Raw genomic sequence first — 108,770 nt, 5'->3', positions numbered from 1 at the left:
TTACATGTCCAAAGCAACCAATCATCAATATTCAATTTATAATGATCAGCACTTGAAATGTCAATAACCTACTTGATGATAGGGCCACTGTGGTTCGAGAGGATTTTGCTGACAATACTTTTGTAATCATACTTTCGTTTCGAGAGGATTTTGCTGACAATACTTTTGTAATCATACTTTCGTTTATCATCTCACAGAATTATTGATCAAGCACAAACGCTAGATACGTAAGATCATATATGGTTTCATTTTTTGGACAAGATGCTCATCATTGCTACTTCTTTAATGGACATACAGTATAAAATATCATCAATCACATTATGTGGTATCAGGTATTGTGTTTGTACCATCTCTTTCGTGGTAAGGCACTATCACTGCTAGTGAGAACAGTAACAATATATACATGGCATAATTAATTTCATGCAATCGACTCTTATGGAAAAAAATTAAAATATGCAGATATTTTTTATATTTTCTATTACTATATCTCATTAGACGGCTGACGAGTTGTCAAATGAACTTAGTTGGATGTATCATAGTACATTTCATAAAACTGAACCAACTACAAATATACAATTGATCAGTAGATCATGTGTAAAATTGGGTGTTTATTAATCATGTCCATAATCACAAAATTGTAGGGCTGGACATAAATACCGAAAACCGAAAAATCGGACCGAACCGAACCGAACTTCAAAAAATCGAAACCGAACTAGTTAGGTTCGGTGTCCACCTTCAAAAAATCGAAACCGAAATAGCCGAACTGAAGTTTGATAAAACCGACCGAAGAACCGAACGCGCACCGAAATTTAATACATTACCCAAAAATAGTTCCGGGAGCCGTTAAGTTTAAGCCAAAAAAAAAAAAAAAAAACTCAATTGTAACAAAACCTCTTTTCTTTTGTATCCCTAATTTTCCACTAAAACGTGATAAAAATCAAATATCCTTAATAAGCAAGGAAGGTGAAGTAGGATGTATCTTTGTGGATTAATGTATGTCCTTTATGTGTCTTCTTATTTATTCTTACTATATGTATATAACACTAGTAATCCTATATCGTAGTTATGGTTTTTCGGTCTTGTATCTTGTTTGTTTGATTTTGATTTTAATTTATCAATTTTATGTTATATTACTTTTGAGAATATGAATTAGTGTAAATGAAATCACTTCTAATACCATATCAAAAAAACCGAATTGAAAAAACCGAATCGAACTTCAAAAAACCGAAACCGAAAGAACCGAACCGAACTAGTTTGGTTCGGTGTTCAGTGTCCTCCTTCAAAAAACCGAAACCGAAATAGCAGAACCAAAGTTTGATAAAACCGAACCGAAGAACCGAACGCCCACCCCTACAAAATTGTGTATACATCTATACATTTAACTTGTTTCAAAATTTTCATTTCTTTATGAAATTTTATGCCAAGCTGAATTATGAGAAGCAAAGTGAAATAGAGTAAGTGATTTCGCGGTTCATCATTTTCCAAAAAATAATAGGGGCACACATGGCTTCACCTTGTAGTCTTTGGTATGAATATGGAATACAAGTGGATATAAAGCTTAGAAGGATAAATAAAATGGTATACAGTCCAACTACCCAAGTATTTCTCAACATTCCCATATCTAAATCGACACTCGATAGATATTCAATAATTTCATGCTTGAATTTGACATTTGATACTTCCAAGTCACCGTATTGCCAAGTTGTCCAAATCTATGGTCTGTACAGATCAAAGTCAAACATTATATTCCATATAGAAACATACACCTTTGAGACCAATACAAGGGTGTTTTCTTAAATGGTGCTCCTCACTGGCCTACAGACTCAGAAACTTCAGTATGTTATGATGTTTATGAGAATCTCAGGAAATTTCCAATGCCTCCTCCCGTGTTCATAGAGTGAATAGGTTAAAAACGCATTAAACTATCACCATTTTGAGAGTTTACGTCTCTAGATTATTGGTTCACAGAACCCCCTGAACAACAATGAACTCATATTGAAATACCCCCGGAAGAATATGACATGCTAAGTGAACATCACGCTCCAAAAGCTATTCCAAAGAGTTCCAAGTGGCGGTACACGAGAAAAATAATTTGAGTAAATAGACACCTCCCCCTCTAAACTATTACCATTTTGCGAGTTTCATACCTAAACAATTGGATGTTCACATGATCCTCTGAACTACCATGAACCCATTGTGTCAGTTAGACTCATTTTTAAGACTTTTTTATCTCCACGCGCCTCTCACCAAGTTATGCCAAACATTTTGTCACATATTACCGGGCTTTTTATTATCTAAAGGAAGTTCAAGCCAGGGGTAACATGAACACTAAAAAAATTATGTATGAGACTCGTAAAATGGTGATAGTTTAGGGGGTTTAACCTATTCACTCGTGTTCACATGGACGAGAGTTGAACTACTTGGGGAAACTAAAACGAAAGCTGCATGTTATTGATTACACAAGAGTGTAATGCATCAACAACTGATGTAATTTGTGATGGAAAATGACTACTCTTGTTGGTTCAAGAAGTACACGATGTTGATCTGGACATGAAGGCTGGAGCATTTCTTGAAAAGGTGTGCCATACGCCTAGATGTGGCAATTTGAGCCCATATTTAGAAAATTAGCCTATTTACCCATATGTTAGTGAGTTGGGTCACTCATATTTCAGGTGGATAAATATGAGCTTCAACTCTCTCTTGAACCAATAAAAATAGGAAAATTTACGTATTAACATAGCCTATAAAAGCGCTTTATTTATGAATAATAACTATCTTATTTTTTATTTAATTTTTGTAGCTTTATTTTTTCAAAGTTACATTTCATAACCCATTCAAAACTTTTGAAATACATGTACCTCTCTATTCTCCCTCACCACACATTTAAAATTTATCATCTTTCCAAACCCTAAAAAAAATTCTCTCTCCTCTCTCTCCCTTCCCTCACCGCCGCCTCTCTCCCTCCCTTTCTATATCTCCGACCTCTCTTCTCCTTCCCCTCACGTACCCCTCCCTCCCTTCTCTATCTACACCACCCATGCCGCCGTCAACACCACCACCACTATTACTACCATCTCCATCTCCAAACTCGAAAAAAACCTTAAAGTTCTAGTTCTTCCATCCGAACTCCATATGCTTCATGTATTAATGTTTTTTGGAGTGAAAGGAGGACGATGTGGATCGAAGAAAGGCGGCGGAGGAAGGAGGGAGGTTTTTTTCCAGTTTATTGTGGTGGCTCGGTAGGATTTTGGGTGGGGTGGATGGTGGATCGGAAGAAAGGCGGCGGAGGAAGGAGGAGGGTTTTTCCAGTTGTTGTGGTGGTTCGGTAGAGTTTGTGGTTGTATTTTTTTTTATTCGCTTTGTATTTCGAAGGAGGAAATGTATATTCGTCATTTTTTTAGTGTATTTCAATGTCATGTTTCGGATATTTACGTATATTTCGATTAATGCTTGTTTCGGTATTTATTATATTTCAATGTATTTCTAATTTACGAAACAGTTTCTGATACATTTCATTGTATTCCATTGTATATACGCATACTACAATTTTATATTTCTTAAACAATCAACCATATTTCATTGTATTCCAGTGTATATTTTTTTGTATTTGGAAGTATTTCTAAAAGTTTGGAATGGAGTAATTTGGAGAGAGAAACGGGTTGTTATGGAACTTCAACTTATGCGTGATACATTTTGATTTAATTTGACTTACCATTTAAAATGAAAGAAGAATATGTTCCATAAATACAAGCTCTGCCAAATTTGTATTTTCGTGTATTTCAAAAACGCGAAATACAACCGAATACAACAAAAATCGGAAAAAAACTTTTGAATGGAGTGATTTTGATAGAGAGACGTTATTTGTAATGGAACCTCATGATTTGCGTGAATCATAGAACCATTAATACAAATTACCGTATAATTTGAAAAGATTTTTTTTATTGCCATAAATATAGCCTTTTTTTTTTTTACAACTGACCGCCGTATTTCGTTATATTTCAACATTTTTTCAAAAACGCGAGATAGAGCGAAATACGGTTGAATTGTAAATCTTCAACTTGTGAATATAACTTGTTAGTTATTAAAAGGTAGTTATTTGTGTTTTTACATAAAAATATGGGCAAATATGGGTATCCATATAAAACACATTAGTACAATAATAACTCATTTTGAAAATGAAATTTCTTTCTTACCTCCCACCCACCCCGCATGCCTCCCACCCCACACATTTTTTTAATTTCATATACTTCATTTTTCTTTATAAAAAGCTTATAAAAAAGGATTTTTTTTCTTACCTCCCACTCCGATCCCATACCCCCCCCCCCTTAAAATTCAATTTCATATATTTTACCACGATTTCCCCCACCCCAAATTTCAATTTCAAATATTTTACTTTTATAAAAAAATGAAAAAAATTCTTACCCCCGCCCCACCCCCTCTCAACCCCCCCCCCCCCCCTCGTAAAAAAAAATCAATTTCAAATACTTTACTTTTATAAAAAATGGAAAAAAAAATTCTTAACCCCGCCCCACCCCCTCCACGACCCCCCCCCCCCAAATTTCAATTTTCATATATATATATATATATATATATATATATATATATATATAAAATTTATAAATAATGGAAAGAATTTGATCCCCCACCCCAACCCCCAAAAATCAATTTCATATATTTTACTTTTATAAAAAATTAAAAAAAAAAAATTCTTACCCCCACCCCCCCTCCACGACCCCACCCCTCTCTCCCCCGAAATTTATATGAAAAAATTAATTTAACTTGACAAAAGAAAAAAATTATAAACATACACTTGAAATAATATTACACTTGTATAATATGGTAACCCATAACAAACACGGCCATTTATCACCCAACTCGTATTTACCCACATAAAATATAAGCGGTTTGAAACCCAACCCATTTTTCTTCAAACCATTTTCAACCAAACCAAATCCAACCAAACCCACCCATTTGCCACCCCTATACGCCTGGGAGAAGTGTTTTCAGATGGGGAAACGGGTCAAATTTACCCTGTACTTTGAGAAAAGGTTTACATTTATCCCCGGTAAATTATTCTAATAACTTGACCTTGTTAATAAAATATTACTTCTCCGTCCCGAAGAGATTGTCTTTTGACTTGATACAAAGTCCTTAAGAAATAAAGAAAGATTTTTTTGAAATGTGTAGTTGATAAATAGATATTTGTGTGACTTATCCATAAAGTTAAATTGTTTAAATATATAAAAAAGACAATTTTTTTGGAGAAAAAAAGAGAACAATTTTTGGTTATAGAATAACATTTACCCCAGCCTTAACGACTCGCCACTGTGGCATCGCCACGGCATTAAAATTGTCCACCTAAAATCCTAGTTACCATTTTTCATTAATTTATCAATGAATTAAATTGACCCTCCCCAAAATAAAATCTAACCCATTACCCAGCAAATTAAACCCCAAAACCCATCTCTCCAACCTTCATTAAACACTTAAACCTCACATAAACAACACACACACACACACACACAAAAAAAAAAATTAAAAAAAGCTGATCTTCCGATGGCAGTTTCAGGTGAATCGGCTGTTTAATGGTGGTTTTTGGTATTTGTGGGATGGTTTAACGGAGGAAAGCAAAGAGCTCGCAGGGATGCTTCTATTTTATTACAAATCTATGAAAAGCAATAAATTCAACATATCATAGTGGAATTCTTCCCAAAATTAAAAGGCTATTTAAAAACTTTTCAGTATTTTTTCATTTGATTTTTTTTTTTTTTAAAATCAAACCAGCTGATTTTTCAACCAATTGTGTTTAAAATTCAATCATACCTGCACTGACTATAGGATGATTTGGAGCACATTATCAACAATTTCACAAAACCCATTTGTGAATTGTTGAAGCTTTCTCAAACCTATTTTAATGGAGTTTTGATTTCCTTTCAACAATTACTTCCAATCAGTGATAAAACATCAACCTAATTATCAAAATATAAGTGTCGTTCGATTTACACTCTCCTTCCCCGGAAAGAACAAAACTACAATTTATCGGAGTTGTAATGGGTTCAATATGATATGCAACGAGTACAGAACAAAACTTGATTTAGCGTCCTATAAGAAACTCAATGTGAAAGAGAAGGGAACAGAGGTTTACAGTAATGGGGGGGGGGGGGTGTAGTGGTAATGGGGTCTACACTTCACCTGAAAATGATTAAGTTGTTGGGGAGATAGGGTTTTGCGGTTTAATTTGGTGGTTAATGGGTCGGGATTTATTTTGGGGCGAGTCAATTTAATTCATTGATAAATTAATGAAAAATGGTGACTAGGATTGTAGGTGGACAATTTTAATGATGTGGCGATATCGCAGTGGCGAACCGTTAGAGCTGGGGGTAAATGTTAATACTAAGGATACAGGTTATTAGAATAATTTACTAGGGATAAATGTAAATATTTTCTCAAAGTACTGGGTAAATTTTACCGTTTTCATAGGTACATTGTGCTTCCATTGTTGAAACAGAGACACCAGATAGTCCCATCTTTGGTGCTTTATATTAAAAAACATAAGTTCATATCCTTGAACTTGAGAGATAATAAACTTATGAAGATTTAAATAAACAACAGTTTGATCAGCAGAATCTATGTTTTAGGAGGCCTCCAGCCTTCCAGTATGTTGAAAATCCATTTTACGTATAATTCGTTTCAATTTGGGATTTTGATGTAGTAATGTTGTTCCTTTGGGAGCTTGTAATAGAAAAGGCTGAATCTGAAATGTTCAGCAGTTTTTATGTTTAAAAAGAACTTCTTGTGAGACAAATATATAACTCAATAATATTTACAATCAATAAGCAAAACAACTTTTTCAATTTGGGAATGAATAAAACTATGTGTCAACCATTCATGCATGAAATGGAATGCATCCAATATCAATCAGATCAGATGGCTAATTTTCGCCTTTGCTGCTTACTTTTAAGGCACGATGAAAAAGTAAGGATTCATTTAGCCGACCAACTTGTTTGGGACTGAGGCGTTTGTTGTTGTTGTTGCTGTTGCTGCTTACTTTTTAGGCCACACGAAGACTTTCCAAGTAAGGCTAAGAAATGGGAAACGAATTTATAAGAAGAGAGCAAGAAGCATTCAACAGTCCTGATTCTATGCAATAAAGTAGAACAGACAACGTTCATTTCATTTACACCATAGATAGAAAGATGAAGTTCAAAAAACTTCTTGCCCTCTTCTGATATGGAACATCCAAAACTTCGACATGGCCACGACAGCGAAATTCTGCTTGTGTACGAGAAAGACAGCGGAAAAAAAAAAAAAAAAAGCAAGCTCCTCAAAAGATAATCAGCACAAGAGTGTAAAAGCACTAACGAGCTCGCTATATCAAGTCTTCTTAGATTTCACCGATACTCCTTTGTACATCGTTACTTTTTCCTTCAACGCGTCGCGCCTAGGACGAGCTATTTTGTTATTAGGATCAAAAAGAAGGACCTCTTCAAATGCTTTTAGAGCAGATGTTAAGTCTTTGGTTTTCTCATACGCATCACCAAGATTGTTCCATGCCGTAACATAACCTGGTTGAACTTTTACAGCATTTTCAAACTGAGCAATTCCTTTGTCAATTTTCCCATCAAGTACATAACTGACACCAAGGGCATTGTAAACCTGTCAAGATGCATAAAGTATAAGGGAACGGATCAAAATATATAACTCAGATGCCTGAAAAGACTTGGTATGCAACAGCAAAGACAATATAGAGAAGCAATGAATTAGCTAGAATGTTCAAGATCATATAGGAAGCTAGAATTGGAAGTCTATGTGTTACTCCCTCCGTCCAATTTATGTGAAGGTGTTTGATTGAGCACGGAGTTAAGAATAAAAGGAAAACTTTTGAAACTTGCGGTCCAGAATAAGCAATGGATATTTGTTTTTTTGACAAGGTAAAGTTTAAATAAGCCATGGATATTTGTGTGGCTATAAATCATCTCATTAAGGGTATAATGAGAAGTTTAAAATTAATTGCTAGTAATTCTTTTTTTTTACTGAATAAAAAGGAAACAATGTCACATAAATTGGGACGGAGGGAAGTATTTTCTTCCTATATGATCTTGAACAATCTTCACCACATAAACTAGATTTTAAGGTTCATTTTGTTACAAATTTTCTACTGTTTATTGCCCTTTGATTCATGCTTTTATGTGTTGGGTCTTGTCTTTCCATGCTGTTCTATCATGACTTCTTTGCTCTTGCTATTTCTCATTTTTGCATTGCTTTGATTTGCTTGTATCTGACTCTTTTCCCTTGTTTTCTTTTGAATCGAGGGTCTTTCGGAAACAGCCTCCCTACCTTCCAAGGTGGGGGTAAGGTCTGCGTACACCTTCCCCCCCCCCCCCCCCCCCCACACCGACGTTGTTATTGTATTTTGTTACAAATTTTCAAGATTATGATTAAGACATAATTTGTTAGCTGGGAATTTGAGCATTTTTTAGAAGGCTTTTGAACTTATGCCTTTTTTAGCTATAAGTTAAGTGATTCAGGGTAAAAGAGATTCTTCACATGCTCAGCCGGAAAAATATGCATTCAATTGTTTTGGGTTAAACAGAAGCTTATTATAGGTCAATTCACATAATATATTTACAATGTATCAGAAACTTTACATGTGAAATAGCAATTGTTATAGAGAAGGTCCTTTATCATTTATATAATATTAAAAAAGAAAAGAAACTGCTGAAGAGAAGTTCATACTTGGGCAAGATCCTGATCATCTCCATCCCACTTGTCTACTGCCTGACGCAGGTATTTGATAGCAGCTGGGTAGAATTTTCGCCTCAACAGCACAGCTCCTAGTTCAAAAAGCTCTGTTGCACTGGCATCACCGCTTCTAACTTGCTCCTGTGTTGTGTGTCAAATAATACAGTGTGTTCAGAGAGAGAAAAAGAGAGTTTCCTTCTAACATTTATGAATGAACAAGCAAGTTGTTCTTGCAAGTGATATAGATGGGCACACACGTGATACCAAATTGTAGGTTAAAATATTGTCTGTTGAAACAAATAGAATAATTCATAGATGCTATTTGAACCACCCTTTTTCGATCCATATCAGCATTTCATATAGAAGTTAATAAGTCAAGATTGAGGGTGTGTTTGGTATGGAGGAAAATGTTTCCAATTTTCCCATGTTTATTGGTCAAAATGTTTTGGAAAACATTTTCTTTAGGAAAACAAGTTTCTTAAAATGAGGATATGACTTCCATAATGGAAGTAGGGAAAATGAGTCCCATAAGTGTCATTCTGTGTTCATTATCTCCTTCCCGCCCACCCAATTACCCCAACCCCAACCCCTTGACCATCCCACCCACTGCCATCCCCGAACCCCCAGTCTCCACCTCATCCCAGCCTCGAACCCCAAGTCCCCGCCTCATCCCACCCCTATACTATTTTGCTAGATTACATATAAATGCTCGAGATAGTATTTTTTTTTGCTTACTTACCAAACACTAGAAAATAAGAAACCCACTTTTTTTTTCAAGAAAATATTTTCCATCGAAAACATTTTCCTTCATACCAAACACATCCTGAATTACAATCTTCTTTTTTCTATCTCTTTTTAAAGCATTATTCTCCTGCTCTACATTCAAGAGAATACAATGGTGTTCAGACTTTCTAGCTACCGGTTACAGTATATATATATATATATATATATATATATATATATATATATATATCTTCATACGAATTCTGCTTATTTAGATCTAAATCATACAGATGATATAATGTACGCTTCAAATGAATGACATACATTTATAAACAAAGAGAGAAGATATCTAGTCACGTACTTGCAATTCTTTGGCAGAAAGATCAAGCTCTCTGCGGACAAGGACTTGCCGAATCACAAAGAAGCTTCCAACCCCAAGCAATGCTAGTAGTAAAAGAAGGTAAGTAAGTTGGATTCCAAGTTCAAATAACTCTCCGACCTCATAAACCATGTTTACTCTGACAGCTCCACTTGCTGATGCCACTTGTCCAGACGTCAACCAGAAGATAGACCCACATGAGAAAGCAGACAGAGAAAGAATCTGTCCTCTATTAATAGTAAGATCTCCACCATTCAGAAATTTCTGTGACAATTCTGCAACGGGAAGCCAATGAAGGAACCTTTTAGTTCAGGAAAAATCTGTGCAACAAAGCTTATTGTCTCATATTTATGGTACATAGCAAGTAGATTAGGCAATCTTCCTTAGTTTCTGTATATAGGACTTGAAACAAAAAAGGAAATTACTGAAGTTCCGAACTACTGTTGGAATGATTTAATTCATTTGTTCATAGAAGAACAAGCTGATGTCATCTTGGAAATTAATTTCAACAATATACACAGTAGTGAATACATTTATAACTACCAAGTTTGGATTTGTGTAACACGACACAGAAGCTGATTGAAATTTCAGTTTGCTTTCCATCCTGAGGTTGAGGATGTATTTCCAGTGTCCTTCGATCAAGAACAAATAAATTGGTCGAAAAGCATCATTGGAGTTAAACATGTAATCATATATTGTGTATTGTTTCTGGAAAAGGGATCCTCCTTCAAACTATATTATATACTTCCTTCCTGAAGAAATTCATCTTTTAATGCTCATGTGTAAATGGAAATAAGAAAATAGAAGGATGAAGGAAAAGAAAAGAAAAGGAAATGATGATTAGAGGCTATCATATTGTAAACCTCTTTTGAGTGTATATATATATATATATATATATATATATACACACACACAAACAAAGCCAACATATTCCTATATTTTAAAAAAGAAAGATATAAATACTAATGATTCTGTCCTTTCAATAGCTGCTATCTCATCATCTCCTGATAATTCTGCCCATGTGCTTCAAAGCATCAATTAGAGTTATTTTGCACAGTTAATTATCAAAGAACAAAAGGAGCTACCATCGACTTCCTCTGGAACCAAAAGTGAGAATGGTTCTATTTTCCTTGTGACAATCTGCAGCTGTAGACAAGAGACATAAAACTTAGGAATGCTCAAAAGAGGTGAAACAGATAAACAAATGCATCAGTAAAACAATTTACTAATAATAAGCATTTGAAGGAAACTTAATTTTTGAGCCCCTCTTTTTATCAAAAAGAATCCTGCAACAGATTTCTAGTTCAGTCCCGTAAGCTATGCTTCCTCTCGGGAAGGAAAACCTTGAACTACAGACCTCTTGCATTATGGTAGCATACAATGTCCATTAGCATTACATAGTTGAAACCTTAAGTTGTATTCCCTATGTCTTAATATCTTACTTTCTGTTTCATCTTAAAATTATGTCCACGTTTAAAGGGGAATATTTTGTTTGCACTTACCAAAACTTCTTCATTATTCTAGAATCAAACTGTACTATGAGACCCAATTCGATTTTAAATAACATATGAATTTCCGCATATGGGTTTTGGTTTAGTTATAATAAAATTTTAACCCTTCTCTTAATAGTTGTTTTCAAGCCAATACTTGTTTTCAACAAGAAGAATGTCCAATTCAATTTAGAATCTCAATTGAATTTGTACTACTAGAGTTCCCACAAAAAACACAAACAAAGTCTGTGTTTGGTATGGAGGAAAGCATTTTCCGGAAAACGTTTTTTCAATTTGCTCGGTTGGTCAAAAATGTTTTCCAAAACATTTTCTCTAGGAAAACAGGCTCCTCAAAAATGAGGAGAATGACTACCTGATTGAATTAGTGGCATTCCAAGTTCATTATCTCCTCCCACCCTCCAACGCCCCCAACCCCCATCCCTTGACCATAAGTGGCATTCCAAGTTCCATAAGTGGCATTCCAAGTTCATTATCTCCTCCCACCCTCCAACGCCCCCAACCCCCATCCCTTGACCATCCCACCCCCGGACCCTCACTCCCCACCTCATCCCACCACATAGTGTTTTGTTAGATTACATATAAATTCTCTTGGGACAATAATTTTTTGCTTACTTACCAAACACTAGAAAATAAGTAATAAACTCACTTGTTTTCCAAGAAAACATTTCCATCATACCAAACACACCCAAAATGTTTTAAGACTCATGGAAAAATGACTCACAGCATAGCAATTTACAAAACATAACTTTAAAGGGGTTCTCAACTCTATAGTAATAGACAGCAATAAGCACTCTCTTAATTAATTAACAAACAATATAGTAATGGGTGATTAACAACATCAAGAAAAAGTAACACTATATCAAGAAAACACAGTAACTCAACTCCCCAAAAAAATTAGGAGAATTACCTTAATTGAACTTCTCTTGATGGATCTTCTTGGGAAGTGAAAAGAAACTGATTGTGAGCCAAACCCTCCATGTAAAGCAAGATAACAGGCATTTTTACCACTTGCTGCAATTTGAGCTGGAACAAGTACAGCTTTTTGCACAGGTGGTGAAATAGTGGAGTTTATCATTAGCATTTCTTTTATTCTATCTGCTATAAAGGCTCTTTTGTTAATCTATTTTTGTGATTTTGTGGGTGGTACTTGTTGGTACTAGAGAGTGAACTAGGAAGCATCAAGATTGAATTTTTGGGGGCATTTCAAGAATCATTCTTGGTAAAATTTTCCTTGTGTTTATTGTTGCTTGAAGATAATAAAGTTTATCTCAACCAACTCTATCAGAAACTAAACCGGACCGGCCGGTTTTACATTTATTTAAAAAAATCATTTTTTAAACCAATCAAACCCGACTCATAAAATAAATTTATTATGTGGCTTTAGAAAAGTATGACTACTCAAAAAACAAAAAAAAATGAGTAGACTTTTTTTTAAAGTCCAATGGCATTTTTTTAATTAAAAAATAATCTAAATAATTTTTTTTTTAAATTTCAAATGAAAAGGGTATTTTGCTTACTTTTCAGTAACGATATTTACCGTTTATGTAGGGATACATATACACTACTTTTGTAACGAGGGATATATCTGCTCTAAATCCCAAAGTTGAGGGTATATTTGCAGCTTTGCCCTTTTCTTTATAATAAGTTTGATCAGTCTTTTGTGTTTATTTTCTTTTATTTTTTTAATTTTCAATTTTATTTTAATTTTCATTTTATTTTCTTGGTGGGGAATTGTTCCTGGACCATTTGTTGGGTGAGAACCGGGAAAGGGAAAAACTTGGCAAATATGTAGCCACTTTAAAGTAATCAAACAAATATTAATCATCATTTAAAAGTTATTTATATTTAGCCACTCATCTAACACAAAAGTAGTTGGACAAAAATACCCCTAATTAAAATAGGCTTAATTTAAGGAATAATTATGGAAATTTGATCATTTAGTAGTTCAAAACTCCAAAAATTGTTTCTGAAATTTGAAATGTTACGTTCAAACTCTAAGAAAAATTGCCTAAGTTTGAACATTTATATTTGAAATTCGAAATGAACGCATTAAAAACTCCTCAGGAGAGCAAATTGTTAGGAGTTGCCTTGAATTTCCTATCTTGTTTGGATTTTATAATAATTGTGTTTTATTTTGAAAATGTTTTCTTGATGGAAAAGGTCTTCTTGGTAGAAAAGGACTCTACAATATCTATCATTTTCTTGGAAGATAAGTTTTGCACTCTATAAATAGAAGATCTCTCTTCTCAAATAGTAAAACAATAGAATGCACAATGTAGTCGTTAATAGAGTTTTGTTCAGGGAAGTTATTCTCTCTCTATTGTTTTAATGATTTTATATTAGTTTTTCCATGTGTAGGCCAGTTGGTCAAACCATATCAAAATATTATGCTTCTTTTAGTATAGTTTTAGTTATCGTCTGATTTATCGATATTCAAAGTTTGCAAATTATTAGCTTTCGCATGACATCATATTATTTCGATCCCGACACAAGTATGGATGGGACTGGGATTACTAGAGGAAGAGATTCAGTCATTAAGAAGGACAATAGTCAATACGAGCAGACGAACACCAGGTTAATTTATTGGGTAAATTTGAAGAGATGGCATCAACAGTGGTGGATTCAAGATTTTCACTCAAGGGTTTCAAAAAAAAAACAACCAAAGCTAAATATAAAAAATAATGTTGTTGATGGGAATTGAACCCAGGATGCTAGAGGTAATTTTGAACACCGTAGATCACTTAAGCTAACTTTTTGCATATGTTCAAGGTGTTCAAAATCTATCCTATATATACATTATAATTTTTTCGCCGGAACACCCTCACCTCCACTTAAATCCGCCCCTGTGTATCAGCTCATAGCCTCTTACAAGGGACATTGATGAATACTATTTTGTGCACAATGTGATATGTGCTCTTTGTTGGCTCAAAGCATGTTGACGTAGGGGTACATTGCTGACAGAGGTGGATCTATTAATCCAAATATACTAGTGAATTTCGCCGGAGAAAACTGAATAAACAAAATTGTTCAGAAACGTTCTCATAACGATTATATACATATATAATGTCCTATTCTTCACATTATTAACATAGATATTCTTTTGTTGTGGACTCAATGTGTTCCTTTAATTAAATTCTCTGGCTACTAATTAGGTCCTCCTATTTTACGCAATGGTTGCCACTTCAAATAATCTTTCGATGATTTTGTACCTAATAGTATTTACCTCATTAGTTCATGACTATCATTATATTAGCAGCAAATCTATTGTTTCCCTCTTTTAATAGGGTATTAGCATTGTTCGCTCACAAAGTTGGTAATACTCCAATTCTTATTTGTTAAAACTACTAGGAAGTAATCAAGGCCCCAATATTAGGAAAACCGAAATTATTGTTTTTGATCATCAACCTTGTTTTAGTATGAAAGTTGCAGATACTAAAATATGATGCACGTATGCAAGGTATTATCAAATCAGCTAGATAACATGACATGCTAATTACTACTCCTCCCTATTTATGTGACACTTTTCATTTTTAGTCTTTCCAGAAAAAAAATGTCACTTTTCTATAATTAGAATTACTTTACTTTAAATTCCTCTTTTACCGTTAAGGAAATGATTTTGAATCTCACCATTCAAAAGTATTTCTTTTTTAAAAATAAATAAATTGTGTCAAGTTAAATGATGTCATATAATGAGATGGAAGGAGTATTGGATATCGTTTAAATAACACTATAACTACCAACATCAAGACATAATATTCAAATTGCCTTTTATCTACTAATTACTATTGTATGATTATTCTCAAGAGATCTTAATTTTACAAGACTAAATCCTGAAACCCTGATATCAAGCAATTCTACCAATATGCCCGATGCATCTCACTTGGTCTAATTCCTTGAGGGAAATTATTTATACCAAATCCCCATTTTGAATATTGTACACCCATTAAGTTTTGGTAGGTCTCCAACCGTTATTCAAAAAATTAGCATGTTGATCATTCTTTTGGCAGTAGAGCATTTTCTCGAGTCGTGAATCCAGGTTCTGCTTTATTAAGGTACTGTTTCTTCAATATGTAATTATTCCAAAACCTTCCCTACTCTAGCAAGATACCAAAATATTCACTTGATCGGGTGATGAAAGTAGTAAACATTCGAAGGGGTTCAGTAATACCATACAAAATTTCAAGGCACAATGCCGTCTTCAGGATTATAATATTAGTTGACAAAGAGGTAGTACCATTTAGACTTTGTATTATATTCTTCAATCATTCATATCGCGTTTATTGAGGACATCAAATGTTTTTTACAATCTTTAATAGGGGACAAAGATCGAAGCAACACTATTTGATAATCATGTCAAAACGTGGAATAACTTCTTGAAACCAAATAAGAGTTACTATATCGTTAATGACCACTTGCATCGTGTCAACCCCAACTGCTCTTCGGTTCACAAAGAAGTTGAACTGTCTTTTACTGACAACGCCATTGTAAAGGAATCTCACCATGAGATTTCCACTCAAAAATTCTCAAATGATTTTGTATCCTTGGAACATGAAGAAAAGTTAACTGACGGCACTATATAATTTGGTAAATCTTTAAAGGTATTAACGATACATTATAGTGCATAACACTTAATATCTATTACTAATTTAAATGTCATGCTTTTCACTTAGTTTGCATGTTAGTTACAGTGAATCCGCTTATTGAAAAAGGCCAGAGCATGAGAAGAGAGATAATTGTTACAAAGGAACGGCAAGTGAAAATTATGCGAATTTCCATGATAAATTATGGAAATTTGAGAAGAGAGATAATTGTTACAAAGGAAAGGTAAGTGAAAATTAGGCGAATTTCCATGATAAATTATGGAAATTGTTATGAATGTATTTGTCACACCCCAACTTTTGATAGGGCATGATGGGCACTCGACCCTTACTTAGGGCCGAGTGAACCCGCTGGTTCTCGTCATACTCATAATCTTACTGGACTCTTGAATCATGAAATGAGTGCATAATGAAAGCTTTCAAAAAAACATGCTATTCGTCTTTCTCAAATCAAGTAAAATGTAACCGTAATCACATGAAATTTGTTAATGCATAATGATACAAAAAAAAAATATATGTAAAAAACATGAATCAAGATACCATAACATAGATACTCGATTAACACTAATAATAAGTATTTTAACATCTTCTACTAATATCCTCTACTCATCCGTATACACACACGCGGCATGAAATTCCACGGGGACGTCGGCACGAATAGTGTACCGAGTATGTAAGGCATGAATAACAACATAATATAGATATGGAAGGTAACATGGAATAAGAGAGATAACTGTATTTTGCCCCATAAGGCGGATGTCATGCATGCTTAGCCTTTAAAAAAAAACTTTTTCTTACATACATAAATATAATATCATCATCATAACGTACTTTCGGGACTCGGTGTGTAACGTATTAGACTCGGTGTGATAACGTACCCGGCCCTTTCGGGACTCGGTGTGTAACGTACCCGGCCCTACTCGGTGTGTAAATCATTTCGGGACTCGATGTGTAATACCAAGCGGATCGTTGGTTGCACAATAGGTGCGTCCGGCCGACTATACACGGCTCGGTGTGAGAAAATACATACATATATATAAAGCATGCATGAGAGCCCCAAAGCCACAACTATATCGGAGGACGTAAGGTAGCCTCCGATTATATTATGGATTAATCATTATCGTTTATCCCACCTTGAAGGAACAATTATTATAAGGTGAGATCAACAACAATGAATAAAATCGAGACAATCATAAAATAATCTCAATAATCTCATAATAGTATTAACATCATAAGCTTTGGAATTTCTAGAATTAAAATCATCATCATCATAGAAACATTCTCATCTTTAACATCGTCATTCATATTGTAAAAACATGTCCGTTGTTGTTGTCATAAAGCTTATAGAATCATAAATCTTTGACTTGGAAAATAGGAACATTTTGGAAAATATTTATGGATTATCAAGAAAAAAGTCATGCCTTTGAATCATGAACTCTAACTTTTGGAAGTAAGGAGGTTATGAAACAGGTTTAAGGAATTATAACATAGGAGTTTCTAGAAATAGGATCATCGTCATCACAAAACACGTTTATCTTTAGCATCATAAGAACTCCATTAAACATGAATCTCTAGTAAGAATATTCTTGGAAAACATTTATGGATTCACATAGAGGGATCATGGGACATTTGGAAAACACCTATTGGATTCATAAGAAAGGAATCATGCCTTTAGAAGAAAGGGACTAGCCTTAACATACCTTTGGAGCTTACTCTCCGACTTTCCAACTTGCTTCCTGTCGCGCGATTTATTTTGGATTGTTCGTCATCTCATAATCTACATAGGCAACCATTCGTATTATCATTAGGCTCATTGTCACACTCTTATCTTAAGTCTCTAAATAAATTTCTTTTAAGGTTAGTAAATGTAAATCTCCCTATTTATATGTATTCTCAGAACAACAACCAATAACAACAACAACCTCATTACTACCAAAATATTCCATCAAATACTCCACATGATATTTTCTCCAACTCCTCCACAAGCGAATTCGCTACATAATTATTCCATAAATTTATCTCCGTAAATAAGCCTTAAATGATACCACAAAAGAAAGATTCATACCTTACTTCCGCTAATACCGCGATATCTCCAATACTTGCCTTACTCCCAAGCCACAAATTCACCGCAACACAATAGTATAATCGTAGCTATACGCCGGCGGAACCCGAATCCGGAAATTTTTACTTAACTCGCGTTGAAATTTAATGGAGGGAAGGTTGGAGAATTCTCTAGAATTTTTGGGAAATATTTTTGGGCTGATTTCTTGGCTGAAAATGAGGGGTTAAACCCTTTATATAGTTGCTCCAAGTCGCTTATTGAAAACTATTCACCGCCTTACCGTAGCATGAGAAGAGAGACAAATTATTTCGAGGCCTAAAACGTTTATACACCAATCTCTTTATTTGCATACTTGGATATGTCCAAAACTCCATACAGTCTATATAACTTATTCAACATCCCAAACTTAGTAAAACTTATTTTATTTTTTTCCGATTCGTTTAACCTCCAACCTTCGAGACTTATCACTTGTTGGACATAACATCAACACTTATAACTTCAAACATAATCCTGCCCTTTGAGCTTATGTGACTAACCTATGATGCAACTTAACGCACGAAAGTACGGGATGTAAATGTATTTATACTCATTTATCGTGGATATTTTCTAATTTTAACTTACCTTTCATTTGTAACAAATATCTCTCTTCTCCTGCTCTGTCATCTTCCAATAAGTGGATTCACTCTCTAACATGCAAACTATGTCAGAGACAGAAATAAATCATTAATTCCTTTAAGGAGCTACCAAATATAGTGCAGTCAGTTAACTTTTCTAAATGTTCCAAGGATAAAAAATTATTTGAGAATTTTTGGTTGGAACGTCATGGTCGGATTCCTTTATGATGGTGTTGTCCGTAAAAGATAGTTCAACTTCTTTGTGAACCAAAGAGTAGTTGAGGCAGACACGATCTAAGCGGTCATTAACAATATATTACTCTTATTTGGTTTCAAGAGGTACTTCCACGTTTCGACATGCTTATTAAATTGTGTTACTTGGATTTTGGTCCTCTATTAAAGATTCCAAAGATATTTGATGCTATAATATGAATGATTGAAGAATATAATACAAAGTCTTAATGGTATACCTCTTCGTCGACTAATATTATAGTCCAAAAAATGCCTTCGTGCCTTGAATTTTCGTATGGCATTACTAAACCCCTTCGAATAACGAATGCTTCCATTACCCAATCAAGTGAATATTTTGGTATGTTGCTAATACGTTCACACTGTTCTGATAATTCCATTTCTGTCGCCATTTGGGCTGAACTTGGATAACTAGAAGGACAAAGAAAAATAATAGAACAATAATAGGTTTTGTTAAGAAAAATAATAGAACAATAATGGGTTTTGTTCTTCCATGTTTGTAACAATAAGATCAATGTATGGATGATGACTATGTCATCTGTTTTGAAGAGCTTGGGAAGGAGAGGCAAATCTGGTGAATGCCTTGCTCACATATGTTCATGGAGAATGCATTACAGCCTGGTTAGAGAAGAGTCATTATATTGTTGCCCTGTTTGCCGGTAAAAGATGCCAACTGCTGATGAATTAGACTCCTAACAAGTAACAGCTAGTTAGCTTCATGTTTTTATTTTCTTCTTCTTCTACAATATAGAATGAAGAAAAAAGCATTAGTTGGATTGTCTTTATTTGAAACTACAAACAATATGAGAAAAAGACCCAACTTGTATCCATATTTAATTCAATATAACTCCTACTTGGACCCTCAATTCGTTCCCATTTTTTCTACTGTTTGCTTGACAACTTCAAACACGTGATGCTTGAGATTAGGCTTGACAAAATTTTATGGCTGAAGTTTAGGAAAATATGGATGAATTTCAGGCAAATTCATTGGATAAAAAAATTAAGGTGCAAAATGTATAGAATTTTTCCCAGTATATATAGGAAAGATTTAAAATTCCAATAATCTATATATATAAAATAGGAGAGGTACAAGCAATGTGATTAAGCCAAGTGACAAGCTAATAATAAGCCACTTGGCAATTTTAAGACAATGTCTACTACTATGTAATAAAAATTAATTTGAATTAAAGAATAAGTTTTTTGAATTTATATTTTTTATATAGTAAAGTGGTTAAATTTGAATTAAAATTGTATCCCATATTTTAAATTTGGTGTATGTTTTTAAAATTTGAATCAGAGGATAAGATTTCTTAAAATTTGAATCGGAGGATAAGATTTCTTTTGAATTTGAGCTGAAAATATCTTTCGAAATCTACATGGTTTGAAGTCAAAGATAGTTATCTTTTAAAAACAAATCAAATGATTGTCCTTCATAAATTAAGAAGCAGTCAGATTTCCAAAAAGAAAAAAACATGAAGCACTTCAAATCAATTTTTGTATGTCGATTTTTCACGTCTAGGCTATACTTCTTTTTCGTTTTCTTTTTCCTCTGAGCTTAGTTAACTAGCAGAAGCAAATAGACTTTTTTGAAAGGAATATTTATAACGTTAATAAATAAAGTTTTTGATTGCATCAATGCATTTTTAGAATTTCAATTGAAAGATTAAATCTTTGAAACTAAAAGTTAAAATACTAATATCCTTGGACCTCATTTGAGATTTATCAGTGTATAAATTTGATTCGAAGCTGTATATCTTTTATTTATCTAATATAGTGATCTTTTGTTACAGTGGTTGGGGAGGGAGTTGTGTACACTAAAGGGTTGAACGAGACACGAAGTCTAAAGTGAAAACAACAATCCTATAGTAATGTGTGTTGATAAGTTTTTATATGGAAATTAAATGGTTAAAAATATTCTAAAGATAAGTATTAAAATTTATTGTGTATCACCAAAGTAATACATATAAAATTTATAATTAGTGAAGTAAGCTCTTGGTAATTTGAAAGGAATATTTATAACATTAAGAAATAAAGTTTTTGAATACATCAATGTATTTTTTGAATTTCAATTGAAAGGTTAAATTTTTGAAATTTGAAAACAAATTGTGAAAGATAAAGTTTTTGAATCAAATTTGTAGGGAGATAAAGATAACTTGAGGATATCGATACGATTGAATCTGACGTTTCCTCTATATAATTATATTTGTATATTAATTGCCTTCTCTTCAATCTTTGAATTCCACTTTCTCCGTGTGACTTTTAATGATGCAGAACTATTTTTTTTTTTTTACATATATAAAATGTATTGCAATTATATGCCTATGGAGATATATATTTACAGAACTACAATCACAAATAGAGAATCATCAAAATATTAATGAGGTTTCATATCCCAGAATGGCACTGTTTGTTTACTATCTGTAATTTATTAAATTTAACAAATTTGAAACCTAATCTGGTATATATATTCCCTTCATTTATTACTTCTCCTCTCGCTTTTTCCTTTTCATTTTTTTTTTTGTGTTAAGGAAGGAGGTACGTATAAGACAGGGTTGAGCGAGAAAATATAAAACCTAAAGTAAAACAACAATCCTAGAGTGGAGTCTATTGATAAGTTTTTGTACGGAAACTAAAAGTTAAAAGATTAATATCCTTGGACCTTATTTTAGATTTGTTAGCGTATAAATTTGACTCGAAGTTGTATATCTTTTATATATCTGATATTGTGATCTTTTGTTACGGTGGTTGGGAAGGGAGTTGTGTATACTAAAGGGTTGAACGAGACATGAAGCCTCAAGTGAAACAACAATCCTATAGTAAAGTGTGTTGATAAGTTTTTGAGTGGAAATTAAATGGTTAAAAGGTTAATATATCCTTGGACCTCATTTGAGGTTTGTTAGCGTATAAGTTTGACTCGAAGTTGCATATCTTTTATATATATGATATTGTGATCTTTTGTTGATATTATCAATTCTCCATGATTTTTTTCTCTAATTTACCATATTAACACCAATAGTAGAAAATAAGCATTATTATTGACGGTATATAGATGGTAAGTTAAACAGTTAAAGAACGCTAAAAAATTCATTATATCTTTCAACGTATGAGATTGATATAGATGCTATCTGTTTGCTCATATATAAAGATTATCATTAACATCTATAATATTTAGATTAACAAGTACAGTGGTAATTATTTAAGAAAATAGTAGGACCATTAGCTTGATTTATACTTTAAAGTTTCCCATATTGGATGAGTTATTTCTATTTGTGGTAGAATAAGGATTATTTTATTTGACTCCACCCATTACTGTAGAAGCACTGCTAAAATAAAATTTTATTTTTTGTTTCGGTGTATTTGTTTTCTATACTAATTAATTGTATAGCTATATAAGCGCATGTATGTCTTTTTTTCTTCATTACTATTTTATATAAGCTTTTCTTTTTAAAATGGTCGTATTTGTTTTGATTAATATGACATGATTTAATAAAGAAATTAAACAAAGACAAAATTTGATGCAATTGAAACCTATATGTTTTTGAACGCACACGAAGTATGTATGATTTTTTTTTTTTTTTTTTTTTGTAATGATGGTATTTTTTGATTAAAAAATATATATTGCACATATGAATATTGTGTGGATTCGCAATCAAAGTCAAATTTGGGGAAGTGATACAAGTTAGAATCCACTACTTGGTTCATTGTTGTAAGAGAATAAATGAAATAGTATTGGAACGTTGAGAGATCATGCAAATTGGATTTTGGGGGGAGGGGGGGGGGGGGAGGGGGAGGAGATTATATAATGTTATTTTGGGAAAATGGTTTTGAAAAAAAAAAAAAAAAAAAAAAATGAAAACGGGGGAATGAGTTGTTGTTTATACTTCACTCAAAATTTTTGCCTTAGTACTTTTAACATGTAACTTCTCGAGTGTAAAGTTTATTAGCATTTGAAATAAAAAAATATTTTAAACTACAGAGTATATTATAATAAGAAAATTATATTATGAATAAGACCTTATAACAAAAGACTGAATAAATATAACCAAAATTAAAAATATCAGATATAAATAAATCCTATACTACATTAAAAAATTGAATATATAAACTAATTTCTCATATGGATAACTCTAAAACATAGCATTCATAAGTTCTTTTGCTTTCAAAATCACATTTAGAGTGAGTTACTAATTATAGTTGTGTCAAATAAATCTTTTCTTTTGTAATGGTATGACTTTTATATGTCATAGACTTATATATATGAACAAAGTTAATCCTAATAAGATTTGAATTTTTGTTAAATTAATGTAATCTGATGTGTTCAAATAAGTAAAATTAGAATTTAGTATTTTAAAAATTTATTTAAATATATCAATGATAAATAAGGATTTTTAGCTATATCAAATAAATAAGATAATAAATTTTTTATGATTAGTTTCGTTTGATACCACACAAGCCGCGCGAAGAATAATAGTTGTATAAATTGGAAGAGAAATTACGAAGATTTACTTACCCTTTCTGTTTAGGATTAGGATTACCTTTCCTTTCCGTTGTAGGATTCCTTGCATGCTTTCCTTTCCTTTCCTTTGTAGGACTACTTGTAAACTTTATAGGAGTATAATATAAAGCCAAACCTACCAATTCATTCTCTTCTCATCATGGCACCATCAACCAGCAGCACAAAACGGCTACAGGGTTTTGGGGATGGAGGAGCAGTCCCTGAACTCCATTATTCACGGTATCCTCTTGATATGGGCAGAAAAATAGATGGACGAAATACTTTGCCTGTTACTGTGGATGAATACGGTGAAGTGAGGTACGATGCAATTGTGAGGCACGGTGAAAAAGCTAAGAAAATTGTTTATTGTCAGTACAAGAATCTCGTCCCGAAGTTTGTGAAAGACAATGACAAGGACCATGACGAAGATTGGGACGTGGAAGAGAAGCAGAAACTAATCGAGGAGACTACTCGAAAGACCAAGGCTGCCCTTCAGAAGATCATAGAAGTTGATATACAATCTCAAGAATCCAAGTTCATTAAGTACAAGCCTTGTCAGCAGTACAATTCAGGCGTGAAGAAGAGGATTATTAGGATGGTGGAGAAGGCAGTGGACCCTATCGAGCCACCTAAGTTCAAGCACAAGAAGGTCCCTAGGGCTTCGGGTTCACCACCCGTACCCGTTTTACATTCACCTCCTCGTCCTGTTACGTTGAAGGACCAACAGGATTGGAAGATTCCGCGTTGTATATCAAACTGGAAGAACCCTAATGGCTACACAATCCCACTTGATAAGCGTCTTGCTGCTGATGGAAGGGGACTTCAGGAGGTCCGGGTCAATGATAATTTGGCAAAACTTTCAGAAGTTCTGTATGTTGTAGACGAGAAAGCTAAAGTAGCGGTTGCAATGCGGTCAAAGGTTCAGAAGGAGATGATGATGAAAGAGAAGGAAAAGAAAGAGATGGAACTTCTGGAGTTGGCCCGCAAGGCAAGATCTGAGAGAGCTGCAGGTCCCATGAATGAGAGTCGATTACAGAGAGAAAAGATACGTGAGGAGCGACGTGGGAAGAGGAGATTGGAAGCAGCAAAAGATGCTGCAGCAATGGGTGGTAAGAAGAGAAAGATCACGAGAGATGGAGACCGTGATATCAGCGAAAAGTTGGCTCTTGGGATGGCTTCTACATCAAGAGGAGGAGAGATTATGATGTATGACCAGAGATTGTTCAACCAGGAGAAAGGGATGGATTCTGGATTTGCCACTGATGATGCCTATAATATCTATGATAAAGGTCTATTTCCTGCTCAGCCAACTGTGTCTACTCTGTACAGACCAAAGAAAGATGTTGATTCTGATATGTATGGAGGTGCTGATGAGCAGCAACTGGAGAAGATCATCAAGACTGACGGTTTTAAGCCTGACAAGGCATTTGTTGGAACATCAACTGAGAGGGCTGGTCCAAGAGATGATCCATTTGGTTTGGACAAGCTCTGGACAGAGGTTAAGAACAATATGGCAAATGATGGTAGTAGTGGCACCATGTAGGCACATAAATCTCCCTAAGTGACCACCCTATAGCCTATGTGGCTCCTATAGTCTCAATCTTCATGCAGTTGTAACAGATCTCCATTGTTGCAGCTTTAGAAGTGGTCAGGTCATTTCTCTCAATATTCATGCTGTTATAAGTTATAACATCTTCTAATTATATTGCTTTAAAATTTTGTTATGTTTTTGAAGAATTTTTGCAGCAGCGCAACAAGCTTTACAACATGAGCATCATGGACATATGCGTTCATTTCGTCAGTAATGTCATTTTTTTTTTTTTTTTTACATCTATGGCACCGCTTTACTCAAAGTGCATCCGGCCCTGACAATCGAAAACCTCAGGTTTCTTGCCAAACTTGTGGAAATTAATGGGGATTTCTGATAATCCTCCCGAACTCAATGAAAAATCTGACCAAACGAATATGGCAACAAAATCAATAAAAACGAAAATCACGTCTGGAGAAATCCATATGAAAAGATGAAGTTCAAGAAGAAAGACCAAGGTAAAAGGTAATTGAGAAAGTTAAATGTCTACTGTGGTCTCTGCATATTAGCATTAAATTAGGTGAAAAAACTGGGAAAAAGTTGCTGAGCTTTCCTTGTTTAAAGTTGTGATTTTCAATCTTGTATTTTTAGGTGCATCTTTATTCTATAAACTGAGTTGTAATAACATTTTGTTTTGTGGAATAAAACAATTGTCTAATAGAGACTAGGATTGTTTTTGTGATCAGTGACAAAGGTAGAATTTTGGAGCCTGTAGATAGGACAAAAGGAAGGTCAAGAAGCCACAGTCCAAGACCAAGGTAAGAGCTTATTTATTTAACTAGTTTGTGGCCACGTGGGTTGCACGTGTATCCCTATCTCGTGTGTAAAATTGATTTAAAATGACATAAATAAAACGAAAAAAGTGAAAGCTAAAATGATGAATTTTGTAAGCGATATGACGTTGAACTAAAATTGGTTGAATACATATGTATGTTTTGTGATTAAGTTATTTTGATGCTATAAGGTGCAAATATGTGAGATGATTATAACTGCCCTAATTTTTCTATATAAATGTTGTTCTTGGTGAATCTATCTGCATCTATTCAAAATAAAATTTAGAGACACAAAAGGTTTTTGTTGACAATAAAATTCAAAAGAGAATCTGTCCTTCAAAGAAAAATAATGACTAATGCACATATATGCAAGTCGTCATTTAAAAGTAGATGTAATTCCTTGAAAGACCAACATGCTATTAATCCACACAATTCATGTCTTTTCATCTTCTATTTCACTTCAAGAAACTCATTTACATTAGACTTCATATTGTATAAGGAGTTCCACTTCCAGGTTTCAGAACAAAACAATTCAAAAAAGAAGAGAACTACTTCGATTGAAAATCATATTATTAGCCAAAAATAAAATAGAAATGAATCACCAATCTAAGAAATGGAGAAGAACAAAGCATTTGGAAACAACTATTATCAGGCAAAAATAACACATCAATATATTACCAAAAATAAAAAATATAGGGTAAATAGGATTATATTCAAAGTAACAATAAATTCTAAGGCCAAAAAATTACAAGAAATAAGGAGTCCGGAACCAAAATGACCCAAAAAAGACCATTTGAACCAAAATATCCTAACAACAAAAAAAAAGTTACCATAGTACCTTTAACCCAGTAATTTACTGCGTTAAAGGACTTAACCGTATGACTAGGGCTGTATTGGTTCGGATTTTTCAAATACCAAACCAAACCAATTGCGTCGGGTTTCTAAATTTATAAATCAAACGAAACCAATAAAATTCGGGTTTTTCAACTTCAAGTTTTCTCATTATTTGGTTTTTTCGAGTTTTTTGGGTTTTTTTTCGGAAAAAGTCTTTATACAAAATATATGACTTTTACTTCAAATATTTCTTTAGTCCTAATAAGATACAACTATATAACTAAGGTGTTTCTTAAGAAAATAACACAAAATGTGAAATGGGTGATGACATCGTATTAAAATATTCAACAAAAAAGATAATAAAATCGGTTAAATTAAGCATTGCTAATTAATAAGCCATAAAGAAAACGACTTTAATCTAAATACTAAGTTATGCTAAAATAAGTACGGCTAATAAGTATTAATTACATGACAAAGAAAAAAATTAAGCTATGTATTTTTACGCACTAAACCAATTATGCAAAACTAAAGAATAGATATCCAGCATTATTGTCATTCCTAGTGTTAGAATTGAATTTCTTTTGTTAGCATTAGTGTTGAGTTGGTTTTGATTTGGACTTTATTTGAGTTACTAACATCCATGGGATATAAAACTGATTGACATTCAAAATTCTAAGTTCAAGCTTAAAATAATATGAGAAAAGACCACAAAACTACAAAAAAATTTAAGAAATATTTACAAATAAATATTTTTATGTATAAAATATTTTAAAAATCGAATACATGTAATGTCGGGTCGGTTTGGTTTGGTTTGACTTTTTTTAGCTAAAACCAAATCAAACCAATTATGGTCGGTTTTTTTTTCAACACCAAACCACTAGTTGGGTTTTTTTCTCGGTTTGACTCGGTTTGGTGCGGTTTGTCGATTTGCTTTGTACACCCCTAACCGTAACGGCACGGTTAAGTCCTTTAACGCAGTAATTTACTGCGTTAAAGGAGTCTCCTTTTTTTTTTTCCTTTTTCTTTTTACATTTTCATACTTTTTTACATACTTTAGCCATAGATTTATCATGTTTTGGGACTCCGAAACTTCAATATTTTATATAGAACCCTACTTATTTTTGTGCGATTAATAAGGTAGGCTTAATACATCAAGGATAAGCTAAACTTCGGATTGTCATTTTAGTGGTTGAAAAGTGCTCGAAGTCCATTTTTGTTTGAAGACTTGTTATCATTAGCTTTAAGTTATTTATGTTTTAGGGTTTAGATTTAAGCGTGTTATTTTTTAGTCAAAATTGCATCATTCATACCAATCTCAAAATAATTAAATTGCATCATTCTTAACAATATGAAAATACTTAAACTTGTTCATTAATTTGGAACCCAAACTTGTTAAAATACAATCATCAAAGAAAGAAAAAACTTAAAATACATGAGCCTACACATGCCCTTGAGTTGATCTTCCGCTAAACATACTAATATTCTTCAAATTAACAACATCATCATAAATTAAACATAAAACTAAAATCACAATATTCTTAATCATCATCAGAATTGAAGTCTTCAATATCGTCCTCAGTTGAATATCTTGGGTTTCTTAAGACAGATCTTCTTTCTGTAGATGTTAGTTCCCTACCGGTTGATGATGCTTGTTCTTCGGCCAACTTTAGCATGTAAAATCTACAATGTCTTGCTAGCATTCTGTTGTTTTCTTTTCTAATCCTTTGTATGGCAAGCTCGCAAGGGTGCTCACCTACTCGAGGCATAGTCATTGAGAACCTTGTTGGGATTTGAGCGTTGAGATTTTCCAAGTCACGAACAAGACGTTGTTATTCGGCGTACCGATATTATTGTGATTTACGTCGCGAATGGACATATCGATTCCGGACTCAGAAATAAGCACAGAAAGAAAAGATTTCGAAGGAACTGACCTGGCATCAAAGGAATGACAATGAATAGCACATAAAACTCTGGTTTAATACACTGACACTAAGAAAAAAAGTAACAAAATTATACTTATATTTTCCATCAGAATTCCTCCAACTAAGTATGCATTAGGTGGTGTTTTCGGTTGATACCTAAAATTTTTCTACCAATATATAACCTTCCAAGAGAAACATAGCAATCTGCCAATCATATCTGCTGCTTTAATGCTAGCAATATTAAACATATAAAAAATATGGAGATGAAAGGGATGGGAGTTACACTATTAACATATCTAATTTGCAGTTGTTTGATCAAAACTACATAAGACACTATTGGAAGTCGTTACTCTTCGCCACTTGATGTTCCTTTGATATACATATTGAGATGTTTTTATGAATAGAATTGAATCAGTGTTATATGCAATTGAAGAAATCGAAGAGTCATTGTACCACTATCATTTTTCTTAGGCTAATTAATAAGATTTTTCACTATACTGATAAAATTTTGTATTAACTGGAAAAAGTATACACTAAAGAATTACATTAATATCATTATTAAGTGTATTAATTAGTCCATTGAAACAGAAGTAGAATTTTGAATTTAAAAAAATTAAAAATAATCAGAAAGAGATAAGTGGGTATTTGGTTTGGTCGATCTTGTAAACCTACAAAATTGATGGAACAATAAAAGTAATCATCCGTGGAAGATAAAGAAACAAACAATTAAGGCTGGATAATTAAGATAATTGAACTTAGAAAACTGATGGAACAAAAGTAATAAAATTAATCAGGCTGCTGGACTTCTTATTCACTCAGTAATTTAAATATTACTATTAAATTAGATCTTTAATCAGGTTACCTTTATGTAATTAAAATATTACTATTTAATTAAATATTTTATTACATTCGGATTTACTGTAGGGGTAAAATTATAATCTAACTTTAAAGTAAGAGCTTCTCACTTTTAGTATAATATGATTATGCCACTTAACGTGCTATCGTGGATGTTAGGATTTACATTAGAATATAATTGTTTGTGTTAATGTAACCTTGGTCGTTGTCTGTCGATTGGTCGTTGTCTGTCGATTGGTCGTTGTCAAACATTGGGGATATTTCTTAGGAAAAACTACCTATATATACATGTTAAGGAGAAATATTTACGAAACGTGACGATAGTTTTCCTTATTTACAAAACATAACGATATATTACGAAACATGACGGATTTTCATATATTTTCGATTTTTTTTCCCAGAATATATATATATATATATTTTTTAAAAATATTTTAATTTTTTTTAAATATTTTAATTTTTTTAAAAAACAATATATATATATATATATATATATATATATATATATATATATATATATATATATATATATATATATATATATATATATATATATATATATATATAAATAATTTTTATATTTTTTTAAAAAGGCTTAAAAAATTACCTCAAATTTTTGTGTATGAAGCCGTATGAAATGTATATGTGAGCAAAATTTTTAATATAATTTTATACGCAAAATTGTGAGCGAAAACTTTCAGCCTTGAATATTTTATGAAAGTTGGTACGTTGTAGTTGTATTAATTTTCCAGAAACCTAATATGAACTTTATATACAAAAAATGTGAATGAAATTCTAAGTCTTGAGCGAGATATACACATTTCATACCATTCTCACGCATAAAATTTTGAGCGTAATGTTTAAGCCTTGATCGAGATATATACATTTCATACGTTCTTCATACATAAAATTTGAGTGAAATTTTTAAGCCTTGAGCCAGATATACACATTTCATACACAAAAATTTGAGCGATTATTTTAAGTCTTGAATGTTGTATCAAAGTTGTATACAATGTTGTTGTAGTTGTATTAATTTTACAGAAATCTAACATGAACTTTATACACGAAAATGTGAGCGAAATTTTAAGACTTGAGCGAGATACAAATTTCATACTATTTTCATACACACAATTTTGAGCGGATTTTTTAAGCCTTGAACGAGATATACACATTTCATACATTTTTCATACCGTTTTCATACACTAAATTTTGAGCGAACTTTTGAAGCCTTGAGCGAGATATATACATTTCATACAACTTTCATACCTAAATTTTTGAGCGAAAAAAAAAATTAAAAAATATTTTCAAAAAAAATAAAAAAAAAAAAGTAATTTTTTTAAAAATAATTTTTTTTTAAAGCATTTTTTGTAAAGGGTTTGTAATGTTATGTTTTGTAAATATAAAACTATCGTCACGTTTTGTAAATATTTCTCCTTAAGATGCATATATATGTAGTTGTCCCTATTTCTTATAGGGAAATTTAGGGGAGTTCATGGGTCCTTTTGGGTTGATTTTGGATTAAAACCAAAACCAAACTATTCTAGTCGGTTTTTAAATACTTAAAACCAAACCAAACTAAATATAATATATATCCATCGGTTTGGTTATAGTCGGTTTCGTTCGGTTAGGGTTGGTTTTCGGTTTTTAGAAAACTAACGTTATTTCCCTCTTTCATGTTTTTCTTCTTCTTCTTGCGATTAGGAGATAATTTTCTATCCTTTTCCAATTTATAATTCGTTATTACCCTTTTATTGTGGTAGCTATAATATTCTCGGATTATGAAAGAAATATCTTAGGATTTATAAGTTTAATTAAGTGGATAAAGTTTATAAGAAATACAAAAAATAAATATAGGTAAATTTCATAATTGTTTCTTTCAACAAAAGAGTTTGAATTCATGGATTTGTTTATGGAAATGGGGTTAAGGTATAAAGTTCAATAGCCTATTAGAGATAAATAATTTTTTACTGAAAAAGTATTTATAAAAATTAATGTATTTTATATATACAAATAATAAAAACTATGTATAAATTTGTCGGTTTGGTTCAGTTTTTTCTTCGGTTCACTTTTCGTAAAACCAAAACCAAACAAAATATTATTGGTTTTTAAAAATTTAAAACCAAATCAAACCCAACCCAAATAAATATCGGTTTCTTTAATCCGTTTGATTCGATTTTTAGTTTGGATTGGTTTTTAACCAAACCGTAAACACACATGGGAATTTGTTATCATGCATTCTTTCTACATCAAGGGCAATGTGTTTAAAAATGAAAAGGAAAAAGAAGCAACAAGGTCCATGGGACTTGAATCGAAAAGTGAGAAGTGAAGTGCACCACTTCTTTCAAGTAAAGCAAACAATTTATTTTTCTTTGAAGCATACAATCTATAAAAAAACAAAAAATGCCATACATGAATTTAGTATTATACCAATAATCAAATTACATTTCAGCATCCAATACACACCAAAATTTATCCAACTCCAAAGTCGCGATTCAGAAAACGTTTTTACCCTGTGAAAAAAAAAGATTCAAAACCCGTTGCTTTTCTTTTGATCACTTTGCACGCCATTATTTGAAGCGATAACCGTTGTTTCGCCTCGCAATTAATAACAACGGTCAAGAGAAACGATCTTGAAGGTTCTCTATTAGACGAGACTTAGAGGCAATAATTATTGAAGCTTCTCCTTCATACAAATACAATGTACAGCAATATATATAATACAAGTAAGAGGAGGAGTTCTAGGTGAAACCAACTCCTAGAAAGTAGTTACAAAGGAGTCCTAACTACAAGAGGTTGCTGGTGATCCCTTATCGGATAGGGTAGGTCCAATACCCCCCTTGCAAACCAAAGGTGGGTCTGTCACTTTGAGTTTGTCCCGTAGAAACTGGAATCTGGCAGTAGACAGCGGCTTCGTGAGTATATCAGCTACCTGATCTTTAGAGGAAAGAAACTGAATCAGTAAGTCACGTCTGGCAACTTTGTCGCGGACAAAATGAAAGTCGATCTCGACATGCTTGGTGCGAGAGTGAAAAATCGGATTAATAGATAGATATGCAGCACCTATGTTATCGCACCAGAGAATAGGAGCACGAGGCAGTTGAAGTCCAAGCTCAAACATCAGTGATTGAGTCCATGTTAATTCAGCAGCAGCATCTGCCAATGCTTTGTACTCGGACTCTGTTGACGAACGTGCCACTGTCCGTTGTTTCTTGAGGACCAGGAGATTAAATTTGGACTGAAGAATATTGCATAGCCTCCTGTGGACTTCCGATCATCAATGCTACCAGCCCAGTCGGAGTCAGTGAAAGCCTGTAACTGAAGAGTGGAAGCTTTCGAAATAAAAAATGCCATAGACTTGGTGTGTTGAAGATACCGAAGGATTCGTTTCACCGTAACCCACTGATTTATCGAAGGATGACGCATGAACTGACACATTTTGTTCACTACAAAGGAGATGTCCGGTCTCGTAAGTGTGAGATATTGAAGAGCACCAACAATTTGTCTGTAAAGACTCGGATCATCAAAGTCGGGGCTATCACCCTTATGAAGCTTCACAGTAGTTGCCATAGGAGAGCTCAGTGGTTTGCAATTAGGCATACCAGCTCTAGTGAGAATACCAAGAATATATTGTGATTGAGAGAGCCAGAGACCATGGCTGTTACGTTGCACCTGAACACCAAGAAAATATTGAAGCGGACCGAGATCTCGTATGGAAAAGGCACTGCCAAGTGCTCGAGTAAACGAGTCAAGAAATGAAATGCTATTCCCTGTGAGTACAATATCATCTACATAGACTAATAGATAAGCGATAACATTCCCATGAGAGTAGATGAATAAAGAGACATCAGTTTTAGATGTAAAACCTACGGTGATGAGAAATTGATGAAGCTTGTTGTACCATGCTCTTGGGGCTTGTTTAAGACCATAAAGAGATTTGTGAAGCTTGCAAACGTGAGTAGGAAATTGAGGATGAACAAAACCTGGAGGTTGAGCCATGTAGACATCTTCTTGAAGCTCACTATGGAGGAAGGCATTTTGAACATCCAATTGGCGCAACGGCCAGCCATGGGTAACTGCCAATGATAGAATGATGCGGATGGTGGTGGGTTTAACAACCGGACTGAATGTTTCATGATAATCTTGGCCCTCAACCTGATGAAATCCTTTGGCAACTAAACGAGCTTTATAGCGCTCAATAGGACCAACAGAGTTCCTCTTTATGCGAAAAATCCATTTGCACCCTAATAAGTTCATGGAGGAATTAAAGGGAACCAACGACCATGTTTGATTTTTGAACAAGGCTATCATCTCGGATGACATAGCATCACGCCATTCTTTGAACCTAGAGGCCTCTGTGAAGGTGGTAGGCTCAGCGGAAGGAGGAGAAGATGTAGTAGTGGCAACTGTGCAAGCAAAATGAGAGGAAGGCTTGTGTTTGAACACAGGACGCAACTGCATAGTGTGAGATCGTTGAGGTGGTTTGGCAGATTTTGGGTTACTTTTGGTCATAAGGTGCGGAGTTGTAGGGGAAGGTTGTGTGAGAGTTGTAGAGGAACCAATAACTGGAATAGAGGGAGCAGCAGAATCTATAGGTGCAGGACTCAAATTATCAATAGGAGAGGTTGAGGGAGAGGAAGGTGAGCTTATAGGCACTAGGGAGTTACCAGACGACAGGTGAGGAGTAGGAACCTTAGGCTGTAAACATTGTGAAGGTGGTAAAGTGACCGGAGGGCGAAGCCCAGGGATGCATAGTGGTATGCGGAGGTGGTCCAAGAATAGACCTGTTGGCAAAGGGAAAGTGAGATTCGTCGAAACGAACATGTCGTGCAATATATAATCTACCGGTGGCTATGTCAAGACATCGATAACCATGATGTGATGGACTGTACCCTAAAAACACACAAGGTTGACTCCTAAAATCCATTTTGTGGCGATTGTAAGGACGGAGGTACGGGAAACAAAGACATCCAAACACTTTAAGAAAATAATAATCTGGTGGAGTGTGAAACACAACTTCAAAGGGTGATTTCCCATTATTAGTGGGCGTGGGAAGTCGATTAATCAAATAAACGGCAGTATCAAAAGCAAAGTGCCAATACTTTGAGGGAGCGTAGCTATGTGCCATGAGACTTAATCCAGTTTCAACAATGTGTCTATGTTTGCGTTCAACCTTGCCTTGTTGTTCATGAGTGTGAGGGCATGAAAGACGATGAATTATGGCTAACTTTGCACAAAGAGTCGATAAAGGACGGAACTCACCACCCCAATCGGTTTGAATGGCCATAAGTTTTGTGTTAAATTGCCTTTCAACAAGAACATGAAATTGAGAGAAAGTGGACAAGACATTAGATTTTCTAAAAAGTGGATAGCACCAAGTATAACCAGAGAAATCATCAACAAATACGAGAAGAAAACGATGACCTTGAGACGATAGAAAAGGGGAAGGTCCCCAAACATCCGCAAAAATAAGTTGCAAAAATGAAGTACTTTTATTAATACGAGACGGAAGAGACAGTTTATGGGACTTGCCAAGTTGGCAAGACGTACATAAATTATGTAATCTAAAACTAGAACTAGAAAGCTTATGCGTGGACAACACTTGACTAAGAACTTTCTGATGCGGATGACCCAATCGAAGATGCCAACAGGAGGATGAGACTTTTGCGGCTGTGAGAGCTTTAGGATGACTTGAGGACGGTGGCTTGATAGACATAGTGTAAAGTCCGCTATCACTCTGACCGGAAAGAAGCGGAATCCTGGTGTCCCGATCCTTAACAAGAAAATGAGCAGGGTGAAATTCAAAGAAAGCGTTATTATCTTTAGCAAACCTTTGAACAGAGAGAAGAGGCTTAGTTATAGAAGGAACATGAAGAATCTGATTTAAGAAAAATTTACGATTTGAAAGATTTGAGAAAGAGGCACTACCAGTACTTTGGATCGGCAAACCTTGTCCATTACCAACATGTAGTTGATCCGGACCTCTGTATTCCTCAACATGAGTAAAGCTTGATAGATCAGGTGCAACATGATGAGTAGCGCCGATATCGGGAACCGAGTTTTGTGTCAACGGAATTGGTGCCTGATGAGTGAGATGAGCCGAAGGATTTATAGTGTGATTGTAGCGCTGGAAACAAGTCGCAGCTTGGTGATTTGTACCATTAAAGATTTGACACCTGACTCATCCATCATTGTTGGTATTCCAAGATTGACCCATAGGAGAATAGTTATTGCCATAGTTAGTTCATTGATATTGATTTCGGCCACCACGACCCCTCGTCCCCTAAGCGATCTGCCGCGACCTCTTTGAGAGTAATTATTAGTGTGTCCAGGGTGTTTTCTATCACCATTGAAGGAGCATTTGAGCAACACGGGTCAGCCGGGTATGGGATGTATCGGTAGAAGTAAGTGATAGGGAGGACATGGAGGAGCCGTGGATAAACTCATGGTTCAATAGTAGGCTATGGAGCTCGAGTATGAAACTGGTTCAAGTCGCGCGATAATGCGGTAACAATATCCTTGAAATCGAGAGCGCAACCCTTTAAACACATAAATATTGAAATCGAAGCATTCAACTTGTCTCCTGCCGAGCCGCTTTAACTCATCGGACAGAAGTTTTGCCTTTTGTAGAAATTGTGAGACAGTGAGGTCATCTTGTTTGAGGTTTTGCAACTGCATATGGAGGTTAAGGACTCTAGTGTTAGAAGGAGAAGACAAGGCTGCTTCTAATGCATCCCAAATATTTTTGGATGTATTCAAGCCAATGATGATGGGTATGGTTTCTTCGGAAAGAGAAGATATGAGGAGACTCATGATTATTTGATCTTGTTGGATCCAAGTGGTATATTCTGGATTGTTTGTAACAGTTGTCGAACCTTCAATTGTAAGAGAAGAAGGTGGGCATGGCTTGGATCTATCAATGAAGCCATGAAGGTTTTGACCTCGCAAGAACGGCAACAATTGCGTTTTCCAAGAATAAGTAATTGTTGGAAGTGAGTTTACTGGAGATAAAGTGGTGTGCATGATTAAGAGGATTGGAAGAGGGAGAAGAGGACATCACAGGAACTGTTGAAGAGGGTGAAGCGCCGGAAACAGAGGACGTCGAAGAAGAGTCCAAACCGGCTTCTGATACCATATTAGACGAGACTTAGAGGGAATAATTACTGAAGCTTCTCCTTCATACAAATACAATGTACATCAATATATATAATACAAGTAAGAGGAGGAGTTCTAGGTGAAACCAACTCCTAGAAAGTAGTTACAAAGGAGTCCTAACTACAAGAGGTTGCTGGTGATCCCTTATCGGATAGGGTAGGTCCAATACTCAAAAAACAGGTTACCATTGTCTTTAGTTGGGGTGGACAGAGAGCTTTGTAGGAGGGGAACAAAAGTGTAGATCCTTTTCGGTATCTGGTAAGTAAGTATAACACTAGTGGACGGAAAAAAGAAAAAAAAAGTATAACACTAGTGGAAGTTGAAGCAGAGGGTTTGATAACCTTCCCCGATTCTTTTTTTCTTTTCTTTTATAAACCCTTTCAAAATTGGACTGAAATAAGGAAAGGTATACCTATGGTTTTACTTGTCAGTACTAATCAACTAGGGAGCCGTTTGGACATGATTTGAAATCATGTTTAGACATGCAATTTGGATTTCTTAAATTGTAGTATTTTTTCTTATAGACATAAAAACCTCACAAGTTGTGAAAACTATCAAAACTTTCCCAATTCTTATACAATCTTACCAAATGAGCAAGTCATAGTTCATAACAAAATAATACGCTACTAAAAGGCCTTTCTAAAAAATACAATATCAATTGATCAAACTTGGATTGAAATAAGGAAAGGTATACCTATGGTTTTACTTGTCAGTACTAATCAACTAGGGAGCCGTTTGGACATGATTTGAAATCATGATTTAAAACCATGAGATGAAATCATGTTTGGAACATGCAATTTGAATCTTAAGTTGTATTTTTTCTTATAGACATAAAAACCGCACAAGTTGTGAAAACTATCAAAACCTTCCCAATTCTTATACAATCTTACCAAATGAGCAGGTCATAGTTCATAACAAAATTAATACGCTACTAGAAGGCCTTTCTAAAAAATACAATATCAATTTATCAAACTTTAGTTCAATAAAAAAAAAAAATTTAACATGAATAGTAATGTAACTACTCTTTAATATAATCCTCCCACATGGTACGAACATCAATAACGGTTGGTTGAAGTTAATAAGGTTGGTAAATGGTTGGTGGAGTAATTGCTAAAGATATCTACCAACTTATGAGTCTTTTTTTTTTTACAAAATATAAACTTACGGGTCAAGTTTTTACATTTAAAATTTTTGAAATCATAATTTGAAATCACAAATCATGGCTTTTTGGATGATTTGGGATTTCATCTCATGAGATGAAATCGCATGTCCAAACGTTGATTTCATCTCATGACTTGAAATCATAACATGAAATCGCATGTCCAAACGCATACTAGGAGTAGAATGTCAGAATACTCCAACCTTATGGAAGTAAACATACAAGTTCCTCTTTCGTGAGCCTTCCCTCTGTGGAATTAAACACAGCTTAAGTCATTCAGAGATGTAGTTTTCCCCCAATTTCTCATAATATTATACTGTTGGCAAATATTTCCTATATTCAGTTTTACAATTTTTGATTTCTAACTGATTTTGATATTAAAACAGTTGCCCGAAATCTTCTTCTGTAACTCAAATGTGCAGGATTTACTAGTAGAAAATTCTACTACCTGTTTGAGAGATGCTATTTTGGATCTCACGACCCTTTGCAATCAAAATATGTAAAAAAATGTTGTTGAATTGGTTTTCTTGAAATTCCCTGTTCTTTCCATCTTAATGAAATGTAGATGATCTGGAGTAAGGAATGGAAGGGAAATGGTGATGCTTAGCCTAAGTTGACAAACCTGAGTGGTTGGATTTTTCTATTTGAATTTTCAGAGAATTTGTTCTGAATTCTAAGTAAACTATCTTGGGCTATAACTTCAAAACCTATTATGGGTGTGGAATGTGGTGATCCCATCAAGGCATAATTAAATTTGAGCTTCTGTGGATAAGCATTTTTTAGTGTTAGAATGGATACTGGTGTTAAAATGAATAATCTCTTAACTCTTCCTTGTCCTCCCTTCGTTGATATTCTTATGCTATCACCCATTTTCTCTCTAAAACAAGGTGGAAGTGGTCTCAGAATCTTGCTTCCCCTTTTGTGTTGTACTTGAGTTAAATGATTGACATTTTGCGTTGAGCTAAGAGATGTTGAAGAGTTGTATCCACAATCTGAACTTCACGTTTTTTTAATTTATTTTAGGCATCGAGATCATTATAGGGACAGGGATTCTAAAAGGACAAGCCAAAGTAGAAGTAGGGGGAGGTATGACCGTGATGAAGTAGGGGGAGGTATGATCGTGATCAGTACCGTGGGAGAGACAAAGATTACCGTCATCAGAGCAGAATCCGCAGCCCTGATTACCACAAAGGTCGTGGGAGAAGAAAATATGATGAGAGGCACAGCCGAAGCCGGTCTCATGGAAGGTAGAATTTTTTTTGGTTAATATTTTGCTTCTAATCTCTCTCTTCCCCATGGAAAACTATTTTCATAAGCTTTGTCTAACATTTCATTTTATATTTAAGTGCCTCCCCTGCTCGCCGAAGCCCCTCCCGTGCTGGCCGTAGCCCCTACCCCGCTCGCCGTAGCCCCGTTCCTCGAAGGAGCCCCTCTCCATGTAGAACAACCCCTTCTAGAGATGCTAGTCCAGATGGACGTAATCACAAGGGCCGAGACCAGTCTCCTACTCCAAAGAGTATCTCATCGCGGGTTAGATGTGCTGGTTCTCGTAGCCCCTTGCCGCATTCTGATGCTGATGTAAGTTGTGGCCGTCATACGTTGTTTTGTTATCGTATAAACTTGATGAAAAAGTATTATTTTGCTTTTTCAGGATTAAGAAGAAATGGAGGAGGCCACGGTTGTAATCTGGCTTTGGTTGATGCTGCGTATCAGGACAGTCCCAAATGAATGATCCTTTCATCTGTATTCTGCTTGCTAGAACTGATTGGCCCGACTTACTTATAAGGTTTAACTCCTTTTGTTGTACTTAATCCATCCCAGAATTTCTTTTGATGTTGCCTCTGCATTCTGGTATTACAGATTGGTGTTGTGATATTAAGATTTCTACTTTTGGTTTATAATTACGCTTCTGTAGACTTTCTTTTTGGCATTATTTGATTTCTTAATTCTTTTCTAATTCAAAGTATACTTGCATGGAATATTGTGGTGGTATACCTTGTTGTAATTTACTTATGATGGGAATTATTGGTCTTCCTAGGTCTGTGAAAAGTCAGTGTGGCTGAATCACAAGACGATGCAGCAGTTGTTGATGCTATTATATTTGCTGTTGGTTGTAATTTTGTTGCTGGTCACAAACTACTGTTTGTTAGCTGAATGGCAAGGAGATGCAGCAGCTGTAGAATGTTGTTTTTAACTTCGCTAATAATAATTTGTTACTGGTGACATACTACTGTTTGTTGGTTGAATGGCAAGCGATCTTTGCCGTTGTTGCGTTTTTAGCTTTGCTGTTGTAATTTTGTTTCCAGTGAGAAATTACCATTTCTATACAAATGTTCAGGATGCTCATGATCGGTAAGGATAAGAAACTCCTGAATTACTAAAGTCACGCTAGGTTTATGCCTTTGGCCTGACAACCATTTCGTTTCTCTTAACTTCATATTCTACCTGGGAAGGTGTTAGTTGTGATCTCCTTAATGAAAGAAATCCATGCTTATATTCTCACATTTCTTATTTTCATATGGGCTAATTAGTTTACACAAAACACAGTAGAACTTTCCTATGGCAGTAGAAGGGGAATTGGGGCTTTTGATCTCTGAGGTCGTAAGTTTTAAGTACCACCACCTTTTAGGTGAGGTTATGGGATAGCTAGGGTACTGTCATTTGAACTCTGGTTGGTTGATGCAAGTAGGGGGTAAATTACTGTGTTAAGGGTGCTCTCTCCCTAGGAATTTCTACCTTTTTGCTAGATGGATATGGATTTGACTAGCTTGATAAGGAAGTTGGGAAAGGTAACAAGATATTGCTTGGGGAGCATTTGGTTTTTCCTTGTTACACAATACTTTGCAGGGTTGGCTTGTTATGTTTTTTTTTTTGGGTTAATGAGGCTGTGATGAGAAGTTCAAAAGCAAAATTATTTTGCCGATCTATGCAGTCATTCCATATCCGTGCATGTTGAAGATAGTTCTTACAAATTACTTTGCCGTGCCTGTTGCCAAAGTTCCATGTTGCAGCAGAAAGAACAATCCTTCAATTTCGTTCTGTATCGACAAACCAATGGACTGTCCTACCAAGTCAGATTTGCGGGCCATATAGTGGTGACATATTGTGATCTGACGATTATAACTCGCCAGTTGAGCGATTTCCCCGCATAAAATTCTATCGCTAAGAATATTTCATACCTGGTGTGTACAATACACCAATAAATGTGTAATGTGTTTACATATACACTTTTTTTTAACGATGATTGATTAATAATATCCCGATTGCCTTGGAGTTAAGAGGCTCTTTAAGCCTTTCATGCCCTAGTATAGTGCTCGGCTTGCCTAGCTTATAAAGCTGGCACTCGATCTTATTTTAGAGAATATGATCTCTATCTTTCAGCAACTGAGCGAATAGTTGCTTAAGAATAAGAAAGGGCTTTAGAATTGGATGTGGATGCTATGGCTTCTCGCAACTGTGGCGCCTTTGCTTCTTGCCTTATTTTACTTAGTAAAGCAACCATTCACGCCTAAACACAGATAAATACTTACCAAATTTTGCTAGAGTAGCCGATAATATGTGATTCATACGCGAGGTTAACCAGAATTTGTGTTGCTCATTATTTCAATTCCATCACTCGTCTTGATTTCCAACAGCATTCTTATTTTCTTGTAACGACATGTTTAGTCATTATAGTATTTTGACCCATTTAACCGTGTTGACCCTTTCCCCGAGTCCCGTTAGTACGACCTATGACTTAGTGAAGCCATTGGTTTGGGTCCCAAGGCGTTCGGGGATGTTTTGAGTCTCGAGTAAGGCTTAGTTTCATAGTGTTGGGGTTGACTTGGTCAACACCGGTTTAAAATGATCTCTTTTGGGAATTCTGAGATCACGGGTGCATCCGTAACGTGGTTTACAATCAAAATTCATATATGGTTTGTGTTCGGCAGGTTTCGGATGAGTTTCGAGGGCTAAACGAAGTTTTGAACAAATCAGAAATTTGGGCACCCGCCACTGAGCAGAAAGTCCGTTTTTAATGTCTTTTTTTCAAGTCTTTCCCATCATAAACCCAAAAACACTTCCTTAGAATATGAGAGGCTATTTTTCTAGGGCTAGGGTGAAGTTCCTCCTCGAAGGTAAGTGCAAACCCTTATGTGATTCATTATAATTCCTTCTTCAAATCCCATGACAAGCTTAAGCTCCATTAATGGTGGGTGGAAGATTAGTACCTAAGAATTGATGAAACCTTCAATAGTTGGAGGGTTGGGAGATAACAATGGAAAAGCATTCACAAGCACTTTGGAGTAAGATTCTAACCTACTATTCATTATTTATTTGTCGATTATCATCATCTCATAGTCATCCTACACGCTAATTGTGAAGAACTAATGGGTTAAGAACCATAGGGCTAAAAATAGAAAAGATGAATTTAGATATCTTGTGATGAATAGAATTTCATGAAATTAAGATTGAAGGTCAACTAGATGATGGGTAACATAATTATGCACTAAATTTTCCGTTTTACCCTCATGAACCCGGATTCACATTGTAGGGATATTTTGGACATTTTTCTAAAAGTATAGCAATATGGGTATCGTTGGACTCGTTTAGACTCGTAGAGTACTATTTTGACTATATTGTATCTAAATTTTCAATAAAATTATAGTTTTGCCCTTGTGGCTCTGGTTTGGCTATTTTGGATCCATTTTTGAGTTTTGGGTAAAACTATGGCAATATGGGTACCCTTAGATTCGTATTCTGACATAGAATTCATATTTGATAGACGTTAATCATTTCGAGGTTCTCCAAAGAGGAAGGAAAGGCTAAGGTTTGGCGATTCGAGACTGTTACTCGACATTCTAGATAGGTTACGGCTTACTTTAGTTAGACTTTGATTAGCGAAACATATGTATTGTGTAGAATTGACGGGAGAAAGCATGATTAGTTCTTTGGACATGGTGTTCTGGTTGGATATTAGCTAGGTTGGTATGACTTCTGATTTTGTAGGCTCGTCGCCATTACTTTATGTACTGAAATATGAGGTGTAGTTGTATTCATACTGTGGCCATTCGGGATGGATTCCTATTAGGTTGATTGTTGTTGATGGTGGCTCGTTGTCCTGTTATTGTGATTAGACTTATTACCTAAATTATCGTGTTGTACTCAATTCTCTCTTATTGTGACACATATCATCGGAGAAAGGAAGGATACTGAGTTTAGACCTGAATTGTGATTTATATATTTATGATAGTACGTAGATGAACACTTGATGTATGATTTACTGTTGATGATAATATATAGAAAAATGGAGCATCTTGGTGATACAAGACTTAGTTGGGAGGCGTACTTGTTATATGTGGAAGTAAAGAGGGACATAGACTCTTATGTTGGTTGAGACGGGTTGTATGATTCATTTCATGGTTGAGTTGATCCAAGTCTTGATATGACTTGTGGCTTTGTGACTTGTACCTTCACTGTTGCTTTATTGGTTTGCATTGATTTACCATGTTTACACTCATTTATGCATTCATACACTCATACATGATGGAAATGGTTCGTAAGACTTGTGGCATAATGCCTTGTGTTTGACATTGATATTGCTAATTGTTCATAGTCCATACATACTAATGAACTGGAATACGTTAAGACATACATTGTGATGTGAAATTAGTGAAGAAGTTAGTATAATCTTCTTGTTGAACTTGTGATACTATTTGATACATGGTACTTGATGAATTGATCATTGAGAGTGATGTGATAGTGTTACTATACATATGAAAAGGCACATTTGACCGGGGGTGAGGATGTGACCTAGTTGTGAGCTCGGGTCCGAGGTTCATTCCGAAAATGAGTGGTACATGATGTGGATCCGCGTCCGAGGTTCTTTCCGAAGCGGAGGATTTATGGCTCGGGTCCGATGAGTATCCCGAAAGAGTGGTACATGGACACCATGGGTCCCCTGCAGGTCATGACTACTGAGAAATGATATCAGTTAGCATGTGTGTACAGTTCCAGTGCATGGCATTGCATTGCATTACACGTCATCATATTTTGCATTGCACATCATTACATTTTATTCTGCATTATTATATGCTCGTTTGTTTCGGATTTTGGTATGGATGTTGAATGCCTATTGTGATATAAATATGACCATTGACTGAGTCAAATTGTGGATTAGTGACTCTACCTAGGGAAGGAACTTGGACTTGTGATTATCAGGTGAGATTATTGAAATTTGACAGACTTGTGGTTTAGAAGCTTCATCTTAGGTTGTGACTCCGTTATGGGATATTCTGTGACTTGGATTTGAGTATTAAGTGCCTATCTATTTATCTTGTTGATTTTATACTTATATGCGTGAACTAATCTTAGTCGGCCTATGATGCTTACCGGTACATAGTGTTTGTACTGATACTACCTTGCTGCACCCGTTTTGAGTGTAGATTGTGTTCCAGAGATTTTATCCAGACTACATCTCTAGCTTTAAGCTAGTTTGCTCGATCAGATCCGAGGGTGAGCTTCTATCCATGCCATGCCACCTGATGATCTCTCTTTTCAGATGTCTACTTTCATTCCAGACATTATTTGTTATTATATTTGAGATATACTTCATTCTTTAGACATTGTTGGCTAAAGTCCTTGTACGATGACTTTCAGATTTTGGGGGTGTAATAGTTAAACTTCCGCACTTATATTATATATTAATTATGACTTGTTTTATTTATTCATAAATTCACTTATCTATTGACTGTTAATAAATAATTAAAGAAGTTGAAATTGGCTAATGATTAATGGGTTAACGGGTAAGGGTTCGCCTACTAGTGATAATAAGGTAGGTGCCCGCACGATCGGTAATTAGGGTCGTGACATTTCTTTAGCTTCAAATGTTTTCTAGTTCGATAGGCATAAAATTTGCTAAAGTATAATTATTCTCTTCCAATATTGTATTGTGTAAAAAAGGAATTACATACGAAGGATCAATTTCCACCACTTTTAAGAAAGTAAATTATTTTCGAAACTCCTGCCCAATAATGTGTATTCCTTGACTTGACGTATAAATAGAAAAATGCACCTATAATTGGTCCAAGTTAACCATACATTACGTAGTAGCTTTACTTGCTATAGTGTTAGTTTCATAGTTTATTGTAATAATAACACTCATATTTGACACTTAGTAAAATTATATAGAGGGGCAACTAAGGGAGTATTTTATTAAATTAGAAGACATCTATGATAAGTACCAATTAAGTTAGACATAGATCAGTAACCGCTTTACCTAAAACCCAGTTCAAACAGGTGCTTTGGCTTTCCCAATTACGTACTTTTTTTTTCCTTATGACAATACATAACTGTTAAAGAAGAAGAAAATAATTGGAGAGTAAATGGAAGGGAAGTGTGTGGGAATTTTCTTCTTGAGAAAATTTACATGACTTGTCACGCTTTAAGAGTTATAAACATAATTAGCATAACTTTTAAAGTGGAACAAAAATAGCAGCTTTTATTAAATTTGGGTATACTTAACTTACGCTCATTTACTCCACAAATTCAGGGAGAATTACTAAATTTATTCCATTAAATCAGGGATCCACAACTATTCCCTTAATATTTTATCTTTATTCTATTTTTTCAAATCATTTCTGTTCCTTCTTTAATCAATACCCCCACCCCCCCCCCCACCCCACCCCCGCGCCCCCAATCCCCCATATCTCAATTTTCTCTTTTTTGTTGTTCGACTCTATGCTACTATGTCAATCATTAGGTTGAGTGATTAATTATCTATTTCCATTCCTTTTTTATTTCATATTAGATACTATTAGTTTTTTCCTTTTATGTTTTCTTTTATTTGGGGAAGAAGAATTAAATCAACATGCTTCAGTTATTATTGTGTAAATATATTTTTGTGAAAATACCACGTATATTTATGGTATAATTTTTTGTGTGAAAATACTATGTTTTGTGTGAAAATACTATGTATATTTATGGTATAAATATAATTTTTTGTTAAATACCATGTATATTTATGGTATAAATACATTTTTGTGAAAATACCATGCATATTTATGGTATAAATATGTTACATGAAAATACATCTCAGCTGAACAAATACCATGTATATTTCTGATAAAAATATATTTTTAGTGAAAATACCATGTCTATTTATCGTGTAGATATATTTTTGTGAAAATACCAAAGTATATTTTTGTAGTATATATTAATTACACATAAATCTATATATGTTTATGTGTATATTTAGATATATAAACAAATGCTCGATTATTTTATTTTTCTGCAAAATATATCTTAGAAAAGGAAAGGACGAAAAAAAAATCGAATGATTGTTTGGGTTATGGAAGATAATTACTCTGTCCAAACAAATAGGAAGAGGTTTGGTTTGGAATTGATCCAGCTTAATTCTAGGAATTTCTTTTGAAAACTTAATAATCCAATTGTTAATATTTACAATTGCCTACTTATATTGTTTTCTAAAATGAAAACTTAATAATTGTGGCCCACTCTTAAAGTTGGGAGATTTAGTTGCTAAATTAGTCTAAAGCTAATGGAATTATTTTTTAACAATTGCCTACTTATACATTTTTATTTATGGTATAAATCAATTAAAAATATATTGTTTCTATTGTGGCCCACTCTTATATTTTTTTTGGAAAAATTATCCGTATTATTTTAGATATATAAAAAATTCGGGAGATTTTTTCTGCGTAAAAATATATTAAAAAAAAAATCTAAAGTCATTTCGTAATTGACGAGCTAATGGACATGTGGGCCATGTCATGTGGAATAGTTCCAATTTTTGCTCGGATTTCGTAATTGACGAGCTAATGGACATGTGGGCCATGTCATGTGGAATAGTTCCAATTTTTGCTCTAATGGCCCACCCAAGAAGAAGAAAGGTAAAAAAAACATAAGTAGGCAGTTGTTAAAAAATAATTCCATTAGCCTAGCAGCATTATTTTCCACACGACATGGCCCACATGTCCATTAGCTCGTCAATTATGAAATGACTTTAGACTAATTCTGCAGAAATCTCCCAACTTTAAGAGTGGGCCACAATGGAAACACCCTTTTAATTCGTTGGTATACTTCCATGGACAGTGAGACATTGACTTATTGACTTCCAAGTCGTTCTAATTCTACCCGTATTTTACAAGCTGGAAATAAATTCCATTGACTCATAAGTCTTGCAATGATTCTCTACAGTATAAAACTCTGTCCTACACAAGTTTTTCACAAACCAAAACAATCAACTGAATTATTTTAGCAATGATGATGGTTCCCAGAGTATTTTCTTTCCTTCAGTTTTCCACCCTCTTATATCTCTTTATAGTTACTTTTGCATCCACTGAGGAAGCAACTGCTCTCCTCAAATGGAAAGCAACTTTTCTAAACCAGAATAATTCCCTATTGGCTTCTTGGACATTAAGTACTGATGCATGCAAGGACTGGTATGGAGTTAAATGCTTAAATGGTAGGGTAAACATGTTGAATATTACAAGTGCTAGTGTCATTGGCACACTATATGATTTTCCATTTTCATCTCTCCGTTTTCTTGAATATGTTAATCTTAGCATGAACCAGCTATCTGGCACCATCCCACCAGAAATTGGAAAGCTCACTAGTCTTGTCTATCTTGACTTGTCGGTGAACAATCTTTCTAGTTCAATTCCCAAAACTATAGGCGACTTAACTGAGCTCAAAATTTTGTATCTTTATTCTAACCAACTTTCTGGTCCCATTCCTAGTGAGTTGGGGAATCTGAAAAACCTCAATGATTTGGAATTATCCCGTAATCAACTTACCGGTTCAATTTCAATTACTCTAGGTGACTTAACTGAGCTCAAAATTTTGTATCTTCATTCTAACCGGCTTTCTGGTCCCATTCCTAGTGAGTTGGGGAATCTGAAAAAACTCACTGATTTTGGATTACCCCGTAATCAACTTACCGGTTCAATTCCAATTACTCTAGGTGACTTAACTGAGCTCAAAATTTTGCATCTTCAGTCTAACCAACTTTCTGGTCCCATTCCTAGTGAGTTGGGGAATTTGAAAAGCCTCAGTGAATTGGAATTATCCGAAAATCAACTTAGTGGCTCAATTCCAATTACTCTAGGTGACTTAACTGAGCTCAAAATTTTGTATCTTTATTCTAACCAACTTTCTGGTCCCATTCCTAGTGAGTTGGGGAATCTGAAAAACCTCACTAAATTGGAATTATCCCATAATCAGTTTACCGGTTCAATTTCAATTACTTTAGGTGACTTAACTGAGCTCAAAATTTTGTATCTTCATTCTAACCAACTTTCTGGTCCCATTCCTAGTGAGTTGGGGAATCTGAAAAAACTCACTGATTTGGGATTATCCCGTAATCAGCTTACCGGTTTAATTTCAATTACTCTAGGTGACTTAACTGAGCTCAAAATTTTGCATCTTCATTCTAACCAACTTTCTGGTCCCATTCCTAGTGAGTTGGGGAATTTGAAAAACCTCACTGATTTGGGATTATCCCGTAATCAGCTTACTGGTTCAATTTCAATTACTCTAGGTGACTTAACTGAGCTCAAAATTTTGCATCTTCATTCTAACCACCTTTCTGGTCCCATTCCTAGTGAGTTGGGGAATTTGAAAAACCTTACTGAGTTGTCTTTATCCGAAAATCAACTTTATGGTCCCATTCCTAGTGAGTTGGGGAATTTGAAAAACCTTACTGAGTTGTCTTTATCCGAAAATCAACTTTCTGGTCCCATTCCTAGTGAGTTGGGGAATTTGAAAAACCTTACTGAGTTGTCTTTATTCAAAAATCAACTTTCTGGGTCCATTCCAAAAGGGCTTGCATATTTGGATAACTTGAGAGAGATAAACCTGGGTGGAAATGAGTTTTCAGGCCATTTGCCAGAGCAGCTTTGCCGAGGTGGGAAGCTTGAGATCTTCACGGTGGAAAGCAACAAGCTAACAGGGCCAATACCAAGTAGCTTGAGGAAGTGCTCTAGTTTCAAAAGGGTTCGCTTTGATAACAATAGTTTCACTGGGAATTTATCTGAAGCTTTTGGCATCTATCCAGAGCTTTATTTCATTGATTTGAGTGACAATAATTTTCATGGTGAACTCAGCAATAATTGGGGGAAATGCAGGAATTTGACTAATCTGCGGGTAGCCAGAAATAACATTAGTGGTAGCATACCACCAGAGATTGGAAATGTCAAAGGACTTCTAGGACTTGATCTTTCATCGAATCATTTGATTGGGCAGATTCCTAAGGAAATTGGAGATTTAACCTCTCTGGTTAAGCTTTTTGTGCAAAACAACAACATTTCTGGCAATATACCTGGGGAACTTGGGTCACTGACAAAATTAGAGTCCCTTGATCTATCAGACAATAGATTGAATGGGTCGATCCCAATTTTTGTAGGAGATTACGTGCACTTGTTTCAGTTGAACCTGAGCAACAACAAATTTGGGCAGAAAATTCCAATGGAGATAGGGAGGATAACTCAGCTTAATGCACTTGATTTGAGCCATAATCATCTTGTTGGAGAAATACCCTCTCATCTAGCTAATTTGAAGAGCTTGGTAAGCTTAAATCTTTCCCACAATGGCCTCTCTGGCCGCATTCCTGAAGAACTTGAAAGTTTGACTGGTTTGCAGGATGTCGTGTTTTCATACAATGAGTTGGAAGGTCCAATCCCTAATAATAAAGCTTTTATCAATGCCTCATTGGAGGGTAATAAAGGTCTTTGCGGAAATGTAACAGGACTCCAACCCTGCGAAAGGCCATCTTTTGTGGTGAAGAAGCAGTCAGTGGCGAAGAGACGTAAACTCATCCTCATCACTGTACTTCCTGTTATGGGAGCACTAGTACTATTCTGTGCTTTCATTGGTGTTCTCTTTATGTGTGATAAAAGAAGGAAAGTTAGAGACGTTGAAAGACGTGATGATGGTTGGATTTCGATATCCATGTTAGATGGAAAGGCATTATACAGAGATATCTTAAACGCCACAGAGGAGTTTGATGCAACATTTTGCATCGGGCAAGGAGGGCATGGAAGCGTATACAAGGTAAACCTTCCATCATTAGGGAATATAGCTGTGAAGAGACTTTATTCTTCATTTGAGAATACACATCCCAAAAGCTTTATGAATGAAGTAAGGGCATTGATTGGGATTAAGCACCGGAACATCGTGAACCTCTACGGCTATTGTTCGAATGCAAAAAACTCGTTGTTGGTTTACGAGTATGTGGAGAGGGGGAGTTTGTCTAGTATTTTGAGCAATGAAGTTGAGTCCAAGAAATTGGCTTGGCTTAAAAGGGTGAATATCATCAAGGGTGTTGCTTTTGCTTTATCTTACATGCACCAGGATTGCTCACCACCGATTGTTCATCGTGACATATCAAGCAGTAATGTTTTGCTTGATTCCGAGTATGAAGCTCGTGTTTCAGATTTTGGCATAGCTAAGCTTCTCAAGCCAGACTCATCTAATTGCACTGCGCTTGCAGGCACATATGGATATGTTGCACCTGGTAAGGTCTAACTTTATTTATTATCCTTGTTTTAAAACTTCATGAACTATAGCCAAACACTCTCTACACTGTTTTTATCTCATTTACACATTTAAATTGATATAACTTTTGGAAATTGTATTGTTTCAGAGCTTGCATATACAATGAAGGTTACACAAATGTGTGATGTCTATAGCTTTGGAGTATTAGCATTGGAGATAATCAAAGGAAAGCATCTTGGGGAATACATTACTGTGCTAGCAAATTCGTCGACTAGAGATCATGTGCAGCTTAGCGATTTGCTAGACGAACGCCTTCCATATCCTGAAGATAGAGTAAAAGAGGTTTTGGTTTTTATCATCAAGCTAGCAAGTTCTTGTTTGCTTGAAACTCCAAAATCAAGGCCAACAATGCACTTCATCTCTAATAGGTTATCATCAATGAATCCACGTCCATCTACTCATGTAAGGCGAACTATATAATCCCTAAGATGTGAGGTGTCTTTGTATGAAAATGAACAAACTTTGAAACCAAGTGGCTGTGAAGTAAGTTATTTGATGAGACGGTCCATGCCAAAATTATTACTGGGACTAGTATTGTTGTATTGTCAGGGTGCTTATCTGATTTATTGTATTAGAGTGTATAATGTAGAAGGTAATTGTTCCTTGTGCCAAAAAGTAATGAAAACAAGCTTCATATTTGCTAAATACTGATGTTAAGGGATGGAATAATTGCTTCAAGCCAAGTGACGAGAGAGTCAATTTTAGGGGGAAAAAAGGACATCAAATTCGTGCTGCCATTATTTTTCTGAGTTAGTTGAGTTCTCCAAATTAAATACTGTTTTGAATACAATAAAACTAAGTACCCAATTTTAGAAAAAAAGGACATCAAGAGAATAGTTTGATAATAAGTAGACATCTATTTCCACAACAAGCCTGAACTTTTTCCGCTTGTGCATCTTCTGTTATTCAACAACGTACTAACAAAATTTCTTTCGCATTTAACACAGCTGAAATTTATCCTTTTTTATATATATATATAATTTCAGAAATTGGATAACTAACCTTAGACCATTCGTCCCAGATATTCCAACTGTAAGGACCACTAAGAATTGAAATGTTAATTTAGCCTTTCCTCCTTTGAAGAGCTAAAATTCCTTAATCCCTTCCATTTATAACAAAGTTTAAAATGTCTAGACTTGTAACTAGTTATTTATTGAGGTTGCACATGTTCTGTTTCTATACGCCATTAATTGGTAATTTCGTGCCTACTTTAGTGGATAACTTTGTATTCATATATGTGAAGCTACTCTATATATAGACCAATATTGGAAGTATAATACTTTGTTTTAGATCTCTTCAAGTAGATGAGAACTGAGTAGGAAAAATGGCAATTGATGGCTGGCTGTTGATGGACAAGTTAGCGATAACCGCTTTAATAGGAAGATAACATTTGCGGTTGTCATCACTAGCATTGTTGCTGCATCAGGCGGCCTCATTTTCGGATTTGATATTGGAATTTCAGGTAAATATACTTCTTTCCTTTTTTATTGTCCATTTTATTAGACTAATCAAGTTCCAGTTTTCTGGCGTTGAAACAACTGGTAGAATATACTTGCACTCAAAAACTCATTTTGTTTTCCGATAAGCAGTTTAATAAGGAACTTTCTGAGCGTTTCTTTTTGAGCCAGTGAATCCGAAATTGTGAATTTATGAGAGTCATAGAAAATTGCCTATTAACAGGGATGAAGTGACTTATATTATGCTATCTTTCGTGTCCAAGGAAAGAAGATATACTATTTATTTTTGGAAAGAAAATTTCTAGGATATTATCGAAACCACTGGCTAGACATTGTCTCATTCGTTTGTGAAATTCAGACTGATGTACAAATCATAAATAAATAAATGAACAAAAAGGACATTGTGAGGGTTAATTTCACGTATGATCACTTGAACCTGTTAGAGTACCACACTGGTTGGGGAAGGCAAATAAAAAAAACGTGTATTGTGTATACAAGGTGAGGTTTTAAAATTCTCTAATCACTCTATATTACATTAAGCGTCTCTCGTCGAGGTCGTCTCACGGCAAATCCATAGGATTAAGAAACATAATGGTAGTAGGAGGTCACTTTCTTCTTTTCTCATATCAATGGTTCTCTCTCAAAACATTTCTACTTTATCTTGGGTCGCATTTTTTGGCTTTGGTGTCGGCTTTACTAACTAATAGCAAAACATGAAATCTAGTAATCTTATTTTGATAAGTACAAAAATAATTTTATCTGTGAAATATTGTTTACATCACAGTCATTATTTCGGTTAAAATCATTATTTTGATTCAAATTAACTTAAAAATAAACTTCAATGTAAGGAGAACATTAAAATGAATTTCAGAACATGCATGCTTTATATTTTGACAAAAAAAGTATTTACCATCTGTACGTTTGATCATCATGTAAAGCAAGAAGGGACAAAGGAGACATAGTTTGAAAGTATATTTAATTACCGTATTCCATCATAATATTTATGCATGTATTTGAAGGCTACTCATGATAAAACTTATCGGAAATGGCACCTTCAAAATGGCATTAAAAGATTCATTCAAGCCATCCAATTCTTCATAGGCCTTGGCGTTGTTACTGCAAATTGCATAAACTATGGCACCTCTAAACTCACCTGGGGATGGCGCCTTTCCCTCGGCCTAACCATAGTTCCAGCCGCACAATGACCATAGGTGCACTTCTCATTCTTTTTATATATATATATATATATATATATATATATATATATATATATATATATATATATATAATTAATCGTCAGGTCAATTTGCAAACACCTCAACTATTTCCTCAAGTACCTGCTACCTCCCTTTAGCAAAAATATTGGGTATTTCTGCCCATTAAAGCTTAGTCATATGAAAAGAAATCACCTATCCCTTATTACGGGACCTTTACTTTTGAGTAGCAAATGCTTCAATTTCCTTGCCCTTGAGCCAGCCCTGCATTTTATATCTTTGACAAGATTTGAACCATTATCTTCCATAATTTATATCTCATTTTATGACCACAACTTGGGCACAGGTGCACTTCTCATTTCCGACACACCTAGCAGCCTATATTACCCAAAAATATCAGCTTTTTGAAGTCTTTGTCAGGAGAGGCAACGACGACTTGGTGTGCCCTTTGTAGAACTTGTTCTACAAGTGTGGCTATGACATCATCTGCTTCATGTGATTCAATCTTAACTACCTGCATGCTACCCTAGTCAAAAGCTAGTAATCAACAGTCATCTGCCTTCTCATTATGCAAAACCATGGCAAAAAGAAAAACACAGTCCACTAAATGCAATGCATTTTTGCCAAGTGCATTACTAATTGTAATGTGGAAGAAATTGTAGAAATGAAAATGGGACAGTTAGAAATGCAACAAGTATGTAACAACGCAAGATAAAAGGCTCCAAGTCGAAATTATAGCAGAATCAAATAAACATGTTCCCATCTACATGAAATGGACAGGCTACCATTTGATGAAACTGGTACATACTCAATTTGCTAAAACTGGTACAGGAATGGAAAAATTATATGATCAACCCACAGAAGAAAGCTTCCAAACAAGACTGTATAGTGCAAAATGAAAAAACTAGGACCTAATGTATCCTAAGGAGAGTACTGGATCTGTGGACTTGCTTTTTAATGTATTATTTTCTTTGTTATTAAGACCTAGTATGTTTCTGTATGTGTTCCCACCCAAACTTACAGCTGAAATGACGTTAATTGGCTGCCGAAACTGTTCTCTTGAGGGAAAACTTGCTTGTAGTGATTATTCCATTTAACGTTCATGGATTTATTTATGTGGTTCGAGATTCTTTCTTTCTCCATTCAACTTTTGCTAGATATGAATCTCCAGAGTTGTTGCTTGCCACATTTCATCATAAGCAACTCGTGTTTGCCACATTAGGCACTAGATTGTTGAAACCTTAAGTTAAATTCCCTATGTCTTAATATCTTACTTTCTGTCTTCTCTTAATATTGTGTCCACCTTTATAAGGAAATACTTTGTTTGCACTTACCAATACTTTTTCATTATTCTAGAATCAAACGGCACTATGAGACCCAATTCGATTTTAAATAACATATGAATTTCCGCATATGGGTTTTGGTTTAGTTATAATAAAATTTCAACCCTTCTCTTAATACTTGTATTCAAGCCAATACTTGTTTTCAACAACAAGCATGTCCAATTCAATTTAGAAGCTCAATTGAATTTGTACTACCAGAGTTCCCACAAAAAACACAAAGAAAGTGTGTGTTTGGTATGGAGGAAAGCATTTTCCGGAAAATGTTTTTTCAATTTGCTCGGTTGGTCAAAAATGTTTTCCAAAACATTTTCTCTAGGAAAACAAGCTCCTTAAAAATGAGGAGAATGACTTCCTGATTAAATTAGGGGAAACAAGTTCCATAAGTGGCATTCCAAGTTCATTATCTCCTCCCACCCTCCAACGCCCCCAACCCCCAACCCCCATCCCCCCCGGACCCTCACTCCCCACCTCATCCCACCATATAGTGTTTTGCTAGATTACATATAAATTCTCTTGGGACAATAATTTTTTGCTTACTTATCAAACACTAGAAAATAAGTAATAAACTCACTTGTTTTCCATGAAAACATTTCCATCATACCGAACACACCCAAAATGTTTTAAGACTCACGGAAAAATGACTCACAGCATAGCAATTTACAAAACATAACTTTAAAGGGGTTCTCAACTCTATAGTAATAGACAGCAATAAGCACCCTCATAATTAATCAACAGACAATATAGTAATGGGTGATTAACAACATCAAGAAAAAGTAACACTATATCAAGAAAACATAGTAACTCAACTCCCCAAAAAATTAGTAGAATTACCTTAATTGAACTTCTCTTAATGGATCTTCTTGGAAAGTGAAAAGAAACTGATTGTGAGCCAAACCCACCATGTAAAGCAAGATAACAAGCATGTTTACCACTTGCTGCAATTTGAGCTGGAAATGTGAAAAATTAAAGTTAATTTTTTGGAAGAATAAATATCATAGATATTTAGAAGAATATCTAGAATGGTCTAGTGTAGCATCTTAGATAATTATCTTATAGAAATATCTAGATGTTCTAGAGAATTACTAGAAGATAAAGGTTGCTAAATTTTCTTGTAGATGTATCTAGAAGAGTATCTAGAATCATCCATAGATAACTATAAATAGGGATGATCTTGTACATTTCTAATCAACCCAATTGTAAGTCATTCAAGCCAATTCAAGAAAGTCTTCTTCAACCAAATTCTCCTTTTCATAACTTCCTTTTCTTTAGTTGAACCTTCCGATCTTAGTTAACGATCTTGGGCTAGCAGAAGGTCTTCCCGATTTACCTTTCTTCTGCTATATTTCTCTACATGGTATCAGAGCCATAGCCATAGATTGGTTACTGGGTTTTGTTTCAAGATCGGGTTAGTGGTAGATTCAACTGGTTTCTCTAAATGGATTTGAGCGGCCGTGTTAATGGACTAGGGATGGAGTTGTTGAATCAGTCCAATTACAAGGTATGGAAGACATGTATGGAGTCATAACTTGTGGGAGAGGATTTGTGGGATGTTGTAAATGGTAGTTACACAAGTCCTCCTATTGACGGACCGGAAAATAGCAGCGCATACAAGAAGTGGAAGCAGATTAATGTGAAAGCGGAGTTCATCCTAAAGAGGTCTATTTCTCTACAACTTGTTTGATCATATTATTAGGTGCAAATCGGCTCATCGATATGAGGACCCTCGATCAATTCAACAAGGATGAAGTACATGTCACGACCCGTAATTACCCGAGGCCGACCACCGAGCACCACTCATCCTGTTACTCATCCTGCGTTCATTCATATCTCTTATGCTCACAATCATAGAAAAACTCTCTTTATTTGAGACATATTTACCTTTATATACATAAGCCCTTCGGCTATCAAAATAATATATACATACGATAAGAAATCAGAGACCATACTACCACACATACGTATCTACGAGCCTCTACTAGGTACTAAACATATGGACGGACAGACCCCGTCATGCCCAAAACATATATATATATATATATATATATATATATATATATATATATACCAAAAGAATAAATCAATGGCACCTCCGGAAAATGGAGTGCTCTCAAGTCAAAAGCTCCTACGATCACCTCCTTGTCTACCATGAATACGGCGTCCAAAGAAAACGGACGTCGATCTTAACATAAGACCGAGTATGTAAGGCATCAAATAATAATACATCAATGAAATGAGGAAGCATCAAATAAGGAGCAACCCGTAATCGATCAGTATAAAAGAAATAATGCATGCTGGCTTACTTCATAATCATCATCATATCATGTATGCATATATGTATAAACTGCCCGACCATATAGGTACGGTGTGATAATCATTAGCCCGCGTCCAGGCCTCCCGCGTCCGGGGTACCATCTCGGCCGCCCACTAGTGGTGTTTGCCCATGCCATCAGACATGGTATACGCCGCCCGCCTTAGCGGTATAGATAGGCACGGTGTAATATCATCATCATATACTTATCATGAATCACGCATAAAAACTCAAGACAACTATACATCTATCGGGTGACGTAAGGTCGTGAACCCAAGTATGGAGCATTCATAAGCTAACCTTGAAGGAATTAGCATATAAGGTGAGTGTAGCACAATGAACAACATGAAAGGATTATAGTTAGGATCATTAGCTTTATAGAAGCATCATATCATGGGATTTAGAATCTTTAGGCTTAGTCTCATCATCATCATCATCATTATCATGTTCATAATGTATCTCTTATCTCATATAGCTATTCATGAACATAGACTCTTAGTTTCCAGAATGTAGGAAATTCTTGAAGAAGAAGGAAAATCATGCCATAAGATTCATGCCTTAAAAAGAAAGGACTAGCCTCACATACCTTTTTCGTTTAACTATTCTATCGCTTGCTCGTTTCCTTCAATGCTCACGTTTTTACCTTCAAGAGAATTCGCATTAACATTAGCTAATCGATTATACGAACGTGCTTACTAATGCTAGAGAAAATTGGGCAGCATTTCTTTTGTTTATACAACTTCCTCCGTATTCCATATCAACTCCCAAACATTCACAACAACAATCACAATATTATAGGCAATCATCATTCATCTACATTATCCACATTTCACAATTTCACTTCAATTTCTCCATAATCATGGTCATAGTTCACTATTACGTTTTCTCACACATAATACTTATCCCATGCTCTAAATGTCATTCATAACATACTTACAATTACAACATATCAATAGTCATGACTCAATCCACGCTATGGCTCAACAATGACACTATTCCCACATTTATGACCCATTTTCTTTATTCTTCTACAATCCAAGTGTTTCAACTTCTCAATACCTTAAACAACATGAAAATACCATAAACTTACCTTAGATAGTGTAGAAATAATCTTTGGATTAAGATACTTTGCTTGAGAAAAACCTCCAACTCCAATACCAAAGGATTTTCTTGACTTCCACTAACCCTAGTGAGCCTCTTTGCACTTGAGTTTCTTGATTCTTGGTGTTTGATCTTTGATCTCTCTTGGATTTGCTCTTGATTTTGGTCTTAGATCATAAGAAGAGTTGTTGAGAGAGTTTCTAGAGGTTTCTATGCCCAAAAATGGTAAATTAATGAGTTAGGGTCGAATTTGGTCTATTTATAGTGGTCCAGAAAATTCTGGACCGACACAACATGCTGCAAGCTTTGCTAGACACAAAGCGTGCTTTGCTAGCCGCATGTTGTGTCGTAGACCTCGCAACATTACCAAATTTCACTGGCACACTTTGCTGCGCAACTGCGTGGCCGCAAAGCGCGATTTGCTGCTCGCATGTTGCACCACAAAGTGCGCCATAATGTGACATTTTACCAAACTTCCACCGAAACTTAACTCTGATGATCCGACGAGTCTTAAACCTTCCCGAGGCTTACTAAACATGGTTTTACTCCATTATATACTCAAGATGGACATATCTATCCTCATGACCTCGAAAAAATTTGTCCTACTTCCCAAGGCTAGGACAATTAGCATTTGGCGAAACTCAACGTATGAAAATGAGAGGTGTAACACTACAGATATTGGAGAATGAATTGGCGAACACCACTCAAGGTAATCTATCTATTGCTAAGTACTTTTTGAAGGTTAAGAATTTATGTTCAGAGATCTCTTTATTAAACCCCGACGAGGATATCTCTGAAGCACGAATGAGAAGAATTATCATTCGTGGTTTAAAGCCAGAATATATTCCTTTTGTTACATCAATTCAAGGATGGGCTCAACTACCATCCTTGAGGAGTTTGAGAATTTATTGTCATCATACTAGCCAAACGGATGGCTAGTGTATGTTTTTAAAGAAGGGGAAGGAAATGCTCTTGTAGCTGACAAGAGGAACTTCAAAGGAAAAACATTCACGGATACGCCACACTCCCGATTTCAAAGTGTTTTCACTCCCGAAAAGCGAGGGAGAGACTAATAACTATAAGACTCAAGTGTTACGGATGTGGTAAAATGACACATAAAAAAATATTGTTGAACAAAAGAGAGCAACATGGCTCAAGTTGAGAAAGCTGCTGAAGAAGAAGAGGACTGGGGAAGGTGCTTCGTAGCTGAGCCTCGAGTAGTAGATGCCCTGGATTCCTTCAAATTTGAAAGAGTTTAGATCATGGATTCAAGAGATAATACGGTCCATTACGTGGAGAAGAAAGGCATTGGTGTCATCAACAAAAAGCAAGCAGATTCCAAAAATGTTCAGACTAGTGACGTGGTAGCTGCTATCGAGGAAATCAACAAAGTTAAACATCCTAAAATTAAATAAAAGTCCGGACGTGAGGATGTTGAATTAGATCCTGAGCATACGAAGTTTCGAAACTATATATGACAATGGTGACCATTCTAGAGAAAGCATTAAGGGAGTTGTAGTGGAAGTTGAAGTCTTCGATCAATCATCCGCCATATCGCAGTCAATCACTAGCTCGGATCAAATAATGGGAAGTGTACGGGAGAAGCCGACGGTCAAATAAATGAAGAGGTTGACCAAGGCTCAATTTCATATGGAGAGACAAATAATATGGTTCTCGATGCTCGTTTCAAACGAATTAATTAAGGAGCTGAAAAGGGAATCTGGTGGTGGATCCTACGGTAGTGCTGAGTCTTCGCAGGAAATTAATGGTCAAATTGTCACCGACTCAAGTGCTTCTCCAAATAACACAATTGTCAAGGAGCTAAGAGAAATGGGGAGTCTGGAAACTCTAGAATGTGAAACTCAGCATGGAGATGATTCATGTGGACAAATTAATGACGAAAAATCTTCATCATTTGAAGAAGCAAAAGGAGTCAAGAAAATATTGTTAAGATCTTCACCAAGGCACACTCACAAGCTTCGTCTGAGTTCTTCCACGACAAGTTCAGGATAGCTTCCAAAAAATTACTTTAAAGGGGAGTGTGAAAAATTAAAGTTAATTTTTTGGAAGAATAAATATCATAGATCTTTAGAAGAATATCTAGAATGGTCTAGTGTAGCATCTTAGATAATTATCTTATAGAAATATCTAGATGTTCTCTAGAGTATTCTTAAAGATAAAGGTTGTTAGAATTTTCTTGTAGATGTATCTAAGAAGAGATCTAAATCATCCATAGATAACTATAAATAGGATGATTCAGACATTTCTAATCAACCCAATTGTAAGTCATTCAAGCCAATTCAAGAAGTTTCTTCAACCAAATTCTCCTTTTCATAACTTCCTTTTCTTTAGTTGAACCTTTCGATTTTAGTTAACGATTTTGGGCTTTTACAGAAAGTTTTCCCGATTTACCTTTCTTCTGCTATATTTCTCTACCGGAAAAAGTACAGCTTTTTGTACAGGTGGTGAAATAGTGGAGTTTATCATTAGCATTTTTTTTTTTTTTTCCTATCTCCTGTAAAGGCTCTTTTGTTAATCTATTTTTGTGATTTTGTGGGTGGTACTTGTTGGTGCTAGAGAGTGAACTTGGAAGCATCAAGATTGAACTTTTGGGGGCATTTCAAGAATCATTCTTGGTAAAATTTTCCTTGTGTTTATTGTTTGCTTGAAGATAATAAAGTTTATCTCAACCAACTCTATCGAAACTAAACCGGACCGCCCGGTTTTTTCTTTCTTCTCTTTATAATATAATTTGATCAGTCTTTTTATGTTAATTTTCTTTTCTTTCTTTAATTTTCAATTTTATTTTTCTAATTTTCATTTTATTTTCCTGGGCGGGGCTTGTTTCTGGACCATTTGTTGGGTGGGAACTGGGAAAGGGAAAAAATTGGCAAATATGTAGCCACTTTAAAGTAATCAAACAAATATTAATCATCAGTTAAAATTTATTTATATTTAGCCACTCATCTAATACAAAAAGTAGTTGATGCCCGATACCAGAGGACAAAAGAGCCACTATGAGGAAAGGTTAGAAACGACGAGAAGAGTGCTTAGTGAGGAGACAGCACCAGAGGGAGGAAATTTTCGCGAATAAGGAAGCACGTCGACTCCTAAAGGAGCTCCCCTGCCAAAAATACCCCTTATTAAAATAGGCTTAATTTAAGGAATAATTATGAAATTTGATCATTTAGTAGTTCAAAACTCCAAAAATTGTTCCTGAAATTTGAAATGTTACGTTAAAACTCTAAGAAAAATTTCCTAATTAAGTTTGAACATTTATATTTATGAAATTCGAAATGAATGCATCAATGCCTCCTGAGAGCAAGTTGTTAGGATTTGCCTTGAATTTCCTATCTTGTTTGGATTTTACAATAATTGTATTTTATTTTGAAAATGTTTTCTTGATAGAAAAGGTCTTCTTGGTAGAAAAGGACTTTACAATATCTATCATTTTCTTAGAAGAAAAGTTTTGCACTCTATAAATAGAACATCTCTCTTCTCAAACAATAAAAAAATAGAATGCACAATGCGGTTGTTAATAGAGTTTTGTTTAGGGAAGTTACTCTCTCTCAATAGTTTTAATGATTTTATATTAGTTTTTTCATGTGTAGGTCAGTTGGCCAAACCATATCAAAATATTATGCTTCTTTTAGTATAGTTTTATTTATCGTCTGATTTATCGATGTTCAAAGTTTGCAAATTATTAGCTTCCGCGTGACGTCATATTATTTCGATCCCGACACAAGTATGGATGGGAAGTGGGATTACTAGAGGAAGAGATTCAGTCATTGAGAAGGACAATAGTCAATACGAGTAGACGAAGACCAGGTTAATTTATTGGGTAAATTTGAAGAGATGGTATCGAGCGGTGGTGGATCCAGGATTTTCGGTTAATTTATTCGGTAAATTTGAAGAGATGGTATCGGCAGTGGTGGATCCAGGATTTTCACTCGGGGGTTCGAGAAAAAGAACCAAAGTTAAATATAAAAAATAATCTTATTGATGGGAATCGAACCTAGGATGCTAGAGACAATTTTGAACACCCTAGACCCCTTGAGCTAACTCTTTGCATATGCTCAAGGTGTTCAAAAGTTAATATATGTACATAAACACAAAAAATCTATCCTATACATACACTGTAATTTTTTACCGAGAACACCCTCACCTCCACTTAAATCTGCCCCTGTGTATCAGCTCATGGCCTCTTACAAGGGACATTGATGAATACAGTTTTGTGCACAATGTGATGTGTGCTCTTTGTTGGCTCAAAGCCTGCTGACGTAGGGGTACATTGCTGACAGCGGTGGATCTATTAATCCAAATATACTAGTGAATTTCGACGGAGAAAACTAAATAAACAAAATTGTTTAGAAACGTTCTCATAACGATTATATACATATATGATGTCCTATTCGTCACATTATTAACATAGATATTCTTTTTTTGCGGACTCAATGTGTTCCTTTAATTGAACTATCTGGCTACTAACTATGTTGTCCTCCTATTTTACGCAATGGTTGCCACTTCAAATAATCTTTCGATGATTTTGTACCTAATAGTATTTACCTCATTAGTTCACGACTATCATTATATTAGCAGCAAATCTATTGTTTCCCTCTTTTAATAGGGTATTAGCATTGTTCGCTCACAAAGTTGGTAATACTCCAATTCTTATTTGTTAAAACAACTAGGAAGTAATCACGGGCCCAATATTAGGAAAACCGAAATTATTGTTTTTGATCATCAACCATGTTTTAGTATGAAAGTTGCAGATACTAAAATATGATGCACGTATGCAAGGTATTATCAAATCAGCTAGATAACATGATATGCTAATTACCACTCCTCTCTATTTATGTGACATATTTTCATTTTTAATCTGTCCAAAAAAAAAAAATGTCACTTTTCTATAATTAGAAATAACTTTACTTTAAAATTCCTCTTTTACCGTTAAGGAAATGATTTTGAATGTCACCTTTCAAAAGTATTTCTTTTTTAAAAACAAATAAATTGTGTCAGGTTAAATGATGTCACATAATGAGACGGAGGGAATATTGGATATCGTTTAAATAACACTACAACTACCAACATCAAGACATAATATTCAAATTGCCTTTTATCTACTAATTACTAATGTATGATTATTTTCAAGAGATCTTAATTTTACAAGACTAAATCCTGAAACCATGATATCAAACAATTCTACCAATATGTTGATGTCCTGATGCATCTCACTTGGTCTAATTCCTTGATGGAAATTATTTATATCAAATCCCCGTTTTGAATATTGTACACCCATTAAGTTTTGGTAGGTCTCACTACAAGTAAAAATATATTTGGCAACAAAATTATTTTTGTTACCATAGATTGATTATTATTGCAAAAAGTAGTTTTTGCAACAACAATCAATACTATGTCAACAAAAATAAATTCTTTGGCAACAAAAAAGTTCTTTACCAACAATAAAACTAAGTTATTGCCAAATATTAAATTTTTTGTTGCCATTTCTATACTTTTTTGTAGTGTCTTCAACCGTTATTCAAAAAATTAGCACGTTCTGATCATTCTTTGGCAGTAGAGCATTTTCTCGAGTCGTGAATCCAGGTTCTGCTTTATTAATGTACCGTGTATTCAATATGTAATTATTCCAAAGCTTTCCCTACTCTATGGCTTAGTGAAAACTCTTAACATTTTTTAATCGTATCTTAGTCATTGATGTCATTGACATCCTCCACTCTTTAGCAAATTGATTTGCCTCTCCCTTCTCTGGACCAAACTATTATTGTGCTTGTTATCTGCTGGCAAATTCAAGATGAGCACTTATAGTGCTCTCTTTCTTCATTTCAAAATTTTAGTGTTGAGATCTACAAACATGATAAAGAAGAACAGACAGCCAGAACTTGGGGAACCATTGCCTTATGCAGAGGAAGCAATAACTCATGCAATTTTATCTGCTTTCAAACTCACCTTAACTCAAGCATACATCTAAAACCAAGACACACCCACTTAAGAGTTTTGCCAAATTTTTGTAGCAGTAAAAGATGAATTAATCGGTGAACCGCTGCAATCTTATATATATGCTTGCCAGAAATTCCTTGATGCTATAGCATATTCTTTATATAGGGAGGATAATGCAAGACAAACATGCAGACATAATAGAAAGAGCAAAATAAATAATAAAGAGAAGATGATAAACTCACAAACCCAAAGCAATTAAAAGAGCTACTAAGTGTGTGTGTATAAGCTTATTTTTCCCCCAAAAGTACTTATTTTATCAATAAGTACTTATTTTAAAATAAGTGAGGTGTTTGGCCAAGCTTTTAGGAGAAAATAAGTACTTTTGGGGAGTAGCGATATTATAGCTTTTTCAGGAAAATTTAAAAAAAATTTTTGCCCAAAAGCACTTTTTTGAAAAGTACTTTTGAGAAAAATATACATAGAAGCACTTTTTAAAAGTTTGGCCAAACACTAATTGCTGCTCAAAAGTACTTTTCAAATTAATTGGCCAAACACAAAAAAAAATACTTTTTTGAAAAGACTTTTGAAAAAAAGATTTTTTTAAAATAAAAAAAGACAAACAAGCGCTATAAGTATGTATGTATATATATATTTGCTACCCCACATAAGTGATATGTGGCTCTTTAGTTGAAACCTGAAAGACATGTTACTTATAAGTATTCCACTAAAAGTCCAAATTACCCTTAAGGATGAGTTTATTGTCTTTAAGCACGCATGTTGAAACCCTCACTTCTATAATATAGAAATTTCAATGTGCTCACTAAATTTAAAAGGCCACTGCCATCACAAGTTCACACACTTTTCCAAATGCTATAAGCTACTGTATATTGCGTGTGCAATTACAAACATACTTGGAAGAACAAAACCTATTATTGATCTATTATTTTTCCTTTATCCCTTTGACCATCCAGGTTCAGTCCAAATGGCGACAGAAAAGGAATTATTAAACCAGCGTCTACCTATTAGCAAGATACCAAAATATTCACTTGATCGGGTGATGAAAGTAGTAAAAATTCGAAGGGGTTCAGTAATACCATACAAAAATTCAAGGCACAATGCCGTCTTCAGGATTACTATTAGTTGACAAAGAGATAGTACCATTTAGACTTTGTATTATATCTTCAATCATTCATATCGCCTTTATTGATGACATCAAATGTTTTTAAAATCTTTAATAGGGGACAAAGATCGAAGCAACACTATTTGATAAGCATATCAAAACGTGGAATAACTTATTGAAACCAAATAAGAGTTACTATATCGTTAATGACCACTTACATCGTGTCAACCCCAACTACTCTTCGGCTCACAAAGAAGTTGAACTGTCTTTTACTAACAATGCCATTGTAAAGGAATTTCCACCCAAAAATTCTCAAATTATTTTGTATCCTTGTAACATGAAGAAAAGTTAATTGACGGCACTATATAATTTGGTAAATCTTTAAAGGAATTAACAATACATTCTCGTGCATGAATACTTAATATCTATTACTAATTTAAATGTCATGCTTTTCACTTAGTTTGCATGTTAGTTACAGTGAATCCGCTTATTGAAAAAGGCCAGAGCATGAGAAGAGAGACAATTGTTACGAATGAAAGGTAAGTGAAAATTATGCGAATTTCCATGATAAATTATGGAAATTGTTGCGAATGTATTTATACTCATTTATCGTGGATATTTTCTAGTTTTAACTTACCTTTCATTTGTAACAAATATCTCTCTTCTGCTCTGTCATCTTTCAATAAGTGGATTCACTCTAACTAACATGCAAACTACGACAGAAACAGAAATAAATCGTTAATTCCTTTAAAGAGCTACCAAATATAGTGCCGTTAGTTAACTTTTCTAAATGTTCCAAGGACAAAGAATTATTTGACAAATTTTGGGCGGAACGTCATGGTCGGATTCCTTTATGATGGTGTTGTCGGTAAAAGATAGTTCAACTTCTTTGTGAACCAAAGAGTATTTGGGTTGACACGACTAAGCGGTCCTTAACAATATATTACTCTCTTATTTGGTTTCAAGAGGTACTTCCACGTTTCGACATGCTTATTAAATTGTGTTACTTGGATTTTGGTCCTCTATTAAAGATTCCAAAAATATTTGATGTTATCAATAAAGGCAGTATGAATGATTGAAGAATATAATACAAAGTCTTAATGGTATACCTCTTCGTCAACTAATATTAATGGTATACCTCTTCGTCAACTAATATTATAGTCCAAAAAATGACTTCGTGCCTTGAATTTTCGTATGGTATTACTAAACCCGTTCGAATAACGAATGCTTCCATCACCCAATCAAGTGAATATTTTGGTATGTTGCCAATAGGTACACACTGTTTTGATAATTCCATTTCTGTCGCCATTCGGGCTGAACTTGGATAACTAGAAGGACAAAGAAAAATAATAGAACAATAATAGGTTTTGTTCTTCCATGTTTGTAACAATATCAATGTATGGATGATGACTATGTCATCTGTTTTGAAGAGCTCGGGAAGGAGAGGAAAATCTTGTGAATGCCTTGCTCACATATGTTCATGGAGAATGCACTACAGCCTGGTTAGAGAAGAGTCATTATATTGTTACCCTGTTTGCCGGTAAAAGATGCCAACTGCTGATGAATTAGACTCCTGACAAGTAACAGCTAGTTAGCTTCATGTTTTTATTTTCTTCTTCTTCTACAATATATCAGGAAGAAAAAAGCATTAGTTGGAGTGTCTTTATTTGAAACTACAAACAATATGAGAAAAGACCCAACTCGTATCCATATTTTAATTCAATATAACTCCTACTTGGACCCTCAATTCGTTCCCATTTTTTCTACTGTTTGCTTGACAACTTCAAACACGTGATGCCTGAGATTAGGCTTGACAAAATTTTATGGTTGAAGTTCAGAAAAATATGGATAGCTTCAGGCAAAAATAACTTCAATCATATAAAATTTCAGATATTTTTATTTGAAGTTAGTTGTTGTGAAGTGGGTACATGTGCAAAAATTTATGAACTTATGACATAACTTAAACAGTGACATCAAAATCCGGCATCTATATACTTCCCCATGCTTCTTTTTTTCCTAGCAAATCTGTTAAAAGAATTCCTAAAACTTCATTTTTTTAAAATTTTTTACAAATTAAATTTTTATCCAAAATAATGAATTTTTTGTCACGACCCAACCCCGTAGGCCGTGACTAGTGCCCGAGCTGGGCACTCGTACACATCTGTCCACTACAATCAGACCATAGCAAACAAAATAAAGACTTATACATACAGAAAAGCACGGCGTCGCGTATACATATGTACATATCGTTCATATAGCCTGGGAACATTCAAAACACAAATCACATAAACACAGATCGTATAAATAGTATACCCACAACCCACACATATGTCTACGTACCTCTAAGAATAAATGTAAATCATATGACGGGACGGGGCCCCGCCGTACCCCCGAATAGACGTACATATATATACAACAAAGGAGTACGTACAAAATATGGGCTCCGGGAGCAAGGGAGCACTCCAAGATGCAGGTGAGTGGATGTCCTAAACCGAGCGGCCACCGAAACGATCGTCTGTACCTGCGGGCATGAAACGCAGCCCCCGAAGAAAGGGGGTCAGTACGGAATATGTACTGAGCATGTAAAGCATGGGGTACAGTAAACAGAATCGTACTGAAACAAGGAGGGCAGAAAAGTAGTACAATAACCAGAAAATCATAAAGCTTGCCTTTGAACATAAATCATACGTATCAATTTCATATTCAGCTCATCATGGGACTGAGTGACACCAGAAAATAATCATCATGTCGTATACATCTAACGTGCCCCGGCCCTCTAGTGAGGGACGCGGTAAGTAAATTCATCATATCATGTACATATAACGTGCCCCGGCCCTCTTGTGAGGGACGCGGTGAATATCATCATATACGTATACGTGCCCCGACGCCCTCAGGCGAGGGGACGCGTGAATATCATCTTATACATATACGTGCCCGGCCCTCTAGCCGAGGACGCGGTGAATGTCATCACATACATATAACATGCTCCGGCCCTCTAATGAGGGACGCGGTGAGTAATGCAGTAGAGTCGTGCACGAATACATGCCCCGGCCCAGGACGCAGTGAAAGAAGTAATAACGACCGTACGAGCAGAGTAAGGAGAAACCATATACACAAATCATCATTACCGACGACGAATGATCAAAACGAACCCTCATTTAAAAGCCAAACAATAGTCAAAACAAGTTTCCTCCGAAGATCACTCGGGAACATATCAAATAGATCTTTGGAAATCATAGGTACGTATCAAAACCATATGAGATAGCTTATGGAAATCGAGAACATAGTCGTCATTACAGACTCGATAGATAAGTAAGTAATACGCTCGAGGGTCAAGACGATAGCCACATTAAGTTCTTTTTTAAGTCGTTAGAGTCAACCATAGAAGAGTCTCGGGGCCCACGGATACGCATCAACCCAATCCGGGCCCGCCCATGAAAGTTAAGGTCATTATACGTATAGAATCACTTATCAGCATATCAAAGCAATCCGGTTCTGTCTACGAAAGTTACGGACACTATTAGAGATAAGATCCTTTAGAAACAAAACCGTTTATGCAACATTTCAAATCCAATCATAACAAAGGCATAAGGACCATGTTTCTACTACATTAAAATACCCATATCAAGAGGTGAATAGGAATCATAATTGTGCTCGGACCATAAGAGGGGTTACCCCGAGGCTCGTATCATAGCCTACTTACCACTAAGACATGCCAACGAAAGAAGGGATAAGCTTCACATACCTCGTCTGCTCTCGAAGCTAATCCAAACTTACGTCGCGGACTTCCCAAGATCTACAATACGTCATTAAATACCAAACATTAGCTAAAGGCATTTAGACATTCAATTCCAAACTAGCACTTAATTCTCTGAAAATTTAAAGCATTTCACCGTAAATGCAACAACCCCGAGAATTCAACTCGGCCAAATTCATCAACAACAATACCAACGACCACACTAAAAACGTCAATAATCAATTCAAAACGCATTCGACGTTAGTAACTCTTTTTCATAATTCAACAACATTCATTATATTAAATTCAACTACTTACATTCAAGCCAATATCAACGCTCATACGTTCAATTACTAATCCGAAACCATTCACAATATTCAAGAACACTTTAAACAATTCACACAATATTTCAAACAACCCAACCAATGTACCAACTCACCCGAAACCATCCCCAAACCCGAGAACAACAACAACAACACATTCCTCACTTCCGAATTCATAAATTACATCAACAATTCATTTGTTAACAATGTCATTCCCATAAATATACAAACTACATAGGAATCACGTTGACTTCCAATCAGCCCGCGACAATTACAACACCAACTTAAATCATTAAAATCTCATTATCAACATAGAATCCGCAACAACAACAACTCAAACACTAAGTAACATTAATTCATTCCTTGGCACCCAAGATGACCTATACTGCCACCACCATACACACGTATATTAATGATTCTCATCCATTTCAACACACTACAACACCCAAACATGCTAAATAGAATTTAATCCATCACTCCTACACCATACCCACTTGCACGCCACAAGCCATGCACAGGCCCAATTTCCACATGCAATATTTCATGAGTTTCATCCATTTTTACATACTACAACATACATAAACCATCCATAACATATAAAAACAAGATTAAACCTTACCTTTCTTCTTAACTTCACAACTTAGCTAAGGTTGGCAAAGGATGAAAACGAGCGGTTTGTTGACTCAAACAACAACTCCACGTTAACAAGGACCCTTCAATTAGTGGGTTTGCTAGAAGAAAATAATTTTTTGATGGCTATTTTTGGACCTCAATTTCTTGCACCTATGGCCGAATGGCCTTGGTCTTTCTTTCTCCAAGTTTCTTGATTTTTCTCTAAGTGATGAAGATGGAAAATACACTTGACTTGGTCCTCTTTTATTAGCATATACAAGGCATCCATGTGGCTGGCCCACACCCCACGTGGCCGGCCACCTCCCCCTTAATTCATGAAATATTAATTTTTCCAATATTCACTTTTAGGCCCCAAAATTTCTTTAATATTCCATGCCAACAAAATCATAAGCAATTTATGTCTTGAAACAAAATCATCGTTAAAAGTCTCGACTTCGCATCCCGGAATAGTCTTGTCCCTAACTTATCGTGGTTAACTCGGATTGTCCCATTGTACAAAATACGGGATATAACATCCTTCCCCCCTTTAGAACATTCGTCCTCGAATGTTCAACTAATCTCATAAGGTCTTATAAGGATCTCGGGGGGTTTCCTTTATTGCCATAACATGCAATCTCATCTGCCAATCATATTCCTTCTTCATTTCCTCTTCAGCTCCTCAAATCATCTTATAATCTCCCTTTACTCAACTGGTAACATTCTAGGCACATTGTCTCGTGTCATTTCTTTATCTTTAATTCGAACTCTTCTTTTATAACCGATATCGAAATAGATCTTTGGTCCAACCATAGACATGTCCTGTCTGTCCTCAGTACTAACTCCATCTCGGTAATTTAGCTTAGCTATCTTTACATCTTTCCTTAATGTATCCAAAACCTCGTAACCATGTTGTTATCGCTGAATCTGAACTTTTCTCATTAGGTATTTGCTTGGTCTCATCCCTAGCATATAAATATTCGTAGGTTGCATAACTATTCTTGTACCCTTTGTATAGAGTATATTCCATCTCAGCCTCTAATTCAGTACAAAAATGTTACCTTCCATGATGTCTCTGCAAGCTACCCGCTATCGTTCTCTTGTCGTATTCACCTTTAAGCCTCCACTTCCTATTGTCATATCATTCAAGATCTCTACAATTAATTCTCAGCACTATCTCAACTACCATCTTAGCTTCTACCCCTTTTTCTGGCTTTTGGATCTTACTAACTTGTCTCGGCACGAAATCTTACCTATAGCCCGAGCATCCGTATCAAATATATTGTAGTGTTGGTTGTCTCCATCTTGCACTTGCATCTCTCGCACCATACTCTGTCACACCCTAACTTATTAGGGCGTGATGGGCACCCGACCCTTACTTAGGGCCGAGCGAACCCGCTGACTCTCATGGTACTCATAATCATGCTGGGCCCCTAAATCATAAAAAGAATGCATAATGAAAACTTTCAAAAGAAACATACTTTTCGTTCTTCTCAAATCAAGTAAAACCTGTATACATATGAAACTGTAATATAATGCATAATAATACATCGGCTTACGAGCCGCTTACAAAACGACATATACTATACGGACTCGTCCGCAAAGTCTCTAACATAGAACATGATGCCGCAACATAAATACTCGACTCGGCAAAGACTCATGGAGGAAATGGAGCTCGCCAATCCTGCTGAATATCTTTTCCTAAATGTCCTCTGAAATCATCCGCATGTACTGCGTGGCATGAAACGCAACCCCCGAAGAAAGGGGGTCGATCAAGATATATGTAGCATGTAAAGCATGAAATACGATAATAGAGTCATAACTAAGATAAAAGTACAGAAGTAGGACAACAATCGAATATCCGACCTCGCTTACTCTTAAACTCAAACCATGCATAGCAATATCATATCAAACATTCCCATGGGGCTTAGTGACACATCGGACAATCATTACATGCATCATGTGTATACATATAACGTGTCCCGGCCCTCTAATGAGGGACTCGGTAAGCAAAATCATATTACCATCATATATATATATATATATCCCGGCCCTATATCACTCGGTGGATAGCGTGTCCCGCCTTAGCGAGGGACTCGGTAATCATAGCGTGTCCCGGCCCTGCAGTGAGGGACTCGGTGGAACGGATCCGTCCCCATCATGTATATATATAAGGATCTGTCCCCGGGCCATCATCATATCATACATATAGCGTGTCCCGACCCCTCTAGCGAGGGACTCGGTGAATAGTATAGTAGAGAGTTGCACGAAAGCATGTCCCGGCCGGGACTCATGAAAGATGTAACGACCACGCACGAGGGAGTAGTAAGTAACCACATACACACAAATCATCATTTCAGACTCCACAGATAAGTAGACAAATCAACGCTCGAGTATCCGAATAATAGTCGCACTTAGGACTCTTGGAATATCATTACGAAATATGTCACATAACGTCTCAGGGACCACAAACATACATCGAGCCAATCCGAGCCCGCCTATGAAAGTTACGGGGCGTTAGTCATTATAAGAAAGTTACGAGGGACATATTATAGCAATCCGAGACCATATGTGAAAGTTAGGAACATTATACGTTATAGAACTTTCTACGGACGTTTCGAAGCAATCCGTGCTATGAAAGTCACGGCATTTTTCAGACACGAATCCTTTAAGAACAAACATTCTTTTACAAGATTTGAAATTCAATCATACATAAGACTTAAGGACCATAGTCCGACTACATATGAAGAATGTCAACATCAAGAAGTAAATAAGAATCGTAAACATGCTCGGAACTTAAGAATGGAAGTTCCCCCGAGGCACATATCACGTCATACCTTACTTACGTCTAAGACATGCCAAAAGAAAGAAAGGGTAAGCTTTACATACCTCGTCCGCTTCCTAAGCTAATCCTAACTTAAGTCTCGGCTTCTCAAAATCTACAACAACATCATTGGGCATCAAACATTAGTCATAATCACTTAGGAATCCAATTCCAAGCTAGCACTTTATCTACCGAAATTTGGGCAGCATTTCCCCTATAAATTCAACATCCCCGAGAATTCAACTCGGCCAAATCTTCAACAACAATACCAACAACCATATTAACAACATCAATAATCAATTCAAAACGCATTATAACGCTAGTAACTCTTTTCTACATAATTCGACAACATTCCATTTATATTCAATTCAACTACATACATTCAAACCAACATCAACGCTCACAAGTTCAAGTACTAATCCGAGATCATTCAAACGAGGTTCAAGAACATTTCAAACAATCCGCACAATATTCAAAACAACCCAATCAATATACTACTTCACCCGAAACCCTCCATTTCCAGTAGAAACAACAACAACACATTTCTTTCTTCCAAATTCATGAACTACACCAACAATCCGCACTTTAACAACATTATCTTCATAAATACAAGAAACTATATTTAATTCACATTAGCTTCCAAAACAGCCACACACGATTTTAACTTCAACTTGAACCATTAAACCTTCATTTTACATCATAGAATTCACAACAACAACAACCAAAACACTAAGTAAATTTAGTTCATTCCTTGTCACAAAACATCCCATACTCACGGCTCAACATCAACATACAAAGTTTCATGAATTTCATCCATTTCTACACACTATTCCCTCCGTTCTAATCCGTTAAAACTCGAATAAACTTGTTAACAATGAAAAGGAACCTTAATCTTACCTCAAGTGTGCAGCCACCACGTCCACCCTCTTCTTCTTGGTTGATTTTTAGCTCAAATTGAAGGCAACGCGACGTACGACACTTTTCTCTTCACGGGCTTCGGAATTCGGGGCGCGGATTTTGGTCAAAATTAGTTTTTCTCTCTAGGCACTCCTCTCTCTTTTTCTCCAGAATTTTTTGGGTGTTTTGGTATGAAAAATGAGGAGAAAAGGCTGATATTTCATTTAAAAAGGTGTGGGTAATGGGCACGACCCGATTGGGCTCGGGTTGGGCCCGGCACTAACCTTCTGTCTTAAAATATCCATATCTCCTTATCCCGATGTCTCCTGTGAACCCACGACCTATGGTTGGAAAGCTATTTCAATTATCTACAACTTTTATTCTGGGAGTTTTCCCAAATTCCAAACTCATAATACCATTTTGGCCCCTCGAAATCAGATCACCCGAAGACGTTTTCTTAAATCGTCCTTTTGGAGGGCTTACACTCATTTTTAGCTTATGGGTCCTTCTTAGGACTTGCTCAACTTCACATGTACTACCCATATATCTCTTCATATGTCCTTTATAAAATCCCGACATGTGGTCCCACCTTAACTTCTCAACTTGGCTAGAGTTTGTAAGTTGCAAGAATAAATGTTTTTGATTGCTCCAACAACTACTCCACGTTACTAGGGACCTTCCAATTGGTGGGAATGCCAGAAGAAAATATTTTTTGATCACTATTTGAGGGCATCCATTTTTGGTCACCATGGCGAATGACCCTTCTTATTTTTCTCCAAGTTTCTTCAAAGTTCTAAGTGTTGAAAAAGATGAATTCTAGTCTTGCTTGTCATCCAATATGCTCATATACAAGTCATCCATGTGTCCCATGCCCCACACATGGCTTGGATGAATCAAATTTGGCCAAGCCATGGGTGGGAACCACCTAAACCACACGGCCACATGGTGGCTTTTCTTGAAATTTTATTTCAACTTCTAGCCCCAAATTTTCGTGAAATATTTAACTTTCCACAATTCACTTTTAACCCCAAATTTTCCTTATTATTCCATACCAACAAAATTCATAAACAACTTATGCCTTAAAACGAAGTCGGAAAATAGCCTTGTCCTTAACTTTCCGCAATTAGCTCGGAATGTCCCAATGTACAAAATACGGGATATAACATCCTTCCCACCTTTAGAACATTCGTCCTCGAATGTTAAAATAGTCTCGTAGGGTCTTATAAGAATCTCAGGGGGCTTCCTTTATTACCACAACATGCCGACTCTCTTTACCAATATACGAAGGTTCTTCTCAAATTTAGCCCAAGAAGTCATCTCCTTCCGTTATTATTCCGCCACAATACCTTAACAAAAGCCACGTCTTTAAGTACGCAACCTTCTTACCTTACGAATAATGTAATAAGGCCCATATCTCGGGCTATATTTTTCCTTCTTGTCGAATCTCATTATGCTTTTCATGGGTAGTCCCGTCTTCAAGAATCCTCATCCGCCAACTGGGACCCCTCTTGTCAACGTTTGTCTTCATCTTACACTCGCTCTCCACTCGCTTGCCATTCCCAGGCCACACATTTAGGGGTGTACTTATACCATTACCCAAAATATACATTTGCCCTTATGTTGTCCCTTGCATTTTCCGATCTTAATTAAATGGCACTTTTATCCCTACATTCTAATCCCCTTGCTGTTCATCTACTCGCTTTCTTTCTTTTCCGAATATCATTGTGTTAGTACTTCCCAAGCTTATCCTATAGTGAAAACAACATCAGCTTGCCTTGTAACATTTGTGCCATCTATATATTGTTTCTCACTTGAACTTCATTACCCTGTCCGATTAGTGCCTTCCAACTACCGCCACGTTGGTTGCCGGAATATACATACCCGCTGGTACGGCCATGTACGGGATATCTTGAGCATACCTATATACATATATAATTTCTACTATCTTGCTTACAAATATCTCCAAACGCTATTCCAACTCACCCTAATTCTAGAGCTGTGATGCACCTTCTTTCTCTTCTTATCATCTAATCCGCCCCGTTCTACACAACCTCTTAAGGTTTCTGCCCACTCGTATAAATAAATTTTCCTTAGACTACTCTAGCTTCTCATTTGCTTCTTACGTCCGAATTTGTAAGACTTTTTCGAAACTTCCCAAGGGGGTTACCCATCCTAAAATTTCTCTCGCTCCAAAGACGCTTAACCTTGGAACTCTGATGAAATACGATGCTTTAATGCCAATATGATCACGTCCACCTCACCGCATGACCTTCATCACATAATCTGGAGTAAGTTAAAGTCTTAACAGATTCCGAAACGTTCTCATATACATCTCCTCCGAATTAGAAAGGGTCTCTTACTCTTCGACTCCACAATTACTATGTTAGCCCTTTTTCAATCCTCAATATTCACTTTTCATCTATGGATATGACTACTTCCGTCCTAGACTTCCCATTCCCAATGGTGATGAACACACCTTGATCGCCGTTACTTATAAATACTGTTATCGGCCTTTGGATTTCTCGCCCTCATTTTACCTCGTTCCTCATCCTTTCTATAACCGGAGTCTTTCACGGTCCGTCACTTATAGTACTCGTATCCTTGGCTACACATGTCATGGTCTATCACTACACTGTTGTCTCGCTCTCTTCTTATTTCTTCTTCCAATTACCCTTTCTTTCCTCACACTCGCTATCATTTCCGTTATTATATAACCCTTATTCCGAACTTCCCATACAGAACTTGATAGCCTTCCTTATTCATTCCATAGCTTGTTTTTCCGTTTCACACTTGCCTTTATATTCTAGCTATATAAATCACATCATAGCTTTGGCCACTTTCTCACTAGGCTTTACTTATTTTCATCACAATCCTCATTATATTCACATTATATCTTATTCGTAATCGATCCTATAATGTAACACTTCTTAACCTTTTACCCTTTCTGATCAACTTTATCCTTAATATCTCACAAGCTGTCTTATCAATACATTCATATCCATCACGATTCTTTTCCTCCGTACCCTTGTCTTAATCATACTATTACTTCTTTTCCTATAAACTCATCGTGATCCATCCCTGCTTATCAATTCAGTCGGTACCTTAAATAACTCTCTATCAAGGTTTGCCAGCCTTTTCTAAATCGTCTCTTAGTATCACAAGCCCTTTCCAATTTCTTTTATCGTACCGATATCGACCTTCTAATTATTCTTATCCTCAATTTAGCAATTAACTTCTTTCTCGATGTCAGCCGTACTCGTAGCTTAGTTAAGTCTTATCATTACTATTGGCACGACCTTTCAAGTCATATCACAAACCCATATCTCATTCTCTTTTTATTTCTAGGAAAATTTCGGCAGAGTTTCCTCTGTAATTGTTACTATCTCAAACCTGCACGCAGGAAATACCAACAATGCCTCACAGGGCCAACATATGTATATATATATCATATCATATCACGGCCACACAGGGCTCCCATTGCCAACAACAGTACGAAGATGATAAACTTACCTCGTGTGTCCAACTCAAACTGCACCTGTTACACTTTCTTGTTCACTTTCCCTTTTAATCTTCAACTTGTATTTCAATCGTACTTCAATATCTTACCCGACATATATCTTTCATACCTTTGCTTACCTGCGTGCTTTGTAACTCCCAATATCGCTAGTCGCCTTCTTCTGCCGATGCCATTCCTCTGCTGAAATCAAAGGTTAGTGTCGGGAATCTCATTTCCTATGACTTGGCTCTATGGCACGATCTAAGAAGTGAAAGAAGAGTAACCACCCTAGATGCCCCGTAGCCTCCTGTTTATAAATGTGACGCGCTTCACACCATAAACAAGACTCTACAGGACACGACTTTGCACACAACCCCTAGGACGAACTGCTCTGATACCAATTTGTCACACCCTAACTTATTAGGGCGTGATGGGCACCCGACCCTTACTTAGGGCCGAACGAACCCGCTGACTCTCGTGATACTCATAATCATGCTGGGCCCCTAAATCATAAAAAGAATGCATAATGAAAACTGTCAAAAGAAACATACTTTTCGTTCTTCTCAAATCAAGTAAAACCTGTATACATATGAAACTGTAATATAATGCATAACAATACATCGGCTTATAGAGCCGCTTACAAAACTGACATATACTATACGGGACTCTGTCTGCAAAGTCTCTAACATAGAACATGATGCCACAACATAAATACTCTGACTCGGCAGCACTCCAGAGGAAATGGAGCTCGCCAATCCAGCTGGAATATCTTCTGCTAACGTCCTCTACTCATCTGTAGGTACCTGCGTGGCATGAAACGCAGCCCCCGAAGAAAGGGGGTCAGTACGGAATATGTACTGAGCATGTAAAGCATGAAATACAGTAACAGAGTCATAACTGAGATAAAAGTACAGAAGCGAGGACAACAATCAGAATATCCGACCTGCTTACTCTTAAACTCAAACCATGCATAGCAATATCATATCCAACCTGTCATGGGGCTTAGTGACACAATCAGACAATCATCTTGTCACATATATGTATACATATAGCGTGTCCCGCCCCTCATGTCATCAGGGACACGGTAAGCAAGATCATATTACCATCATATATATACATATAGCGTGTCTCGGCCCTCTAGTGAGAGACTCGGTGGATAGCGTGTCTCGGCCCTCTAGTGAGGGACTCGGTGAGTAGCGTGTCCCGACCCTCTAGTAAGGGACTCGGTGAGTAGCGTGTCCCGACCCTCTAGTGAGGACTCGGTAAAGGGATCCCCGTCCCCATCATGTACACATATATCGGCCCATCCCCCCGTCCCCGGCGCCATCATCATATCATATATATATATAGCGTGTCCCGACCCTCTAGTGAGGACTCGGTGAATAGTATAGTAGGTAGCCGTGCACGAAAGCATGTCCTGGCCCGGGACTCAATGAAAGATGTAACGACCACGCACGAGCAGAGTAGTAAGTAACCACATACACACAAATCATCATTTTGCGACTCCACAAATAAGTAGACAAATCAACGCTCGAGTATCCGAATAATAGTCGCACTTAGGACTCTTGAATATCATTACGAAATATGTCACATAATGTCTCGGGGACCACAAACATACATCGAGCCAACATATGAAAGTTACGGCGTTAGTCATTATAGAATCCTTTACGAACATATTATAGCAATCCCGCCATATGTGAAAGTTAGGGACATTATACGCTATAGAACTTTCTACGGACGTTTCGAAGCGATCCGGTTCCGTCTATGAAAGTCACGGCCATTATTAGACACAGAATCCTCTAAGAACAAACATTCTTTTTGCAAGATTTGAAATTCAATCATACATAAGACTTAAGGACCATAGTCCGACCATATGAAGAATGTCAACATCAAGAAGTAAATAAGAATCGTAAACATGCTCGGAACTTAAGAATGGAATTTCCCCCAAGGCACATATCACGTCATACCTTACTTACGTCTAAGACATGCCAAAAGAAAGAAAGGGTAAGCTTTACATACCTCGTCCGCTTCCTAAGCTAATCTGAACTTAAGTCTCGGCTTCTCAAAATCTACAACAACATCATTGGGCATCAAACATTAGTCATAATCACTTAGTAATCCAATTCCAAACTAGCACTTTATCTACAGAAATTTGGGCAGCATTTCCCCTATAAATTCAACATCCCGAGAATTCAACTCGGCCAAATCTTCAACAACAATACCAACAACCATATTAACAACATCAATAATCAATTCAAAACGCATTATAACGCTAGTAACTCTTTTCTACATAATTCGACAACATTCCATTTATATTCAATTCAACTACATACATTCAAACCAACATCAACGCTCACAAGTTCAAGTACTAATCCGAGATCATTCAAACGAGGTTCAAGAACATTTCAAACAATCCGCACAATATTCAAAACAACCCAATCAATATACTACTTCAACCGAAACCCTCCCAATGAGAACAACAACAACACATTTCTTTCTTCCAAATTCATGAACTACACCAACAATCCGCACTTTAACAACATTATCTTCATAAATACAAGAAACTATATTTAATTCACATTAGCTTCCAAAAACAGCCCACACACGATTTTAACTTCAACTTGAACCATTAAACCTTCATTTTACATCATAGAATTCACAACAACAACAACCAAACCACTAAGTAAATTTAGTTCATTCCTTGTCACAAAACAACCCATTCTCACGGCTCAACATCAACATACAAAGTTTCATGAATTTCATCCATTTCTGCACACTATTCCCTCCGTTCTAATCCGTTAAAACTCGAATAAACTTGTTAACAGTGAAAAGGAACCTTAATCTTACCTCAAGTGTGCAGCCACCACGTCCACCCTCTTCTTCTTGGTTGATTTTTAGCTCAAATTGAAGGCAATGCGACGTACGACACTTTTCTCTTCATGGGCTTCGGGATTCGGGGCGCGGATTTTGGTCAAAATTAGTTTTTCTCTCTAGGCTCTCCTCTCTTTTTCTCCAGAATTTTCTGGGTGTTTTGGTATGAAAAATGAGGAGAAAAGGCTGATATTTCATTTAAAAAGGTGTGGGTAATGGGCCTGACCCGGTTGGGCTCGGGTTGGGCCTGACCCACTGACCTTTCTGCTTTAAAACGTCCATATCTCCTTATCTCGATGTCTCCTGTGAACCCACGACCTATGGTTGCAAAGCTATTTCAATTATCTACAACTTTTATTCTGGGAGTTTTCCCAAATTCCAAACTCATAATACCGTTTTGGCCCCTCGAAGTCAGATCACCCAAAGACGTTTTCTTAAATCGTCCTTTTGGAGGGCTTACACTCATTTTTAGCTTATGGGTCCTTCTTAGGACTTGCTCAACTTCACATGTACTACCCATATATCTCTTCATATGTCCTTTATAAAATGCCGACATGTGGGTCCCACCTTAACTTCTCAACTTGGCTAGAGTTTGTAAGTTGCCAAGAATAAATGTTTTGATTGCTCCAACAACTACTCCACGTTACTAGGGACCTTCCAATTAGTGGGAATGCTAGAAGAAAATATTTTTTTGATCACTAGTTGAGGGCTTCCATTTTTGGTCACCATGGCCGAATGGCTCTTCTTATTTTTCTCCAAGTTTCTTCAAAGTTCTAAGTGTTGAAAAAGATGAATTCTAGTCTTGCTTGTCATCCAATATGCTCATATACAAGTCATCCATGTGTCCCATGTCCCACACATGGCTTGGATGAATCAAATTTGGACAAGCCATGGGTGGGAACCACCTCATGCCACACGGCCACATGGTGGCTTTTCTTGAAATTTTATTTCAACTTCTAGCCCCAAATTTTCGTGAAATATTTAACTTTCCATAATTCACTTTTAACCCCAAATTTTTCTTATTATTCCATACCAACAAAATTCATAAACAAATTGTGCCTTAAAACGAAGTCGGAAAATAGCCTTGTCCTTAACTTTCCGCAATTAGCTCGGAATGTCCCAATGTACAAAATACGGGATATAACAGCTTCCCCCCTTTAAGGGGTGTACTTATACTAGGACCTGATTATACTTTGCCCTGTGTCCGCATTCCCAATCTCAATTAGGCGGCACTTTCTTTCTTTTCCAAATATCATTGTGTTAGTACTTTCCAAGCTTAACCTGCAGCAAAACAGCATCAGCTTGCCCTGTAACATTTGTGCCCTTCGTTTTTCTTTCTCACTTGAACTGCGTTACCCTGTCCGATTAATGCCTTCCATATACCGCTACGTTGACTGCCGGAATACACATATCCGCTGATATAGCTATATACGTGATATCATATGCATACCTATATAAACATAATTACTACCATCTTGCTTACAAAACATTCCCGAGCGCTATTCAAACTCACCCTAATTCTACAGCTGCGACGCACCTTCTTTCTGTTCACCGGTCTAGTCCGCCTCAGCCTACGCGACCTCTTAAGGTTTTCGCCCACTCTGTATATTCTAATTTCCCTTAGACTATTCTAGCTTCCCATTTGGCTCTCCTACGTCTGACTTTATAGGATTTTTAGTAAACTTCCCAGGGGGTCACCCATCCTAAAATTTCTCCCACTCCAAAAGACGCTTAACCTTGGAACTCTGATGAAATACGATGTCGTAATACTAGTATGATCGCGTCCACCTCACCGCATGACCTTCATCACATAATCCGGAGTAAGTTGAAGTCCTACGTATTTCGAAACGCTCTCATAACACAATTACTATTTTAGCCCTCTTTCAATCCTCGCATTCACTTTTCACCTATGGACACGACTACTTTCTGTCTTAGACTTCCAGATCCACAATGGTAGTGAACACACCTTAATCGCCGCTGCTTATAAATACTTGGCTATCGGCCTTTGAATTTCTGCTTACCGTTAGTAAGTAACAATCATACAGCAAATACACATACATAAAAATATAAACTCCAATAATGATTCATATACCTGTAGCCGCATCTGGTGACGCCTCCTGATCCTGTCTACTGGCCAACGCGTATAGGCGGTTCGAAAGACCGCTAAAACTGGAGGCTCCGCCGCGGCCTCTACCATGGCCTGGGCCGGGGCGGCCGGATATCCCGCCCCCGTAGGCGCATAGCGCCACGAAGAGGACGAACCAAAGAACCGACCCGCAGGGCCGAGTCGCCCCCACCGAACCACCTCTGTACGGACACTCCCTCACAACATGGCCTCGACGGCCGCAAGAAACAAGCAAGCCGTAGCGCGACGGCATTCCCCAGACGGTGCCCCCCGCCGCACCGAGGGCACCGGGGGCATAGATGGCTCGTCTCGGCTCAAACCTCGCTCGACCGCGAACTCGAAGCCCGGAGCTCGACTGGGCCTCCCCGAATGCCCCGCGCCGTCAAATCTCCTACCAATAACCGCGAGGGCGCACTCCGTGTCGGGCCGAGAAGAATACCCAGCAGACCGACGAGGCCGCCCGCCTCGCAACTCCCCCCCCCCGAATAACCAGCCGATCTAGCCCTTCGGTCGGGTCCCCGTCATGACCGTCGGGCTGATGCCCTCTGTGTCGATCCTCCATCCCCTGTGCATAGGCCTGCACTCGAGCAATATCCATACCGGGCTGAGAAGCCATCACCAGGCAGCTATCAACCAAATAACGGTCCAACCCCATCACATATCGGTGCATCCTATCGGTCATATCGGCTACAAGAGTGGGTGCATATCTGGCCAATGAATCAAACTCGAGACTATAATCTCGCACACTCGCCATCCCCCTCGACGTAAAATCTATCAACTCGGCCCGCCTCATCTCCGGAGGTAAAAGGGCCAAGAAAGGCCTCCACAAACTCGCCCATACCGTCGGAGGAGCATCCTCGCCCCCAGACACCCCACGACTCATACCAATTTACCGCTACGTCACGCAACCGGCATGAAGCCGCCCCGCGACTGAGCCCCGAAGCTCTAATTACCCCTCGGTGTGCGCCCATCCGTCGAACAAACCCCCGGGAGTCCTCTCGGCTTTGACCCGTAGAACTCTGGGGGATTACAAGTCAAGAAATCACGAGTCCTCAAACTATCACGTCTGTCCGCATAATCACCCCCTAATCCGTGCCTGCGGGCCTGCCCCGCCACTATCCTGGTCAACAACTGGACAGCCTCTCTCATAGCCCTATCCTCCGCCCCTGGCTGGGGAGCTGGAGGCTCGGGAGCTGGCGGGGGAGCCGCCTCCCCGACTCTCGTCGCCGTCGCCGCTCCAAGTCCCACCGATAGTGGCGGTGTGCGCAATCGGTCGTCGGGGGGCACAACCTCGGCCAGGGCCGGGCACGGCCCCCGGTACTCTCCGTCCTCGCTAGTCTCTCCAATCGCGACCGACTTACCCTTAAGGCGTTCGCCTCTGCCTTCCTTAGAGGCATCGCTGAAAACATAACAATTTGTTAGGGAGGGGTCATCCTGATAACACAGCTCTATCGCACGATCTAAGATCAGAAGGAAAGACAACATCCTAAATGTCCTGTAGCCTCCTATTTATAGATGTGGTGCATAACACACCGATAAACAAGACTCTACTAGACACGGTCTGTAGACATTCCGAGGACGAACTACTCTGATACCACTTTTATCATGACCCAACCCCGTAGGCCGTGACTAGTGCCGAGCTGGGCACTCGTACACATCTGTCCACTACAATCAAACCATAGCAAACAAAAAAAAAAATATATACATACAGAAAAGCACGGCGTCGCGTATACATATGTACATATCGTTCATATAGCCTGGGAACATTCAAAACACAAATCACATAAACACAACTGTACAGTAGCTACCCACAACCCACACATATGTCTACAGACCTCTAAGAGTAATAACAGAATCATATGACGGGACAGGGCCCCGCCGTACCCCTGAATAGACATACATATATACAACAAAGGAGTCTGTACCAAAATATGGGCTCCGGAGCAAGGGAGCACTCCAAGACAAAATGAGTGGATGTCCTAAACTGACGGACCACCGAAACGATCGTCTGTACCGCGGGCATGAAACGCAGCCCCCGAAGAAAGGGGTCGGTACGGAATATATACCGAGTACGTAAAGCACGGGTACGAAACAGAATCGTACTGAAACAAGGAGGGCAGAAAAGTAGTACAATAACCGTAAAAATCATAAAGCTTGCCTTTGAACATAAATCATACGTATCAATTTCATATTCAGCTCATCATGGGACTGAGTGACACCAGAAAATAATCATCATGTCGTATACATCTAACGTGCCCCGGCCCCAGCCGAGGGACGCGGTAAGTAACCATCATATCACGTACATATAACGTGTCCCGGCCCTCTAGTGAGGGACGCGGTGAATATCATCATATATATATACATGCCCCGCCCTACCAGCCGAGGGACGCGGTGAATATCATCTTATACATATACGTGCCCCGCCCTACAGCGAGGGACGCGGTGAATGTCATCATATACATATAACACGCCCCCGACCCTCTAACGAGGGGACGCGGTGAGTACGCAGAGTCGTGCACGAATACATGCCCCGGCCCGGACGCGGAAAGAAGTAATAACAGCTCGCACGAGCAGAGTAGTGAGAAACCATATACATAAATCATCATTACCGACTCGGCAGAATGATCAAAACGAACCCTCATTTAAAAGCCAAACAATAGTCAAAACAAGTTTCCTCCGAAGATCACTCGGGAACATATCAAATAGATCTTTGGAAATCATAGGTACGTATCAAAACCATATGAGATAGCCTATGGAAATCGAGAACATAGTCGTCATTGCAGACTCGATAGATAAGTAAGTAATAGACGCTCGAGGGTCAAGACGATAGCCACATTAAGTTCTTTTAGAAAGTCGTTAGAGTCAACCATAGAAGAGTCTCGGGGCCCACAGATACGCATCAACCCAATCCGGGCCCGCCCATGAAAGTTAAGGTCATTATACGTATAGAATCACTTATGAGCATATCAAAGCAATCCTGGCTCGTCACGAAAGTTACGACACTATTAGAGATAAGATCCTTTAGAAACAAAACCGTTTATGCAACATTTCAAATCCAATCATAACAAAGGCATAAGGACCATGTTTCTACTACATTAAGAATACCCATATCAAGAGGTGAATAGGAATCATAATCGTGCTCGGACCATAAGAGTGGGGTTACCCCGAGGCTCGTATCATAGCCTACTTACCACTAAGACATGCCAACGAAAGAAGGGATAAGCTTCACATACCTCGTCTGCTCTCTCGAAGCTAATCCAAACTTACGTCGCGGACTTCCCAAGATCTACAATACGTCATTAAATACCAAACATTAGCTAAAGGCATTTAGACATTCAATTCCAAACTAGCACTTAATTCTACAGAAATTTGGGCAGCATTTCCCCTGTAAATACAACAACCCCGAGAATTCAACTCGGCCAAATTCATCAACAACAATACCAATGACCACACTAACAACGTCAATAATCAATTCAAAACGCATTCTAACGTTAGTAACTCTTTTCTACATAATTCAACAACATTCATTATATTCAATTCAACTACTTACATTCAAGCCAATATCAACGCTCATACGTTCAATTACTAATCCGAAACCATTCACACAATATTCAAGAACACTTTAAACAATTCACACAATATTTCAAACAACCCAACCAATGTACCAACTCACCCGAAAACCATCCCCAAACCCGAGAACAACAACAACAACACACATTCCTCACTTCCGAATTCATAAATTAAATCAACAATTCATTTGTTAACAATGTCATTCCCATAAATATACAAACTACATAGGAATCACGTTGACTTCCAAATCAGCCCGCGACAATTACAACACCAACTTAAATCATTAAAATCTCATTATCAACATAGAATCCGCAACAACAACAACTCAAACACTAAGTAACATTAATTCATTCCTTGGCACCCAAGATGACCTATACTCGGCCACCACCATACACACATATATTAATGATTCTCATCCATTTCAACACTCTACAACACCCAAACATGCTAAATAGAATTTAATCCATCACTCCTACACCATACCCACTTGCACGGCCACAAGCCATGCACACGGCCCAACTTCCACATGCAATATTTCATGAGTTTCATCCATTTTTACATACTACAACATTCATAAACCATCCATAACATATAAAAACAAGATTAAACCTTACCTTTCTTCTTAACTTCACAACTTAGCTAAGGTTGGCAAAGGATGAAAATGAGCGGTTTGTTGACTCAAACAACAACTCCACGTTAACAAGGACCCTTCAAATTAGTGGGTTTGCTAGAAGAAAATAATTTTTTGATGGCTATTTTGGACCTCAATTTCTAACGCACCTATGGTCGAATGGCCTTGGTCTTTCTTTCTCCAAGTTTCTTGATTTTTCTCTAAGTGATGAAGATGGAAAATACACTTGACTTGGTCCTCTTTTATTAGCATATACAAGGCATCCATGTGGCCATGGCCCACACCCCATGTGGCCGGCCACCTCCCCCTTAATTCATGAAATATTAATTTTTCCAATATTCACTTTTAGCCCCAAATTTCTTTAATATTCCATGCCAACAAAATCATAAGCAATTTATGTCTTGAAACAAAATCGTGGTTAAAAGTCTCGACTTCGCATCCCGGAATAGTCTTGTCCCTAACTTATCGTGGTTAACTCGGATTGTCCCATTGTACAAAATACGGGATATAACATTTTTCAACTAAGTATTTTTTTTATTTCATATTTCGATGCAGTCGTGTATTCTTTACTTTTTGGGTCAAATATGGAAAATACAAAGTTTGGGTTTGTCCAAAGTATGTATCCAAATAATAAAACTTAGCCTAATAATAAAGTTTCAAACATATTTTTACAAATCTGGCCTGAAATTATGACCCTAAAGGATTAATGAATTTAAGAAGACAAAAAAATATTTTATTATTACAAAATGCCATGTGAGCAAAAAATATTGACGTGGCAACAAGTAAACACCTCCTTGTGTTAAAGTCGTCCAGAGTGGTGAAAGCTAACAAATAGCTAAGTATAGGAAATTAATTAAAACCAAATATAATTTTAAGTATACACTTAATAAAAGGTATCAAGTTCAAGGAACCCCAATATATTATATAAGCGTTTGGCTATAGAAATCAAATATTTTTCACTTTAACTGCAATTTTTGAGGTCGGTTTATGCCCAAAACCAACTTCATGAGGTTGGAAATAGCTGTTTTTTGAGGTCGATAAATGCAGTTATTTTAGTAGTGGTTGAAGATGGAGTTGTGTTAGGTTATACTTTTTGCAAAGGAGAGTACAGATTTGTTTGGAATTATGAAGATGGAGTTGAAAAATAGGTTATAAACTGTTTTCACGTTTGAAATCCTACTTCAAGTTGAATTTGAAATTTTCATGGTGAAAAATTGATTTTCAAACAAAGGAAAAAATTATTCCGGAAAACAAAAGAAAGTAAGAAACAAAAAGAGACGGAGGGGAAAGGTGTGTGTGTGGGGGGGGGGGGGGTTAGGGTATGTGGCGTACTGAAGCCACAAATTCATTGGATAAAAAAATTAAGGTGCAAAATGTATAGAATTTTTCCTAGTATATATATGAAAGATTTAAAATTCCAATAATTGTATAAATAGGAATAGAAATTACGAAGATTTGCTTACCCTTTCTGTTTAGGATTAGGATTACCTTTCCTTTCCGTTGTAGGATTCTTGCATGCTTTCCTTTCCTTTGTAGGACTACTTGTAAACTTTATAGGAGTATAATATAAAGCCAAACCTACCAATTCATTCTCTTCTCATCATGGCACCATCAACCAGCAGCACAAAACGGCTACAGGGTTTTGGGGATGGAGGAGCATTCCCTGAACTCCATTATGCACAGTATCCTCTTGATATGGTCAGAAAAATAGATGGACGAAATACTTTGCCTGTTACTGTGGATGAATACGGTGAAGTGAGGTACGATGCAATTGTGAGGCACGGTGAAAAAGCTAAGAAAATTGTTTATTGTCAGTACAAGAATCTCGTCCCGAAGTTTGTGAAAGACAATGACAAGGACCATGACAAAGATTGGGACGTGGAAGAGAAGCAGAAACTAATTGAGGAGACTACTCGAAAGACCAAGGCTGCCCTTCAGAAGATCATAAAAGTTGATAGACAATCACAAGAATCCAAGTTCATTAAGTACAAGCTGTTAGGTTTTTGGGTTTTCCCTTCCTATGTGGAATTGGATTAATAAAACTCAATCCAATTATGTTTTTGGGTTTTTCCCTTCCGCCATGTAGAATTGGATTAATAAACGTCCATTTGGACCGAGTTAATTTTGCCCAAAATTTCCTCTATATATAGGATCAATTTAGGTCTTATTTTGAGAACACAAGAGTGAATTCATAGCGGCAATATATAGAGAAAAACGTGAGAGAGAAAGCGATTTTCGTCCAGAAATTTTTTCTCGCTACAGAGTCCGCTTTAAATTGCGTTTCCCGATTCGTTAACCGTTGGATCGTGCTGAAATTTGAACTGGGGGTTCTCAACATCTGGTTCTTCGATTTCAACGGTGAAGATCGGATTTTGTGGTCTGTAGCTCCAGTTTTTGAGTACGAACAGTAGCTCATTTTTGGGGGTGATTTCTCTCCTTTCTTCACTAGTTTTGGTGCTATTTTTATGTATTGTTGCTCCGTGCTTGGCTTTGTTGTTGTAGCCATTTGGAGAACACCGTTGTAACTCTTGTTGATTATAGTGAGGCTGTGGGCGGAGGTCAAAGTGGATGTTTCCTCTTCACCTTGAAGGGGTTTTACCACGTAAATTTGGTGTCTCTTCCATTCGATTTATTTTTGATGTGCTATTTTATTGTTGGTATAGCTGTTGCCTGGATTTCCGTTTGTGCTAATGTTTATTGAGCCCGTTTGGATGGGCTTATAAGTTGGTCAAACCAACTTATAAGCCCTTTTTAGCTTATTGTAGTGTTTGGCTAATGCTAAATTTAAGCCATAAAGTGCTTAAAGTCACCCAAAAATGAAAAGTTGGGAATCCTAACTTTTTTTTTTGGAGGGCTTAAAGCCATTTTCGTTGACCATGGAAATTACTTTTATATCCCTTATATTTTATTTTAATTCCCAAAATACCCTCTTAGCTAAAGCCCTAAAATTCACGATATGTTCTCATTTCTTCTACAACAACGCAGCCTCTTCATCATCTTCTACAACAACGCAGCCTCCACGATCTGTGTTCATCATCTTCTACAAAACCCACAACTTTCTTCACTCCCACACTCTCTTTCTCTCTCTAAAATTTCCCCAAATCGCTGAGTTCTTAAAAAATGTAAGGTTGTAAATCTAAAATCAATGTTGAAAATAGCTTGGGTTCTTCAAGTTTTCTCGATCTAAGGTATTCTTCTTCCTTATTCTTTGATTTTTCTCTACAAATTGTAATTTAGCTTTATTTCATCTTGCGTGTGGATTTTTTCTGCATACTTGTGTTTTTTCTACGCTGAATCTCTCAGTAGAATCAGTGATGATAAGCTCGTTGTTAATCACTGATTTTGTGTTTTCATTTTAGTATCTAAGTTCGCTGGTTTCGAAGAAATTGCTTCTTCTGTTGCTGAGATATTGTCGATAAAGGTACTGTGCGATTTTCAGATTCCAATTTTTCAGTGTAATCAGTGAGACCTTTCATTTTTGATTTGCTTCGTCTGTAGCATTGCTTGAACAATTTTGTTTGAAATCGACCTTTGTTAATGCGCTTTTGAAATAATTGTTTGATTATCAAAGAGAAGGAAATGTATTGGTTTTAGTATCTATAAGAAGTGGGAGAGTAATGGTAGGAGATGTTGTGAGAAAAGGACTTGTAGAATGAGAAGAAACTGCTGTCATGTACTCCATATCCACGAGGAGTTCTTAAATAGGCAGAATTACTAATTAGAATAATAATTTTATAGTTGGTTATCAAAAAAAAAACTAATTAGTTGGAGATAAGAATTAGCCGAAATTATTTTGCGTTGAGAACACCCTCGTTCTTTTGTCTACTTAAAAAATTGTAAAAGAAAAAGCCTAGCATAACGATGAAGCTTACACGATCCTGCCTCTCTTTTTCTCTCTCTGAGATTATTATCTTTGAATAAAACACAAAAGCGGGGAGCACTTGCCGATAGCATATCTTTAGGAGCTTTATTATATAAAATTCCTTTTCAACGGTTTAATAAGGTGAAAATTGGATTTTAAAACGCATTTGAGTTTTGAATCAATCATCAATATGGATTGCAACAACTACGAAATCTAATGGTTGTCAACTTTCAAAAATCTTCTCGATATCTAAGTTAAATGAAAACAAACTTAATGTAAAAGAATCAAATATTCAATTTAGTTTTCCAAGATTTAGATCTCATCTTAGATCTTATTAACATTTGTAGTTGGTTATAACGTATACCATGTCAAATTCCTTAATTACATAGCGATATTAATTGGAGCTATTCTTTCTCTACTGTTATCTCCTACCAGACAAATGGCAAAATATGAGCTATTCTTTTGCCTCGTTTTCAAACTCTTTTCGTTTTCAACACATACCCCCACCGTCGAGGCCGCGGGCTTAATCCTTTAAACAATGAAGGATAGGTAGGTTTGGATAATGACCAACCATTATCAGATTTAGCATGCTTCTTCATGCTAATCCTGCATTTGTTTGTACTGTAGTATTATAATAATGTACTTAAGATTCATGTATTAGACAAAAACAGAAAGGGATAATGAATTTATCAAACTGTTTAAGTCTTAAACTAAACATAGCGCGGGAATCAAAATCTTTGTCTGGTTCTGGGATTTTTGTGACTAAAATAAACTAAACTCGTGTGCAGACTGAACTGTTTTGGTCAAAGGGGGTCCATTTAGCCCCAAAAAGAGGCTAGATCAGGATGTGTTAATGTTTCATTTTCTTGGTTTTAAAGTGTTCCTTTTGGTCACTATTATAGAGAAGTTTGGTGTTTTGTCTGTTAAAGACACATTAGGAAAAATCCTAGTTATTGCTGAAATGGTATCACTAATGCTGTACCATTGTACCAATTTATCGGTGATTTATTTTAAAGGTTTTTAATTCGGAAAAGTTTAAGTGAATACGGAGAGAAAAAGACCAATTACGAATGGATTGCTTAAGAGGATGACACGAGATAGCTGTTTGCACGGACTTAAGCTTATGTGGAGGTGCAGAATAATGACAGCTTAATTTGACTATTAGTTTGAAGCTTTATTGGTCTTTGAAGAATCAAGATGCATATGCAATCTTTAACACAAAATAGTAAGGTGATATTAACGAGAGAAGTAGCACTAGTTTTAAACACGATAATCCGTGCTTTTCGTCTCCCGATTGGAAATGAGGCCAGTTCTGTTGTGCATAATGAGCTGAAACTAGGGAATTGTGGTTGTGTGTTTAGTTATTGGGGCGTAACATTATGATGTGGCGAGTTCATGAACGTTTATTTCTCCTTTCTTCAACGTTTATTTCTCCTTTTGATTGTTTACGTTGATCATGTCGGAAACTAGTAAAGCACGAAGTAATGCTAAGTGGGATGATGATGCCAACATTAAATTTATAGATTTGTGTGTGAAAATGAGATTAGACAAGGACGTAGACCACACACTCATTTAAATAGAGATGGATGGAATAATGTTGTTGAAGAATTCACTTCGAGCCACGAGAAAGAAACTATGATAAAAAACAAATGAAAAATCATTGGGATAACAGCAGAAAAAAAGATTGGATTCTTTTTAAGAAGTTGATGAGAGGAGACGGGTTTAGGATGGGATGCCACGAAAAATACAATTATATGGCGATGTTGATTGGTGGGAGCGAAAAATTAAAATACGTCTCTAACGTTTCTATGTCTTTCTTTTTTTCTTTCATTGTAAATTTCTTGGTTAGTTTAAAGTAGTTTTGATTTTTTTGTTACGGGAGGATGATCGATATAATAAGTTCGGGAAAATAGATCTTTCACTAATATGGTATCGCTATGATGCGTTGTTTTACGATATTGTTGCTACGGAAAAAGACGCGTGCGGCCAATCAAGAACAAATGTACGGCATTCGAGTAGATCTTGATGAAGAAGGAACCAAATAATATTGGTGGCTATGACAAAAGGTACTTTAATCCAATCTGTGATGAAGGGAATGATGAAAGTGATGATATACGAGTAATGTCGTTCTATTATGTTTCCTAAGCGCAATGGCTTAAAGACGAGGTTCAATTGATGATACTTTGGAACTTCCAATCAAGTCAAAAAAATAAGGCAAAATGCGGTGCGGCATCAATGAGAGAGGATATACACTCTCTAGTGGAGTTTATGTCTAGTAAAAACGGCTGTACATCCCCGCCCGTGAACATGTCCCGTCGTCGATAAGTGTATGAATATGTTGGCCAAATTTTTCGTGTTCTACTGGGGAGTGGAAAGTACAACTATGTTTGCACATGTTTCTTAAGAAGGATGTACGTCCATTTGTTTCTTAAGATGAAGCGAAGTGAAGCTCGGAAATCTTGGTTGGTATAACAATCGGTTACACCTTCGGAAAAAATGGGGTGGAAGTTGCGTTCTTGTGGTTAAATGTTTTTATTGTTTAATGTTCGAACATTATGGTTGTGTGTGTAAACTTTACTTATTGCTTCTTGTTTAGACATTGCGGTTGTATCCCTAAATCTTATGGTTGTACGTGTAAACTTTATGTATTGTTAATGTTGTGTTGACGTTATGGTTGTATCCTTAGACATATGGTTATTGTTGTTGTGTTGGCTTTAATGAATGTGGGAACTTTATGTATTGTTGTGGTTATTTCTTTGATGGAATAGTAATTTGAGATGGCTAGCTGTACAACTGTGGCCCCACATTTCATTTTCGGTGTGTCTTGTGCCCTTCAGGCGCCACCGACGAGGTGCGCTCGCACTGTGATGCCTGCGCGTGCGCTATTGCTTGTTGACGCGCGCGCGTGCGCCTAACGAGTACTTTCATTTTGCCCGATGCGCTGCGCCTGTTGCACTGCGCACAAAGATTTCTTTCTGTGTGCACTGTGTTCTTTGCTGTTGTGACTTGATAATTTGAAAACGATGGATATGAGTGCATTGAAACGATGGAGTTTCTAAAAAATCTTGAGATTAGGTTGTTGGAAAAAAAATCATTCTTTACTAACTTGAGTCATTTCCATTTCGGTTAAATGGAGAGTTGGGATATTAGCAATGTGGTATCTCCTCGTTTAAGTGATTTATTAGATGACGAATCGAGAGCTCTAGAGAGATTCGGAGAGAGCAAGATGCGAAGGAGTGGATGGCTTTTATGTCATATAACGAGTAAATACATTTTGATGTATTGTGAAAAATACCTATCTGAAAGAACCTTGTCGTACATCAATGCGCTCTTGCGAAATGAGTTTATTCGAGAGAGAGATATTACGAAAATGAAGACTCGTTGTTATGAAAATTTCCGAGGGCGAAGAAGGCGGTGTTCATTGATCTATCGATGACTAGCGATAAATATGGGCTTCGCTTGACTCGTGGAATGTCTATACGTGAAATGTTAGGCATATTCTTGATGACTTGTGCACGTAGGTTGGAAATCGAATGATACAAGATATCTTTCAACATTAAGGAGAGACCGCAGTTCATAGACACTTTCATGGTGTTTTAAAGGCCGTTTGTAAGCTTGCAAGAGATATCATTCAACCACGTCCAAATTATAATGATGGTTGCGATGCTCGCGAGCCATGTAAACAAAGATATCTCCTTTCTTTAAAGTAAAACCGGATTGTGATAATTTGTTATTAGGTTGTATCTTTACTACCCTTATATAACAAAAGCTTTATGATAGTTTCTTGTACTTGGAATTCGACGAGAAAAAAATGGATCCCGAGTTTATTTTTCACGATCACAACATGGGGCTTTATTGGAGCAATTGATGGCACACGTGTTAAAGCTAGATTACCGCAAGGTCAAGAGATACCATATATTGGACGTAAAGGTTATCCGACTCAAAATATTCTCGCCGTTGTTGATTTTAATATGTTTTTTACATTTGCATGGCCGGGGTGGGAAGGGCGACTCACGATAGTCGTATATTGCGGAGGCCCTTCGTAGAGAAGGCTCGACTTTCCACATCCACGCGGAAACAAATATTATCTAGTTGATGCGAGGATATTCACACATGAAAGGATACATGGCTCCGTACAAAGGAAATAATGTAAGATATCACCTAACCGAATTTCGCCGCGGTGCGGCTCGACAGCCGCGAGAGCCAAGAGGATGCGTTGAGAAATTTAACTATTTACATTCTTCTTGTAGAAATGTAGTAGAGCGCATTTGGTGTTTGGAAAGCAAGATGGTCTGTTTTGAGAGACATGCCATACTATCATTGACATACAAAGGGACATCGTACTTGCTCACTGTATGGCCATTCACAATTATATTAGAAAAGAAATGCAATGTGGATGATCGTTCCAAACAGCCGAGAATGAGAGCTATATTCCATCGGTTGATTCTAATGATATTGGCACAACTTCAAGAGCTAACAATGTAGATGTCGAAGATGTAGAGAACAAAATGATGTCTATTGGATGGGGTTTCGTGATATGATTGCTAGTGACATTTCTAATGCTTGATGCTTGTATTATATGAATATTTTCCATTCTTGTATTTATAAAGGAGTGCTTTTGGTTGTATTAGCACTTTTCTTTTTATTATTCCTAGACTTGATTGAATGGTTATTGAAGTCAAATGCATAACTCAAAAGAGAAAAAGAAAAGAAAATATTCAAATAAATATAAGATTAATACGTACATGAGGAAATTATTTTCTTCTTTCCCAAAAAAAAAGGAGAAAAAAAATTCAAAAGTGTCAATTTGTAAAATCATTGTCTTTCATACACGCGAAGCGCGTCAGGTAATTTCCTAGTAATGAAATAAATCAAGAAGATATTACTCCGCTTCATTCCAAAATAAGTGTCTCTTTTAGCTCATGACCCCCCCCCCCTTAAGTAACACGTATTTATAAAAAATTAACTTAAATATACATTTTATAGTGGAAGTGATTTTAAAATATAAATTACTTTTGATTTGAATCAACTTTAGAGTTTAAAAATCTTTAAATCAACTTATTATGGTATTAACTTGACTTTAAGGGTATTTCGGTCATTTTGACAGAAAATAAGTGCTTACAGCACTTATTTACCAAACACATCAACAACTTATTTTCAGCATAAGCACTTTTATCCAAACACTCAACTGCTTATTTATAAAAATAACTTTCAGCACTTAAAAGTTCGAAAAGCACTTTATACATAAAAGCCACTTTTTTTAAGCCCATCCAAACGGGCTCATTGTCTTCTCTTGGTTCAAATAGTGTGGGAAGTTTCAACTTGGGTATTTCTTCCGCTGTTACCTCATCGTGCAATTTGGTTATTGCTTGCTTCTTCCCAACAAAGTGGTATCAGAGCTTGTGGTTGTGTTGATTGTCCATTTGAATGATGGAGGCAAATATGAGTATGATGGAGGCAAATATGAGTATGATGGTTTGTTTAAATGGCAATAATTACCATATATGGAAAAGCAAGATGAAACATCTTCTATTTGTCAAGAAATTGCATTTACCTGTGTTTGCTTCTAAGAAACCCGAGTCTATTAAAGATAAGGATTGGGAATTTGAGCATTTACAGGTTTGTGGCTATATTAGGCAATGGGTTGAAGATAATGTTCAAAATCATATTGTGAATGAGACAAATGCTAAAAGCTTGTGGGAAAAGCTCGAGAGACTTTAGCGAAACCGGCATAAGTTGTTCTTTACCGAAATAATTGATGAATATTAGATACAAAGAGGGCGCCCCTATTTACGATCATATCAATGATTTTCGTGGTGTCCTTGATCGGTATGTCCGGAATGAGTGTCAAGTTTGATGAAGAAATACGAGGACTTTGGCTTCTTAATACTCTGCCCGACTCTTGGGGAAACTCTTGAGTTTCTTTGACTAATTTGCTCCCGGTGATGGTGTAACCATGGAATATGCTAAGAGTGGTGTTTTGAATGAAGAGATAGAGAAGAAGATCTCAAGCGTCGTCTTCTTCAACTTCACTCCGATATTTTGGTTATCGAAGACGGGTAGATAACTTCGGTCGAATGACGGAGGAAAAAGTAGAAGCAAGTCAAGATCCTCCGGTACAAGAATCTTACATGTGACTATTGTCACGAAAGACACATCAAGAAACATTGTTACAAGTTTAAGAGGAAGGAAAAAAGCAAAAGAAAGAAGGCGATAATGAAAATCGTGTCGTTTGTTGTTCGAAAATGATCTTCTTGTTGCTTGTGGGTAAAAATGATATCAATCTTGTTTGTGATGAGTCTACCTTGTTTGTGGATTCGGTGCCACTTCTCATGTCACGCCAAAGAATAATTATTTTCTTCTTATACTCCGGGTAATTTTTGAAAATTTACGAATGGGCAATGATAGTGAGGTTGAGGTACTTGGCATTGGCACGACGCTTGCTGAAAAGTAAGAACGGTTCGAGGTTGGTTCTTAACAATGTCAAGCATGCTCCCGGATGTTCATACGAATTTAATTTTGTAGAAAGCTTGATGATGATAGTTATGATCAAACCATTGGTGGTGGCCGGTGGAAGCTTCTTAAAGGTTCAATGGTTGTGGCTCGAGGTTGCGCATGTCCGACTTGTACTTATTTCGTGGCTCCATTTGTGGTGACTCGGTAAATTTGGTGGAGAATGATACTTCATCAAAATTATGGCATAGAAGGCCGAGTCATATGAGCGAGAAGGGATTGATAACTTGGCTAAGAAGAATTTGCTTTAGGGAGGAAACAAGCAAAGTTAAAGAGAGGTGTTCATTGCTTACGGAAACGAAAAGAGTTTTTTTTCGCAGTCATTCACCTTCAAGAAAAGCCGGATTTACCGGAGTTGGTACATTCCGATTTATTGGTCCTTTTAAAGCCTTGGTTGAGGGCGACGAGCAAGAAACTAAATGCATCCGCTCAAACAATGGTGGTGAATACATTGGTCCCTTTGATAATTATTGTGAACGGCGGTATTCGCATCGAAAACTCCTCCAAAGACTCCTCAAATAAATGGTCTAGCAAGAGGATGAACAAAACTCTAGCCGAGAGGGTTAGATGTTTGCTTTTAGATGCTAGTGCCGGATTCAATTGGGCGTAAGACTTAATATTTCCGGCTATGTTATTAATTTATCTCCTACCGTTGCTTTGGATGGTGATGTCCCCGACGAGAGTTTGGTTTGGTAAGGATGTCTCTTATGCTCATTTGAGAGTCTTCGGCAAGTGCCCCTTTATGCATGTTCTAAGGATGAGAGGTCAAAGGCCGGAAGTTAAAACTAGGCGATGTATCTTCGTTGGTTATGGTCGAGACGAATTTGGCTATCGTTTCTATGATCCGGATGAGAAGAAACTTGTTAGAAGCCGTGATGTTGTGTTCTTTAAAGACCAAACAATTGAAGATTTTGACAAAGTTCGAGAAGGTTGATTCTCGAGGAGCAATAAGAGCCGAGTTGATGTTGACTGGGCACTCGTGACTATTGTACCCGAAGAAAATCTTCAAAATAATGAAGATCAAGTTGATAGTGAAGATAGTGATCATGTTCAAAATGACCAGCGCATGATGTTGTTGATGCTCCAAAGGGAAAGATGATGTGGTTGGCCGGCAACCGGTTAATCGATGTTCCGCAGTTCTCTCGTAAGATCTATTGAGAGAAAGTACCTTCATCTCGTTACTCTCCCAATGAGTTTGTACTCTTGACTGATGGGGGAGAACCTGAAAGTTTTGATGAGGCCATGGATAGTGAAGAAAAGAAAAGGTGGTTTGATGCTATGCAAGATAAGATTAAATCCTTGCATGATAATCATACATTTGATCGTGTAAAGCTTCCTAAAAACAAAAAAACTTTGAAAAACAAAACGGGTTTTAGGGTGAAACATGAAGATGCAACCCGGGGCCCACGGTACAAGGCTAGATTGGTTGTCAAGGGCTTTAATCAAGAAGGGAGTTGATTTTGATGAAATCGTTTCTCCATTTGTGAAGATATCATCTATTCAGGTTGTCCTAGGCTTGGCTGCGAGTCTAGATTTAAAGCGTTGCTTAATCGCCGGGATGGTGGTTTTCTCCACATAGTCGGGAGGGAGAGAATTTAGGTTTTTGGGTTTTCCCTTCCTCTGTGGAATTGGATTAATAAAACCCAATCCAATTAGGTTTTTGGGTTTTTCCCTTCCTATGTGGAATTGGATTAATAAAACCCAATCCAATTTGAACCAGCCAATTTTGCCCAAAATTTCCCTCTACATAGGATCAATTTAGTCTTATTTTGAGAACACAAGAGTGAATTCATATGTAGCCATATAGAGAGAAAAACGTGAAAGAGAAAGCGATTTTTCGTCGAAATTTTCTCTCGCTACAAATACCGCTTTAAATTGTGTTTCTTAAATTTTCTGGATCGTCTTGCCGAAATTTGAACTAGGGTTCTCAACATACGGTTCTTCGATTTCAACAAAGGAGATCGAATTTTGTGGTCCGTAGCTCCGGCTTTTCGGTACGACGTAGCTCATTTTTGAGATTGATTTCTCTCCTTTCTTCTAGCTTTTGGTGCTATTTTTTATGTATTGTTTCTCCGTGCTTGGCTTTGTAGTTGTAGCCATTTGAGAACATTGTTGTAACCTTGTTGATTATAGTAGAGCTTTTGTGAGCCGAGGTCCCGTGGATGTTTCCTCTTCACCTTGAAGGGGTTTTACCGCGTAAATTTGGTGTCTCTTCCATTCGATTTATTTTTGCTTTGCTATTTTATTGTTGGTATAGCTGCTGCCTGAATTTTCGTTTGTGCTAGTGTTTATTGTCTTCTTTTGGTTCAAATAGTGTGTGAAGTTTCGACTTGGGTATTTCTTCAATGTTACTCGTCGTGCAATTTGGTTGTTGCTTTTTTTCCAACACAAGCCTTGGTACGAATTCGCGCGAAGGAGAGGATTATTAGGATGGTGATGTTGCACACGAGAAGAAGAAGTTGTCGGAAGTAGTACTTAATGAATAAAGAAGAGTACTAGTTAGTTAAGTTAGTTAGGGTGACCTCATTTTGCTATTTCCATGTGTACGCATTAGTCCCCTTGTTATTAGTTATTTACTTATTAGTATTTACACATAAGTCCATTTAGTTGTTTGTTTTCTATTGGCCGATGGAATAGTTAGTGATTACATCCCCGTACTTTGTACCGTATATCGATCGTTACAAATTTTCTTCATCATCAATGAAAATATCTCTTTAGTGTTAACCTAGAGTAATTTAGCTGTAGTTTTTCTCTGGTTTTTCCCTTCGATTTCTGCCATTGGCAACAGTGGTATCAGAGCAAGTTCTTGGCTCTGTGGAATCGATGGCGACTGAAATGCAGGAGATGCTTTCTCTCCTCCAACGAATGTCTATGAGATGGCAAATTTTTACCATACGACAGATCAATTGGAGGGCAACCCATGAACAAGCTTTTAAGAACCAAGAGCAAGGCACCGCAGTACTTGCGTTATCGATGGAAAAGCCGGGGAAAGAGATAAAGAAACACCAATTGTTTCAGGTGAGCTATATTCACCCTCTGGTGTTCCTTTTACATTTGGAAGTTTGCCATCCCCTCTGTCCTTGACACCATTCAATCCTGCTCACTCTCAAAACCCACACAACTATATTCCCCATGTTAATCCCGCTCCTTCTCGAGCTCCTACTAGTCGTGCAATTAATTCTCTCAACCCCGGAAAGCCGCGTTTTTAACCTCAAGGAACAAATTCTGCACAGATCCATGATATCCAGTCCTCACAACCTATCCAAACTTCTTTTGGACAACCCCAAAACTCTCAAATCTATCCTAGCCAAGGCCAGAACTCACAAATTCCATATAGGCCAAATATGCCCTATCAAACCAACACTAATCAATACCAAAAAACACTTCTTTCAATACCCAAATTCCTTATACCCAAGGTGTGCAATACCCTCTCGCTCAATATGCTCAACATACTCATGTACCACCTCCTCTCTCATCAAATACCTTATGTTCCTCCACCTATATTCAATCTCACCCCCAAAGAGACTCAAACCACGATAATTCCAAACCAAATAGTGACTCCCTTCAAACCAGCATTCCCATAATCAACCAAATAGCAATATGTCTATGCCTATTCCTGCTTTCGCTAAATACACAAAAATTGAATTTCCCAAGTTTAATGGAGAAGATTTAAGAACCTGGCTCTACAAAGTAGAACAATTCTTCTCTGTTGAGGATGTTCCTACCCATCAAAGGTTGAAGTTAGTAGCCATTCATTTTGAGGGTGATGCATTGCAATGGCACCAGGTTATTTGAAGACGGATCTCATTTACCATTACCAACATGGGAGGAATATATTTATGACCGTCCGATAGATAGATTTGGGGCTGAATACACTGATCCTATGACTGAAATAATGAGGGTGAAACATACTGGAACTGTAAAGGATTATCAATCTTCCTTTGACAGTGTGATGACTAGAATCAACCTACCTGTGGAGTATGCAATCAGTATTTTCTTAAACAATCTTACAAGAAGCCAGTTGTAGCCACTTTTAATACTAATAGGAAGAAAAAGTGGTTGACCCCTGCCGAGATGGATGAAAAGAGAGCAAATGGACTATGTTGCTTCTGTGATGAGAAGTTTGTACCAGGGCACAATTGTAAGGCTAAAAGGAACTTATTCTCAATAGAACTGGAGGAAGGTGGAGTGGTTGCTTTAGATGATGTGAAACTTGATGAGATTTTGCTGGACGAAGAGGAAACAGTTATAGATCCTGTTGAGAATTGTGCTATCTCATTACAGGCTCTTAATGGAACCAATGGGTATAGGACTCTAAGAGTGAGGGGCTTCACTGAAAAGAAACCTTTTAATATTTTCATTGATTGTGGATCAACCCACAATTTTATAGATGTGGAAGCAGCTAAGAGATTGGGATGTCACTTGAACAAAATTAACGCTCAGCCAGATTCAAGTTAGCAGCGGTGGAGATATTCCAACCGAGTATGTTTGTAAAGGGTTCGAGTGGCTAATGCAAGGAGAAATGTTCAAGGAGGATTTCTATATCTTCCCAATAGGCAATGTGACTTGGTTTTGGGAATCAAATGGTTGTGTCGGCTAGGTGACATGATGTTTAACTTCGAAACCGTCACCCGAGTTTTACTATCAAGGGAAGCCGTTAAGTTACAAGGATTAAACCAAGTTTTAAGGAAGTAAAATCCATCTCAATGATGAACAATCACCCGAGGTGGCACAAATATTTATGATCAAGGTTAAGGCCAAAGCAGTTAGAAAAGGACACGAAGAAGTGTTGAACCAAAATGTGGTGTTAGAATTTAGATGAATATCAAGGTATATTTGGTGAACCACATCAACTACCTCCTTCAAGAGGATTTTTTGACCACCATATTCCCTTGATTGAAGAAGTCGGCCAATGCAAGACTTACAAGTATTCTCCAATACAGAAGGATGTGGTTGAGAAGATGGTCAAAGAAATGCTTGAACAAGAAATCATACAACATAGTTCTAGCCCATATGCTTCACCTGTGGTACTGGTAAGTAAGAAAGATGGTTCATGGAGGCTTTGTGTAGATTATAGAGCCTTAAATAAGCTAACTGTCAAAGACAAATTTCCAATTCCCATTATTGAAGAACTTCTTGATGAATTAGGGGGGTCTCAAATCTACTCTAAAATAGATTTGAGAGTTGGATACCATCAAATAAGAATGAATGCAGCTGATGTACCTAAAACAGCCTTTAAAACCCATTCAGGACACTATGAGTATTTGGTCATGCCTTTTGGGCTAACCAATGCTCCATCAAGCTTCCAAGGCCTGATGAATCACATATTTCAGGAACATCTAAGAAAATTTATTTTGGTTTTCTTTGATGATATTTTGATCTATAGCAAGAATGTGGAAGAACACTTACAACATCTCAGAATGACATTTGATCTATTAGTGAAAAATCAGTTGTTGGCAAAGCAAAGTAAATGTGTCTTTGCTGCTTCAAAGGTGGAATATTTAGGACATTATATATCAGCCGAAGGAGTGTCCACAGATCCAAAAAAGATCAAAGAAGCAAGTGCGGTGGCTCGAACTCGTTTCACCCGCGCTTAAAGGGATTTTTTGGTCCGTCGGATATTATAGAAGGTTCATCAAAGGTTATGGGGTTATGAGTAAACCTCTAACTGAATTGCTCAAGAAGGATGGGTTTGGATGGAATGACAAGGCTCAAGAGGCATTTGACAAGTTGAAGGAGGCTATCACTTCAGCACCCGTATTGGTACTTCCTGATTTTTCTCTTCCTTTTATTGTTGAGACAGATGCTTGCAATTTGGGAATTGGAGCTGTATTAATGCAACTAGGACATCCCATAGCTTTTCTCAGTAAAGGGTTGTCAATCCAACATCAAGCAATGTCAGTCTATGACAAAGAATTATTGGCTCTTGTTATGGCTGTTAACAAGTGGACACAGTATTTGACAGGAAGGCCTTTTGTGGTCAAAACTGACCAAAAGGCCCTTAAATTTCATTGAACAAAAACTACACAATCGAACACAATTAAAGTGGATAGCAAAGTTGATGCAATTTGATTTTTGCATTGAATATAAGAAGGGTAAAGAGAATAAGGCAGTTGATGCATTATCAAGAATGCCTATGGTGGAACTGGTTTCAATGACTTTGTCCACTATCAAGATTGAGTTGTTAGACATGATTATCAAGAGTTGGGAACAAGATTCTGAACTCAAGAACCTTATTCAAGAACTCATGGAAGAGAATGGTGAAGTAAGGGGGTTTACCTTCTTGCATGAGCAACTAAGGAAAAAGGGGAGACTGGTTATCGGTGCTGATGATGCATTGAGGAAAAATATCATGCAGTTGTGGCATGATTCATCCATTGGGGGCCATTCAGGTATGGATAATACTCACAGGAAGATTGTTGCATTATTTTATTGGAAAGGAATGAAGAAAGATATTCAACAAGATGAGAAATTGTGACATACGCCAGACACAAGTATGACAATGCATCTTACCTCGGACTTTTACAACCACCGAAAAGTACCGACTGCAGAAAGTATAAGTATGGATTTTATTGAAGGATTGCCCAAATCAAAAGGGAAATCTGTCATTTGGGTAGTGGTGGACAGACTTACCAAGTATGCTCATTTTGTAGGGTTGTCCCATCCTTATTCAGCTAATGACATTGCCAAACTTTTTATGGAGCACATTTATAAGCTTCATGGGATGCCAGCTGATATAGTAAGTGACAGAGATCCGGTATTCACTAGTAAGGTTTGGCAAGAACTTTTCTCTATGTTGGGAGTCACTCTCAATGCTTCAACTGCTTATCACCCACAAAGTGATGGACAGACTGAAGTGGTGAACAGATGTTTGGAGACATATCTAAGGTGTTTTTGCTCTGATTCACAAGTGGACTGGTTTCTTTATTTGGCTGCTGCAGAATGGTGGTACAACAGCACCTTCCACACCTCCATTCAGACCACACCATATGAAGCACTCTATGGGCAACCTCCCCCAATTCACTTGCCTTACATTGCTGGAGAGTCATCACTACAAGATGTGGACAGAAGCTTGCTTACTAGAGAATTTAAATTTCAGTTACTACAACATCACCTTACAAGAGCTCAACGAAATGTCGCACCAGCACAAAGACCGATCGGACGGCGCTTTAAGGAAGGAGATTGGGTATATCTAAAGGTTCAACCATACATACAAGTGACTATGGCTAGACATCATTTTACTAAGTTGTCTCAACAAGTAAATATTATGGCCCTTATCAAATTCTCAAGAAGGTGGGAAATGTAGCTTATAGGTTGGCCTTGCCATATCAGTTGATGTTACACCCAACTTTCCATATTTCCCAGATCAAAGCATGCCATAGCCTACCTGATAATATCTCACATCCCCCAGTACTTGATCTAGCAAGTCCTTACTGTCCCCAATCAAGGTCTTAGATAGAAGGATGATGTAAAAGGGAGCTTGCAAGCCCACGGGTTCTAATTCAATGGGATCAACTAACTGAAGATCAAGCTTCTTGGGAAGATTATCAAGCCTTAAAAGTGAGGTTCCCTTCTTTTGTTCCTTGAGGACAAGGAGCTTCTTAAGGGTAAAGGACTGTTGCACACAGAAGAAGAGAAGAGCTGGAAGTAGTACTTAATGAATAAAGAAGAGTACTAGTTAGTTAAGTTAGTTAGGGTGACCTATTTTGCTATTTCTATGTATGCGATTAGTCCCGTTATTAGTTATTTACTTATTAGTATTTACACATAAGTCCATTAGTTGTTTGTTTTCTATTGGTCCGATGGAATAGTTAATTCTGGAACCACCGTACCAGTATATCGCATCGTTGCCGACCTTTCTTCATCATCAATGAAAATATCTCTTTAGTGTTAACCTAGAGTAATTTAGCTGTAGTTTTTCTCTGGTTTTTCCCTTCGATTTCTGCCATTGGCAACAGTGGAGAATGCAGTGGACCCTATCGAGCCACCTAAGTTCAAGCACGTGATGTCCTTGTATTCTTCGGTTCACCACCCGCATCCGCTTTACATTCACCTCCTCGTCTGTTACGTTGAAGGACCAATAAGATTGGAAGATTCCGCGTTGTATATCAAACCGAAGAACCCTAATGGTTACACAATCCCACTTGATAAGCGTCTCGGGCCGGGGATGGAAGGGGACTTCGGAGGTCCGGGTCAATGATAATTTGGCAAAACTTTCGGGAAGTTACGTATGTTGTAGACGAGAAAGCTAAAGTAGCGGTTGCAATGCGGTCAAAGGTTAAGAAAGATATGATGATGAAAGAGAAGGAAAAGAAAGAGATGGAACTTCCGGAGTTGACCGCAAGGCAAGATCGAGAGAGAGCTTCCCATGAATGAGTGTCGATTACGAGAGAAAAGATACGTGAGGAGCGATGTGGGAAGAGGAGATCGGAAGCGAAAAGATGCTGCAGCAATGGGTGGTAAGAAGAGAAAGATCACGAGAGATGGAGACCGTGATATCGAAAAGGTGGCTCTTGGGATAGCTTCTACATCAAGAGGAGGAGAGATTATGATGTATGACCAGAGATTGTTCAAACCGGGATAAAGGGATGGATTAATTTGCCACCGATGATGCCTATAAAATCTATGATAAAGATCTATTTCCTGCTCAGCCAACTCTGTCTACTCTATACAGACCAAAGAAAGATGTTGATTCTGATATGTATGGAGGTGCTGATGAGCAACAACTGGATAAGATCATCAAGACTGACCGCTTTAAACCTGACAAGGCATTTGTTGGAACATCAACTGAGAGGGCTGGTCCAAGAGACGATCCATCTGGTTTGGACAAGCTCTGGACAGAGGTTAAGAACAATAGGGCAAATGATGGTAGTAGCGGCACCATGTAGGCACATAAATTTCGCTAAGTGACCACCCTATAGCCTATGTGGATCCTATAGTCTCAATCTTCATGCAGTTGTAACAAATCTCCATTGTTGCAGCCTTGCAGCTTTAGAAGTGTTCAGGTCATTTCTCTCAATATTCATGCTGTTATAACATCTTCTAATTACTCTATATTGCTTTAAAATGTTGTTATGTTTTTGAAGAATGTTTGCAGCAGCGCAACAAGCTTTGCAACATGAGCATCATGGACATATGCGTTCATTTTGTCAGTAATGTCATTTTCTTTTTTATACATCTATCAAATAATAGTAGTGTATATATTTCGCATAATTTTCCACGAAGCGGTGTCGCGTGGCACCGCTTTACTCAATGTGCATCCGCCCCTGACAATCGAAAACCTCAGGTTTCTTGCCAAACTACAGGAAATTAATGGGGATTTCTGATAATCCTCCCGAACTCAATGAAAAATCTGACCAAACGAATATGGCAACAAAATCAATAAAAATGAAAATCACGTCTGAAGAAATCCATATGAAAAGATGAAGTTCAAGAAGAAAGACCGAGGTAAAAGGTAATTGAGAAAGTTAAATGTCTACTGTGGTCTCTGTATATTAGCATTAAATTAGGTGAAAAAACTAGGAAAGAGTTGCTGAGCTTTCCTTGTTTAAAGTTGTGATTTTCATTCTTGTATTTTTAGGTGCATCTTTATTCTATAAACTGAGTTGTAATAACATTTTGTTTTGTGGAATAAAACAATTGTCTAACAGAGACTAGGATTGTTTTTGTGATCAGTGACAAAGGTAGAATTTTGGAGCCTGTAGATAGGACAAAAGGAAGGTCAAGAAGCCGCAGTCCACTACAACAAAATATGCTTTTAGCGGTAATTAATTTGAGGCAATAATTTAATTATCGCTAATTATATTCTAGAATCAATTATTACCGGCAATACCAAACTTTAGCCCTAACAATAAATGCCGCTAAAGGCTTTAACTCGAATTGGAGCTTAATGTCATTAACCAATTGCTGGTAAATGTTTTTGTGACAATAATTATTGTCGCTAAAAGGAAAATATATTGCCACTAAAAGTCTCTTTTGGTATAGTGGTCCAAGACCAAGGTAAGAGCTTATTTATTTAATTTTGCCACTTAAAGCGCTATCGTGGACGTTAGGATTTACATTAGAATATAATTGTTTGTGTTAATGTAATCTTGGTCGTTGTCTGTCGATTAGTCATCATCAAACATTGGGGATATTTCTTATAGGGAAATTCATGGGAATTTGTAATCATAAATTCTTTCTACATCAAGGGCAATGTGTTTAAAAACGAACAGGAAAAAGAAGCAACCGTTCAAATTAGAGGGGCAACCGAGGGAGTATTTTATTAAATTAGAAGACATCTATGATAAGTACCAATTAAGGTAGACGTAGATCAGTAACTGCTTTACCTAAAAACCCAATTCAAATAGGTGCTTTGGCTTTCTCAATTACGAGAAGTGTGTGAGACTTTTCTTCTTGAGAAAATTTACATAGTTTGTCACGCTCTAAGAGTTATAAACATAATTAGCACAACTTTTAAAGTGGAATAAATATAGCAGCTTTTATTAAATTTGGGTATACTTAACTTACGCTCATTTACTCCACAAATTCAGGGAGAATTACAAAATTTATTCCATTAAATCAGGGATCCACAACTATTCCCTTAATATTTTATTTTAATTCTATTTTTTCATATCATTTCTGTTCCTTCTTTAATCAATACTCCGCCTCCCTCCCCCACCCCCCATATCTCAATTTTCTCTTTTTTTTTTTTTGTTGTTCGACTCTATGCTACAATGACAGTCATTGTTTGAGTGATTAATTATCTATATCCATTCCTTTTTATTTCATATTAGATACTATTAGTTTTTTCCTGTTATGTTTTCTTTTATTTGGGGAAGAATTAAATCAACATGCTTCAGTTATTATTGGTAAATATATTTTTGTGAAAATACCACGTATATTTATGGTATAATTTTTTGTGTGAAAATACTATGTATATTTATGGTATAAATATAATTTTTTGTGAAATACCATGTATATTTATGGTATAAATATGTGAAAATACTATGTATATTTATGGTATAAATATAATTTTTTGTTAAATACCATGTATATTTATGGTATAAATACATTTTTGTGAAAATACCATGCATATTTATGATATAAATATGTTACATGAAAATACATCTCAGTTGAACAGATACCATGTATATTTCTGATATAAATATATTTTTAGTGAAAATACCATGTATATTTATCGTGTAGATATATTTTTGCAAAAATACCGAGTATATTTTTGTAGTATATGTTAATTACACATAAATCTATATATGTTTATGTGTATATTTAGATATATACACAAATGCTGGATTATTTATTTTTTCTGCAAAATATATCTTAGAAAAGGAAAGGACGAAAAAAAATTGAATGATTGTTTGAGTTATGGAAGATAATTATTCTGTCCAAACAAATAGGAAGAGGTTTGGTTTGGGATTGATCCTGCTTAATTCTAGGGATTTCTTTTGGAAGTTGTTAATATTTACTTGCTGTAAAATGAAAACTTAATAATGCTGCTAGGCTAATGGAATTATTTTTTAACAATTGCCTACTTATGTTTTTTTCCCTTTCTCTTCTTGGGTGGGCCATCTAAGCAAAAATTGAAACTATTCCACACGACATGGCCCACATGTCCATTAGCTCGTCAATTACGAAAATGACTTTAGACTAATTCTGCAAATCTTCTAACTTTAAGAGTGGGCCACAATGGAAACACACTTTTAATTCGTTTGTATACTTCCATGGACAGTGAACATTGACTTATTGACTTCCAAGTCGTCCTAATTCTACCCATATTTTACAAGCTGGAAATAAAATCCATTAACTCTCCAGTCTTGTAATGATTGTTGTGCTTGTTGTGTATCAGTATCTCCTATCGGATTTTCCGGTGATTGTGTTTCGTCATCGTCATCATCATCATCAACAATTTCATTATAGGTTGGGCCAAATCGGTGTTCTAATGCTTCATGATCTAAAATTGAATTATTTTGAGTAATGTCAAACGCTTCCGTTTCCGGCACAAATGTTTCCTCCATATTCCCCCCCCCCCCTCCCCCACACACTACTACCGCCTCTTCTAACTCTCTTAGACACAATTAAATCGCAAGAAAATAAATTGCGAAAATTAAAAATAGAGTTGGAACGAAAATACCAAATTGCCGAAATAAATTCCACCAAAACAAAGGTTGAATCAAGGTCGCTAGACATGTGCAAATCCACCAACTCCACCAACACTTTGTTTTTGTATAGTTGCAAAATATAAAATAGCTAATAATTGAGAATTTGCGAGAACTTGTAACTTTAAAGTAGCTAATAATTGAGAGAATTTGAGATTTGAGAAGAGAAAATTGGTGTGGATGAAAACAAATTTGAGAGGGATTTATATAGGAGTGGGAAAGAGGCTAAAGTTGTTAAAAATAAAAGTTTGGGGGGTCGGGGGGGGGGGGGGGGGGATGAGTTTTTAGGCCGTTGCCAACGGGCAAAAATAAATTTGGACCATTGGGCAACGGCCCAATAACTACCAGATCCGCCCACTTTTAAAAAAAAAAGAAAAAAATTAAAATTTTAATTTTCTATTAAAACCGTCACCTATCGCTGCATTAGCGTTTTCGCAGAACCGCTAAAC

General features: G+C 36.5%; 3 protein-coding genes and 2 pseudogenes across 3 annotated transcripts; 4 read left to right on the top strand and 1 right to left on the bottom strand.

Moving 5' to 3' along the window:
- Positions 1-7,303: 7,303 nt before the first annotated feature.
- Positions 7,304-60,258, bottom strand: LOC132034092 (tetratricopeptide repeat domain-containing protein PYG7, chloroplastic). Its single transcript, XM_059424328.1, has 6 exons — positions 60,187-60,258; positions 12,263-12,471; positions 10,930-10,990; positions 9,827-10,119; positions 8,737-8,883; positions 7,304-7,656 (listed from the first exon to the last, which is right to left on the bottom strand). The coding sequence occupies exons 2-6, from the start codon at positions 12,434-12,436 to the stop codon at positions 7,375-7,377; spliced, it is 957 nt and encodes a 318-aa protein (XP_059280311.1). The 5' UTR covers positions 12,437-12,471; positions 60,187-60,258; the 3' UTR covers positions 7,304-7,374.
- LOC132033042 (SNW/SKI-interacting protein A-like) lies at positions 23,534-25,009 on the top strand. The gene has a single exon (XM_059422896.1). The coding sequence runs from the start codon at positions 23,534-23,536 to the stop codon at positions 24,914-24,916; it is 1,383 nt and encodes a 460-aa protein (XP_059278879.1). The 3' UTR covers positions 24,917-25,009.
- On the top strand, positions 25,395-39,577 carry LOC132033038 (serine/arginine-rich splicing factor SC35-like; annotated as a pseudogene).
- LOC132034091 (MDIS1-interacting receptor like kinase 2-like) lies at positions 46,913-50,858 on the top strand. Its single transcript, XM_059424327.1, has 2 exons — positions 46,913-50,167; positions 50,297-50,858. Exons 1-2 carry the CDS (start codon positions 46,915-46,917, stop codon positions 50,626-50,628), a joined length of 3,585 nt encoding a protein of 1,194 aa, XP_059280310.1. The 5' UTR covers positions 46,913-46,914; the 3' UTR covers positions 50,629-50,858.
- Positions 60,259-87,393: 27,135 nt separating the features above from the next.
- Positions 87,394-105,322, top strand: LOC132034967 (SNW/SKI-interacting protein A-like; annotated as a pseudogene).
- Positions 105,323-108,770: the final 3,448 nt, after the last annotated feature.

This window comes from Lycium ferocissimum, chromosome 10 (genome assembly GCF_029784015.1).
Source record: "Lycium ferocissimum isolate CSIRO_LF1 chromosome 10, AGI_CSIRO_Lferr_CH_V1, whole genome shotgun sequence".
In the NCBI taxonomy this organism is placed as follows: Eukaryota; Viridiplantae; Streptophyta; class Magnoliopsida; order Solanales; family Solanaceae; genus Lycium; species Lycium ferocissimum.
This window is presented reverse-complemented; position numbering and strand designations above follow the sequence as displayed.

What these genes read in the sequence shown, in the direction of transcription:
- LOC132034092 (XM_059424328.1), bottom strand. Translation starts at nt 12,436, where the DNA reads ATGCTAATGATAAACTCCACTATTTCACCACCTGTGCAAAAAGCTGTA. An exon ending in TCAAGAGAAGTTCAATTAAG is followed by an intron (nt 10,991 to 12,262) that starts GTAATTCTCCTA and finishes TCTTGTCTACAG; the next exon opens with CTGCAGATTGTCACAAGGAA. An exon ending in GGTTCCAGAGGAAGTCGATG is followed by an intron (nt 10,120 to 10,929) that starts GTAGCTCCTTTT and finishes TTCCCGTTGCAG; the next exon opens with AATTGTCACAGAAATTTCTG.
- LOC132033042 (XM_059422896.1), top strand. Translation starts at nt 23,534, where the DNA reads ATGGCACCATCAACCAGCAGCACAAAACGGCTACAGGGTTTTGGGGAT.
- LOC132034091 (XM_059424327.1), top strand. Translation starts at nt 46,915, where the DNA reads ATGATGATGGTTCCCAGAGTATTTTCTTTCCTTCAGTTTTCCACCCTC. An exon ending in ATATGGATATGTTGCACCTG is followed by an intron (nt 50,168 to 50,296) that starts GTAAGGTCTAAC and finishes GTATTGTTTCAG; the next exon opens with AGCTTGCATATACAATGAAG.